This window comes from Emys orbicularis, chromosome 16, assembly GCF_028017835.1.
Source record: "Emys orbicularis isolate rEmyOrb1 chromosome 16, rEmyOrb1.hap1, whole genome shotgun sequence".
In the NCBI taxonomy this organism is placed as follows: Eukaryota; Metazoa; Chordata; order Testudines; family Emydidae; genus Emys; species Emys orbicularis.
Window position 1 is genome coordinate 31521655 of NC_088698.1, and position 139150 is coordinate 31660804.

At 52.5% G+C, this 139150-nt stretch overlaps 7 protein-coding genes across 12 annotated transcripts; 3 read left to right on the forward strand and 4 right to left on the reverse strand.

Moving 5' to 3' along the window:
- Positions 1-9265: 9265 nt before the first annotated feature.
- ASPHD2 (aspartate beta-hydroxylase domain containing 2) lies at positions 9266-16824 on the forward strand. The gene is made up of 3 exons (XM_065417931.1): positions 9266-10151; positions 14316-14429; positions 16715-16824. The coding sequence occupies exons 1-3, from the start codon at positions 9266-9268 to the stop codon at positions 16822-16824; spliced, it is 1110 nt and encodes a 369-aa protein (XP_065274003.1).
- Positions 16825-23111: 6287 nt separating this feature from the next.
- HPS4 (HPS4 biogenesis of lysosomal organelles complex 3 subunit 2) lies at positions 23112-44269 on the reverse strand. Its single transcript, XM_065417656.1, has 14 exons — positions 44252-44269; positions 42143-42866; positions 40835-40925; positions 39769-39912; positions 38626-38733; positions 37380-37496; positions 37162-37256; positions 34271-34343; positions 33120-33156; positions 32273-32369; positions 30724-31645; positions 26998-27130; positions 25650-25758; positions 23112-24586 (listed from the first exon to the last, which is right to left on the reverse strand). The coding sequence occupies exons 2-14, from the start codon at positions 42181-42183 to the stop codon at positions 24415-24417; spliced, it is 2139 nt and encodes a 712-aa protein (XP_065273728.1). The 5' UTR covers positions 42184-42866; positions 44252-44269; the 3' UTR covers positions 23112-24414.
- Positions 44270-45417: 1148 nt separating this feature from the next.
- SRRD (SRR1 domain containing) lies at positions 45418-49982 on the forward strand. The gene is made up of 6 exons (XM_065417512.1): positions 45418-45545; positions 46555-46817; positions 46892-46990; positions 47431-47582; positions 49004-49049; positions 49489-49982. Exons 1-6 carry the CDS (start codon positions 45434-45436, stop codon positions 49669-49671), a joined length of 855 nt encoding a protein of 284 aa, XP_065273584.1. The 5' UTR covers positions 45418-45433; the 3' UTR covers positions 49672-49982.
- An 851-nt stretch (positions 49983-50833) lies between these two features.
- On the reverse strand, positions 50834-61778 carry TFIP11 (tuftelin interacting protein 11). The gene is made up of 13 exons (XM_065417511.1): positions 61676-61778; positions 60169-60371; positions 59294-59447; positions 58447-58603; positions 57772-57899; positions 56932-57084; positions 55505-56014; positions 54708-54814; positions 54281-54449; positions 53824-54067; positions 53318-53460; positions 52795-52960; positions 50834-51300 (listed from the first exon to the last, which is right to left on the reverse strand). The coding sequence occupies exons 2-13, from the start codon at positions 60363-60365 to the stop codon at positions 50945-50947; spliced, it is 2484 nt and encodes an 827-aa protein (XP_065273583.1). The 5' UTR covers positions 60366-60371; positions 61676-61778; the 3' UTR covers positions 50834-50944.
- A 541-nt stretch (positions 61779-62319) lies between these two features.
- TPST2 (tyrosylprotein sulfotransferase 2) lies at positions 62320-104325 on the reverse strand. Of its 6 annotated transcripts, none has more exons than XM_065417615.1 (7): positions 104260-104325; positions 75309-75376; positions 71200-72116; positions 67905-68103; positions 65667-65717; positions 64071-64117; positions 62320-62771 (listed from the first exon to the last, which is right to left on the reverse strand). In XM_065417615.1, exons 3-6 carry the CDS (start codon positions 72045-72047, stop codon positions 64088-64090), a joined length of 1128 nt encoding a protein of 375 aa, XP_065273687.1. In that variant the 5' UTR covers positions 72048-72116; positions 75309-75376; positions 104260-104325; the 3' UTR covers positions 62320-62771; positions 64071-64087. The 6 variants fall into 6 exon arrangements, with proteins under 6 accessions (XP_065273687.1, XP_065273689.1, XP_065273685.1 ...); XM_065417617.1 differs by lacking the exon at positions 62320-62771 and adding an exon at positions 63688-63838; XM_065417613.1 differs by lacking the exons at positions 62320-62771; positions 64071-64117 and adding an exon at positions 73192-73311 and having other exon boundaries at positions 65490-65717.
- Positions 104326-111761: 7436 nt separating this feature from the next.
- Positions 111762-119884, reverse strand: CRYBB1 (crystallin beta B1). Its single transcript, XM_065417668.1, has 5 exons — positions 119699-119884; positions 117854-117972; positions 113956-114088; positions 113040-113182; positions 111762-111942 (listed from the first exon to the last, which is right to left on the reverse strand). Exons 1-5 carry the CDS (start codon positions 119882-119884, stop codon positions 111762-111764), a joined length of 762 nt encoding a protein of 253 aa, XP_065273740.1.
- Positions 119885-128593: 8709 nt separating this feature from the next.
- On the forward strand, positions 128594-132361 carry CRYBA4 (crystallin beta A4). The gene is made up of 5 exons (XM_065417669.1): positions 128594-128632; positions 130074-130192; positions 130764-130905; positions 131755-131897; positions 132214-132361. Exons 1-5 carry the CDS (start codon positions 128594-128596, stop codon positions 132359-132361), a joined length of 591 nt encoding a protein of 196 aa, XP_065273741.1.
- Positions 132362-139150: the final 6789 nt, after the last annotated feature.

Sequence of the window (139150 nt, forward strand, 5' to 3'; positions counted from 1 at the left end):
TTCCCCCATACTTCCTGGGCAGCTTAATGAATAACAGCCACCGGCAAACAGGGACTAAAACAGCGGCAGGTGGGGGTGAGGTGCACTAGGGCAGTGACTGCACAAGAGATGGGGCTGAGAAGGTTTAACTACTGGCTACGTCATGGTAAACTCCTTTGAAAGAAACAGGGGTGTGTGCGGTAACAAATCCATGCAAACAACAGTCTCCTAAGTACTAATACATCACACCCAGGGAGCTGAGATGAGAACCTAGCTCTAAAAACCACATGCTGCTACCCCTCCAGCTACAGTAAAGCTCCTTTATAGGTGCTAGTAGCAAGTTCCTTATCCTCTCTGGCTGGTCCACTGGAGGGCACCATCACCCAGCCTCAGAGTCCACGCATTAGCATGCTGCAAGATGAAATAAGATCTTCCCCAAACCCTGTCTCCTTTGACAGCCCCAGCATGTGTGAGTCATTCTGCCACGGAGCAAGGCTGTATATTGCATTGCTAGTGGAAATGTCACAAGTGTTCTTCAGGGTGCTATGTAACTTTCATCCAAGTGACTCACTGAGAGAGGGTGCCCCAGAATTCGATCTGCTCTGTGATTTATGAATATTGTCTGCTGTGCTGGCTATTGGGATGTTTATTGTATATGCACAATGGTTTAGTTTAATGGGGGCTGTAATGAAAAACAAACAGGAAGGACAAAGAAAGGCCACTTCTCCACAAACTCTTGAGGGTTGTTAAGCAACAATGCCCAGACAATTAGCTGTGTGATGATTTTACTTCCTCCCTACCCAACCTGCAAAACTAATTTTTCCAGAAGGGCCAAAGCCTGGGAACAGTCAAGATGAAAAGGACTAGGGCAGTTTAAGAAGGAACATGAGAGGAAGAGAGGATAGCTGTTCCAGGGGAGTTGTTTGGGAGAACCAGAGTAGGACACAGGCACCTGCTGGCACATCTGAAGAAGCTAGGTTATGTCGGGGGAAGGTAGACCATTACGTACGATAGACCTGCGTATAGGCTGTTTGTTGTTTTAAAATCCTTTTTTCTCTAGTGCTTTGGTCCTACTGCTAAACTATATAGTGCTTTTGGTGTAAGACAACTGTCTAGTGACCATAAACACCACTGGTCCCAGCCACCCAAGAACCGCAGGTGCCAGAACGCTGTGGGAGGGCTGGGTAAGCATGGTGGATACACAGGGTGCTGTACTCCAGGGCCTGGTCTAAGGGTGGGAGAAGGCTGGAATTCCAGCCCAGGAGAGGTGAAGGCCCCAGGCTTGACACCTGAGGGAGTATACTCAGAGACCAGAGAGGGGCAGAGGTGCAGCTAGCCCTGTAACTGGGACAGATGGGACAGAGTGGGGTTGGCACGTCTGGGGAAAACTCAACTAGAAAAGTACCAGGATTGTCCATTCATGCTTCAGGCAACACCTTGTCTTTCACCTTTTTCCTACCTCATGTTACCCAATTGCCAGAGCGGGGTCAGCTCCTGTATGGACTGGCTTGGTTGGTCCCATGTTGAAGCACCAGATTCTGATAGGTACTTGGGATTGGAATCATACCCTTTAGGAGCCTATTGGGAGCTAGAATTTCCTATAAGTGAAGGACTCCGAAGTCAGAATATTTCTATATTGTCAGTGAATGCATAACATCCCCCACCCACCATGCATCGTCCATAGAGTTTGAACTCAGGCCTTTCAGCACAGACCTCTGTCACCTGAGAAGTGAGATAAAGGAGGAAGCACATTAGCTACCAGGAACATAAAAATTGCCAGAATGGATCAGACCTATCGTCCATCTACTCCTGTATCTTGTCTCCAACAGTGACTGGCATGAAGTGCTTTAGAGGAAGGAGCAAGGAACCCCGCAGTAGATACATGTGGGATTATTTACTCACTAGGGAAGTCCTCTTCTAGCCCCTAATAATTAGAGATAGGCTTACTCCCTAAAGCAGGATTTATAATTTAGAATTAACTGTTACAATACGGAATATTCTTGATAGCCTCCAGTCCCTCTTTGAATCTAGCAAAGTTCTTGACCTTGACTATGTCCTGTAGCAGAGAGTTCCACAGTGGAATCACACACTGAGTGAAGTATCAGGGGGTAGCCGTGTTAGTCTGTATCTACAAAAACAACAAGGAGTCTGGTGGCACCTTAAAGACTAACAGATTTATTTGGGCATAAGCTTTCGTGGGTAAAAACCTTTGCTGCCTTTTCATTCAATTGAACATCCCCTGCCAGCTCTTACATGCTAGGTGGGGCAGGCACTAGAAAGACCTCCCCAGTGCATTACATATGCAGGGCAAGTGGAGTCCCAGGCTGGGCCCTACTACTCTCAGGAACATCAAATGCTGCCCATGATGTGGTGAGACCAAGGGCCCAGTAACTGCTGTGGCCATCTGGCTCCCAGTGCCCATCGCTCAGGTCCCCTTATGCAGTCAGCTGCGGAAGAATTCATTCCGACAAGCCGCTGCTGCGACCTGTTCCTGTCCATTTACAACCTGGGGCTCAGGCCATGGTTGATACAGGACATGGCTGCTGTTCACTTTTCTGCCCAGACCTGCCAAGCCACATGCCCAGGTCCTGCTGGATCTTCACACCCACAGCTTTGTGTTGGGGATTCCCACAGCGACTCCTCCCTGGATGCTGTGGTGCTCCCCTCCCATGGCTCCCTGCAGCCCCAGAGGGGACAGCGCCTTGCAGCCAGGGGATGGGCTGGAGCCAGGAGGCTGGGGTTGTATCCCTGAGGGAAGGGGACCCACTCGCTGTAAAAGCTATTGTGGGGGCCCCCCTACATGGGGCCGGGCTCCTGCTCTCCTGGGGGACTCGCTGTCATGGGCAAGGTGAGTCATGGGGGGAGCCCAGCAGCTTGGCCTGCCCTACAGGGGCTGTCCCATGGGCGGGTCGGAGAATAGGAAAATGTGGCTGATCTCTACCCCGAAGGTGACTGCGGGGGATGCAAACCGAGCTCTGCCCCCAGGGAGGGGATGGGGGGGCCAAGCTCTGCCCCCAGGGAGTGGGATGGAGGGAATGGGGATGCTGAGCTCTGCTGGGGGGGCAATGGGGTGGCCGAGCTCTGTCCCTGGGAGCGCTGGGGGCAATGGGGAGGCCTGGGGGGCTAAGCTCTGCCCCTGGGGGGGGACAGGGGCAATTGGGGGGCCAAGCTCTGTAGGGAGGGCTAGGGACAATGGGGGGAAGCTCTGTCCCGGGGGGATAGGGACAATGGGGGGAAGCTCTGTCCTGGGGGGGGATAGGGACAATGGGGGGGACAAGCTCTGTCGGGGGGGGATAGGGACAATGGGGGGAAGCTCTGTCCTGGGGGGGGATAGGGACAATAGGGGGGCTGGGGGCAATGGGGGGCCGAGCTCCGCCCGGGGCCGGGTCACAGCGGCTCAGGGAGCTGCCCCGAGGGCGCTGCCCGGAGCCGGAGCCGGAGCTGAGGCGGGCCCGGGGCGGGGCTGGGGCTGAGGCTGAGGCGGCGGCGCTGCCGGCCCCGCCCGCTCGGGCTGCCGGGAGTTGTGGTCCGCGCTGCCGGCGGAGCGGGCTGGAGCCGGGGGCCGGAGCGAGCCGAGCCGCAGCCCCCGCCCGGGAGAGGCCGCGGGCGGCAGGTTGGTGGCGGGCGGCGCGGGGAGCCCGGGGGGCTGCCGGGGAGCCAGGCCCGGCCCCGCTGCGGAGCGGAGCCCGCCGAGCCGCGCCTCCCTCCCGGGCCGGTCGGGCAGGCGGCGGCGCCCTCGCGGGGCGCCCAGATATGGGGCTCGGGCAGCGCCCCCCGGTCACCCCCGCCCGGAGCCTGGCCGGCTGGGGGGCGCTGCCCCCAACACTGTCTAGGGTAGGGGGCGTGGGCTGGAGGGGACCCTGCCCCCAACACTGTCTAGGGCAGGGGGCGCTGGCTGGAGGGGGACCTTGCCCCCAACACTGTCTAGGGCAGGGGGCGCTGGCTGGAGGGGGGGGCAGCCCCCAACAGTGTCTAGGGCAGGGGGCAGCCCCCAACAGTGTCTAGGGCAGGGGGCACTGGCTGGAGGAGGGGGGCTGCCCCCGGCACAGTGTCTAGGGCAGGGGGCGCTGGCTGGAGGGGGGGGGGCTGCGCCCCAGGTCCCCCCGGCACAGTGTCTAGGGCAGGGGGCACTGGCTGGAGGAAGATGTCCATGCCCCCTGGGGTCCCCGGCCTAGGGCAGGGGCACTGGCTGGGGGGGGGGGGTGTTTGTGCCCCCAGGGTCTCCGGCATGGCGCCTAGGGCAGGGAGCCCCGGCAGTCAGGCGGCTCTGAAGCAGGGGGTCAGGACTGCCAAGGGATACCCGGCAATGCCAAGGGGTGGGTCGTCCTGTCCGGGTGTTAACCTAGGGGTGCCAGTGCCCTGCCTGAGGCAGGGGGAGAAGTGGGGAGCTGGGGCTGCCGCTACCATAGGTGCTGCCCTGGTTCTTTTTACCTCCTTACCCCTTGTGCCTCAAGTGAGAGACGCAGGCAAATGGGGCAGCAGGTTGGCCGACAAATGCCACAGAGCAAAGGAGAAGGCTGTGCCTCACACCCAGGCTGTGGTTTCAGATTCCCATGGTGAATGAAGGCTGCAATGTCTGCTAACAGGGTGCCAGGGGCAGGGTCGTGACCCGCCTTATGGCAAGCAGCCACACGAACGCAGGTGGCTGCTGTAACCCTGCATTGTACCGGAGCATCTTCACGCCTGGGGCTGGGGTTGACGCTAGTGAATCCGTGTCATGCATTCCTCCCTCAGAGCTGTGGGTGCCTGAGACTAGCAGCTCACAAGACAGGTGTCAATCTGCTTTTCTGCAGTAGATGCAGGATGTTAATGGGGCCTTAATATAGGCCCTGCAGGTGTAAATCAGAGGAAAACCCAGAAGAGAGTTCCTTTGAGCTGCTGTTCTTGAGGCTGGAGAGTTGTGAATGTGGCTGCCGTCAGCATATGTCTTGCTGAGGCCTATCATCCCATGCTTGGCTGGGCACTTCATGACACCAGCACAATAGAGACGTTTTGAAAAACAACCCTGGTGTTTCCAGCACTGTGGTAACAGACAGCCTTCCCTGCCTCACCCCAACACTTGTTTATGGTGAGGAGGTTCCCTCCTCTCAGTGAGAACAGAAGATTCCTCGAATGCGGGGCCTGGGACAGCATAGCAAATGACAACAAAATGCTCTTTGCTCCATGGCGATCAGATCCAGAACCCACCAAGGTTGAGACCATGCTTGGTGCAAAGGCCTGTCTGTTTGAAAACTGCTTATCACTCCAGCAAGAATCCTTTAGTTTAACTTTCTGCAGCCTCTAATCCTGTCTTGATTCGTTATGTAACATCTTTGCTGTCATAGACAGCAAAACTACATTTTACGTGTGCAGCTTCCATGTAATTTTAAATTGATTGTCTCTATTTTGAACTGATTCTGCAGTTTATTATTAACTGATGCTGAAGCTTCTGGATCCCAGGCCACCAGGTGCCTTTAATTAATAGACTGAGACTCAGTATTAAGGTAAAGAACTTGCAGTTTCATTGGATGCATCCAGCCAAGCTGACTAAACCCTTGCAAATAGACCTGCCCCTTAGGCAGTGGTTCCTGTGTGGTCACCCCGCTTCAGTGGTCCCAAATCCTGTTCTGAAGTGGAAAGGGGGTTCTCCTGGCCTGCCAGTCGCACACATGCTTCTGAAGGCATTTCCTGCTGAGCAGGAAGCTCTGTTGGGGGTGTGGCTGAAGAGTTATCCTTGAGGGGCAGGGCTAGAGGTGACTTTTCTCTGTGGTGAGAGCGATGCCCATGGGTTCCGGTTTGGGTGGTGTCTGCACAGGGGTAGTGCATTGTGATAGCTGGAGCAGGCACTTGTACCAGTCCAGGGAGAGGCGTGTTTTTAACTCTATTGACCTTCCCCAGTTGATCAGACTGTGACAGTTAGTGGGCATGGGTGGGGATATGCTGCCAGTGGCACAAGTGTGCCAGGTGATCACCCTGTAGCAGTCAGATGGACACCTGCTCCCTTTGCCTCCTTTGGGATATTAACTTTATCAACCCATTTGTTAAAGGAAAGCTTTGCAGTCACCTTTAACCAGCAACTTCTGCAGATGTCACCTTGAAACATAACAAAAATGCTTTCAGTACAAATCCCTCCTCTGCCAAGTGCACCTGCTCACCACACACCCCAGGCAGCCCCTGAACACAATTACTGATTTAAAGCCAAGACCTGTGTTCAAGGAGTCAGTATTTCAAAGGGATACAACAGGTGCCTGCTCCAGCCCATCACAAAGCACAGTTCCTTTGCAGACACTACAGAGGTGCCATATGCACTTTGAGGAATTCCCATTAAAGCCCCTGGCTGCACACAGTGTGAAAACTGGGAAACAGAATGGGAGGAAGTTAGTTTTGCAAATGTACTTGTTCTAAAAGTGCCTTTTTCTAGTTTGGTATAGAGCTGCCTCAGCCTTGTGCCCCAACCTGCCAGGACCTCAGCAACAGCATCACTGGGCAGCCAAAGCACTTAGCCAGCTAGGCCATTTCACCAAGGGATAAGCAGTTTGTGCCTTACATATAACTTGCTTTGGAACATAACAGCACAAACACCCTCCTGGTCCTCTGTACTGTCTCACCAGTGCTGGCGCAAGAACCTTCTCCCCTGCAACTTTTGCCAGACTCTCTCTCTCTCCATCTACTTTAAAATATTTTCAGACAGCCCATCTCTCTCTATTTCTCATTATGGACCTCTGCTGGTAGCTATTACATTTGGTTGAAGCTTTTGGAGGATATAGTTTGTACAGAAAATACTATTACAAGATAAATCATCTCTGTATAGTTGAGTAAAGTTATCAGCCACTTTATCCTCCAACTGCTTTATGGCATCTAAATGGCTGATTGCAGTGGATACACATGTCCATTCTCTGCTCTGGTAGTGCACTTCCTTTCCCACTAATAGGAGTTACATTTTTGAAAACATCCACATATTTGAAAACCCCAGTTGTGCTTTTGCCTTCATTCCCCCCTCCCCTTCCTGCTCCAAGATTCCCAGGGAGAGAATTCAGAGCAAACCAATGCGATAGTCAGAGAAGCTCTCTCCTTTTAAAGGGAACACTTACACTCAGATCCACTTTGTAAAGTCCCCATTCCATTTTTCTATCAGGTGCTTTCAAAAGACCCTTGACAAAAGTGCAGGAACAGAGCAGCCATGTGGACTGGAACTTTGTAGGTATTGACCTTTAAAAACATTGGTTCTTTGTTGGTTTGCCAAAATAATTCTCAGCTGCCCCTCTCCCTCGGTCTGATAGTATGAAGGGGCATAGCCTTCCATGAATGCACCTAGGCACCTTTTCAGCTTCCATTTACCGAACAGGGGCTGCAGCCCCACAGGATGTTCAAAGGGCAGGGAACTGTGATTTGCTTTATAGGTGATCGGCCCCCGAAGCCAGTAACTGTGTGTTATGTTGGAGAGAGTTACTGAGTGGAAAAGCACCCTTTGCTTGGCGGAATGGTTGGACTTTGGGGGCAGTCTGGCACAGTGGGCCCTAGATTTGCCCTAACCCCAAAGTGCAGAGAACCCCAGTCCAGGATTATGTATATTGTGGCAACTCCCAGAGGCCCCAATCAAGATCACCACCCCACAGTGTGGGGTGCTATGTAAAATATTGTGTATAAGAAGACAGGTCCTGCCACAAAGAGCCTACAGTCTAATTAAAGACAATGCAACAAGTGAGTAACAGATGGAGGAAATGGGGAAGGAAGAATGGGGGTAAGAATAGATGGCAGCAGAGACGTGCTATGGGTGCACACAGCAGGATGGCTTCAGAGAAATTAAATGAAATTGAGATTTTTAAAATAAGATATAAACAAAATAGGTCTCAAGTCTGATTACCAAGCAGGTGGGAATGAGGTTCCTATGACCCAGTTCTGATAGAACAAGAGCTGGTGTGAACCCTTGCCCAGGGTGCACAGCAAACCCGACACCTCGTTGGGACTTAGATAAATTTGGTTAATTAGATGAAAAGAAAAAAAAAACCTCCACCCCTCACACACACACACACACACTCACCAATTTATTCCTCTGCCCTTTGTGGTGTCCCCTGGTCACAGCAGTGCCCAGCTCTGTCAGAGAGTGACTGTTCCTATGGCATTTCTAGCCCACTCAAAGCAGGCAGTATTGGGATCCTGTGAAAGAGCCTCGTGACTTCTGCAGATTACAGCTTTGGATACTTCCTGAAGAGCATAGACGTCAGGAGCCTTGTCTGAACAGACCCTCTGATCCTTGAGGAGCTCACCTGTCTGGTAACTTCAATCCCACTGCTTTGCTATGCAGAGCCAAGGAGCGCGGTATGCTCCAGGGCGTCCCTCTCCCTGACGCCCTACAGGGGGCACTCATTTCCACTTTGTGTGTCTAAAACCAGAAAAGCTGGCATTCCACCAACATGGATTCTGGTGTTAGTAACCACCTGAGCGGTATCATCTGTTCTCAGTGGAAAGCGCTCTATTCCCTGAAAGGAGAGTCATTTCAGAGCATTTAGATCAAGGTTTAATCTGTGATGTGGTACAAGATACATCTGCTAAAAGAACATTCCTAGCTTCTCCCCTGGCTATGCATCAACCAGATTTTAGAAGTGATGCTGTAGCAGGCAGGAGGAAAGGATCAGGGGGAGCAGCACTGATTACTGCACAGTGCTCGAGGAGAGAATGGAAGAATGGGCACCAGTAGCAAGGGACAGAGGCTTGGCTGGGTAGTCACTTGATGCTCCCCCAACCGGGTTCACATGCTGTTTGATATTCATGAAATAAAATGTGGGTGGGAGGGATGGAGGAAACCCAGCACAAGACAATGTCCATCATCTGGTTAAGATACTTGGCAGGATTGGGTAGGGGCCTCATTTCCTGTTCTATCTTTATTGGTCCAAATATTTTCACTTAAATGACCCCCCCCCCTTTGCTTAGTTCCTGCAGTTTGCGGAATGAGATCCAGATCTCAGAACAGCAAGCAGATGCTGAATCCGACACACAGTGAGTAATTCCAGACTGAAAAAACCCTAATGCCCATCTGGGTTCTTGTTTTTTTCAGACCCTGCCTGTCTGCGCTGCGTTTGAGAACGAATAACCTCAGAACGTTGGCAGGGATGCCACAGTTGATGCTTCACTAACGATAACAGCACCGTAGGGCTTCCTGATACTGAGGCACAGGCCTCGTCAAACATGTAGATGTGAACACTAACAACCTGCCACTCACTAATGCAGTGCTTACAGGTGTCCAGGGAACAGGTACAACTATGCTTCTCCATGGCAAGCCCTTCCCTCCGTGCCCCTACTAACCTGCATGGTGTGGGTGCCTTTAAGAACCACGAGAACTGATCACCTGGCCCTTTTATACACCTCTAAGAACAGCTTCACAAAAATGTCTTTGGAGTGGCTGATGGACTGGAGCTGGTCACTGGATGGACTCCGGGACTTTATAGCTACAGGGATCCAGTCCTTCCGGGACTGTGACACCACTGCACTGACTGCTGTCGCTTGCCTCTTGGTCCTGTTTGTTTGGTACTGTTACCACGTTGGCAGGGAGCAGCCCCGCACGTATGTCACTGTGAATTCCCTCATGCAGAGCTCCGATGCCAATGGCTTACAGAACGGGTACGCTTACTGCCACTCCCCCGAGTGTGTGCGCTGCGCACGTAACGATGGGCTTAACCAGAAACTCTATCACAATCTGCAGGAATATGCCAAGCGCTACTCCTGGTCTGGCATGGGCAGGATCCACAAGGGCATCCGAGAGCAAGGGCGTTACCTAAACAGCCGACCATCCATCCAGAAGCCAGAAGTCTTCTTCTTACCAGACTTACCAACAATGCCCTATTTCTCACGGGACGCTCAAAAACACGACGTGGAGTTACTGGAACGCAACTTCCAGACCATCCTGTGTGAATTCGAGACCCTCTACAAAGCTTTCTCAAACTGCAGCCTCCCGCAAGGATGGAAAATGAACAGCACGCCCAGCGGGGAGTGGTTCACCTTTTACCTGGTGAACCAGGGCACGTGCGTTCCCAAGAACTGCAGGAAATGCCCACGGACGTATCGCTTACTTGGGAGCCTCCGCACCTGCATTGGCAACAATGTCTTTGGGAACGCGTGCATCTCTGTGCTGACCCCTGGCACGGTCATTGGGGAGCACTATGGCCCAACCAACATCCGCATACGATGCCATTTAGGTATGTATCCAGCAGAAGCAGAGAAGAGCTACAGGTATTTTTCTTCCTTCTTTGTTGCTAAAACTGATGTTAGTTCTTCTAAGGCTGTGGAACTTAGTGAAGAGTCTGCTGTATTTTCAAGGTACTGAGTTCAAATCCTGACAGGTTTAGTCTGTTCTCATCAAAGTTTAAGGAGGATTTAGAGACCATCCTATGAAGGGTAAAAAAATTATACAAGGATTAGATTTGTATAATAATAAGGATTACCCTAAACTAGGATAGTCACAGAGGGGTCATGATTGCAGTGTAAAGGGAAAGGAGGGAATAATTCAGTCTTGGAAGATGCTGCTCAAGGCACAGTGGCCCAGAGCTAAGGAAGGAAACATAAGCTCAGATTTTAGGAAACTGGAGTCAGAGAAACTGGGCAATAAAGAAGTGACTCTCTGGGTGATGGAGCGTCACTGCAAACACTCCCAAACCAGTGAGATTAACTGCTAGGATGGATGGAAGGGTCCTGCACGAGGCGCAGCTTTTCTCTCTTTACTAGCTCTGAGCCTGCTCTCAGATTGCACATGACACCCAAAGCCACCGAGGAGCCAGACGTTGGTATGTGTGTCTCCAGGAGCTGATCCTGGTGTTTTGCTAGGGTTTTTTTTTTAGCACAATAGGAACATTATGTAGGCCAGAGCTCCCACTGGGTGCCGCACCTTCCCTTCGAACTGCAGGAAGGGCTCCAGCCGCCCCACTCTGCCAAGAACTCTCCATGGCCTCTAGCTCAGCAGCCAGGCGGATTTCTCCTCCTCTCCCCCACCACATTTCTTTTCAGCCCTTTTAAAATGGTCTGGCTAGACAACGCTTAGCTTGACTGCAGGCAGGGAGTGGGGGATGACATGCTCACTGCCTGGGAGGCTCTGAAGTGATGGGGCCTTTCTGGGCTGCCCCAGACACTCCAGCTACTTCCACCTGAACCACGAGGGAACGCTGAACTGGCAGGGAAACTGGCAAACCATCACTTCGATACCATCCCTCCTGGGCCACGTGCATGAGAACAGGATCTTAGTTGCTTCAGAGCCTGTGCCCCTCCTCCTGCAGCTTCGTCATCTGGAGTGGGGCTGCTGTTAGTGACTCAGGTTTTGCTGCTGTGAGATGACGGTCGCGCAGAAGGGTCTGCCTCCAAGCCGCAGCCTCAGCAGGGGCAGCTCTCACTGAAGCTGCAGGAGCCTGTTTTTGTGCCCATCAGCCATCCCTTTGAAAAGCAAGGGGAGGAGAGGCCCAGACAGCATCTGGCCTCTGCAGATTTGTCTCCGAGCAGAGCCCAGGACTTACAGCTCAAGGAGCTGAAAGCCTGGATTGCTGACAGTCCTTGGGAGCCCTCTAGCCCTTGGGAGAGCCTGGCTGGGAAAGTGTCTCTGCTGCGCACAGCCAGGATTCTGGAACCTAGAAAGCAATAATGTTTGTGGTGGGGGAAGAATCTGCTTGTGGCCCTGCTGGCACACCCCACACGACTGGTCAGCCACCTCTGCCAGGCACACACACACTGGCACTTGCTTGTTGTTTTTAAGCTAGAGGCAAGCTTCAAAGCAGCTCTCTAGCCCCAGAGCTTTACCAGGTCAGCTAAAGCCATGCTCCCCTTCCCTAGGCTAGCTGGGGAGCTGGCTGAGTCTGGCCGGGAGAGGAGGAACAAGTAGCGCTCTCCATCAACTTCCCCATCTCCTCTCCTCTGGAAGGGACAGGCCAAGGCACCTAGGAGCGGGATGGAAGGAGCAATGCAACTATTAGACACCACCTGCCAAGGCTCCCACCTGCTCAGCCTTGCTGGCTGTTTATCCCCTCCCATAAAGTCAGGGTCACAGCGAGGGGCCCGGCTATTGGCAATACAGAACCTACCTTTGTCAGGCCTCGCCCCTGGACTCCAGGCCTCGTTGTGCCCCCAGGGCGGGAGCCACGTGCCCAGCACTGCCTCGGGCTGGCCTCCAGGCTTCTGAACTTTAGCTCATCTGACTTGTGCACAAGCCAAGGACCATTTGCAGTGTAAGCCGGTCTGCCCAGAGCCACTCAGGGAAGGGGAATAGCCCAGCAGGGAACGGGCTAGCTCTGACACTGGGAAACAATGAGCAGAGCAGCACAGCCTGGGTTGTGGGCTCGCTAGCGCCTCCCCTCCAGGTGGAGCTGAACAGTGGGGAAGATTGCGCCGGTAGGGCTGGGCCGTTCTACCCCTTCCCTTTGGCATTTCCCAGACTCCCACTCCACGTGCTCGGAGGTCTGGTGACAGGGCACCCCGATGTGCTCTTTCCCTGCCTTAGTGCTAAGGTCCCAGCTCCCCCAGTGGAGAGCAGAGACGTGTGTGTGTTTAAAGCCCCCTAGGAGACCCTACCTTGCTCTTGTTCATTGGTCAGCTTGCTGCAGCGCCCCGGTGTGCCCTGCCATGGAGTAGCTAAACCTCTGTTTAGAGTGAGCTTGTGGCACCATCTCTAGGCTCAGGTTCCCCGGCTCCCATCCCTGGATGCCCAATGCCACGAGCGGTGCTTTCTCCAGGCTTCAAGCCCTGCTTCAGCCCGGAGGGGGTCAGCTAGACATTGCTAAGCCAGTGCCCAACGCTCTTCCTCATGCCCATCTTCTAGGACGGAGCTTCTGCAGCTCAGGACAGCATGTGTGGAGGGAACCAGGTTTTGTTTTTCAGTCTCTGAAACGTACATCAAAGAAACATAAACAAGCCTGGCTCTCCTGGGAGCTCCTGCTGGGCCCACGTGTTTTTGGCACCAAAGTCAGTCTCCTGCTGTGGGTGTTCTGAATGCCTGGGGCTCCGAGCAGCAGCGGAACACATGCCATATGTTACCATTCGAGACTCAGGAGTGCACGGATCCCTGTGTCTCCCCCCAGTTATATACAGTCTCTTGGCCCCATTGTAGCAGCTTGATCCCCAGGCTGTAATGAGGGACGTTACTTTCACAAACCAGAAGGTATCCTCAAGGAGTCAGCTGCTTGCTGGGGGTCCTTGGTGTATTAATATCTCAATAAAAGTACAGTGTTCTTGGTGGCATTGGTCAGTCCATAATAGCCGGGTTAGCTGGGGCTGCCTGGATTTCTACCCATCTAGGTATATGTAAGGCCACTGTCACCATAGTATCTGAGCACCTGGCAATCATGACTGGATGTTGTCCTCATGGCACCCCTGGGAGGTGGGGCACTGCTAGCCCCATGGTACAGAAGGGATCCAAGCCACCAGGCAGATTAAATGACTCGGCCAAGGGCACACAGGGAGTCTGTGGTTGAGCCAGGAACTGAATCCAGGTCTCTCGAGAGCCCCAGTCCAGCGCCCTCCCCATCAGACCAGGGCAGAACATCTCTGCTTCCCTCAGACTTCAGATCCAAAGCCAGAGAAATGCCTCAGGATTCCTGTGCCTTTGCTTTGGGCACCTTGCGCCTCCAGGCTCCCCCCAAAGAAAGGAGTCTGTGGTATTACGCTCGTTCATGGCAGGCACTGAATACAACCAGCCTTCAGTTACCACACAGGGTTGTATGGCGGTCAGGCACTGGCTTGAGGGGGGAGGGGTGCCCTTGCTGAGCTGGGTGTGGGTGCAGGCCAGGACTGAAGTGCATTGGCTGAGCTGGAAGCCCACACGGGCACTGAGCACCTGCCCGAGTTCCAAGCACTGCAGATGGAGTGCAGCATTTCTGTCAATCCGAATTCTGGCTCAGCGCCAGCCCCGCTAAGAGCCATACACGTTTGGGACACAGACGGAAGCGGCTCCTTACTCTCCATCCCTCACTGCAGTACAAGCCACATCACCATTCACCACCCACATGCAGCTCACTGCTTGCATTTCATTCCTGGGGGGGAGAGTCAGTTCCCCCATTAAAAACAGCACAAGCTCTCCTGAAACGTGGTTCGCTAACAGGGCCATTAACCGCCAGGGCAGGCTGCACTGGGCAGCTGCTTGTGGCTACGTACTGCACCTCGCAGCTCTGGCTTCAGGCTGGTGAAGCTCAGCATGATGGGAAAGTGATGCAATGGGGCTTGGAGATGCAAACTCCAGGGCGTGGCCCTGTATTGACATCTCTCAGCCCACGGCTCAGACAAAGGGTTCACCTGGTCCCTAAAGAAAAGGGAGGGTTTAGCCACCTAGAGACAGCTCCCCTGACCCACACCTGTCCTCTTTTCTCTCCTGTGTTTCGTACCTGAAGGTCTGAAGACTCCCAGCAACTGCGAGTTGGTGGTGGGTGGCGAGCCCCAGTGCTGGGCCGAAGGCCGATGCCTCCTGTTTGACGATTCCTTTCTGCACACTGCATTTCACGAAGGCAAGTACAGCATGCCCAGCTCCTGCCAGGCTCATTGCTTCTAGATGCCCCTGCCGCCTCACCTCACTCAGCTATCGGCAGCCTTTAAAACAGGTTTACATTCAGGCTCCTCCAACCCAGTAAGGGAGGGATAAGCTGGGGCAGGTACAGCAGACCCTCCTCCAAGGCCTGGAAAGGGTTGGATCAATGGTTTGGCTTTCCCTTGGTCTCCCTGCACTCAAAACCCTGAGAAAAGGCAGGAGGTCAGTCCCAGCCAATAACCAGAAGGGGCTAGGAATCTCAACGAGGCCTCTTCCTTCCAGATTCTGCACCCAGCCCCCTCCTGCAGAGAGGTGTTAGGTATTTATCCAACCCAAGCCTTTTGGGGCTTGCACATCACTAACCCCCAGCTGCTCCTGGAGAGGGGCGGCACACACAGCTTCTGAAGAGCCCGGGGCCCACTCCACCTTGGCAGTCAGCTGCTTGGCCTGACTTGTGTTTGCGACTTTATTTCAGCCTTGCAAAATTGTCACAAGCATTTGCCAGCCCAGGCCTGAGGCCTCCTTGTCTGCCTTTCCCATGGTGACAGGGAGCATGAAAACCAGCATGTTGCTCCGCAGGTGGGCAGACATTTTGCAAAGCTGCTATAATAGAAATGCAAAGGGCAGCTGTGTCCTGGTTCCCCACTTCCCCAGAGCAAGGTTCCTTGCCTGGGAGCCACCCAGGGCCACACAAGCCGCTTTTATGGCAAGTAATAGTAACAGACAGCATCACTGACAAGTCAGGATGTGGCAAATGGTGCGAAGCGTTTGATAGGCTTTGTGCCAGGTAGTCTCTTTGCCTCAATACAGGGAGGGAAGCTCAGACTCAACCCACTACCTCCCACCTAGCCTCAGTGAACGCTCTTCCCCACCCAGTTATCCAGATCGTCTGCCATTTCCCAAGTACTCACGCTTGGTAGCAGGAAGCACAATTTCCTTGTGGGTCTGGTCTGACTCCTGCTTCAGGCACAGGTGCTTCTGCTGAATCCATCTCTTCCTCCTTGGGTCAGGTGTCCTCTGACTCTTCCCCTCTGACTTTGGGCGGGTGCAGCAGGAAATACGGCTGGGTCCGCTGCTGCAGCTCTCTTTCCCTTGCTCGGGCCTGGTGTGTGCTCTCGTGCTGCTCACTGCCCCAGGGGAAGGGAGGGGAGCCCTGTACCTGTTTTATGTCCCTTTCCCTTCACTTGGGTAGAGCTGCTTCTCATTCCTGGTTCACTTATGGGAGCTCTGCTGAATGAACCTGTATGAGTGGGTGATGGCATAGGAGCAGCTGTCATGCTGGTTTACACAGGGAGTGCTTTGGGGAGAGTGGGTGCTGCTCCCCACATAAACTCTCCTGCAGCAATGGGAAAACAGCCCATTCCCAGAGACCTGGGGGATTGCCAAGGGCAGATTAGCATGCTGGGGTTCCCAGGGCATTGCTCAGTTTATGGGACAAACGCAAGAGTCTTGGCATTTGCATGCTAAGCAGCACCAGGTGCACTCAGTGTTTGGCTGGGAAACCTCCAAGGACATTTGCTGTGATGCTGGTGACTCAGTAGGGGGCACCTCTCCCATCCAGTCAGTACTGAACCAGTTCCACCACCTGGGGCGGGAGGGGGGCACTGTGCTGCTGGCAGGGCTCTGTTTCAGAGGAGAGCCTGGTCAATGGTCAGTAAATAACTCCTGTCCCTTTGGGTTGGACAGATAGCCAGTGGGGCACAGACCTGGAGCCTCAGGGGAATAGACACCCTCCTCCCCCCACTGTTCTGGCCATCACCTAGAGGGTCATTACATGCTGCCTCATTCAAATGCCTTATGCAGTTCCATGGACAGGCTGAGTTTCACATCCTGTTCCCAATGGTTCTGTGGCACCGCTGGGCATTGTACACGTGGCTGAGCGTACCCAGTGGTGGAAGGGGGGCCATTGTACAACCATCAGCTTGAAGCTCTTGGGCTCCCTCTGGCTGAAAGACCCTCTCAAAGGTCTGGGGTGGCAGATGGGGCTAGGGGCCCCTGTGGTACAGACGCGGGGGGCGGGGCAGAGCCCTCCCTGTTGCACCATGAGTGCTATTGCACTGCTTGCCAGGCGGGCTCCAGGCTAGTTTCTGTCCCAGGGCAGGGCAGCGTGCGGACACCCTTAGTCAGAAGAACAGAGCCCCGCTGCCTGCCCGAGAAGGGAGATGTGTGCATGGGGGTTCCTGAAGCCAGCACAGTGCAGCACTGTGGCGTGAGCGCCAGGACCCCTGCTCGTGCCTCATGGCTGGGCTCTTGTGTTCTGTATAGGTCCCCCCGAAGAGGGCCCTCGTGTGATCTTTATGGTGGATTTGTGGCACCCGAATGTTGCAGCTGCCGAGCGCCAAGCCCTTGATTTTATCTTTGCTCCAGGACGATGATCGTGCTTCTTTGCCATAGTGGGTTCGAGGGCAGGTGGCTGGCCTGCCGGGGCTTTGCCTCATGCAGCCCCGCTGCGGTTCCATCTCCACCCGTGGGAGCCTGCCTCACGGGAAACCTTTCTCATCGCACATACAGTGTTGGGTTTTCCCCTCTCCGGGGTTACTGTCAATGGAAGCTTCCAACTTGCATTACCTTACGGTCTCTTTCTTTCCATCATTGCTTCAGGGATTTCTTTCCGCCATGAGAGTGCATTATTTTCACTCTGGGATTTCGCTGCGGTACCACTGTAGTCTGTGTTATGTTGCGACTGTGTTTGCAGTGTTCAGAATTAGAGTAACAAAATCGAGGGTGTTTGTTTGAATGTAATAATGTAACATTTCTTGTGGTCACCAAACAAAGTCAGCTAAGTGCTGTGCTCAGCCTGTCTTTGTCACTGTTCAGTCACCGGGTGGACAACTCGGACAGCCCGATGGAAATGGCCGAGGAGCACGGTGGGCTCCCTGCTCCTTTGTGCAGAATAACTTCTCTGGGGCAGAGCGCGTTCAGACCCATTGCAAACCCGAAGCTGAAGAGGGGGATGGTGCTTTGCAAACACAAGCTCTGTGCTAGCACATGGCATTGGGGCTGTGGGGCCAGAGGCTTTTAAAAACATTTTCCTCCAGTGTGCGAATAGCACGGCAGGTGGCTGCCTAGGGCTGGGATGACGGCACCAGTGCATTCGAGAAGAAGGTGTCTGGCCCTGAGCCTGCTGCCACAAGCCCTTGCCTGGTCAGATTGGCTGGGAACACACAAAACAGCCTTTCTGGTGCTTTCAGCTGAGCTGAAAGCGACCAAGGGGCTCAACCCCAGGCAGCTGAGAAACTTAGACGCGGCCCGGGAGAGTCACATAGAAAACCTGAACCTTAAGTCTGACCAGAGGTTTTTGTTAATTGGCCTAGACCCCTCCCAGAGCTGTTACCTTACGCTTTTAGAGCCCCAGGCTGGGACAGACACACCAGCTGGTGGGGCAAAGGGATGAGTTGTATGAAAGTAGCGAGGAACCGCATGAGTTGCCCAAGCCCCCGAGGAAGTTGGTCTGTGTCTGGTTCTCAGTCTCCTCTCCCCGTGCACAGAACGTAGAGCATCCAACTGCCCTCCGCAGGGGGTATTTAGTAACTTCTAGTTCTAGAGCAGAAGGGACATCACCTTCTGCCTACCTGTAAGAGTTGTGTCCACCAGCTCAACTATCTAATTGTCTGTGTGTCTCAGTACAGAGCTAATGTCAGGTGTATAATGTGTAACACAGCATGTCCTGTATACAGCCAAATGTACTTACTGTTCTGACTGGAAAGCAAATGTGATAACGGGGAACTGCTGGAGGAGGAAAATGAGTCTGCGAGGGTCCCTGGATTACTCACTACTGAATGATGTACAAGGGAAAGTATACACCTGAGTTCAAATGAGTTTTCTACACAGATTTTTCAGTGATTAAATTGCAAGATAAGGTAGAAGTTTCAAATACATGAAGTATTTTTACACAAATATCTTCTTAAAAGAATACGTGACGTGCATGATTTCTACGCACATTGAATACTTTGTGATAGAATTACAAAGGAAGCAGGCTGACTCGGTAACTGTGTTACAGTTTGGTACCAGTACATAAGGAAGACTATCAATAAACAATTGTGCTGAAAAATCAAACGGGCTGTGTGTGTGTGGGGGGGAGGGGAGTTCCTCCACTTGCCACTGAGATGGCTGGTTTACAGTGAAAACCTGGTGCTGGCAGGTGGGAGGTATTGTACTAAGGAGAGGAGCAAGACCAGATTTGGAGCAGAAGCTCTAGGAGGAAAGACTACAGGGAAGCAGGTGTGGCTAGGACAGAGAAAAGGCTGCCACGCAGGGCTACACCTATACCGAGATGCTGTAAAGGGGACAGAGCAGCTGTCAGGCAGCGGCCAGAAGAAACAGACAGATTTAGTCCAATACCGAACACTGCTAAGTGGAGCATGGGCTGTAAGGCCAACGCCGCAGCTCCACCGGCGACGGGCCAGGTGAGAGCAGACTCCATTCAGCCTGTTGAGGCTAGGACTAGATGCCACTGACTGCCACAGAACTGTTCAGACTAGCACCAATTGTTTTGGAGGAGCGGAAAACCTCCAACCCGGTCAGTGCTGAATAGGGCTGATGTTTGACTGCAACCCTTCCACATGCAGGATGGCAGCGAGGGCAAGAACACTGCCCTAGGGCAGTCACAAGGCAGGGGTTGCTGTTCCGGGCAGGGCCAGGGCCAGGGCCAGCACCGCTCCCCTCCTCCACGGGCTGTGGTGCTGCTGCTGCTGAGCAGCTGGCGCAGGAACAGCACATCTGGCGTCAGGTCCCGCGGCCAGCACTGCGGCCGTGAATCCCAGTGCGCTTGTAGGCAAGTGCCAGGACAGGCACGTGAGGGCAAGTGAAGCAGGACAGCACCAGCTCAGCCTGCCCCTGGAATTACCTCGGGGGGCTGTGGGAAAGGGCAGCAGGGCCCAGGGCAGGAAGTAATTCAATCTATTGCAGTAAATAAATCTTGTTTCACTGCTTCTGCCCCAGCTCATCTGAGCTCATCTGCACCTGGTTACCCTCCAACAGGATGCCCCACGTGCACCAGCCCAGACACACACACAGCGTGTCGCCCTCTGGACTGGGGCTGGGGCTGCCTCAGCCTTCCCCAAACCAGCACTGCGAGCCACAGTGACTCTCGGGGGCAAATGCTGGGAACCCCCAGAATCTTCTTCCGGGGAGCACCTGCTCCCTGAGGGGCAGTGCTGCAGGGAGGCTGCCCTGCTCCCCTCCCCATCACTCCCCACTGCACTTATTCCCCAAATGCAAGCCATTACCCCACCCACAGCCAGCTGCCCCAAGGCCCTCAGATTGCTGGGGAAGCGTGTAATCCGCAGCACAGCTGGAACCCTGCCATTCGTGCCTAGCTGGGCACCTCAGACAAGAGCTGGCCGTGAGCGCCCCGTATTCGCTTTCACATGTCTCATGTTTGCACTGGCTGGGCAGCCTGTGCCAGGACCTGGGACTCAGGACACAGCTGCCAGTGTGGAGTGCCCACCTGTACCTGGCTGCCACCGCTAAGAGGTCCCACCACCCTGCCCAAAAGCAGCAGTGCCCACAGATTTCGGGCTGGGTGAGCTCCCTGGGCAGCCATGGTACAGTCCAGCACCCCCTGCTCGGAGAGCTATTACCATGCCCAGCAGGAACGAGACCCTTCCCTGGAGCTGCTGCCCCCGGCAGCCTCTGCAGAGGCACATGGCGTTACAGTCAGGGCGGGAAATGGCCAGGTGCGGCACAGCTCCAAGGGAAGCTTCAACAGCTGAGTGGATGGAGAATTCTAAACCTTTCCACTTGCCGTACAGGGAGGGTGCACAGCAGCTCTGCTTCAACAGTCACCCAACGCCTGTGTCCCCAAAAGTCCGAACAGCCACAAGAATCACTGTGATCCAAAATGCAGCCAGCTCTAGGGTAGAACACGGCCGCAGCACTACTGCACGTCGGATGAGACTATGCTGCTCTTCAGGATTCCCTGCACAGCATCCACTCTACCGAGCTAGTCACCACCACTACAAGTACCAGTATCACCAGACACTGCAGGAAGAGCGGAGGGAGGCAGAAGGCAGTTACCCAACTGGAATCCAGCAGGGCTGATGCACACGCTTCTTAGAGACATCACTGGCAAGTCTGCCTGTGCCGGTTAATGACACTCAGATGTGCAGCAGCCCTGCTTGTCCTCTGTCAACTGCACAGACCAGAGCAGACCCCATGTCCGTCACAAACCAGCCTGAGTCAATGCAAACTGCAGCTCAGGGACTGTGCTGTCAACTGGCAGAGCAAGAAGGTGGCTCAGAGGGGCACTGAGATCTAGTGGTTAGAGTTTGGGATTGACTTCCACCCACCTGTTGTGTGACCTTGGAAAGTCATCCCCTCCCTGCATCACTGACCACTTGGCCCAGGACTTGCATTTTAGTTCACTAGGCAAGGGATGGGCCTAGCTCCCTAGATAGGTTCCACTGTCCTTGTGTCTGGGGCCAGGAGGAAGGCTACAGACCGAGCCCTCTCCCCTGAGAGCAGCCCACTCCCCAAGGGGCAAGGACCCAAACCAAGCCCATCTCATTCTACCAAGAGCACGCACACCCACGTATCAGTGCCTGGCCACTGGGGCACTGCACATTACCATACAGAGAGCTAAGAGCCCACGGCTCGCCTCACCCTGCAATGTGGCCCCCAGAGCGACATAGCCACCGAGGTGTGTAGCTAGTCTGCTCCCATTTGGGTAGGGCCCGAATGCACTCCAAGAGGCAGAAAACTGCGGCTGGACCCACCTGCCACAGCCTGTGACTTACAGCAACACCATGGCATGTGCCTGAAGTGGCTCAGAGCATCTCAGCGATAGCCACACAGAACACAGTCGGCAGCAGATGCAGAGCTAGAGGGCGGGGGGAACTTGCCAGCTGCCCCGATTTGTGTTCTCTATGCTCAGAGGAAGGGCCACCAGCTTGCAGGGAAGGGTTTCCCGAAGCATGTCCAGCCCCCTGCTCCACTGCTTAAAGTTCATCAGTGGCCTTGGGTAGGGGAGGTCTTAGGAAGCAGCTCGCTGCATTGCTGGTCAAGCATCTGCTACTGAACAGTAAGTGATCAAAAGCACATGGGCAACTAGGCGAAGTGTCCCACACATCACTCGGCTCCAGAGGCACCAGGTCCGTTAGCAGGCCGGGAGGCACTCGGACCACTCTCTGCCCTCGCAGCAGCCGCTTTTTAGTGGTCATTTTTGACACCACTATTTTTTCATTTTCTCGAAGCACAGCAAACTCCAACTCGACACCCAGCGTTGTGCGGCTGCTGAGACAAGTGCCCACTCCATAATCACAGGCCTGGGATGGGCCTCACTGTCCAGGCGTAAGGAGTAACGGAAAACAAGGGCATCGCCGCTGTGAGCGTGCCTGACAGATGGCACAGCAGCTTGTAGCAGACGATTTCTGAAGACAGCAAATTCATGTGTTTACTTTCTGCTTCGTTACTGTGCAAGAGCTCCCGTCTGTCCCTAGTCGGGCCGTTTACACAGCCCCTCACCGGGGCGTCGTTCCCTTGCTCTTCACGGATCTCAGGCACCCACTTACCAAAACGCCCAGGGTGGGAGGCTGCATAATCTCCCTCTAACATGTTGGGGCACGAGGGAGTATTCTGGCAATCCCTAGCAGCTCAGCTTGCTGTCACACAGACTCAGAGACTTCCATGCCTCAGAGAAAACCTGGCTAATTTGCTGGGGAGCAGCAAGGCTGTGGAAAGACACAGAGTGACCAATGTCTGCGCGGCATCAGGACAGCAGCATGTCAGAGGAATGCTGCCCATTGTGCTAGGGCTGAGACAGGGACAGGATTCTTTGCTCACCTGCAGGGTGGCCTGTGCTCTTTCTGGCTCCAGGACACGAACAGCAAGCAAGCTGGTTGCAGTGCAGGGAGCAGTGCCTTGGCACTGTGCCGACCTCACATCAGTCATCGCTGCACGCGGAAGATCAGCTTTTCAGCCCATGCCAGGAACCACAGCAGATTAGCTGCTGCTAACATTTCTACACAGGGCACTTTCCACTCCAACTCTCTCAGCTACTGGACCAGCATTAGTGGGGAGCTTGGCAGCGTTTGGCGCAGAGAAGCCTGGCCGCGGTTAGCTGGCTGCCCTCTTGTCTGCTGACAAAGTCGGAGCCAGACTCCACCAGACCCAGTAAGCCAGGAGCTGAATCTCCCCAGAGCTCACTGAGCCACCCAGCTAAGGGCTGCACAAAGATGCCCTGTAAACAGGCAACAATGAAAATGGGGTGGGGACCCCACTGGAAACCAGGATTGTTCTAGCAGAGCCAGAGCCTGGGATGAGATTCACTAGGGCAGCATTTCCCTACCTAGCTCAGAGGGGAAGACAGCAAACAGGACTGGCCAGAGCAAGGTTCCCAGCACAGCTCTGGTCCGGCACCTCAGCCCTGGCCTGCAGGCCAGTAACTCCTCTGTCCTCACCCACTGCCATGCAGTGCTGGGCTCCCCACACACCTCTGCCACGCCTTCCAGAGGAAAGGCCACCAAAGGGTGATTTCGGGTGGTGTCCAAGCAGCAGAGACACCCCACTGAGCGGCACCAAAGTAACTTGCACAGAACGAGAGTGCAGCGCTGGATACACGTGGTACTGTGGGAGCCCACTGGTCAGCCAGCCCCCAGTGTTAGAAGTCACAGGTGAGAGGATCGTGCAATAAACAGGAGTCTACCATTTCTGACTAGTAGTGAATGGATGAGTCCTGTGGACTCCTCTTTATTTTACTTTTTTATTTCAACTGCCACATAGATGTTCATGCACAGAGCAGCTGCAATCTTTGAAATACACAAAATGGTCTCAGAGAAATGACAGGTGTCAGTCACGTAGCTCAGGTCTACACTGCCGTAATTGCTAATCTGATGCAATCCAAAAAGTTCCCAAAAATGGAGTTCAGTTTGTTTCAGCAAAGATGGCAGCTGCAGAGGAGCTGTAAAGCTTTTTGGTGTGATCAGCTAATGGGCTCTCGCCTTTTCGGCAAATACAGTAGAGCTGAATTCAGGGAGGTAGCAAGAAAGCAAGGAGGTAAGGTCAGCTTTGGCAGTAAAAGTGTCTTCATAGGAGGAGTGGCAGACAGACAGAAGTCCTGGGTGCAGGTACAGCACAGCCTGGGCCCTGCACCACAGGCAGTGAGTGCAGTGTGTTCAGGCCTGCGAACTGATATCGTAATGGCACTCATGGAAGGCAGGGATGCTGCAGGGAGACTACAGGTTACAGTGGTTTTCTGCTCTTGGTGGGCAGTTTGGAAGGACAGTGTTAAGCAGCTCACCAAAGTAAGGAATGCTGAAGACAGATGGAGGGACTAGGAGACCTCCCAGACATTGCTATTATAAAACCCTAAGTGCTTCATGTTACTGCAAGAGAGTTGTTTGTTCTCCTTCTATTCAATATGCAGAGCACTGTTAACTCAAGGTGAGGCACTACCTGGTGACAGGATCATTTCCGTAGCTCCAGAGGTGTAAATAATTCCAAGTCTGACTGACTAGGAGCGTAGGCACAGGAATCCCACAGCGAGAATCGGTCCCTGACAGACATCTCACAAAGCAAATATTGCACAGCAACCCATCACCACGTGCAGCTGAGAGCACGCAAATCGTTGGCTTTCAGTCAAGGCACTCCAGGTGCGTCACGCTAAAGGAGGCAGCGGTGAGTCATGAGCAGCACTGTGCCACTGCAATAATTTGCCTCCTTAATTCTTTGGTAACAGTCAACATTTCCCACCATCCCTCGACAATGCAAAGTGGCCCCATAGCAAGCGCACCGCATGCTGGGTTACCTGGCAATACAGACCACCACCCAAGGGCTAAGCACTCAGCGGCTCCGGGTTACTCACTGTTTAACCAACCACGGATACAACACGCAAATAACGCTTTGTGCCCCCAGGTTCTTTGAAGAGCAGCTGGCATGGAATAAAAGTCCTGGCGTTTTAGCTTATTAGAGACAGAGCTTCTTCTGGCTTGGATTTGGGCAGGCCATTCCAGGAGGTCAAACCACGCTCAGAGTAGATTCACCCCGTGCTTCAGCAGCTTTTGTTTGGCCTTGCCTGGTAAGCTGAATGCACTGTCATGAGGGTTGGGAACCCCTGAGTTGCGCAGTGGGGTGGCCAGCTGCTGGAAGTACGTTTCCTGGACCGGGTTCTGGCAGGCATAGACGGCAGTGGAGGCATTCCTATCGGGGCAGGAAGAAAAGCAAAGGTCAAGGCTCTGGGAGACAGAAGCAAGCACCCTGATGTTCTTTGCAAGTTCCATTAGAACACATGGGAGCGTGACTCTAAACAGCCAGCTCCAAGGACGAATAAAGGGTGCTCTCAGAGGCATGGGCAGCCCTGACTGGCTCTCCTCCTGCTGGACCACTTCATAAGAGCAGGGTGCATCTATGTCTGACAGCCACATGTGCTGCTGCTGTCACTGTGTGCATCCCCTCTGGGCACGGGCAGCCGGGGAGAGCTGCTCGGAGTTTCCCAGGACGCCCGAGGCAGCAGAGTAGCCCTGGGAGTGGTGGCATGGCTGTGAAGGCCAAGCAGCTGGTGTGGATGCAAACGGAACCAGTTCCTTGGGATCAGGCTGGAGGCAGTGACCGTGACACTGTGAAAGGCTCCGACTGTGATAAGACCATCTTGCTTGCAGCATCAGAATTTAGTTTGCCACACACATTACAGCTTGTTTCCAACCCAACAAGCCGTGCAAGAAAACAAATCTAGACTGCCAATTTCAGGCGCCTTTGGCTCTAAGCCAAGACCCAAGTTGACTAGGAACAGCTATATTTAAAGCTGTAGCTTAGAACCTTTCGGTGCCAGGAGTTGGCAACATTCTATCACTACGTCTTCATCCAAACCTTTGGCACTACTCACTCTGCTGGGTAGATCAGGCCTAGACACACAGCACCTGGCCCAACTTGTGGGCGGCAAATCAAAGGGCCTGTGTTTAGTTACTGAACCTCAGGAAATGAGCTGAGCTGACTGGTCTTTGGTGGGAGGCAGCTCTAGGATTATGGAGCATGCAGAAGAACACAACGAGCCTTAGAACAGAGTTTGTAAGGCCGCCTTGCCTGGCTCTCCTGGGTCCTACAAACAGCTCACAGGTCGGGATTTCCAACCGGCACTATTGTGCCTCTTGCAGACAAGTAGCTTCAAGCCCCTCATCTAAAACGCAAGCATATTCTGAAGTGCTCCCCGCTCTCCTCCAAGCGGCTCCTGTGGCTGAGGAGAGGAGGGGTGCCAGGCAGCCCTTACCTGATTGTCATTTCAGAAGCAGTCGGGAGCTGGTAGAAGTCAGCGTGGATCAGACTAGCAGCTCTCAGGAAGTGCTGATCCTGAGCGCCCAGGACCTGGGGCAGGTTTGCTGCAGAGAAGGAGTAGGGATAGGTTAGGAAGCTGCCTGTGCAGGGTAATTTGCCCCAGCTGGGTCAGCAGGCGAGGATGCTGGATTTCTGCACCCTGCTGGGGCAGTCGGAGAATAGAGCCAAAGGGACACCCCATGTGACTCAACACTGGCATGATGGTGAAGGCACGTTACTGGCTCAGTGTGCTCAAGCACTGCATAAATATAAAGCCAAAGTAATTCCCCGAAGAGACTATGATCCAAGAGGCATGGACAGAGCGGAGAGGTGACCAGGAAATCCTCAGGCAGAGATTGCCTAGAATCATTTGGGTCTCTTTCTTTCCTAGTCCCTCTCTTCTGGGCTGGAGAAGGTGTGTGGCTAGCACAGGTTAGCGTCTGTGGGGCTGGCAGGAGAAGGGAGATGTAAGGATGGACTGGAACGAGGAGAGGTGGTCTAGGATCTATACATTGGCCTAAGGGGACATCTACACAGCCCAGGGCTACAGTCTCCAAGCCTGGCTTGCCAACTAACACTGTGTAGACAGTGCAGCTCGGGCTCTGAAGCCTAGAGAGTGGGGCCATATGCCTGTCCGAGCTGTAACCTCTACACAGCTGTTTATAGCACGGTAGCCCAAGCCCTGCAAGCCAGAGTCTGTCAACCCGGGCTCTGAGCCTTGCTGCCATGGGCTGCTGCTCGCTATGTAAGAGGTCAGTCCCATCTCACTGCTCCATCCCCTGCTTCCTACGTCCAGCGTCATCCCTTCTCTCAGCCAGAGACTTGCTGACAAGTGCTGCTATCCTCAGGAGCTGGGAGGGAAGTTACACCACTGCGGGAAGGGATGCGTTCAAGACGTTTTGGTGATCGAGCCCTCAGGAGACGGTCAGGCAGAATCTTTACTGCCCTGGAAAGGACACTGCCCACTCTCCCATTGGCACTTAGCTTGAGCCTGGCGCAGGCTGATCACCGGCAATCCGAACTTCTGACTGTGATCACGGTGTACAAGTCACAGGAAGAACACACCCCACACAAGCAGGGCAGAGCCCTGTGCCAGCAGGATCTTAAACCCAGCAGGAGCCCAGGCTGTTTTTGAAGGAAGGATGAACATGGCTGTGCTAACTGCAAACAGTGTTTCAGGCAAACGTCTGGAGCATGAGATGTTAACACATGAAAGTTAAAGCAAAGCCCGCTCTCACGACTAACTCCTCTTCTGGGTGTACTGCAAAGCAGCAAGCCCTAGAATCACGAAGACAAGCCCTCACCTGTGAGTACGTTCTGAATGCAGTCGTAGTGAGTAAAGCTGTAGGTGGCTTTGGCTGCAGAGGAATGGTCTTTCGGCAAAGTCTCCTTCAGGTGAACCTCCAGGCCATTGAGAGAAGCCAGACTGCTGTGATACTGCAAACAGTGCAACACAAACGTGCATCAGAGCAGATTTCCCTGTTTAACGAGGGCTGTAACCCGCTCAGACAACAAACATGGATGACATGCAAACGACCCTACGGACTGCGAGGAGGACTGAAATGCTGGGTCTGATCCAGCCCAGGTTGCCAACACGTGGAAGCATTATCACCTCAAGGCTGTTTGGTGGCCTGTGTGGTATTAACTGGTGGATCTCCGTCCATTCATTGGCCCACAAGTCAGTAATAGAAGGTGTTTGGCAAAGGACACTACCGTGGGAAAAGGGCCTTTCAAGCACCAATTGCAATTCACCAATGGGAGGATGCAAGACTCAGTGAATTTACTACCTTCCAGTGCTTCTCTATGGGGCTCCCATTTTCACAAGGCACTGTCTGTTACTTTTTGTAGCAGTAACCGAATAGCCTATTGATTACTGGGATGGCAGAAGCCACTTGCTACTGTAATTGAAAATTAGCGTGAGGTGGGTTACAACGTAATAAAATGGTGTTTAATTGCAGAAGCCAGGTGGTAGATGCGCCCTGTCCCTGGGTGTCCCACTGCCCCCACTCTCCCTGCAGACAACGGAGCTTTTCACAGCTTCAAAGGGGGGGTTAACCCTCCCCCCACTGAGCTGGATGGGCTTCTGGAAACAGCCCTTCTGCCCCTGATCCCATTCAAACCACAGCACCCCAGACCAAGATCCTCCACAAATAACTCACGGGCTACGACTGATCCCAAGAACACCCTGCCTCAGACTGGGCATTGGCCAATGGGACTGCTGCCCAACAAGGCAATGAAGGACCCGTCTGTCTCTTACTAAGTGGGGTGCACAGACAGGCTGAACTGCCTGGATGAGGCAGGGTGGATGAGATCTCCCACTGCAGTCGGCTGCCTGCTGGCTGTCAAGTGCTAGGAAGATTGGTTTTCTAATCCCCAAGGCGGTCTCTGTTCTTTCCTCAGCCGCAGGGAGGATTAAGCCTCCATTCAACATGCTGGTGATACCAACCCTACTCCTGACCCTGCTGGTCTCAGAACAGGTTCTCTTTTCTGTACAACAGAATGAAGGGATAAACCCAAAGTCGCTTCCAATTGTCTGCACAGAGACAGACCTTGCATGACAATTTCTGCTCTGCCCTGAGGGTCTGTGCGGCAGAAACACCCTCCCACCTGAAATGGAATGGTCCGCACTTCCTGTGCCTATCAAGCTACGTGATTAGAATGCTCCGGCCTTCTCTGGTGTCTGCATTGAAAGGCCTCGCCGAGCTATACACGCATTCATTCATTCAGGCTCCATGCCCCTGGGAGCTGGGTGTCAGTCTATTTTACAGATGGATAAACAGTACCGAGAGACTGAGTGGTTTGCCGTAAGTCAGAGAGGGTGATGGAGCCAACACTAGAACCCAGGAGTGCTGACGGACAGTCCCCCAACCCCACCTAAAACAGCAGCTGGGAGGGTGCATTTCTGCCAGCAGGGACCAACAAGTACCCTGCACCCAGAGGAGGGGTCCAGCCAAAGGGACCCCATCACGTCAGATCGGGCCCAACGTTTAGGCTGGGTAAAAACAAGCTCTTGCAGCTGCAAAGCGTAAGCTCAAACCCAGCGTTTAAATGATTCAACTCCAACAGGAGGAGCTTTGGGAAACGGCTCTCTACAGCGTCCGCCGCCCGTCCAAAATAGCAGGGCAGTACTGCAGGAGAGCCAGAGAGGGAAACGGACTCGTCCATAGTCACTGCCCAACACAAATGCAACCCACCCAGCTTAAACAGCGCATATGGGGATACTGATTATTCCATGCCTCCCACTCAACCACGGGCTTTAATGCTGTGGGTACGGCACTTTGGACCCCACACGGGCCCCATCTCTTGCCTTAGGAATTTTTGCATGGACTCCAAGGGGAGAAGTGGGCCAGGCATCTCTTCAGCTAGCAAGTGGCAATTTAAAAACAAAGGCACAAAGGGGCAGGGTTAGCTGGGCCTGATTTCCCTTTCAGCTGTTCTCTCTCTCACTTAGGGTGACCAGATGGCAAGTGTGAAAAATTGGGACAGGGGGTGGGGTAATAGGAGCCTATGTAAGAAAAAGCCCCAAATATCGGGACTGTCCCTATAAAATCGGGACATCTGGTCACCCTCCTCTCACTGAAGAGTGAGACAAACAGGCCAGGAGGCAGGGTGGAACAGACAGAGGTCTCCAGCCAGCCGGGTTGTGGCCAAGCAGGAGATGATCAGGCATTGCAGAGCTGTGGAGCTGGTGAACATGACTCCCTCAGAGCCATCTGCAGAACTGCAGTACCAGCTTGCAGAGCCACAGCAGCCCCGGCAAATGGGAATCAGAAGCGAGGCCCAGATGCCATGGGTGGGGTGGGATCGGCCTGAAAGCTAGCACTGCCCTTGCCAACCACTTGGCTGGTTTTGCAGCATGTCCCTTTCTTGGTGAGTCACCCCTCATTTACTGCACTGAGGTGGTGCCCCTGTTTACAAGGTGACAGCCAGAAGGTCACAAGTCCTGCATCTTACTGAGCACAGCTCAGTGTCCTGCCCAGTTCAGAATGAAAACAGCAACTGACAGTGGGAGCTGGCTTAACAGTCTGGGTTTGAGTCTGACAGCTAAAGAAATGAGGTTGTTACTAATGCGCAAGGTCTCTGTGGAAGGGAGCGGCACAGCTTGGGTGTTAGCTCTGCAGACTCTAATGCCTTAGGGAGATGGCATCAGCTGGTGTCCCCTTCCCCAGCAGCCCAGAGCATTTCACTGCATATCACCATTGGACAGTACAGCCTGCAAGAGAGGTATATGGCTTTGGCACTGGGTCCTAGTACCCCACCTTGCTGACACTGAGTGCCCTCATGATGCCCTCTGTTCATGTGTCACAGCTCCCCTGCAGAATGACACCGACCTGCCAGGTCCCGTGGGTAAGGAAGCCAGCTGCATGGGGCTTTGAGCTGCCACCATTTCAAACACTGTTTCTTTTTAGATGGACTCACCACCAGACACACAACTCACTGGTATCTCACACAATCTCAGGGTTGGAAGGGACCTCAGGAGGTCATCTAGTCCAACCCTCTGCTCAAAGCAGGACCAATCCCCAACTAAATCATCCCAGCCAGGGCTTCGTCAAGCCTGACCTGATCTAGAGTCACAAGCTGTAACGCGGAAGGTGGGAATTAACTTCAGAAGCAGGACTAGCTCTCTGCTGCTGCTCTGCCTGCGTGAACACCGGGCATGTGGTTAAACCCTCCCAGCGGAACACAGACCAGGAATCCTGCACGAGCCACCTTGTGATCTCTGCTTGGGACCACTGGAGTCGGGCTGGCTATTTAGTCAGAGGTTACAACTACTCAGTCACAGCCACAGTCATACTTTGCTCATCTATTAACACTAATTAGGGAAGGTCTGGACCCTTGTGAGGTAGGCTAGAGGAAGCTGAAGCACATGGCGGTCTCCAAGGTCACAGAGTAACCAATGGGAGAGCTGGGAACAGGATTCAGGAGTCAAACTCCCATTCTTCAGCTCTGGCCACCATCCCACACTGCCACAAGACAGGAAGTATATGAAACATTTTCTAATTTAAAAAGGCAACCTTTTTCTTACTTACCACGTCTTCAATGGACCCCTGGTCACCCTTAAACTGCTCCTCCGCCAGCAGCAAGAGCACTAACCCTTTAATTCTGTGAACATATAAAATCATCTTAACCAGCTTGGCCTGCTTGCCGGACACTGTGCAATCTACTGCTGCTAGACAGTCCATCCCGGTAGTTACTTGTGTAGGCAAACCGTTCTCTCTGCTCTTGGGAGAGCCTCGGCCTTCTGCAGTGCCACTGAGTAGGCTCTCCTGGACTTCAGCAACAGGAAACTGGTTCCTACCACAATCTTCAGCAGGGAACTTCTGCCCCACCCATACAGCACTAGGCAGAGGCTCCCGCTCAGAAGCGTCATCCCTGGCTGCTCCATCTCCTCTTCTGAAGGTTCTGTTTTGGCTGCTGGTGTCTTGACTGTCTACACTTGACAGATTGTCACGTTCGCTTGAGCTGCTTCTCCTCGTCTCTTTGGAAGGATAGCAGGTGGAGAGGCTGCCACTGGCTGTGTGACGCCTCTGGAGACTGCGGCATTCAGACGTCATCCGCTCACTAGTGTTAGAGCTGGTTACAGGTTCCATAGTGCTTCGACCCTCCTGCCCGAGGGCACAAGGCTTTGGAAAGTCAGAGGACCCCGAGGCCGTGCCTGTGTCTCGAGGGCACTCTGCAGCAGGCAGTTTGGAATTGCTGGGCAGGGCTCCCAGCTCTCTCTGCAATGGAGGGGATGGTTTCAGGGGGGTAGAACTCAACACCGGGCTCAGCGCTCCAGCTGGGGGATTCAGAGCATCTTTTGCTTTGGCAGTGCCCGAGGCCTCTGGGGGGGGCTCTCTCACCACGAGGGCATGCTGGCCTCGGACTTCATCAGCCCGGGCCGAATCCGAGAATGCCCGTGAGCGGAGGGTGTTCTTAGATCCTTTAGGGTTTGCTGGAGATGTGGGCAACCTAACAGGAGACAAGAGTAGACACTCGGTTAACCAGTGAGTAGCAGTCACTTGGGGAATCAGGGGCCAGGAACGATCAGAAAAACAACCAACCAACCATCTCCTGTTCAAAACCTGATCCACCCTCCATCGGAGATTAAATCCTGCCCCAGCAACGGAGGGACTGGCTGATCTCGTAGGCTGTGCCCACCTCCAACCTCTAGGATCCTCACTGTAAGGTTAGGTGGAGAGTGAGGGATGTGCAGAATAGCACAGTCCCATCACCTGCCCTGGGAATGTGGCTCCCTTACACGCAAGCACGAAGCACAGAGGCTTTACTCAGAGCACAGTGGGCCGAGAGATGACAGCACAGTCAGTCTGAGGCGGGGAGGAGGTTTTGCTTTACATAGAGCACAGCAGCAGAGAGCAGCGCAAGCCCTTTCCTCGGAGGGTGGAATACGGACAGTTAGAGCTCTCCAGCCCGACAAGCAGATGATGGTAGTTTTAACAACTTGACAGTACCCCCTTATTTGGGGCTCATGTTATTCTTAGGGAAGATGGCAGCAGAAGCTGGTGAGCCCTGCCTCTGCAGTGGGATGAGCTCAGCTGCTGAGAAGACCCTTTGCTGCATCCAAAATTCACGTCCTACCTAGTCATCCACTCTACTGGAAAGTCCCGGAGTGCTGTGGCTTCACCTTCCGTCAGGAAAACTGGAACAATGCAGACATCCCGAGGCAATGGGGGATCTGCAAGAGCAAAACCGCACCCAGACCCAGCGAGAAGAAATTACAATGTTTGTACAGACACCAAAGACCTCCTGTGGGAGGGGAGGAGAGGAAGGAGGCCTCTGGCAAAGGGCTGCAGCCTGGGTGCGTGGGCTATGGCACAGGACTAACCAGGCAGCCTTTTCCTGATCACCTTAGCAAACAGTGCCAGGCACAGTCGAATACCCCGTTACTTTTCTGACTGTCCCAGAGACACCGCCGGGAATGCGAGGAGAGGGCAGAGGAAGAGCTGCCTGACACAAGCTGAACATTCTCAGCTCTAACTCAGCAAAGGGACTAAGGACAGAGTCAAGAAGTTACGAGTCGCTGTTCAGAACTCGAACTCCTGCCTTACACCCCAAGCTCTGCTTTCATGGCTTCGTCACTGACCAAGTCGACACACACCACCGTGTGGTACTGAAGTTACACACATCTGCTGTTAAGGAGTCCACAGAATTTGTGGGAGAACCTGCCCTTAGATGAGGAAATAGTGCCTAGATCCCCCTCATGGTACCCATGTCACACGCTCCGGGTGGGAACCGTCCTACCCAAGTGGATACACATGGAACTTTAGCTGCGGCTGCAACGGAAGCAGCATGAAGATCTGCCCCGTGATGTTTTAATGGCAGTAGAGGGTAAAATCGGGCTCTCTGAGGGAAAGCAGGCCCGAAAAGGGCCATATGCTCCTGGGATGCAGCTCCCCATTTACACTGTGCGACTAGTGTGGCTTACCATGTTCCTGCAGCACCTCCCCGCCTCCAGGAACGCTCTGAAAGTAAAGCACACAGTTATCACTGGCCTACAGTAAGACTGTGTTAAACATTAGCCACCAGGCCCTCACCCAGGCCCAATCCCAGGGCCCCAAAATCATTGGGGATCTTCCCACTGACTGCAGGGGACTCTGGATCAGGCCCTGAGGGCAATACTGTGCTAAGGCTACTCATGGTCTGCAGTGACTTACTCCTCAGGGAGCCACGCTGAGCTCAGCGGCGCTACCCAGGAAGCAAACATCGGACACAAGATGAGGGAGAATATCACAGCCTAGCCCTGACTGTCTCTGCATAAATATGGCAGGGCACAGTCCTTGTTCATTCCCAGAACCAATGTCAAAGCAGATGCAACAGATGCTTTCCCAATCCGGTGGCATAATGCAACTACATACAGATCTGCAAGCATGACGCCTCTTGAAAACTGTATGAATTTAGTAACAAACAGAACAAGTAAACAAAGGGATTACACATGAATAGGAAACGCTAAAGACAACTAACCAGTCGGTGTAACATATCAATAATATGCAGGGTAAGGTTAAGAGTTATTTTGATGCAAGAGCTGGGATACTCACCTAAGAAGTTACTATACAGAACAAGTAATAGGTCTATTTATTTAATATATTCTTATAGATCAAATTGTGTTAGGCCACATGTTTACAATTCCGCAAGGGACGTTTTCCACGCTCCCATTATTATTTTAAGAACAATGAGTACTGAATTAGCTATGAGCATTTCCCCCTTGTTTCTTGGGAAGAAGAACTGAAATCACATAATAAGCATTTAATTTTTCAGCAAATGTAAGTGGTGATCTCTATGTTCATTCATTCTGCATGCTGCTAAACAGCAATCTTTGGCCAGGTTCATCGCAGGGTGATTGATTATTTTTGGCATCTTGAAGAGAATTCAATAGCCAAAATATTGACAGGAAAAAAGGTCCTAAGAGCAGCAGCCCTGACTTGACTCCTGAGCGTCAACAAGAATTTTGAATTTCGTTCCACTGCAGAACCATTTAACATCAGCATCAAGCAGCTCCGTAAGTGCTGGCTGGATCTCTGGTGCAAGTAACACGCAGACTGGGTCCTGATGCCGCTGGGCTTGGGTTTACCACCATACCTTGTCTGCAGCTTCTGTTCCTTGAAGGAGAACCTTGGCAGTGAGAGGAGGTGGAAGCTGCGTGCTCACAATCCTAGCAGGGTAGAACACAAACACAACCAGCCATGAGCAGAGTCGGGCCCCCTTCCCCGTTAGTTTCATGGAGCAGGCAGGTGCAGGGTACCCCTCAAAGTGGGCAGCCACAGATGTTCAGAGCAGGGTTTCAGGTGCTGCTCAGATCTGTTTCATGCCCATGCAGTCCCAGAAGGCTCCAAAGCCTACACTGTACCATCTCTCTGGGGCTGTGGTTCTTGTTCTCACAGCCCCAGTACACTCACTGGGGGGAGCTGTGCCCTGGTCTTGCCCCACCCTGACAGCAGGTTCCGAACCCCCTTCTGCTCGCACACGGACACCCCAGCTGAACCCAAGGGGTTTCATGGAACTGAGTCACACACTGACAAGTATGTTCTGAGGTCAAACTAGCACCTCCAGGCAGCAGTAACGGCCCATGGATCTGCGAGGCCCTAAGACACTCCTGCCAGTCCCAGGGCCCCTCCTGGAGACGAGTAAGGGGAAGCCACACTCCCCTAGCAAAGCACACAGGAACTCATTGCACGCCCACAAACACCTGTACCTTACAGTCTGCACGCAGGGCCCACATCCCAGTGCTGCTAGGATGTGCCTGTGAGCTGACAGGGCGTTCTAGGTAACAACACACAGAGTCCTACCCAGCACCCCTGTGCTGCAAACCTGTGTCTTTCTGTCCCCTGCACTGGGGGCCTCCTCACCTCGCATGACACACAAATGTTCCAGACAACTCCCTGTGGATTGACAGGCCATGGCAAAGAGGTTCCAGGACAAAACCAGACAAGACAATAGAGCAGGGGCTGCCTGCTCTTGGGGAACACGTTGTCTGGTGGGCAGGTGAGAGGATGGGGTGTTTAATGTAAAGTACTATAGACAGATGGGCAGGGCAGCCCTTTAAGGGTAGTTTGCTGTTATTGAACACTGGGTCAGTTCCACGCTGGATCAGCAAAAGCAAACTTGCCTGCTGGGTATTTACCATTCGTTGGGGGGCCTGGTTTTGGTGAGTGAAGAGTAACAGTGATCCTAGGCAAAGAAAACCCTGTGCAGGCAAAGCCCTCCCCACTCCCACTGCAGAGCTGGGGATTGGTAGAGGAAAGGAGCAGGAAAACCAGCACTAATGCTGTCGTGACACTGGCCTCTCCTGCAGGCACAACAGCAAGTCCAGAGAAAGGATCAGTCTGGTCTCTTCACGTACCCCCAGCAGAGATGCAGGTTCTGCAAGAGACTCAAACACAAGGCTCTCTCTCTGTGGCACTGGGGTGAGGCTTGCAGGTTCCTAGGGGTCTGTTTGGGGATTCCTAGAAGATGTTGCAAGGAACTTGGTGGCCAAGTGGCCCAGAGTCTTTCTGGTTAAAGGAGTTTTGCACAAGAAAAGAGTTTCTACCCACGAGAAAAATCAATATGCTGGAGAAGACGGAGGCACATGTCAGTGATGGGACCACATGGGGAGTTCAAGGGCACAACTCACACATGCCTGCAGGACACAGCACATGAACGTAAGGCCCAGTTTCAAGCCAGACCTCCACTCCCATAAGGGTTTTGCACTTGCAACAAGTTGCCTGGATGCTAAGAACTACAGGGAAAACATCACCCGTGTGATTTGCTGTGCGTGTGAAGCCACCCCTGTAAAAAGGATGACCTGGCTCTGAGATCAATCACTCAGACTTGGTCAGATGCACTCACTGCAAAGCAAGTCTCCACCTCTTGCCAGATGTCTCACTGACACACACGACACAGAGGACTTACTGACTTCTGCCACAAGGAAATGCCTGAACTCCCTAATCCCCTAGCTCTGTAGGATGTTCTCTGTCCCCAGAGGCTCTCTTTGCCCTGGCACAATGCACAGCTGTAGAGTCTTCACCTGTCCACAGATAATCTTTGGCTGAATTAAGCCAGCATTTCTCCTGGAGGATGCAGGCTCCCTTTTCCTGCATCCATTCCAGTCAGTGTGGATAGTGTCACCTGGCCAGCAAGCCAGTCATTTTAAGAAAACAAAATCATTATTGGCAAGGCAGGGGAAGAGCAGGCTAAGAAAGGGGAAACGATAATGTTGGTACATTTTAATCAGATGCAAGAGGCTTTTAAACGAGCGTCTTGCAGACCATGGCATTTGGAAAGCATTGATCTCAGGGACATGTCACCCACTGAGCAGGGAAGCAGCAGCAACAGTTCACACCAAAGGCTTTCAGTTGGGCCTGGCCCCCAGCCACCCTGAATAGCATGTAAAAGGTGTCTGTGTCACACGATGTTTGTAATAAAACAGGCATCTAGATCCAGTGGACAGAGCATGCCAGGGAGTCCGGACACCTGGATTTATTTCCCAGCTATGCCACTGATGGCTTATTATTTAAAATGTACATTGTGGTAACACCTAACGTTAGCTGGGTCAGAACCTTATTGTACCAGATGCCGTCCAAACATACAGGGACAGTCCCTGCCTCAAAGAGCTCACTTGCTCTGAAGCACTGAATAGCTGTCCAAATGAGCCTAAGGGAGTTGGGCACTCAGATCTCATTGAAATTCACTGGGAGCTCGGTGCCTATTGAAACCCCAGCCTTAACCCCTCAGGGCCTCCACCTCCCCAAGTACATTTGGGGATAACGATCTACCCAGATGGAGAGTGCTACATAGTAAGTAATGTCCCCGTTAGTACCCAGAGGGCAGATCTGGAGGTACAGCCGCTGCCCTTCCTCTGCTTCCTCCCCCCTGAGGGAGCTTGGGAAAGTAGCCCTGGACTGTACAGCCCGAGGAGGGGATTGCCTGCAGTCGACTCGGGTTGAGAACTGACAATTAAGGTGACTGCTTGGAAGTCCTTGGCTACTCACCGGCCTTTGTAGAGGATGCAACCTGCCAACACTTGGGGTGAACGCTGGCAGGTCTGCAAAATGAGAGCTGCTTTCAGTAACAGCAGGGGATCCACCTGTGCAGGGAGAGGAAGACAATGAAACCATCAAACCTCAGAGAATTATCCAAGTAGTGAACAGAACTAGAGGGGGCACGTCTCAGGAGAACAAGCTAACCCTGCAGAGATCAGGAGAGCTACCTTGGTTTTGTCCAAGTTCCAAAGGGAATTGAAGATCTTGTGCAGGTCACTGGTGTTTTTCTGAATATGTTCGATGTACCTGTCCCACTGCGTGCTCAGCTCCTCCCGAGAAAACACCTGAAGAAGAAAGAATCCCCATGGTTAGACAATGCATGGCTGGAGTCAACACAGGATCCAGAGTGCCCAAGGTGGTTAGGTATGATTAATTCAGGGAAGCGTGTCTCTAAGCAGCAACTCTTCAATGAAACTTCTACCAAAACACTAAACCAAGATCAGGAACTGAATCCAGTCCGCCCAACAGCAAAAGCCCCGCCGAGAGAGGATTTACTGTTGCTGGACGAGAGAGGGCAGACAGGTATCATAGAAACCCTGCAGCTTAGCCCTCAATCTCAGTTGTCTGCACTGTGCTTTACATTATTGAAAATAGAGACCAGGTGGAGAAAGACCCTCCAACCTGGGATGGGTGGCTGAGAGCCTCACTAGACAGACAGAGGGAAGAGAGAGCTCAGACATCATCCAGCTCACCCTCGCAGTCCAGTGACAAGGGGACAGCCCATAAGACCCCAGTGTGCAACATGGACGGCAGCAAGATGAGCGCATGTGACTTTCGGTTGCACCTTGGCATGCAGCAGCAGTTTGTCCTGGGGCAGGAAGTTGCCAGACTCTCTCTACATGCCTCTGGAATACTGCATTCAGGTCTGGGAACACCATTCCCAAATCTGAAGGCATCTAAGAGACAGAAAGATACGCAGAAGTGAAGTGAGGCTATAAAAACAAAGAGTCAGATCTGCGTAGCTAGGCTAAGGGGAATGGAAACCACCTGCACATTATTTGAGAGGCCTAAATTCTAAGGAGCAAGAGGAATGATGTACACTGGGGTAGGGACAGTGAGGGGACAGGATGGGGGAACAAGAGAAGGAGACTTCAGACTGAACACGAGGAATCTTCTCATGAGGTCATATGTGGGGTCGTCTCCCAAGGGAAGTGGGGGGAGCCTCATCACTTGGGATGCCGATGACAACAACATAGAAAAAAGATTCTAGGCACTGATCTTGCCTTGTGGAAATGGGACCTAAGGACTTTCCCAGCTCGCGTTCCTGCGATCTCAGAGCTGCACTGGTGGCAGGAGGGCCAGAGGGAATATGCGAACCTCCACATAACTGGGCAGGCTTCAGCTGTTCCCTGAGAGGTCCATGCCCTCGTCCTAATCAGGGAGAAACACTCAACACTGTTAATTAGCAATTACCATGTAAGCATGACACACAGATCCATTGTAAAATCTGAAGAGTCCAATCAGTAGATCCAGAAATTGTCCACAGCTGACATCAGGGAGTTCGATGGTACAGCCCAGCACCTTCAACACACAAGGTTACAGAAAAAACTTTGTTTCTCCTGTCACCTGGCTACTTCAGGAAACAGCTGCTGCACTCCCCAAAACTCAGTTTGGGAAGCCCCCTAGGTAGCCATATGTCTGGGGAAAAGCAAGGGGCGATGCACGAGAGTCAGGGCGGGTCCCTGGCAGCAGAGGTAGAAAGCCCGAGCTCAAGACACATACTCTCCATTCCCTCACAATCTCAGGGGCCTGACCACTAGTTTAATGTTTAAATGGCCGAGAACATCGTCCCCAAATGGAATACTTCGAGGCTCAGTTCACTAGTTAATGAACTGGAGAAGAGGGTTTCCACTTCTTCCACCACGGAGCAATGCGGTGCATCAAACTTCTGAGAATCCATGGAAGTAACTAGACTGCTGGGAGGTCTGCCTGTTCAGGAGAGCTTCCTGCAGCATGGCTTTACCCCACCTGAGTGGGACTGCCCACTGAATGAGCCAGTTCTCAGAGCATGTGACCACATCACATCAGAGAAACCAGATCTGCCCCTAAAATGAGAAGTCCACCATCACTGCCAATGAGCTTTGCGCAGGGAATGAGCATCCCAGCTCTTTGTTGTAAGCTACATTCCATGGAGCTCTGTTTTCAGCTAGTTCATACCTTTCCACTGGCCCACAAACCCCATCTAGCTGTCGAATCCTACAGCTGCAGGTCTCGGCTGAATGCTGCCAGGCCATTGCCACTAGCACCCTAAGAACGTAAGAATGGCCAAACTGGGCCAGACCAAAGGTCCATCTAGCCCAGTATCCTGTCTTTCGACAGTGGCCAATGCCAGGTGCCCCAGAGGGAATGAACAGAACAGGGAATCATCAAGTGATCCATCCCCTGTCACTCATTCCCAGCTTCTGGCAAAGAGACTAGAGACACCATCCCTGCCCATCCTGGCTAATAGCCATTGCTGGACATATCAAACAATACAAGTACTTAGTTTGATACAATAGTAGATACTTTCTATTACCATTCGAGCTCCTTACGTGCTTGAGTTACGTTGTAACTCACCCAGAGATACTCTCCATCCACCCTTACTGCAAACTTGAGCTTTCTCAGCCGAATGAGACTCGGGGGAGCACTGGAGATCTCCGTTACACAGCGCACCACTCCTGCAATCTGTCCGCACAGCAGTTCCTGCTGGTCAAGGAGAGTCTGTGAGAGGAAGAGGAGGGAAAAGTGAATTTTGCAGCATTCCTGGCAAGCTGGAAAGGCATCACATTTACACAGCAGCATGATGGAACTGGTGATGATAAAGTAACTGAGGGTGTTTTCTATACTATATGGAACAAAGGCTTGATAACACCATGCACTGACTTTTCATCCCAGTCACTGAGGCTGAATTCTTATTTAAGCACAAGTAACCCTACCAAGAGAACAAGAAGAATTAGTGAGTCTTATCCCTAGGGGATATTTGTCCATATCACCACCACAGAATGGGGCATTATGGAGAGGCCCATAACCAAAATAGCAGAGTGCTAAAGAACAGCGTAAGGTGCGCTGCACAGAGCCATATAGGGTACGTCTACACCGTGATAAAATCCAGTGGCTCGGAGTCTTAGATCCTGAGAGAGCTGGCTCAGACTGCGGGGCTAAAAACAGCCATGTAGACACTCAGGCTGGAGCCTGGGCTCGGAGACCCACCCCCCGTCCCTGGGTTTCCGAGCCCAGGCTCCAGCCTGAGCCCCAACCTCTACCCTGCTATTTTTACTCCCACAGCCTGAGCCCCATGAGCCTGAGTCAGGTGACCTAGGCCAGCTGCGGCCGTGCCATGGTCTTTTACTGCACTGAAGGTGAACCCATAGGGGCCTAAGGCTGGAAAACAAGAAGTACTGTGGATCAAGACTGAGGTATGTTGGCAGAGCTGCACTATACATGGCCTTAAAAATACAAATAAAATAAAAATAAAGAAACTTTATAAACACCAAAGTTACAAATTTACCCAAACCCAGATATTTGCAAGCCCCACCATTCCAAGAACAGAAGGTTGGCTTTGCACATACTTTATATATAAAATTGTTTGCAACTCTACAGACAGACAGACACATTTGGGAAAAAATAAAAAAGCAGGCATTACCTGAGAGGGATAAAAGTAGCAAATGCCAGCTCTTGTGGGATCCCCTTCTTCCTTTACCTTTGAGCCATCATAAAGGAAAAAGTAGTTCCACCTGCAAAACCAAAGTATTGACATGATGGAAGATGTTTGCTGTTCCCAACCAAGTCAAATTGATATTTCTTCCCACCCCCCAGTTCTCTCAAGCAGAGCTCTGCTATTTGCTATCTGCTATTGATGCGATACACAAGTGTTTAAAAAAACAGGAATGGCAGATGTGCAACATTCCTGCATGCAGCCTCATCCACGGATTTTGGAGATGGAATCGGGGTGGAGAAGGAAGACTCCAAGGATCTGGGCTATTAACTCTCCCAACTTTCTGGGTTTAAAATAGAGGACAGCAAACCTGTGGCTAAGCCTAGAGGAGAAGGATCACAAATCCATGCCTATTTTCCAAGTCTGATAGCACAGAGCATTTATCACTACATATTTGGGAAAAATTCTCAACTACATGCAGCTTGGAATGGTTTCCAATAGCTTCATTGGCTCTTACTTCATGTTGAACTGACTCCACATGTGCAAAAAAAGCACTAAAATGGGAGGTTCCTCATGACCAGTGATGGTCTTAACAGTTTTGGGTACTTACTGATTTACTCAAAGTCTTTTAGCTACTGTTTTCATTGTAGGCTGCACGTTTCAGTCATAAACTTTGTGCACAACAGTCCCCAAGCAAGAGTGCTACAAAGAGTGCTAACTAAACCACATGAAGTCTGGAACGAGACGACTGGGCAATTCAAAAGGTGAAGCTAAAGAACACAAGTTATTCTCCACCAAAAAGCAGAGACTAAACTTGGGCTCTCAGAGCATTCCTGGAATGCCCCACTAGTGAGATAGGAAGGTTGGGAAGGCATTGCTTTACAAATCAGATCTCAATTCTATCCTTGGCTCTATCACAGATTCCCTATGACACCTGAGGCCAGTCATTTAATCTCTCTGCCTCGGTTTCCCACCTGTATAATGATGACAATAATGCCCCTGTGAGGATAAAATTCATCAATGTTTATGTGGCATTCACATATTACTGGGACGAGCACCTTAGAGCCCACAATTGATAGCTTGTGACCCTGCAGCAACTAGCCAAAGACTAGGGGATTCTTCCTCAGGGAGTCTCTCTCCAGTTCTGATGGCATGGGGGCACTATACATGACTCAAACATGCTAAGATGATGTGCACGCACATCTGTTGGCATGTTGTTGACAGGCCCATTGTGGCCTCCACATCAGTCATGCAACATTCCTTTGCAACTCTAGAGGAATGATGAGTAGTACTCACCAAGAAGCTGAGTTAGGTTCTGATAAAATGGGGCTGGCCATTTACATCAGATTATTTTAATCATGTCTCGTCGCCCTCAAGAGCACTTTCTCCTCCAAAGCAACTGATGCAAACAACTCATTTTTTTCAGCAGTAAATGTATTGTTCCACAAAGGCTCCAGTGGAAACTTCAGTGGGTTTTGGCTTTAGGTGATGAATATGTTGGAGATTTTGTTAAAATACTGATGTCAACAGTGTTCCTCGTGGCTTATTTACATGAAGAGTAAATCCACTAAAGTGCCTTCATTTTGGAGGTTTATCCCACAAGAGCTACATGGAAACCTTGCAGAGCCTAGGCAACATTAAAGTCTCTTCAGAACTTGTGTTCATCAATTCTGAGACTGAACCAACAAAGCTACTTTATGAGAATGTTCCAAACAGGAGGAAAACCATCTTAGTGCCTGCAATGAATGAGAAAGCTCAGAAAGCATGAATATGGTCATCAGAAACAAAGAGCTACAAGAGGCAGATCTCAAGACACTACACTGGTTCTTTCAAGTTTATTATTTTGTATTTAAGTGGCTATCTGTGCAAAAAGTCATCACTACACAGAGATTACTGTCAGAGGAGCTCCCATTTAGGGACCTTCTGCTGAAGATACAGTTCCTTGAATAAGTCCTTGCTTGTGTGATACAAAGCTGAATGGTTTCCTGTGGTCTCCAGTGTTGACGTTGCTCTTCTAATCCTAGAGTAAAGAATGAATGGATTAATACTTGGATGCCTTTGTTCAACTGACACATGACCCTACAGAGAGCAGCTGACAAGCATTCAACAGAACTATCTTGTGCATGAGTGACGCATGGGACAGAAACAAGCCTTCCTTTTAAATAGCAAAATTATATTTAATATGTTTGGAATATTACCTGGTTACATCTGGGCTTAATCATGCATGTTGCTGACAGTCAGATAGAAAAGCTCCTAACAGGAATACAAGGACCTAGGAAAATGATGGAACAGCTAACACAAGGGCTGCACTGCTCACTTAATTGAACCAAATTTGATTTTTTATCTTATTAGCAGGAACATAGGGATTGCTATGGCAGATCAGATCAATAATGACCCATCTAGTTTGCTATCCTGTGTACAACAGTAGCTAGTATCAGATTCTTCAGAACAGGCACAAAACCCCTGTAATAGAAAAGCCTACTCACAGGAGAAGTTCTTTCCTAACTCCCATTAGTTAGTGGTTGCCCTTCATTGTTGCCTCTCATCCAAGGGCCTCAAAGGGCTCTATCAAAAGTTATGCCTCGCCTCACGATTGAGGCAAGTAAGAGAGGTACTGTGTATACCAAACCCTTCATCCCTCAACCTCTGAAAGTCAGCAACCTCCATGATAAAAGCATTACACCCCGACTAGGACAGGAAGTGAACAATCAGTCACCCACCCAACAAACCGCAGAGGGAATTTAGGGAGCCGAATGGAGTTAACCAAATCGGAATGGTCAGAACAAGAGGGCTAATGCCCCAACTCTTGTGCAAAGCAGCTAAGGATCTTTAGTTACAGGTGCTGGTTACCTCTGTTTTTACTACTCAGCTGAGACGGGGCCTCTCCACGAGCAGAGTTCCCCCATCACCCCTGACTTGGGCATTGCTCAGAACTGACCCAGAGGAGAGACGCGCCCACGACTGAATCACTAACCCGGAGCTCCCACCCAAGCACGGCTCGGGCCCAAACCCAGCCACGCCGGCAGAATCGGAGTTGTGGTTGAAAAAAAGTCTCGAGACCTGCTGGTTACCAAGCAAAGGTCCCAAAGCCAGCGGGAAAGGGGAAGTTCACCCCGGCCTCTGCTCCCGCCCCAGCTGCGACTCATCTAGAGCCTCAATCTCCGCACCCCGGCGGCGGCAGCAGCGCCGGGGACAGGAGCCGAACCAAGTTCACCCGCGTCCCGCGCGCCCCTGGGCTTCTGCCCGCGCTGCTTCCCGGCCTAGCCCCCGGGGTGCGCCGCCGCGCCGAGTCCCACAGCCCCGCTCGACGGGCGGGGGCTCGGCCCCCTCCTCCCCCCAGCTCCGTTCCTCTCGCTCCCCCCGCAGGACCTGCCCGGGGCGCCCAGCCCGGCCCCCAGCACCTACCTGAGCGAAACCACTTCCGGGGCTGGGCCCGCCGATCACATGATACCGACACGTGACCGCCCCCCCCTACGGGTCCTGGGCGGGGACAGCGCGGCGCGCGCCCGGCCCCTCGAGCCGGCAGGGATGGAGCAGGCCGGGCCCTGGCGCTGCGCGGGCCGCTTGGGGCGAGGCCGGGCCCGCGGGCAGCGGGCGAGGCCGGGGGGCGAGGCCGGGCACAGCGCGGCGGTGCAGCGGCGGCTCCAGGAGGCCCGGTGAGTGCGGGGCCGTGGCCAGCGCCCGCTCCGAACCCGGGTCATCGGCGGCCCCGGAGCCCTTCGCCCCGCCCCCGGCTCCCCCCCGACGCCTCCCCCCTGCTCGGGGCCATGCAGCACTTCTTCCGCCCCCGTGCCGTGCCCCGCCCCCGGCTTCCCCCTGCCCCAGGCTATGCACCCCGTCCCCCTCCTCCCCCCGACACCTTCCCCCTGCTCGGGGCCATGCAGCCTCCGCCCCGGGCCAGGCTCCCCCCCGGACACCTCCCCCCTGCTCCTGGCCACGCAGCCTTTCCTCCGCCCCCCCCCCCCCCGTGTCATGCCGTGCTCCGCCCCCGGTTCCCCCCCCACACACATTTCCCCCCTGCTCGGGGCCATGCAGCCTCCGCCCCGGGCCAGGCTCCCCACCGGACACCTCCCCCCTGCTCCTGGCCACGCAGCCCTTCCTCCGCGCCCCCCCCCCCCCGTGTCATGCCGTGCCCCGCCCCCGGCCCCCACATCTCCCCCCTGCTCGGGGCCATGCAGCCTCCGCCCCGGGCCAGGCTCCCCCCCGCTCCTGACCATGCAGCCCTTTCTCCGCCCGCCCGCCATGCCGTGGCCCGGGCCATGCAGCCTCCCGGGCCAGGCTCCCCCCCGGACACCTCCCCCCTGCTCCTGGCCACGCAGCCTTTCCTCCGCCCCCCCCCCCGTGTCATGCCGTGCTCCGCCCCCGGTTCCCCCCCCCCCACATTTCCCCCCTGTTCCGGGCCATGCAGCCCTTCCTCCGCCCCGCCCCCTTGCCACAGGTCCCCAGGACACCCCCGTGCCCCGGCCGGGCTCCCTCTCCTCCGCACACTCCCCGCAGAGCGGCCCCCCAGGCACACAGAGGGTCCCCGCCAGCTCAACCTGACTCTCCATCCACCCCGCCCGTCGCCCCAGACCCATTCCCGTCTGCATGGCCACCCTGCCGCCTCCAGCACCTTTCCCCTGCCGCCGGGTGACCGCTGCACTTTCCCTCTCCCCCAGAGAAGAGTTGCTGAGCTCCCCGTTCTGGGCCTGCAGTCAGAGTAAGTAGAACCCGCTGGAGTCGGTCACTGCTGCCTGGCCCGGTTCTCACGATGCCTGGTGCTGGGTTTGCTGGCCGGGGAGAACCCCCTGCAGCGGGAACTGCTGGCTGAAGTAGGAATGGTGTCCCTAGCCTCAGTTTGTCAGAGGGTGGAGATGGATGGCAGGAGAGAGATCACTTTAAACCAGGCCCAGGCTTCCTCCAGCCCAAAACTCCCGGCAGAGTGGCCCCGTGGAGAATGAGAGATGGCTAGTGTGTGATTGTCCTGTTGGTGACACGGGTCTGAAGCAGGACCAGTTGAAATGACTGCACTTGAGGGCTAGATGTAAGAATGAGTGAGCCCGTGCCTTTCCCCTGCAGTTCTTGTTTGACTCTGTCATCTGTGGGGTCACTTCTGAATTTAGACCACAAGCTCTTCGGGCCAGGTTCTGTAACTTGCCTCATTTCTGTGAAGCACCTACCATGTTGTTGGCTGCCCCATAATAATAAAACATGGACACAACTGAGAAGCCAAAGAGATATCACCTTTATCACAAGCATAAGGTTCACCTTTGCTCATCTCCACCTCTTTAAAATCATGTCTAAGGGAATAAAAGCATGATAAATGCCCCCCAATGGGGTTATACACCATTTGCAAAATATTCTGTTCTAAAGTTCTTGCATGTGGCTCTATTCTGCAACCGCTCTTACAGGGATGTTCAGAGCTGTGCTAACTTACCCCCTGACTCAAACTGTTTTGGGTTGGGAAATTATAGAGGTTTTCCCCACTTGCTGCCTATCCATCTATTTTGTGCCCTACTCCCTGAGACAGCGAATCACATCAATATCCTTTCTACCAGGGAGAACTGGGCTGGTCCCAGCAGTGCAGTGAGTGGGGCTTCCTTCTGGAACCGAGTGTGCTGCCTCAGCAGCAAATGTGAGGTTTAAAGATATACATTAGAACAGGAAGTATATAAGCACATCTCATACTTCGGCATTGCTGACGCCTGCCTGACATTCACTTTCTCCAGGAGCCATCCAAGAATCCCTCAGCAAATGCTTAGAGCAAGGGGAAAAAACACCAGGGTCTATGTCAGAAGTCCTGTCTTCATTTGAAAACCTGCAACTTGAACCATCCCATCAGTCAGTTCTGAAACCCAGTTCACATTCAGGAGAGTCAGCTTGCAAAAGCGGTCACTTGCGGTGTGTATGTTATGGCATTGGAAGCTTTTCCTCTTGCGTCATTTCTCGCTACCAACTAGCATTCTTGCTTCTGTTACTGGAGAAGTTACAGGTAAGAACTATACCCTGTGTTTAAAGAGCTGGATACTTGGCCCTGTAACTTCTAACACTTTCTCTTTCTTGCAGATTCCCAAAAGTCAGTGCTACATTTTTGATCCTTTATTTTCCGAATTGGAAATTAGTGTTCTGAATGACCTGGGTGTAACAGTTGTCCTGGAGAATGAGGTAAGGTGGATTAAGGCTGGGATCTCTAAAATGTAAGTAACATGTTTATTCGATGAACAGAAAAAAGGAGCACTCCAGAGAAATCAAAGCAGTCCTTCCTACATGTGCGTTTGATGTGGACATATTGCAGGGTTTTGGCCTTTCACTTAATTCTAGTCTGGTCAATTGAAAGTTTCTCCTGTAGCCCTTTTATGGTTCTGACAGAGGGTCTAAGTGTCACATTTTAGTTATGTAGCACTTCTGTGAAAGTGGCATGTTTCCCATGGCATCAACTTTTCCCTGGGCGATGGGTTGGAATGTTCAGCCAGCCAAGAAATCTGCTGGGCTTAAACAATGTTGGGCACTTTTAAATGGCCTTTGAGTGCCACTGAGTGGGCCCTAGTGCTTACAGAACCAGGGAAGCTGATTGAGTAATCTTAAGGAATGCTGTTTATCTGCAGGAGGGAAAACACCACATTCATGAATTCACCATCTTTTATATGATCCACTGTGGAAAAGCTTTGTATAACAATCTGCTCTGGAGTAACTGGTCTGTAGATGCGCTGTCCAAAATGATCATTATTGGGAACAGTTTTAAAGGGATTGAGGAAAGGTAGGTACCCAAAAACGATTAATGTCCTCACATCTAAGGCAGAATTTCATTCACTAACTCTCACTACAGCAGTAATCCTTTTATGCTTACCTGCTTCTGTGATATCTTCACAAACACTGGAGGAGCTGTCTTTTCATGCAGAACTTAATCATCAGCGCAAATGTCTTCTGCACTTTAAGGTTTTAAGGTTCAATTTATCAACAAAGCTTTGACTTGCTGCCAAGTCTGTGGCCTTTCAAATGAGATGTAGTCAATTAAACTTCCATGCACCCTGCTTTGGGGATTACAACACTGCTGAGGCGAGAGGCTCTTTTCTCTAGAACAGTGACAATTTGGAAGGCCTCTAGCTTCCTGTTCTTGAGACTGGGCAAGGTTCAGTCACCCGAGCAGTGCAGCTCTCAATGTTTATACATTTCACTTTGCTGCTTGTGGGCAGGCACAGCAGGGAAAGATTAATATATGTATCTGTGATTGAAAACAGAACCAGAAGTGTTGCGTTATAAACCCATTTTAGCCACAGAGCTAAACCTTGCTCCTCTGGCTCATGGGATGTTGCCACTGATTCAATTGGAATCAAACTAGGCTTCAGTGGGCCCACGCGCATGAGCGTGTCTACACTGTACCTCCAAACTGACTATTTTGCAAGATAATATAATATAAATAATAATTTATGGAGATATACCTATCTCCTAGAACTGGAAGGGACATCGAGTCCAGCCCCCTGCCTTCACTAGCAGAACCAAGTACTGATTTTGCCCCAGATCCCTAAGTGGCCCCCTCAAGGATTGAACTCACAACCCTGGGTTTAGCAGGCCAATGCTCAAACCACTGAGCTATCCCTCCCCCAAGATACAAGCAGCATGTCAAGGGCAGATAAAGAAATTGTTTATCCTTGCTATTACATTAGCTCAACCTTCCCAACTGGAGTTGCTAGATGTCTAGACCACTCCTCACATTGGAAAGGTTATGGGCGAAGATCACCTGTTGGAGAGCAAGACCATGCTCTGGCAAACTTGTGACATGTCACTTTCTAAACATGCAGCCTCTGCCTTTCTCTGTGACTTTGTCCTTTTTCTCCATACTCCTGTAATGTCTGAGCAGACCTCAGAATAACTTGAGTTCATTACAAACCAATATTTAAGTGTGTTCAAAATTGCCCCTTGTACAGGCCCAGTTGCTTTTTCTAGTTTTCACATGCGCATAGAAATAAGTAGGGAGGTAGACTCCATCTATCTAAACTAAGCCTGATGCTAAGGGCTTCATCTGTGCTTTCCTTGGAATAGACATTTTATACGTTCTGTACAACTTCAGCCTTGTGGGTTAACTAACTTCATTTGTGTTTTAGAAGCATGTTGTATTAAGAGACAAAATCAACAGTAAAGTCAATTGGTTCCAGTACTAATGTTGGTCTTTGTTTCTAGGTTGTTGGCAAGAATATTAGAGCGAGATTATTTGTACATAGCAAAGGTACAGTTTACTATTTAAGAAACATGAATATATTGTATTGGATAGTCACCTCAGTCTCTAGATATTGATGATAAATTAATGAGAACAGTTACATAATTTTTGTAGTAATCCCCTTTGTTGGTTCTTGCATGCCGAAGCAGTGGTTTTCAACCTGTGGTGGTCCACAGACTGTCTAAGGTTTCCAAAGGGGTTCACACCTCAAATAAAAAATGTTTAGGGGTCCGTAAATGAAAAAGATAGAAAACCACTGTGCTAGAGCTAAAGGGGTCTGGCAGGAGCCCAGCTCAGCTGTTTAAGGGCTGGATGACACATTGCATGCAAGGTTTTAGCTTGGCTTCCTACAGTTTCTAGTTTACACATATTTTACCAAGATTGATTTTGATTATGGAAACCATGTTCTATTGTATCTTGCATAATTATGCTGTTCAACCATGTCTAGGTTTTAAAAGGGACAGAGGAAGCTGCATTTCCAATTCATCCTCAGTATATGGATATATTTAATGACACCTCCATCCACTGGTTTCCTTTACAAAAACTCAAGGAGCTCCCACCAGAAGCCTGGCAGTTTCAGGAAGAGCCAATGTACCCGGAATGTGATGACCTGGAGATTATCAGGAAATAGGACAAATGGAGTTGTTTCATGCTAGGACCAGACTGAAATGGAACCTTTAATTACTCCCTGGAGTTTGTGCCTGTTTTTACAGGGCTACATTCACTTATAGTAAGGGGATGTTAAGCTCACTTACCACAACTATCAATATAAAGTGGGGGCTGGCTAACATATTTAGCCAGAAATCTTGAAGGCAGCAGCAGTGTCTGCAAACAGAGCTTAATGCGACAGGTTTTTCTCAGAGGTAGTGATTTTTTTTTTAATCTGTACCTTAGCTTACACTATTTATTATTCACTAAATAAAGTCATACTAGTTCTTTTTTCATTTTGCTGAACACCTGTGTCTTGTGCTTTAAAATGTGACTGTGTTGAACTGACCAGTTCCTAGAAGACTGGGCCTGCTTTCTGTAACCTCCCCAGATCAAGGCTGGCCGTCAGTGAGGTAGAAGTTTAGATCTGTATTTTGTATCAGCAAGTTATTCTCAGTTGTGTCTGACCTGCTACAGAACAGAGAGAATGAGATGCTCTCTCTCAAGGATTTGAGAGGTTAAGGGGTTCTCAACCACAGCTAAAAATACTGCATCAAGAAGCCATGGACTACAGGGGGGCTTTCCCTGTGCACTGCTATGGAAAGTCAGCTATTGACTGCATTCTTGCATGATGATCCAGATCTTGAGTACCTCTAGACAGGAAGAGTCAGGCCTTAAACAACTCATCACTAATACGTACAGAGATACTGAACAAGTTCTTCCAGGCAGATGTCCTCTAACTTTGTTGAAGCATCACCACCCACCCACTCTGAGGCCTGTGTTTGACATTACCTATCATAAGGCTTTGCCTGTAGGATTCCAGTGCAAGGGTGAAGCTAAAACCAGAAAGAAATGCCAAATTACCCACACATTGAATTGGCATTCAGGAAGCATGATTTCATCAGCCAAGCAAGTTGCAGAAACATTTTTCGTGAGGGTTTTAGCAGTGCAGGTGTTGCCTCATGGGAAATTGTTAGGTGAGAAATTAATACATTTTTGCATAGCTGATATGATTGCTAATCTAGTTTAAAGGGTGACAACTGCTTGTCTCTCTCACTCAGCACCTTTTAAACGCTAACTTTACCAACGTGTGCTGTCTGAACAGCACTCTTAAAAATCCTACAGAGCTGAAAATCCATCATATCTACGAAGTCAAGTCACCTCTTTATTGTAAGAGGGTCACACTAAACAGCTGTTAGCATGGGGATCTTGACAATACTTACTATGTACAATGCTCCTGGCACAGAGCAGGATCCTTATTTAGCCATATCAATGAGACTCTGAAGAGAGGTTGGCACCCACGTCTTTTCTCCTTGTACAAACACAACGCCCCTGTCAATGTAAATCACAATTCGTCCAAATGTGTACAATTGTTTTCCTTCATGCCGCTTCCCGATCACAGGCATGAAGACGATATTGTGTTCTTCTGCTTTTGTTTGAATGAGGTCCTTAAAATTCATTGGCACAGAGCTGGCAGCCATGCCTATGCCCCGCTGGGCCATGTTCTCAGCCTCTCGCCGCTCCTGCATAGCTTCATACTGGAAGTCTTTCCTCCGCTCTGTGTGAGTGAGATAGGCAATGTTTTCCCGAGCACCTGGTTGCATGTAGCCACCTGTTTGGGAAAGAGTGAAATAGGTGAAGACAAGGTTCCAATCCATTTTTGAACAGGATTCAGTGATGAACGTAAATGCTGAATGTCAGGGGGGCAGCATACACCTAGCCCAGTGGGACAGAGTCGGGGGGGGGGTGGTCTTAAATGCTATTGTACATCTTTTACAGTATTTGATGCTAAAGAGATAGCAGGATATTCAGGCGAAACATTCTCTGAATCAATTCTATTGAACTATGACAAATGGCAGGATTTAAAACAATCCTTTGTCACTGAATCTCACCAGAGTGTCTAGAACAGGTTGGACAGGGACGCTTGGAGGAAGTTGCTCCACTGCAATGCCATTAGAAACGGAGGAAAATCTGGGCAAACATGCCATGCTCCATCCAAACCCAAGCCCCTGCAATCAGACCAGCTGTCTACTAGCAGGTTAGACAGAGTGACTGCTGAGAAGCCAGGCAGTTCAGTAGCTGTAAAGAGCTCAACATCAATCAGCAACTCCACACACAAAGAGAGAGGCTTTATGTCTCTTGGTGGCTGTTCTGAGTACCATGCTAGGAGTGTCTCAGAGGAGGTGAATTCCCAGTATGGTACAATGTACGCCTATAGCTGTGTATCTGGTTCATCATTTTACTATAGGAATATAAAGCAGCCTTCAAGACTGACTCTGGACTACCTTCTGTACTGTGCCATGGGCCCACAGTCCTTCCACAGGACTATACAATAAAACTTTAAAAGAAGCAGGGTAAGATGTTGATTCACTGCTGGGGCAGGACACACAAAACAGGGAAGTGGGTTTCAGAGAGAGTTTATTCTTCTCTAAGTTTTGCACCTTTTATGTGTTTAGTTCTCCCCACACAATCCTGTCAGCTGCTAACTAGCTGTACTAATTCCCAACAGTGCTTCCTCCTGGACACTTCCATAGTGCTGGGAAGAAGCACCAATTTTCACCACAAAGCGAAGATCACAGACTGTAGCTTTAGAAACCAAGTATTTGAACAATGGCCCCTCAGGGATGGTGTCCCTGGCCCCCGTTTGCCAGAAGCTGGGAATGGGATGGATCACTTGATGATTCCCTGTTCTGTTCATTCCCTCTGAAGCACCTGGCATTGGCCACTGTCAGAAGACAGGATACTGGGCTAGATGGGCCTTTAGTCTGACCCAGCATGTCCGTTCTTATGTTAATCACTGACATATAAACACACAGATACAAGACACTTAACATCTCTACACCTCTGCCCTTTAAATATGGAAACAGCAACTGTACAAAAAAAATTTTTATATTTCAGTCAACTGCAGATATCAGAACAGCAGTCTAGTGCCACACATTTGTGAAACAGAAGCAAAGTATTTTTTCATGAGTGGTGGCAGGATCTATGGAAATTGTAGTTAGCAGGGGTTCTGACTGAATAGAAACTCATACACAAGAATCAAGTACTGCTGTATTGGGAAGCACTAGGTAGGATAGAAACGGTGAAGCCTTCACAAGTTACTTACCGACATTGGAAGAGACAGCCCGGTTCATGATATCAAGAGCTTCATTAAATTTGTCCTTGATCGATGGGTGTGCTAACACCTGGTCTGAGAACATAGACTTCCAACCAAGGTACCACTTGGTGATCTCTTCATAATTGGGGCTATTACTTAGCCAGGAGCACAGAACCTGCAAAGAAATCGAAAAACACACATCAACGGGGTGGCACAAACATGGATCAATTAGTTTGATTCTGAATTTGCTTATACTAACAAGAAGGGACTGTAGATCTGCATCTGCTAAAATAGCAGAGTCTCCATCTGATATACACGGAGCCATCACTAAGAAATGTCTGCATTTAACGTTCAAGCCATTTCTGCCATGCAATATACACTGGGCAGGAGTTGGAATTCTGAGTTTAACCAATAAAATATTTCACTGGGCAACAGCCAGAGAGCCAAGTCCCTCACAGCCGTTCACCACCACCTTATCATTGGCTTGTTCTTTAAAGCAAACAGTTCATTGGTTAGTCTCTTAACTACACACCTGCAGCCATTTGGGGAAGAAGTGTTTCTCCAGAAGTCCAACAAGGCTGGACACAGAGACCATCCCCTCCCAGTCAATCACCCAGTAAAATGCATCCATATGCTGCTGGTGAGGGTTAATGACGAGCTCATTGAGACACATCCCTGGGGAGAGAAGAGAGAAGTCAGAATAGGAACTGCTCTGCTGGTACATTGGCTGCTTTAAACTGCAGGAAGTACTTCAACCTATTCAGCTAGCAGTTTAAGTGGTCGAAGAGGACTTAAGTCAAAGATGCTGCCTAACAGGGTTCAAACTCTTTCAACTGTTTGGATAATCTGAAGAGCTACAGAAGCCATCCTTGGCTCCAAAAAGGCAAGTATGCTACATCTCTACTGGGTGCTACTCTCTGCTAGAAGCATACATCTTAAAACAGTACACTGAGTTTTACTTTAGGCTAGAGAGACTTTAAACCAGTTTGGATGGCATCAGGGGAGTTGTGTAAGACTCTGTTCTTTGGCTTGCCTCACCGAGTTTAGGCACAATGTTTTTGACCATGAAAGCCTCCCAAGATCCTGGTGTAAACACTTCTTTCCAGGGCTGAAGGATCAGTTTGGCTGAGGAGTCACTGGGATGCCATTTCTGCAGTGCATTTGCCAACTTGTTTCGGATTGGAGAATATAATGGCTCTAATCGAGACTGCATCAGTGGAAGCCAGGGGTGAATCCAAGAGTGGATTGGGACAGTGTCTGTCAGAGGGTTCCAGTTTTCAACCTTGAAACAAACAAAAAGTTACTACAATAGAAATAAATCTATCCAGTGACTCCTAAGCAGCTGAGCCCCTCTCTGCCAAATGCACACAAAATTATAATGAAAGCATCCCACTGTTAATAATGCTGCCCTGAGGCTCCAAAATGAAAAGGTTATCAAATATTCGTAACTCACGGTGGTTTGAACGTTGGTTCAGAGCGTGGCTTCTCATCTTACCTCCTTCTGTAGTTTGGGGAAGATAAGCTGATCCAGAATATTATCCAATATCCAAACAGGAATAACATGCACCCAGCTGTCCAAGAAATCTACCATTGGTCCACAGTTTCTCGGCTGCCACTGTGTTATTATGTTTCTTACATACGGCATCCACATTTCCCACATAAGCCTGGAAAAATCAAAGTCAAGATTAAGCTACAGCCTGGGTGTGGTAGAAGTGAATGTTAAACATTTGGTTTATCTTTTATAGAGGACTTCAGGGAATTAAAAAGGCTACTTTGTTTACATTTGACAGCTGGATTTTAACAGACACTTCAGCTCATTAAAGGGCATCATCTGGAAAGTGCATTTCCACCCACTCTTCTCCATCCCCAATTGACCATCATTCGAGGGTGTTGCATACAAGTACCATTGGTTTATTGGTTACCTGTGAAAAGCATCCGTTGCTAGGTCCTGCCCACTGTGCGATAACAACTGATCATTTTCTAAAAGCCTTTTCCACTTGGCTATAATTTCTGTGCCATACATACAGTCCTGAAAAGAAAAAATGAGCCAGGGCAGCGTTTACTTCTTTCATGGTTGCCCATTAGCATGTAAAGCAGTGGGGTGGTGGTAATGTGCTGAGGGAGAGAGACCTGCCTCCCCTCTGCCGACAAACAGCAAGCTGACAGGATGTGGCAGACAGTCTCCCACTAGGGTATAACCCTGGAGAGGATTTAATATAAACCAAAGATACCAGGGCAAGGAGAAATAAGATTTTTAAAAGCTAAAGCTACATACTACAGATACGATACTATGTTTTATCTATCAGGTGCTAAATGGCATGACTTGCTGGACAGCACACCCTTTAGTTGCCAAGTAAGGCAGATTTCCCATGCAGTACAAGGAAAGGGACTTGTCTTGCCATTTACTGTTTCTTCTGAGCACTACCGGCCTCTGAAAATCAGGCCCTTGATAACGGGTCTCCAAACATTGAGACTCCCACAATCTCCAGTCACTTTAGAAAATCTTGGCCTTCAGCTTTAGTGAGTAATGTCAGCAGCCCTCCTTTTATTAGCAGGTTAAGAGTGCTCCCACATTTTGCATGCATACATTTACCACAGTAGACCATGAACAAACTGAATGATTTCCTATGGTCGTTTAGTCAACTTTTCAATCAAAGCAAACTACCAAAATCTTTTCAGTCCTAACTGATAAAATACTGAAGCCAAACCCAGTACTCACCTTGAGGGGATCCCAGTTCTTGAAGTAATCTTTCATGAGAGGAAAGACGATAGCTACTGCCAGGTCCACTCTATCGGACATCCTGTATTCCTCATAATACTTATCTTGGAGGGTCTCAAAAATCTTTGCACATTCATCCAAGGTAAGTGGATTGTCACAGTTAGGCTGCATTCGCCTCTCGCATTCCTCCACCAATTCCAGGACCTTGCTGAGGTTGCTAATTGCTGTCTCCTCATGCGAGAGGACTTCAGACATCTTCTGTATCTCATGGGTCAGGTTGACAACCATGTCTCTCTCGTACTGCAGCTGCCGGTCATTCTGGATGATCTCCTGCTCTGTGATGTCGATGAGAAGTTGCAAGTTGTGCTTCAGTTCTGGCAAGGCAAATGCTTGGGGCTTGGAGTCTTTGCCCAGTGGCTGCTGAGGATTGTCATCTGGGATATTGTGCTTATGGCTGATTTGACTGTAACTGTAATAAACCCTTTGTTCCCGGCCAGTCATGTCTATAACCTTCCAATAAACAAAAACAAGTATGTCTAAACAGCCCGAGTTCATACTAATATTCGAAGGAAATCCATTACCCAGGATCGAGACTGAAGCTATCCTGGTAATTCAGCAGCTTCCGGTTGTTATTAACATAACCAAGTTATTTGAGCGAGAAGACAAACTGAGGATGCAGCAGTTTGGGTCTCTCTCAAAAGCAACTGCACTCCATGCAGTTATAGCCTCGCTAAGGATTTGGAGTCACAGGAAATTAGGAGCTGGGGGCAGAAATAAGAGCAGAGAGAAGGTCTTTTCTATCTGCCTGTATCTGGAGAGAAAGGACTATGTTTTCCCCTCTACCATTTCACAAGACTGTAAATACAAGTCACCTTATAACATAACGAACTGCATGCTGCATCTCGAGGAAAGTCTTAAGCAATTCTATTACTTCAAGAACTGGGATTTCAGACCAGGGCTGCCCAGATGGGGGGGCAAGTGGGGCAATTTGCCCTGGGCCCCGCAGGGGCCCCCACGAGAATATAGCATTCTATAGTATTGCAACTTTTTTTTTATGGAAGGGGCCCCCGATATTACTTTGCCCCAGACCCCCTGAATCCTCTGGGCGGCCCTGTTTCAGACAAGCAGAAGTTCACTGGCTGCACCAAGGACAAGTCCAGTCACTGTCCCTCAGGGGGTTGAGAATTTGGTTCTCATTAGCCTGTCAATAACCAAAGCTTATTACTCACCTCTGTTATGTCTGTCAATGATTCTTAAGTACTCGCAGAACCAGCACTTTTGCTCAGAGGGGCAACAAGATCCTGCCACATGTTCTGCAGATTTTCTGCTAAGTATCTTGTAAGGATGATAATGAGGATGATGCACCTTAGGCAGATGCTAATCTCCCAGAGATTTAAACATATCATTGCTGTGGATATTGGTCTTACCTTAACTTGGGATAGTTCCTTTTGAGGAGTTGAGAGCTGCTTGCCAATCCTGCCTTTGGCCTTCAATTCTTCTACTGTCTTGTAGGCATACTTGGGTTTTTTCTTGCCTCCATTAGGATCCTTCCTCCACTGACTGAGCTCTTTCTGAAATTCCTAAATAAAAAGCCAAAGTCAGACCAGAGATGCAGGTTGCTGGCCAGCCATGCAAGTCTGTCATAGGATTCTTTACACAAGAATATTTCAGCTCAGGTCCCTTAAAGAATGCAGTATAGAAAAACAATGGGCAAAGATTAAAGCTGAATGGCAGGTTACTGGCTGAAATTCTGTGGCTGAGTCAAACATATTACAGATGGTCCTAACCAGTACATTTCTGGAGCTTATTCCCAGGACAGAGGGAAAAAATACCTTCAGATGTTCCCATTAGCACAGCCAAATAAACAGGCTTTCCAGTCCCGGAGCATTAGCAAGTGAGATTCCAGCAGCAAGGGCAAAGCCATTAGCATAAGTTTCTCTTTCAAGGGATAGGGGGAGAGGAAAAACAACACACACACACACACACACACACACACACACACACACACACACACACACACACACACACACACACACACACACACACACACACACACACACACACACACACACACACACACACACACACACACACACACACACACACCTCTCTAACTTCAGCTTCCTCCATGCCACTGAGCTGAATGGCTTCCCCGACATGGGAGAATGCCCTAGTACTACAGCCTGATTTCACATAACATTGCGATGGGAGTCTTCAACACAGAGTGAGCCCTTAACCCAGTGAAACAGACAGACCAAGAGTCATACCTCTTCAGCTTCTTCCTCGGAGTCAACGACAGGGAAGTCCTGCAAGGACTGACTGGTTCGTTCAGAGCCATATGCTCCCAAGGCTCCTTTGCCTTTCCTTTGCTTGGCCTCAATCGGATTGATGATACCTGGGGAGTTTCAGAACAGTCAGTGAACGTCAGCTAGGAAGGGGAGTCTAACCATTTGAACAGGAAAAGCTGTAAATAGGTCACCATAGGAAAAAGAGTGTTATCAAACTGGCACAGATCATCCAGTCTGGCATTCTGTCTTCAGCAGTGTCAGTATTTTGCAGTTACACATTGTTATTGGTGGCCCTAAAATTTTCAGGCACTTTTAAAAACCTGCTGTAGCATGTTCCTCTGACCACCGATGCTAATGAATTCCATACACTGCACAAAATAGCATTCCCTTTGATTGTTCCAAGTTGAATGCCTTTTAATTTAATCTCCCTCCTATTGTCTCCTCCTCATGCTACATAATCAGAGATTGTGCAGTCTCCCACCACATGTCAATTTCATCTAATTACTGCTGTAATTATTTAAAACTAATACAACTGGATTTGATCTTGAAGATCCAACTAGTCTGAAGGAGAGGTGGGCAAACAAGAACCAAGTTTGCAGTTTCCTTACAGAATCCCCATCTCAGGCCCATACTCTTGGGGAAAACACACAGTACCTTGAGCATTCTTTCCAAGCCCTCTACCAGGGACATAACCCATTTTCTGAAGAAGCTTCTGCCCTATTCCCTTGGTGTGTCTCTCCCAGCTGCCGAAGTCCATGAAAGATTTGGTCCCTCCTATAAATCCTTTCTGGCTGGGTTTGAAATTGCCACCCTGTTAAAAGAAAAAGAAAAGAAACCAATACCAGATAAGTGATATAATCACCAAGCTCCTCGCCATCGATCTCAAGATGAGACCTCCCCTGAGGAGCCTCACCAGCCTGCACTCTGTGCTGCTCTTCGAACTATCCGTCAGAGAGCCCCCTAGGCCCACTGCTGGAGTTGGGGGTTTGTAGCCCCATTCCCATTATGGGCTGATCTATAAGGCTCTATTGTGGGCGGAAATAAATTGGTTCCTGATATTTTGCATCTGAACAGTCGAAAAATGGATTTTGATTTTTAATCCATTTAATTGGTAATTTGCTTATGCTAGTCACATTTAGTACTGTGAAAAGAAATAATTTGAAAAAATATTTATCATTGATGGGTGGAAGTAAAACCTGGACATTCATTTACTTCAACCTCATTCAACTCAAAATGAGTATCAATGAAGGGAAGGGGCTTAAGAGGCCTGGGGAGGAGTGAAGCTCCCAAGAACATACGCAATCCATCAAAATACACAAAGAAAAGCCAAGGGAAACTCCTCCCTCCACTGCAAACCAGTATCACAAGCGGCTCTGTGATCTTACTCAGCCACTGTTCTCCCTTCTCAGCTGCTGTATCACTGAGCCAGTACCTGGACTGTACCATGGCTGGCGCGCCGTAAATAACTTAAATAGGTCTAATACTTTTATGAATAACTCACTGTTTTTAACTTCTTTGGTACAAACTCTTTAGGGAATTCTTCCTGCTTAATGGGCTTCTCATCCTCATCTGAGTCTTCTTCTATCACTTCCTCAGCTGCAGCTTTCCTTAGTCCCGCACTGATGAAATTAACGGGGGCTGAGTAGTCCCGAGAGCTGCACAAAAAAGGGATTTCACAGTCATGCTGTTGTAACACAGTTCCACTGAATCAGAACTGGAAATGCACACACTCAGAAACACCTTGATGCAGTTTTTCCTGATTTCAAAATAAACTCAGTGTTAAGAAATAGCAGTAAAAGCTGTTAAATTCAAACTTCTGATATTTCATTATGGAAAACGTTGGTTTTGAGTGTGCGCGCAAGGCTCTCTCTAATGAGTTGTAACCTAGCACACTGGTGATCCCCCTCACAACCCCCTTACTAACTGGGCAATAAGGAAACAAATCTTGGAACCAAACTATATATGAAGAATTCAGTCCATTTGATAACACACTGAACTAAATATTAACCCCTCCCCTCTCCACACAGATACCCTCCAAAGCCATTACAATCTCAAACTAGCCACAGTAGCACAGTTTCCTGGAGAGCTTCGCCTTCTGAATCAGGCTCTATACATCAAGTGACTGAGTTACATTCATAGGAAAACTTACAAAATCAAATATCATATAGAACTTATAAAGGAGTCCCCCAAATAGTTCTTTGCAGACTGACAGAGAAAAGAACCAAATTAAAAGTGAGAAATCTATTGGTACTGCACAAAGGAATCCGTATCTCATTTGGACTGTTACTTTAGCTTATCAGCTACGCTAACAACAAAGAGAAGATTGTCTGTTCACAGTCCTGCCAGAGTTTGCAGGGCACTGGTAACTGCCCGTACCGTTTGCCTCCAAAGCTGGGCCTCTCGTCGTCCGAGTCGTGCTCAGCCCACACGCCATACGTGGCCTCCTCCTTGGTCTGCCAGTGGCGCTGGCGGTTGGGGTTGAACTCGTTCTGCAGGTCCCAGTCCGTGATTTCAAATTTCTCCATCTCCACATCATCATCGTCATCTTTGCCGTAGAGATGGGACATCGACATGATGGCCTGGGAGAGAGCAACACCCCGGGAGAGTCAGCACGAGCAGCTGGTAACAGGGTGGGGGCCAGAGAGAGGTGGTAACATGGGGGTGGGCGGACATGGCACAGCCCAGGTGAGGTGGTGACACGGGGGGAGGGGGTCAGGGCACAGCCCGGGTGAGGCGGTGACACGGGGGGAGGGGGGTCAGGGCACAGTCCGGGTGAGGCGGTGACACGGGGGAGGGGCAGGGGGGGAAGGACACAGCCCGGGTCAGGCGGTGACACGGGGGAGGGGGGGTCAGGGCACAGCCCGGGTCAGGCGGTGACACGGGCGGGGGGGGTTAGGGCACAGCCCGGGTCAGGCGGTGACACGGGCGGGGGGGGGGGGGGGTCAGGGCACAGCCCGGGTGAGGCGGTGATGGGGGGGGGGGGGTGGCAGGGCACAGCCCCGGCGAGGCGGTGACACGGGGGGGGGGGGGGGCAGGGGGGAAGGACCCAGCCGGCGCGAGGCGGTGACACGGGGTGGCGGGGGGGAAGGACCCAGCCGGCGCGAGGCGGTGACACGGGGGGGGCAGGGGGGAAGGACCCAGCCGGCGCGAGGCGGTAACACGGGGGGGGGGGCAGGGGGGAAGGACTCAGCCGGCGCGAGGCGGTAACACGGGGGGGGGGCAGGGGGGAAGGACCCAGCCGGCGCGAGGCGGTGACACGGGGGGGGGCAGGGGGGAAGGACCCAGCCGGCGCGAGGCGGTAACACGGGGGGGGGGGGCAGGGGGGAAGGACCCAGCCGGCGCGAGGCGGTGACACGGGGGGGGGCAGGGGGGAAGGACCCAGCCGGCGCGAGGCGGTAACACGGGGGGGGGGGGGCAGGGGGGAAGGACCCAGCCGGCGCGAGGCGGTGACACGGGGGGGGGCAGGGGGGAAGGACCCAGCCGGCGCGAGGCGGTAACACGGGGGGGGGGGGCAGGGGGGAAGGACCCAGCCGGCGCGAGGCGGTGACACGGGGGGGGCAGGGGGGAAGGACCCAGCCGGCGCGAGGCGGTAACACGGGGGGGGGGGCAGGGGGGAAGGACCCAGCCGGCGCGAGGCGGTGACACGGGGGGGGCAGGGGGGAAGGACCCAGCCGGCGCGAGGCGGTGACACGGGGGGGGGGCAGGGGGGAAGGACCCAGCCGGCGCGAGGCGGTGACACGGGGGGGGGGGGGCAGGGCGCTAGTGACGCCCCGTTACGAGCAGTGGCTGCGGGGGACAAGGGGCCCTTGCCGGGGGCAGCGCGAGGACAGAACACTAGCGGGGGGCAAGGGGACCGCGTCTACCCCGAGTGCCGGCCGCTCACCGCACGGGGAGGGCGGGCTCCGCCCGCGGTCACACGGGCCTCGGAAGACTCCGGTTCGGGGCCGCCGGCACTCGGCTCCGCTGCTCGAAAGCTGCCTGCGCTGCTGACCCGGAAACAGGAAGCGGTGGCCTTTACTTCCGGGGCCGCGCCGCGACTGCTCAAGCCACGCCCCTAACCATAGAGACATGAAGGCAGAGCGGCCCGCCCAGCTGCCCGTCCTGGCCTCGCCTCTCTATGGTGCTGGCTGACTGCTAGTGGGGCGGGGCCAGCCCCTGCCCTGCCCCCAGGGATCCAGGCTCCCCCCCCACCACCAGGGGGGTTGCTTGGCCCCATGGGCAGCCAGGGGGCACCCGGCCACTGCACGTGGTGTCGCACCCACAGGCCTGGGGGCACCCGGCTGCTCCCCAGGGTCCCGCTGGCACTGCACCCCCGTGGGCCCCTGCCCTTGGCCCCACAGGCCTGGCTCCCCTTGCAGGCGTCCGACAGCCCCCCGCCAGGCCCATCCCCTCGGCGCACCCCCAGCCAGGCTCACAGGCCGGGGGCACCTCAGGAGAGCGAGCAGCAGCAGGGGGCTTGGCCCAGCACCCCTAGGACACATTGGACAACAGTCGCACCACAGGAAATAAACCAGACTGAGCCACGCCTGAAACAGAACGGCCTCATATATTAACTCTTCAATAGATTCTGTACGTTACGAGTGAAGGAATGATAGAAGGCAGGTCTCCGATTGTCACTTGTACAACAAAGGCTCTATGCGGTTATTACACCTATTTCTGGTTTCAAATTAGAGAACAAAATTACAAGACAATTTTAATGCAACTTTAAAAAGTTCTCAAGTAACTGAATATAAAATCTCTTTCCAATGCACTTCGAAGGGTCAGTCAGAAAATTCATTTCCACAGATTTTTCTCTTCACCTTTTCTGAACACTCTGTGGTAAAATGTTTGACCTTTGCAAATAAATGCAAATACATTCCTGGTACAGCAGTCACATTTTGGCAATATTAGTAGCAAGCAATATGCTTGGATAACAGATTTCCACTTCTGCATTTGCAAATTCCTTCTCTGCTGGGCAATGAAAGGCCACTTGCAACATCCTGCAGGGGGGGGGAAGGTATTTTAGTCAGAGGAATGAGCTATATACCTAATACAGCAAATCTATGATCATTTGTACCCAGGGCTCTCACAAATGACTTTGTGAGAGACCTACAAACTCCCAACCAGGAACCAAGACTGGTGCTACATCTCCACGGCAGAGCCTATTCCCCCAGTGTAGATGCACCGTATACAGACAGGAGGAGCGCCGCCATTATAGGAACTCCTCAAATGCTTCTGTTGTCAGCATAGCTCCGCTTCTGAGGGGGGAGGGATTCAAACCCCTAACTGACAGCACTATGCCAGTGTATGCTGTAAGTGTAGACCAGGCCTAATAGACCCTCTGTTCCTGTTCAATGCTTTTGTTTCCTTTATCATAATCATTATGATGTTCATTTGTGTCTCAAACTCAGAACAAGACATTTCCAATTCAATGGACATTCTAAATGTCAGGCCATGTCTACACTAGCACTTATGTCAACACTTTTGTCGCTCAGGGGGGTGAAAAAATACCCCATTGAGTAACATAAATTTTGATGGCATAAGTGCTCATGTGCACAGTGCTATGTAGGCGGGAGATGCTCTTCCCCCAGCATAAAACCAACTCAACAAGCGGCGGTAGCTATTATGCCAACGGGAGAGCTCTCTCCCATCAGCATAACACGGCTACACGAGCGCTCATACAGCGGCAAAGCTGTCTTGGTACAGCTGTGCCGCTGTCAACTTGTAAGTGTAGACGTGGCCTTAGATTTTACAAGTGCTCACAATTGTTTTTACAACACAGTGTAGGGATTATTGTGTAAAAACACAGACCTTAAGCTTTGTTTCAGAAGAAGAGGGGAAAGCAAGAACTACAGAGGTGTTGTTTGTTTTGTTAATTAAAAAATAGTCTGACTTTTTTTTATTATTAATCCATGGAGGTCAATGGCACATCCTAGAGGGTTATCAGAGCTTCTCCTGCTGCAACACAGAACTACTGCTCAGTTCATCTGGACATTTCCATGTTCTCAGCAATCCTACAGACTGGTGATGTTACCGAGTAGTTCATTTACATTTTGGGCAAGTAAACCTGTTTTCACAGGAAACACAAGAAATCACGTTTTGAAATCCATCTGGCAAAGTAACAGCATTATTCTGGCAAATTGGAGCAATTAACTGAACAGGGAGTTGATATGTCTCAGGAGCACACCTAGAGCCACTGAACTCTAAGCAACAGGCACTAGAAATTATGCAGGCAAAACCCCACCCCAGAGCAATGCAGACAGATCTGCAGGATTTCCAAGTAAAGCACAAGTACCGACCTGGAAATCACTAACTTTCAGTGAGAAGCAGACGTATTCTGAGTCACCTAAAACAATCCAAGAAAAGCGATGATTAGTATTAAGTCACATACAAAACACAAACTCTCCCACCGCACTTCTCAGAGTGAGTTGAGAGTGCACTTTTGCCAGGAGATCGCCACCTCTCCTGTGATATGTAGGCTTCCCCAGTGACCCAAATCTTCATCACTGCAATGCATTCTACATGGGACTCCACCTGACAGCCATTCAGGATCTGCAGCTGGTGCTTCTTGCAGGGAGCACAATTACACCCGTGCACGGCAGGCTGCACTAGTTTCTGAGTCTGGCAATTCAAAGCAATGGTTTTCCACTTGTGAATCTCTAAATGCTTTTAATGCTGGCTACCTGAGAGGTGCCTCTCTCCCCACATGCTACTGGGACAGCCGAAATCACTGCTTACTTTAACAGTTCCCATATTAAATAGGCAGTCTTGGTTTCCCAAGCCCCTTGCTTGGACACAGCCCTAGTGTGTTGACCATTAGGCTATTGTGTGTCATAAGAACAGGAGAATGCCTGTGCTGGGTCAGACCAATGGTCTGTCTAGGCCAGCATCCTGTCTTCTGACAGTGGCCAATGCCGGGTGCTTCAGAGGGAATGAACAGAACAGGGTAATTTATCTCGTGATCCATTCCATCATCCAGGCCCAGCTTCTGGCAGTAATAGGTTTAGGGACACACAGAGCATGGGGTTGTGTCCATGACCATCTCTGCTAACAGCCATCCACCTATCCGCCAGGAACTTATCTAATTTTTTTTTAAAACCCAGTTTTACTTTTGGTCTTCACAACATCCCCTGGCAACAAGTTCCACAGGTTGTGCATTGTGTGAAAAAGTCCTTCCTTATATTTGTTGTGTCCTATCTATTTAGGCAGTATTTTCTAAGGGGATAAGGGTTTAAAGTTCTTTGATCTTCATCTCTAGTGCCATTGTGATTGCGCCAAATTGTAAAGTACTTCCTGATTGTACACCCGTGCAAAGGGAGCGGTTTTAGTGACACATGAAACAGTTATACACTGAGAGAACTATCAGAACCAGAAGCCATGTTCTGGGACATTTACACTCTCTAGATTAGACAGACACCCTCCCTCTTCCCACTCCACATGTAGCAAGACCCAGAACAGCAGTTCAAGAGTCAGGGGCCCCAGGGAGAAGAGCATGTCCAGAGGGATTAGAGGCAGCGGAAGTGTGTTTGTCAGATGAATGCACAGACACCCCAGTGCAAGCAAGAAGCCAGAAGTGAGAGAAAATAACGTTAGCAGGAAGGAGGGGAGGTGGGGCGGGCATGAGTGTACACAGGGCTTGGATAGCGATGACCAGCAGCTAAAATTTCATGCAGCCAGACAGGACACCAGTGAAAGGATCTGGGGTTGGCGTGACATGATCAGCATGACGAGAGAGGAACAACTGTGCAGTGGAGATTTGGATGGACTGAAGCAGGAGATGCAAGTGAGTCAGGTATCCCAAGGACAGAGCTGCTCCCCTCATGTGAGGGACCAGACATGCCACAGATCCATCCAAAATGAAGGTCTAGCCCGGAGGAGTCACTGGGCTCTCTCACCTGAAGACGCCCTTTCAGATTGGCTGGTGTTTTAAAATCCCCCTTCATAACCTATGGAAGGAATGAAACCACAGTGACTCCACTTTGTACAGACTAGCTGATGCTTAAACAGCCTTTCTGCCTCATTAGCTGCCTGGCATGTCACAGCGTGTCTGAACCAGAAGCAAACCTCAAAGGCCTGAGCAATAGCCTGGCGTGTGCATGGTGCGTGGAGTGATTTCGTTCTGCCCTGCTGGGCTGATCGCTAGCGTTGTGGGCCGACGTACGATTTCCGCACAGACCTGGCGTTTGGCATCAGACGGTGGCTGCGGCGCTGTCCTCAGGACTTCTGCTAAAAGTGGTTTCTCTGGGCTGCGCCGCGCCACACTCCCTCCTTTCTCACCCAAGGGGGAACTTTTTTTAAACTGCACTAAGAAGGGATCTTTTGAACAATGACCATTTTCCATGTTCACGTTGACAACAACTGAAGGGCTCCACTTTACTGAACTCAGGAATCCGCAGGGTCTGGATCCTGGGAGAGCCTCTCATCCCACTTTCCACTGCCACAATCAGAGCAGCCAAGCAAGCCAGGTCCAGCAGCAGGGGCTGGGATTTCAATGTATCATGCACAGAGATGGCACCAAACCTCCGAGAACATGAAAACAGTCTGCCCGTGGTTCTGTGTGTGCCATAACTGTGGCCTCTGGGCATCACTGCAATAAACCACCAGCACCACCTCATCGCAGTCCCTGGGCTAGTTCTCCTAGTACAGGAGTTGCCTGGTCTTCCTGGAGTCCTCCCTTTGAGGGAGGAGAGTTTGACCTGGGCCCAAGCAGAAACAAGGACATGAGAAGATTCCCTTCCTTTAGTACGGGGTGGACAAACTACGGCCCGCGGGACCGTCCTGCCCGGCCCCTCCCCTGCTGTTCCCCCTCGCCCACAGCCTCAGCTCACTCGCTCTGCTGCGGGCGCAATGCTCTGGGCAGTGGGGCTGTGAGCTCCTGGGGCAGCGCAGCTGCAGAGCCCGGCCTGACCCGGTCTCTGTGCTGTGCGGTGGCAGCGGCGGCAGTGTGGCCCGGCTCCAGCACCACCAGCGCTCCAGGCAGCGCGGTAAGGGGGCATGGAGCAGCAGGGGTTAGATAGAGGGCAGGGGAGTTCCGGGTGGTGGTCATGGGGCGGGGGTATGGATGGTGATTGGGGGGAAGAGGGGGTTGAATAGGGACAGGGGGGTTGGATGGGGTGGCGGGAGGCAGTCAGGGGCAGGGGCAGCAGGGGGCAGTCAGGGGACAGGGAGAAGGGGTGGTTGGATGGGGCAGGGGTCCCGGGGGGGCCGTCAGGAATGAGAGGAGGGGTTGGATGGGGCGGCGGGGGTCCGGGGACGGTCAGGGGACAGGGAGCGGGGGAGTGTGATGGGGCAGGAGTCCCAGGGGGGGCGGTCAGGGAACGGGGGGGGGGTTGGATGGGGCAGGAGTCCCGGGGGGGGGGGGGGGGGAGCTGGGCCACGGCCCCCTCCCCTAACTGGCCCTCCATACAATTTCCGAAACCCGATGCAGCCCTCGGGCCAAAAAGTTTGCCCACCCCTGCTTCAGTAACTGGCTCGTGGCTCTGCAGCACCCCCTAGCGGGGGCTGTAATTTCCAGAGCAGCACAAGTAAATCTTCCGGGGAATGTCTCAGGCCTTAGCACAGCCTGAGTAGGAGCACTGTCCCAGGACATGACCTCGCATTTCTTCTGCACCCAGCCTCCCCTTGACTTGAGTGAGTCTGGGGTGAGCTAAGGAATGAAGCATCAGTTTCTAGGTCTTCCATTGGGGAGAGACTGGAGTTTTCTAGCTTTGCATTTACGCGACTTTTAACTTGGTCTTGATTAAAAAAAACCCCAATACACTCCTGAGGCTTCCAGAATTAGCTGGCCAGGACAGAGTAGTGCAATATCTGCCCTGAGGAGGCACAAGGCCAAAAGGAATTTCATCTCTCACACGTCACGGAATCTGTCATCTGAACCAATGTTTTGAAAATAAGGAAAATGTAACTGGCACGTCCCCTTCTGTAGTTTTATCATCTTTTAAACAGGGGCAGTGGTTTTTAAAGGGTTCTCTTTGGTATGATTTAGTGACCTCTCCAACCCTGGAGAGATATGTAAGTCAGTATTGCATATAGTAAATCCACATTTTTGTCGCTATTTTGTATTTGTAACGTGCGTCATTCCCATCATCCTCCAGTGACACTCCGCATTCTAAGCAGACAGTAGCAATACTCACCCTCTGGGTGTTGTTGATTACCAAGGGGTCTGGGTTGCCATAGTTGGGTGGATTTGCATATGGGTCATAGCCAAGCCTAGCGAGCATTGGTGCTATCTGGGCCATGTCTTGCAATACGTCCCCTGGAATGTGCCCGATCCATTTGGACAAAGCTTCCAAGTTTACAGGCTTAATAACCTGGTCTGTTGATCTTTCTATCCTGAAAAGAGAGTAGAAATCAGTCACTTGGGTTTTGGATGCATGTTGCGTTCATACATAAGAGCCTGCAGCTGGGTTATTGCCATTTGAATTCTCATTCTCAATGCCTGAGAGACACACGTAGCTCAGATATTTTCAGCGTCTTCAGGATACAAAGCTCATAAAACAGAGGCTTTACATCTATCTATCGGTAAAGCACCAGTGCCTTCATTAGGATGGCAGAGCTGCAGGGCCAAAGACCCAACACTAACACTCCTAAGGGGTCAGCTCCACGTGTTTCAATACCCAAGTGCAAAGCATCCTTCCCCACTCTGCCTGGCCTAAGGACGCTCCCGTCCGTCCTGCCCACCTTGCCGGGCCTCCTGTGTTAGATCAACTGCAGTTTGTTTTCACTAGAGAGGGAAAGTGTGTCCCACTGCAATCCAAGCTTCGCTGCCGGTCTGCAGCGACAGTCTGCACCCTGCAGTCAAGGGGGGAGGGATAGCTCAGTGGTTTGAGCATTGGCCTGCTAAACCCAGGGTTGAGAGTTCAATCCTTGAGGGGACCATTTAGGGATCTGGGACAAAATCAGTGCTTGGTCCTGCTAGTGAAGGCAGGGGGCTGGACTCGATGACCTTTCGGGGTCCCTTCCCGTTCTAGGAGATAAATAATAATATATGGAGATATCCTATTTATAAGGCAGAGCAGCAGTCGATCACTGCACAAACTGTCCCTTTAGATTTTGAGACAGCAAAGTTAACGTCCTGTAATTAGGCAGATTTACATAATTAGCATGAAAATTAGAGCCCTCCCTAGAGACAGTTCTGTTTATTCAGGACCCGTAAATCTCTGGCACACGCACGAGGAGCAGAGGCTGCAGCAGGAGTGCGGCAGGCGCCGCCAGACCATGAAGGATCCAGGGCGCCTGAGACTCTAGAGAGAAAACCTCCCATCCCCGACCTGTCTCCCGTCAGGCCTTGGCGAGTAGACACTGATTTCTACCCTCTTCTGAAGGGACGGGCATTCCTACGGCAAAACCTCTCACCCCAGTTACTGCAGGAGAAAAATCAAAGGAATTTGTGGCTACCGGCCACATGGACATCATGGGAAATGAGACCTCGGGAACTGGGCAGCATTAGTAAGTTAATGGGCTATTTGCTCTCAGTAGATTTTTAAAGATACAAAGCCCAATAGAGGCCATCAGTTCACCTAAGAAATATGCCTGCATCTACCACAGTAGCTGCTCTCCCCTTCCCTCGCTACCCCAAACCACAATTTCCTTGGCTGGGGAGGGTTTAGAGCGAACGAAAGACAAGGCCATGAAGGAGAAAAGCTCTAGCCCAAGTCATGAGTGAACTGCGTGCTCCCCATCCTCTGCATTCCCTCTGCTCGGCTGCGCCCAGTTCCTGCGCAGCGCGTCTGCAACGGTCACGCCTTACACCTCACGGAAAGCCAGATTCCAAGAGCCTCTCCAGAGTCACAACAGCTACTGGTCAAACACCCCCCATTCACGAGCATCAGCAATGGAGTCACTTGCCTTGGAATTGACCACCAGGGCTAGAGCCCCTAATTCTGGAAAAGAAAGTGCTCTTTTGTTTGTACAGCACCCAGGACAATGAGGCCCTAATGCCCCTCTGAGGTCCTTAAATAATATGGGACTCTAATCACTCTTCCCACCTCTCCCTCTCGCCCTCCCCCCACTAAGTAGCCAGGGCCTCAGTTACACAGCGTGGCATACTGGGGCATCGGTTCAACTGTGACTCAAAGAGAACCACACCCAGTAAAATGCTGACTAGCGTGAGACAGCATTTTGCAAGGGTACTGAATCACCAATCATGTGCAGTCAGCTTCCACTGCTCCTCTCTCTTTGGGAAGAACTTTTTTGGGTAAGTCTACACTGCAACGAGGCACCTGCGACTGGCCAGTGCCAGCCGACAGGCTCATGGGGCTCGGGCTGCGGGCTGTTTAACTGCAGTGTAGACCTCTGGGGCTCGGGCTGGAGGCCAGGCTCTAGGATCCTGCGAGGTGGGAGGGTCCCAAAGCTCAGGACATCCCGAACGTCTACACCACAATTAAACAGCCCCGCAGCCAGAGCCCCATGAGCCCGAGTCAGCTGGCACAGGCCAGCCACGGGTGTCTCATTGCAGTGTAGACATACCCAGGGCCAGCGCAACCCATTAGGCGACCTAGGCGATTGCCTAGGGCGCTACAATTTGGGGGGCGACGACCGCGGCGGTATTTCGGCGGCGGGACCCTCCGTTGCCTCTGTGGGGGGCGGCATTTCGGGGCGGGACCTTCCGCCGCCTAGGGCGGCAGAAAAGCTGGCGGCGCTCCTGGACATACCCTTAGTGTTGATGAAAGTATGGCCTGACAATGTCCTCCCTTTCCCTTGCTCAGAGAAAAACCATACAGTGGGTTCTTTCTCCTCCACCTCCCCGTTCTGGATGTACAGAACTAACAGAAAAAGACTGTTAGAAGACAGACTTGTCTGGCTAGTTCCCATATATCCATGTTTACAGTCAGAGGTTGGGTTAGGTTAGGTTAATCTAAAATTACCAAGTAGCCAAACAACGGCAGCAAGAAGCTCAAAATATGAACTAGCTCTCGAAGACGCACTCTGTGCGTACACACTTTATGCCAGGATCGTGTCAGAACTATGTGTGGCGAGAGGCAGTGGGAAGTCAGAGAACCTCAGCTGCCTGCTACCGAAAATCATTCAGTGCTAGCTGGAACGTAATCCGATGTTTAAAGAAATATTTGGGAATGGGTAGAAAAAGAGAAAGGGGACATAGATTACCCCAAAACTGGAGCTCCTTAATAGGACTCTGCCAAAGCAGAGCCCGAAATCATCCCCTTATTTACAAGTGGGATGACGGAGACGTCACCATTCTTAAAAATCCTCACCTAAGCAGCTAACCGCCATTGTGACATTCACGCAGTTCTTTACTTAGACACACACAAATACGCTACAGCAGAGTTGGGTGCATCGATCCCTCTGCTCCTGAAAACCAGGCATGAAAACAAGCAACAAGGCATGCCCCAAGGAGGTTTGGCAAGAACCCGCTCCGTCTAGTCAGGAGTCTCTTTGGAAAGCAGCGGCAGCCATACAGACACTCACTTGGAAAGAGAGACTCCGCCTGGTTTCCCTATCAATTCTTCATGGTGCAGCACCGCGTCGCTCCAGGAAATGTCTAGGAACTGCATGATGACGCGCATGGACTGCTCGGGGTGCAGCACTAGCTGCTCATAGTAGACTGGCAGGCACCTGGACTGCCCAATTTCTACACACTGCGAATACATCACCTCGATCGCTTTGTTCCACTTGGTAAGGCAGTCTCGGTAGCTGTTCAAGTCAAAGCCTGCAATCGTCACCTTCCTTGTGATCATGGAATGGACAGAAGCCCGGCCGTCTCGAACCATCAGCAGAAATTTGGAATTGGGAAAGAGCCTGGAAAGGTAGACAGAGGATTTTAACGTGAAGGGGTCCTTGTTACATAGATATCTGGCTGGCTCCCCATGCTTGGCAATGACTTCCAGGATAAACGCCTGCATGGCAGCGTCCAGGACTTGGTCCGTCACTCCCGCTTCATCCAAGCGCATCTTTTCGCGCCCAGATTTGGACCAGGCCTGGCGCATGGCCAGCACCCGGGGAATAATGCGAGTCTCTTCTCCGCAGCGGACCTCTGGATGCGCATCCAGCATGGCTCTCATGAGAGTCGTGCCGCTCCGCGGGACCCCACCGATAAATATCAGAGGCATCTCCTTGCTGTACCGGTACTCGATGCGACTGGAGTCCACCATAACCAGTTCTTCGTTTTCTGGTCTCATCAGCCCATGCGTCCGCTTGCCATAGCCCTTGCCCAGCAGCTCCTGGCACTCCAACATCTGCTGGCCAAGGTGCACAGTCACCATCAGGGCAACAGCAAAGCCAAGCCCCAGCAACACCCGCCTCATGGTGACCCGCATTCTGTTCCTCTGCACATAGGCTGGGAGACCTTCAGCTTTCAGTTAGTAAGCAGCCAAGCCGGTGCGCATCTGCAAAGAAAACAGCACATGTTCAAAGAAGTCAGTGGCATACATCCGGTTACCCAGCCCGTCTCCTACTGAGCCACCTGACACCAGGACAGCCTCAGCCTCCAATAAATCACACAAAGACCTATTGATCACCTCAACTGGCCCTGGAGAGAACACGCCAAGCCATTTGTCTTGTCTGCTTGGAACTAACTCCAGCTTCCACCACAACTCCCCAGAGACCATTCCAGGGTCTAATCAACCTCGTGATTTATCACCATCTTACATCCCCAAAAGAAGTGCAAAGTGATTTTCAGACTGTACGTAAAGAGATTGTTTCTTGCTGCTGGGGATGAAGGTACCTGTTTACCAGCAATGCTGCGCAGCAGTTTAGGAGAGAAAATTAAGAATCACGTATCCAGGAAATCCTTAGGGAAGTACTTCCAAAACATCCAGACCAAATTTTCCTTGGCTTATCTTCATCCTATTACTTCCTTCTATTAAATATGTGTTGCTTTGAAGCAAGGACTGCCATCAAAACAGAGAAGAACTGAAGTAAAAACAGAATAGAAGCCTCCAAGCTCTGGGTATTCCATGCGAGCAATTCTAGAAGAGTCGGAGTGCAGCAAAAGCACCGGCCTTGCTTTACTAGCTCAATGGCAGAGCTTTTGTATGTATGGCCAGGGCATTTTGGCTTAGCCAGACTTTTCCCTCCTCATGAAGGCCAAGAAAACATCAATCTCCAAGGTGACAGACTGATTTACTGCCCTCCATCCCAGATGTGTCCCCAATCCTTTCTGGCAGTTTTCCTTTGTTGTATTACACGTATTCACTGAACTACACAACACAACCCTTCTATCAGTTCCATAAACAAGACGTTTCCTGTATGCATTTGTTTACTTTGATTAGAAATTAGCTAGGACATGAGAAAACTCTACCCATTTGATTTCCAGGAGGTTGGTGGGTTTGCTTCAGCAGAAGCGATGGCCAATGAGCATCAAATTGGGTTAATTATTAAACAAACTATGTATGTGAAGGTTTAGTGTCAATACTAGCAACAAGCATCGCCAATCTGAATACTCCCCTGCCAGAAACTGACCTTAAATAAAGTTTCCCCTTGAAACACTGAAGCTTTCATTTGGCTCTGCCGTGAAGACGCGACTTCTCCGTAGGAGATTCCAGCAAGAGGATTGTTGCTCCTGCAAGTCTGTCTCCTGCTCTGCTGATTCCACAAAGCTCCTATTAAAACTGGCCAACCATCCCTCCCCCTTTCCCGGCCGAACCCACTAGTGCAGGGTTTGCAACCCCGCCCCGAGGTCACAGAGGGCGGTGGGGTAAATTCCTTGCAATGCCTGGATTTGGGCAGAAGTTGAACGTGGGAGAGGGGAAGGGGACCGCTGTGCATTTTATTTCACTGCCAATCCAAAACGCTGCCTAAGAAAAATATTTTCTTCTCAAAAATTTCTTAATGAAAGCAAGCATTTACCAGTGGCCCATGTAACCATGCAGAGCAGTCCATTCTCACACCCGGCAGGGCACTGGCCGTGTCCCGGGAGCTGAGTCAGGCATGCTGCTTTACTTGACATCATTATTTGTTCAGCACTGACTGTGCGTGGTACTGTACAAAGAGCAGCAGTTCTGGGCCCCAGGACTTTACAATCTAGTTACATGTCTCTGAAGTGATGAATTGGTCATTTGACTTTTTAATATATATTCATCTCCAAAAGCAATTTAAAATGCCCACTAGCCTCTGGGCTCCACAGCATTTATAGCTGGAATGGACAGAAATTCAGACTATCCGGACTGTAATGGGATGTAGTTCAAAAGTCTAAGCAGAGGTAAAAAAAAATATTTTAAAGGGAGGATAGTACTAAATGGGGTAGGAGAATAGAGTTTATGGTTAACATTTCCTCCCAGGATTCCCTGGCAGCCCCACTTGCTTGTCAAGGTCACTTAGAGGTGAGGACATGGCTCATCTGGGCATCTGAAATGAGTGCTGTGAATCTGACCATACAAACACGGGATTCCAGGACAACGGACCAGACGGAACGTGCCACACCTCAGAATCCTGAAGTGAAACCTGCTGCATACGTTCTGGGCCCTCCACTGCCCAGGCAGACAAAGTCGCTTTAAGGGACTGTGATCTCAAATGTTATTCAGCTCTGCTCCTGCCCATCCATGTGCTTGTTCAACTACTGCCAAGGCAGATGGCAACTATGCAGCATTCACAGAGACTGTTTGGCCTCTAATTTTGCCTGCTAGCCATTTAAAAAGAAAAAAGAGCTCTTAAAATAGTGGGTCTATCAGCTTCAGGGTGACAGACATGCGGACAGCCTGCTGTCTGGGCACATGACTAGGGAACAAGAACCCTGATCTGATGCTGACTCCATCTGTGTCTGGAACATGTCACTTCTCTCTCTCCCTGCTTCCCCAACAGTAACAAGGGGAATACTTGCTGGGGGGCAGCCAGGGGGTGGATGCCAAGAGCAGACTGCTACCCAAAGTACTACCTATTATTAGATGGGGTCACTAAAACCTCCCGAAACTCGGAGTTCCTAAACAAGCACGAGTGAGCCTACTCACTAAAGCGAGGTCAAAGGTGCAATTAAGCTCAAACTGCTTTTTGCAGTCTTCTGCTGCCGAAAGTCCTCAGTTACTGTCTTCTCCCCGGCGTCTTCCCTCCCACACAGGATCCAGGGACTTAAAATCATTGTATCCTTCAGGACGTAAGTTCATCAACAGAAACCAAAAAGCTAAAGGCTTCACCAGAGCACAACCAGCGCAGCAGCTCAATAAACCCCCACACACGTTTGGCTGGTGCTCTGACCCCTGGGACACACTGACGAAGATGGAGTGCGATCCAGAGAGCCAGAAACTCCATCTTCAACCAGACGGAGAATTTAGTGCTGGCTTTAAAGAAAGCAAAATGCAACATGCAGAGTAACAGCTGAGCTGGGGCCGATGTGGTAATAAGGATCAATACAAACCCAAAATAAAAAAAAATCCCTGCAATTAAAAATCTTCCCCATTTTGCATTCTGCTTAGGTATTAATATCAGCAAGATTTGTAATTGTTTCTAGTAGCTTTTGAGAGTGGTAAAATATTAATAAAACAGAAGCGGCTGTGCAGACACAAACATGAAATATTCATTAACTCACTCCCAATATGTCATGCCGGGTCCCACTGCTCTGACAGATCCTCTTTTGATACACTTACCTTTCCCTGGTAAATTCATTTTGCCGTTGGCCGATCTTTGCTCAGAAATACAGATGGCCGATGAATACCTAATGGGGAAAAAAAACCACAATGCTGATTTGTTTAGAGATAACTGATATTCATCGGAATGGTTAGAAATAAAATGCTCATTCTCAGGATTCAATTTTCAATATTGCAGTTTTAATAGTCTATCGACACACAGATCATTAATCTTTTAATGTTTACCTGAAAGCCAAACGACATGCAGACACGAGATACAACTGTTATGTTCATCATGCATTGTCTCCACCAAACCTAGCAACTGGCTGGCAGAAATCAGCCTGACTATCTTAACACACTGGCAGTGTCACTTGGCTATCACAGCTACAGACAAGGCATTAAAAATAAGACTATACACCTGGCATCACAACCCTGAGCCCATGAAGCAACATTCCTCTCATCCCAGGGAAAGGAAACCTTGCAAGTCCATGGGGTAAATTACAACAAAACTCAGGGAGAGTTTGGGGGCACCGGCTGAGAGAGAAGAAGAAAGCAATTGAACACATCTCTCAAATGAGGTAGGAGGCTGACTTCCCAAGACCTGAGACGGAGAGAGCAAGAGCCAGGCAGAAGCAGGCAGGATGTGAGAGGCCAGAGGGGATGGCAGACTGAATATATTACAGAGTCCCAACTGGGCTTTTCTATTTCCCACACGTAAACAGAACCACGCAGCCTGCTCCAGAGGACACTGCACACCACCTGCTTTCCCGTTTCATTACAAGCTCTGAAATCAGGCAAGAGCAAAAGCGCTGCAGAGGGTCACCAGCTTTTCCGACAAACCTGAGCCCAGTGTACGGCTTTGACCGAGGTCATCTGCAATTCTGAGCAAGCTCTGCTTTGAAAATTAGGCTCCTTTGAGCATACCACTCAAAGCAAAGTCAAGGGGATGCGAACCCCAGAGCAAGAGAAAACGTCAGCATGAGCCCCTGCAAAGCAAGCTGCAAGATTTCCCTGGCTAGGACAAACTCTTCCACGTTTTGCTCAAGGTGGATTCCTTCACCCTGCTGTCTGTGAAACTGATTTTTAGCACATGGAACTCCCTGGGGCCCAGTGGTGTTTGCAATCTACCTGCAGCATGCAGATCCACAAGAAGTGATCTTAACATTGAAACAAAACGGGCTCCCACGGGTGGTACACATGCGCCCCTCCCACTAAGCATCGCCCCCTGCTCCCCACCTGTCTCTGGATTTCCAAGGAGCCCTGTCTTCTGCATCTGCGACTATAAGTTCCCTCTTTGCATATCATACAACAGCCTAGTAGACGGAGCTGCCTTCTGCGAACACAGAATCTTTTTCATGCTGTTTCCAGGAGATGCCTCTGAACCAGGGATAAAAACGTTACCAGTGTAACTGCTGCAAGAAGTTAGGTGCCCCTGCAGGGCAGCAGCAAGGCAGGCTCCAGTCGCCTTTCGGGTGAAGGGGCCGAGACAGAAGGGAGAGGAGGGGGCAAAAAGGCACAAAGCAGCACATGCCATTTGGCTGCACACAGCCACCAGGCCTATTAGGCTGGAAGGGGATTTCCACCTGGCTCCAGGATTAGAGGCCATGGGATTCTCTCCCCAATATTTCTGGAGCACCCCCTGCTGCAGATCTAAACACTCCACGTACACTACAAGCCTCGGTGTCTGCTGCTGGGGGCGATAACGCACTCATCCATAGTCTGGTGAGCACACTTGGTAACACTACACCCCCACCCATCACATACACAGCTCCCCGCAGCTCTCGTGGTCGGGGCACAGCACCTCGCCTCCCTAGTTGGACATTGACAGGTTCCCTCGAGACCTGGGGCTTGACTGTCAGAGGTGATGAGCACCCACAGCTCCATTAACTTCAACTGGAGTTCTGGGCGCTCAGCACCACTGAAAGGCAGGCCCTTGTTTGCCTCAGTTTCCCCTGTACACCAGGGATTTCATCCCCTGCTTCACAGAACCGACTGACAGTGTCTGTAGCATTGGGTCAGTACAGAAGCGCTGGAGAACTGCTAATGATTAGTACTGATGTGTGAGTGGAACAAGGCAATCAGCTCTGCCTCTATTCTAGAGCTAATGAAGAGCCTGGGGGGGGGGGGGAACTCCACCCAGATCAAGTTTCCAGAGAATCCCAGTTTGCCCCGAGGGGCGGGGATGATTAGAACACATTCCTTTCCAACCAAAACTGCCCTGCATTGAGCCAGGTCCATCAACGGGGGGATTTCAAGTCTGGACTAGGCTGCAGGCTTCCCGGGGCAGGGACCACATTTCCTCAGAGATTTCTGAAATACCATCAGTGCTCAAATAGCAGCTGTTCGCAGCCCACCGCCCACGCTCTGCCCTCAGGAAAATAGCCCAAATCGTGCACTTATGTGGCATGTGCACGCGCGCGCACACACTTCCTTCCTGACACTGCTCATGCAAACCACCACCAGGGAGCTGCTTTGCCAAGAACCCTTCGCATACAGAACCACTAACTTCTCAGAGAGGCAGTGACTTAGCCGAGGGCCTCTCTCTGCAAGAGCCTGACAGTTTTGCCATGTGAGGCGGACAATGAGCCATGAAGAGTGGAGCGGCTATCCACATATGACCATCGACTTTTTACCCAGCCCTCCAGAAGAGACAAGCTGGTGCACTGATCCGCTGAGAACAAAATTAAAATAAAAGGAGTAAGCTCTATTGTGGGTCCTGTACAGCTTGCCAAAACACAAGAAGCGGCTAGCCCCAGCTATTAAAGATTACACATTTTTTATTTACATCAACGTGACTAGATGTAGTTTTAGATTATTTATGCTCCAGAGGAGATGTTTATTCTTCTGGCTACATGAATTTGCAAGTACTTAGAAACTGGACTTGTTATACTGCCTAGTTAACTTCAGGTACCATTGTCCCTAATCACTTCTCTTTCGGATACACCGCAGCCACAGAAAGCAGCTATTCTAGCAACTGAGCGCTATGATTCCAAATTCTAAGTACTGTGCACCATCGCTGGAGTCAGACGTTCCAAGGCCAGATAGGACCATTGTGATCCCGACCTCCTGCATAACACAAGCCAGAGAAGTTCAGCAAATAATCCCTAGGTCTGGGGGAAGCTGATTGTCATAGGCCTTGGCTACACTCGGGACTTCACAGCGCTGCCGCGGCAGTGCTGTGAAGCGCGAGTGTAGTTGCGCCGCCAGCGCTGTGAGAAAGCTCTCGCGGCGCTGTATGTACTCCACCTCTCCGAGGGGAATAGCTTGCAGCTGTGAGAGCTCTTTACAGCGCTGTACTCGCTGCGCTCAGGGGGGTGTTTTTTCACACCCCTGAGCACAGCAAGTTGCAGCGCTGTACAGCGCCAGTGTAGCCAAGGCCATAGTCACTTACCAGCTAGTTTGGTGACATCTGCGTGGCCTGTGACTAAATGCACACAATAGCTCAGAAGTGACAGAGACGGGACATAGTGCAGGAACATGCCCGCACCCTGCCCACGAGGCGCTGTGTTACACAACACAAATGGAACTAGTAATACAGCACTGAGGCACACAAACAATTAGCTCATGGCAAACTAGGGCATGAATCTTCACCACCAGAGCCTGCCACGGACCAGAGGTCCACATCAGTGGCTCTCAACCTTTCCAGACTGCTGCACCCTTTCAGGAGTCTGATTTGTTGTGTGTACCCCAAGTTTCACCTCTCTTAAAAACTACTTGCTTACAAAAATCAGACATAAGAATACAAAAATATCAGAGTACACTATTACTGAAAAATTGCTTACGCTCTCTATTTTACCATGTATTTATAAAAGAAATCGATTGGAATATAAATATTGTACTTCAGGGTATAGTCTATAGAGCGGTATAAACAAGTCATTGTCTGTATAAAATTTTAGTTTGTATTAACTTCACTAGCGCTTTTTATGTGGCCTGTTGTAAAATCAGGCAAATAGCAAGATGAGTTGATGTACCCCCTGGAAGACCTCTGTGTGCCCCCAGGGGGACATGTACCCCTGGTTGAGAACCACTGGTCCACATGGACCCGGCTGACATGCACTAACAGTTCATTAATGCGCTTTGATCTAATCTGTTTCAAAGAGGACTAGATCAAAGTGCATTAACGCACTGTTACTGTGCATCAGCAGGGTCCACAACAGTTAGTGCACAGCAGGCTAGTGGGGGGCAGATTCACACCCCAACTTGCCATGAACTAATTGTTTGTGTAGTAGACAAGCCCCAGGACTGCAGCCAAGGTGGGTATATAGACAGTGCTGTTCACACATCTACTGTTCTTGGAAACCTTGTTATTACAGATTCTATGCAAATCAAGAGAAAATCCCTCCAGAGAGGATATTCAAGCTAGAGAAATCGCACATAAGGGGCTAACATTTGGGTTTCCATAAACTGACCTAAGACCTGCTCTGATTAAAACTGTCTGAATGTAGGGTGCATGCTGGCTGACAAAAAAACAGAATAAGAGGGCCTGGGGCTGAGCAGGGCTGAGATGCGGAGAGAATGATCTGCATGTCCAGTCCCAAGTCACATGACAAGGGTTCAGGCCCCTGTCACCTGAGAAGGGTCAGTGTTCAGACTCCAGTGGCCCAGATTCACAGAGGGAGCCCAGCACTAGAATAGCAGCAGGGGCTCCAGGACCGGGCTGGGGCTCTTCAGCAGAGTGGTGGGCAGAGGCCTGCCCCACACCTGCCCAGGCTAAACCAGTCATTCAGTTGCATGAGCACCGAAAATTAGCGGCAGAGATCTGGGACTCAGGAGTGGAACCTACAGTTTTCATGGGCTGTAATTCAACTCTCACCTCCACTGTTAGTGAAATGGCAGATCTGGGGCGGGAGCTGCAGCCTGTCTCTGAAAGGCCCACGGAGCTGCAAGGAGAAGGTGAACAGGTGCACTGCAGACTGCAGGTGCAACTGAAAACAGGGTCTTAGAATGGAAAGCGTCAGATAACCTTAAGTATAAGCACTGCTACCTGCACTACCTATAAGAATATAAGAACTGCCATCCTGGGTCAGATCAATGGTCCAACTAACCCAGTATCCAGTCTCTGACAGTGGTCCATACCAGAGCTTCAGGCACAGCATACAGAACAGGGCAACTGGAGATAGCCACCCGGCTTCTCCTCCCAGCTTCTGGCAGTTAGAGGCTTAGGGTGACACTGACCTTGAGGTTGCATCCCTGACCATCTTGGCTAACAGCCATTGATGGACCTATCCTTCATGAACTCATCTAGTTCTTTCTGAACCCAGTTATACTTAGGCCATTACAACATCCCACGGCAATGAGTTCCACAGGTTAACTGTGTGGTGTTTGAAAAATTACTTCCCCTTGTTTGTATTCAACCTGGTGCCTATTAATTTCATCTGGTTTTTGTATGGTTGGAAAAGAATGTATCATTTTAGTGTTTGTAAACCACTTTGAAAATGACAAACACTAGATAAGTTATTAGAGAGAAAAGGTGGGGGAGGCGATATCTTTTATTGGACCAACTTCTGTTGGCGAGAGAGACAAGCTTGCGAGTTCACAGTTTCTCAGACCTGAAGAAGAGCTCGAAAGCTGCTCTGGGAACTGATATGGCTACACCACCACTGTGTACATAGAGAAGTTATTGTTAAACAGAAGGTTTGTTTCTGAAGGGCAGTACTACCACTAAAACATATTTAACTCAAATCTTTGAAATAAGCATAGTTTAGCACTGTTCGAGGGTGTCTCAGATGCTGGGAAATTCATTAAGGGCTATCTGCATGCAGCATAGAGGAAACTAGTCTATGCCCCATGGAGCTCTCAATCTATTGTTTCAATCCCAGGGAGCCCACACACAATACACAAGTGAAAGGTCTAATCTTGTACTGCTGCAGATAGCTTTGTTCCCCCCGCCCCCTCGTGTTTTGGTGGATTAACCGTATAAAGCTGGTTTCAAGAGACCTGAATGAAGAAAGAGAAGTGGTTTTTGTAACAAGGAAGAGCAGAGGAGAGCAAAGGTGAGCGAGAAAAGGGACAAAAGGATGTTCGGAGGAAGGGAGCAGCGTGGATTAAAGGTGGGGAGGTGGAGTGGGAGACACAGGAGGCAGTGAGTAGAAACGCATGTTTAGTTCTCAAATCTCTGTGCTGATTTCAATGGGTCATCTGAGTCCCAGCCACACACTTCAACAGGGGATTTGAAAAGCAGCAAGACTTCACAAAGGGCACCTGCATATGCTGCATACAAAATGCAGTGAGCCCGGCACAGGCGTGCAGAACTAGCAATGCCCTCACCTCACCACTCTGGGCACAGGAGCGCTTGCTGTGCTGATGCCCTGACTCTTACCCTGTCTATTCTTGAAAGCAGGGGTTGAGAAAATGCTGACACAGCCCTATGTCTGCAACTGACTGTGGGGCATCCACGGACAGCAGTGAAATTGTTCGTAGACGCGCACCCTTGTCTAGTCAATGGCAGGCCTGGGACCTTGGTTTTGAGATTGGATAGTCCCTTCTCCATACCCATGGAGAGAGGTTAGCTCTGAATTCTCCACTGCCCAACAGCTAATGACCATGAGCACGTTTGCTGCCTACCCCCGACAAATACTGCAACTAGCTACGTTTTCACTTTCTTACAGACTTCCAGAGAGATGCACAAAGATTTTCATTCTGATTTAACTGAGCCCAGAGACTGTAAGGATGCCGCTCACTGACACAAGGCTGCTTTCATACACACAGAATCAAGCTGCAAAGAGGAAAGCCCACAAAGTTCAAATATTCCAGAAAGAAAATTACTTTCAGGCCATCACCTTGAACAAAAAGTCACAGTCACCGGAATGTTTGGTGCCACTCGTCCTACATGTAACACCTGAGTCCCCTCAGGGAGTTAGATGCACAAACATGGAATTTGGCCACCTATCTGTATTATTCGCCTTCAAAAGCCCCCTCTTAAGTTGACAAAGCATTTCTATTTTCCCAGATTGTCTTCTTTGCACCTTCAACAGTATTTGTGGCTAGTCAGTCTCACTGGTTTGTGCATGGACAGTTCCTCTCTGTGTACATCTTTCACACCTCAGATTGGAGAGAAAAATAGGATTGTAAAGCCATAAAAATCATCAGAGGGCTGAAGTGCCTGTTTAGCCCTTGCAACATCCTAACGTTAAAATTAACCAGATTTCAGCTGACAATATCTATTTACAGCTCTAATTTCGTCTATCTTTTTTCCTTTAAAGCATCACAAAGATGTCCTAGCCAAATTCCAATTCAAGTAATTACATTCCAGCTACCTAAACCGCCTCCTTTAACTTCCATTAAATGAGGTATTCCTCTTCAGTTCTTGTCCTAAACTGCATAGCAACACTATACAGCAGTCAAACCAATGCAGAGTGACAATCCAGAGGTGGCTGCAATTCAGGGATGTTGGAGCCACACATTCCTATCCTGCAAATGCTCTGCACAAAGGCAGATGGCTCCCTGTTCATAGCCAGTTGCAGGACTGGGTCCACAATCCGTGAAGTGCTCTGGATCACTTCAGGACAGAAGGCGCTACACAATGCAATAACCTCAGTATATTTCTTGTGTTCTATTTCCCTTTGGTCGTATTTATACTTCAGCTGCTTTTCAATATTAACTTTACACTTGAAACAGTCTTGCACCTTGCTGCTTATGCAGGGCATTGGTTCATAACTGCAGAGGCACAAGAGATTTTAGAATTGTTTCTCTGTGGAACACTGATCTGAAACCTCAAGCACAATCTTTGACATTGGGACATATGGAGGGGCTTACCTCCATTTTTAAATACTTTGCAAGAACAGGTTTGATGGCTTTGATCTCTGGATTACAGAAGAGTGAGCACAGGCTTCAAATACTTGAGTCTGTTGCTAAGAAATAGTGAGAGGTAAAACCCAGAGCCAAGAAGAATGTTCACAGATGAGTACTCTTAGAGCATTATCCAAGCTCCCAAGAGTCTGGTCAGGGACGCATGAACAAAGCCAGGCTGCTGTAACAGGCTTTAAATTAAATCAACAAAGATTTGACAGACATTTTATAGCACAAACGTACTGTTTGTTTATTGCCTCAGGGCTGCTGTGATTAGAAAACATTTTATTATCCTGCTCAATGCTAAAATGTTTTTGAAATAATAAAACCCCCACCAATTTGCAGCATCTTCCATTCTATTTTCTCCTGTTCCAAGTGAAGATAGTGGCACTAGTTTATCATGTATCACGCGTGTTCAGAGTATGGCTCCAGCATGTTGATTTCCACTTGGCCTCCACAATGCCGACTGTAACATGCTCTTCTTTCAAACCAGGTTATTAATTTTAAAGTAGCTAAAGTTAAAAAAGCCCATGGGAGGCCCGCTGTTGGAGCAGCAGACCCAAACTGCTGGAATCAGCTGCCATACCCTACTCTGCTGAAATAAACCAAACACTGCATTTGTGTAAGATGTCCTTTAACTCTCCCCCGCCCTTTTCTTCTTTTAAAGGTGCTTCATCAGTGTGGCCCAACTTGCAGTTATCACTGCCCCGGCATCTCTCAGGCAACATCACCTGACTAGCACTGCTAGATGTGGCACCTAACCAGCAGTTTGATTTAATTGGTTTCTTGCAGAAACACTGGTCACAGCCACTGGGGTCTCTTCCTTTTTGAAATGCTCCCAGAAGAGCCAGCTCGGCCTCACATTGGGCGCTGGATGCTTTCTCCATAGTGAGAAGCAGGACATACAGCTAAGTTTGGTTTTTTTTTTATTTTAAGCTGTCTCTGTACATCTCAGGATGGTCCCAGCAGACAGACACATCCACCAGTGCATTTGGGAACTGGATATTCAATAATGCAGGACACTCAGCAGACAGCAGCACTGAGCAGTCACCATCGTGCCCAGTTACCCACCTAGCTACACCCACTTTGTAACCCCACTCAGAATGCATCTGCTGCAGCACTGGAGATGCTGACACTGTAGCACCTTCACATCTGCCAGTACCCTGCGATTCACCAGAGGGGACACGGCTGTTCACACCGCCTGCGGGAAATGCCAGGGAGTAGCACGGACACCACACATGCTCAGCTACCAGGGGAGGCATGCTACGGGAATGGTTATGAATACCCAGCCTCAGAGCAGAACGTTGCCTTCCCCACTGAGGCAAAGGTGCATCGGTCCCTCAAACATTTCCTTTCCCAGCTTCTGGTGGATGGGGAGCATACACGGACTCTTAAAAACGTCAATCCAACTGCTTCAGGGATTCCAGCATTTAGTCTATGGACAGGATCCAAGGAGCAAACCTCCTGGAGCAGGAAATTCGGGGAGACTCTCTCAACTTGATGCATGCCAACATGAGTGACCTCCCAGCACAGTTACAGAAATCGTGTGCCCAAGACAAAGGGAAATTTCCCCACCCATCCTGAGCCCCGCCAGCTCCCCTGGAATACTTCCAGGGCCTTGCACTCAAAGTGAGTGAGGCAGCAGCAATATGGGTTAGGTTCTTTTTTTCGAGACATTCCCCATCCCTTGCAGCACTGAGTAAGATTTCAACATGCCAAACTCAAGTTCGTCATATTCCCTTTCAACGCAAATTCACTCATTGACCCAGTAATCCCCTAGAAAGGTCTAGCAACCAACCTGAGAAATGGACAGCTGTCGGGAGGGAGAGAGAGGTGACAATCTTACGCTCAGAACTCTAGAAATATCATCTCTTATGCAAAGAAAGGTTGCAGAAGGCATGGACACCTTATGAGAAGGAGTCCAAAGTCAGAAGAGAAAGAAAATATGAAAGGAACTCTTCCCTACAGAAGGAACCTATTGGGAAAAAGCCAGTAGCCGACACGGACAGAATCAGAATAACCTGCAAGGAAACTCTCTTTATAAAACCACCGGCATGTCAAAACAGCCCAGCCACCTGGAGTTAAAGGCTTTGCGGGTTAGTTACCCGGAGCGTTGGACCACTCACCGCCCTGTCCATCCCCAACGCACACACAGCTCCAATGGTGGTGAAAACTTAGGCTTGGCGAACACTTAAAAGTTAGGTCGACATAGAAAAACGCCTCTGACTGATTGATGTAGCTCGCGGACCTAGTTCCCAGCGCACATGCAGCTGGGTCTACGTAGCTAATTTTCTTCGGGGAGGTGGTATTCCCTCCCGTCAGCACAGTCTGCGTCTAGGAGCCTGTGCCAGCATGCTTAGGTTGGCATAGTACCGTACATACCAGCAGAAGTAGTATTTCTGTCTGGGCAGGATACCAGCTCCCCAGTGGATGGTAGCTATGCTGACAGAAGGACTCTCTTGTCAACATAGCTGAGCCTACACTGGGGCTTTAGAAGGCACAATGGTGTTTTTCTCACAACCCTGACCAGCGTCAGCAGGACAATATAAGTGTTAAGTGCAAACCAGGCCCCATACAATGTTTCAAGTGCTCCTGTGATTCCCACGGTGAGTCTGTGCACGGGATCTGAGGAAGCCCTGGCTGGGATGATTTAGTTGGGGTTGGTCCTGCTTTGAGCAGAGGGTTGGACTAGATGACCTCCGGAGGTCTCTTCCAACCCTAATCTAGGAATGAGTCTCCTGGAGCCGGAATTAAAAGCTGCAAGAAGAGTGACTGATCTGTGCAGCAGCCAGTGGACACACGACCCTGAATCATGCCTCTCCAGATGTGCTCCTGGTCTCCTGCCTACCAGCTGTAGGCTTCCAGCTCAGTTAACTGCCAAGCAAAATTCTCTGAGGATAAAATCTTATCTGCCAAATGCAACAATATCCAATTTTGCACTTGCTAGAAAAGCTCCCATTGTGGCATGTGGATTGCTAGTGTACTCTAGCTGTTCTGTAAAGTGCTATGCTGGGCTAACAAGGATTACCGATCAGAACCGGGGCCTCTTACAAACAGAAATGCCTGAGTTACAGGAGCTACGTACTGAGGTTGCACCATTTAATCCTCTGAGAGAATGGCTGCTGCTCTGAATCCCTTGTGGAATTTGCAGCTTTTCAGGTTCACTGTATTTTAGTGAAGCTGCAGCTCATGTGTTTTACCATGCGATGAATACAGCGAGACTACAGCACAGAGTGCAGTCTGCAGGACTCAGCGGTTGGGCCACATCACCCATACACTATCACACCACTGAGCCGCAAATCTGTTAGCTGAGGACTACCTACTCTGCTGCATTTGGGTTACATAGTCAAGCCCAGTTCTCCAAGTGGGCTGGGGGGACTATCTCCAAAAATCAGAATTTTGCAAAAAATGGAACTCTGATTTTAAAGAGAAATTCAGGACTTTCAGTCAACCCAGGTTTCAAATAACCAGGACTTACCAGTGCTCCCTTTTCTTCTATTTTAAATCATTTAGACTTTTTAAAATAACAATTACAATATAGAACATTAATACATGAGACTAAACCTGACGTCACTTACACCACCTCCTGGAACACACCCATCGAAGGGCAGGGGGAACATGCCCATTTTATCCTGCAGCAGCTGCATGCCACACATCCAAATACCACGTTCTCTCTCCACACTCCTGTATTCAGCTCACCACTGTCTTGGTGTGTTGCCATGTCATAGCACAGCACGCTGTCACAGCACCCCTGCGGGTTAGAGAGCAGAGCCTGCAGCCACTAACACAAACAGGCACAAATCTACTGCAGGTGGCCCTTGCTTCATTCTGCCCCTCAGCCAAGGACAATGCTGTGTACCCCCTTCCTTCGGATCTGTGAGCCCTGCACCTTCCTGTGTGGTATCTGGTGTGACGGGACAAGATGGGGCTGGGACTGGACAACAGGGGATGGATCACTCAAATTGCCCTGTTCTGTTCATTCCCTCTGAAGCATCAGGCCATGGCTACTATCGGAAGACAGGCTACTGGGCTGGATGGACCACTGATCTGACCCAATGTGGTCATTCTTATGTAACATGGTAATTCCTACATTGTCCTCAGCCCTGTTACTCCCATTTTTCCCCATCAGGTTTTAAATTCTATCTGCTCAGGAAACCTGAGCTCAAGGGAACTTTGGGGAAATGCAGGAGTTGTTCACGTGTGCATGTTAGACTCCGACAGCTGCAATGACCGCGTTTGAAAAAAGCAAGGCCCGTTTACACTACTGGCGCTACAGAGGCAATAAGAAATATAGAGAGATATACCTATCTCCTAGAACTGGAAGGGACCCTGAAAGGTTATTGAGTCCAGCCCCCTGCCTTCACTAGCAGGACCAAGTACTGATTTTGCCCCCGATCCCTAAGTGGCCCCCTCAAGGATTGAACTCACCACCCTGGGTTTAGCAGGCCAATGCTCAAACCACTGAGCTATCCCTCCCCCCATAGCACAGCCATGGAGCTTAGCCAGGCCACTGAAACCCCATAGCACAGAGACCGTGATGCTGGCAGACCAGGTGCCAGCTCAGGCCTCACTGAACACTGACTCCAGTCTGGCTCGCCTGTGCGTTAGCATCGTTAAACATAGATATTAGACGTTACGTTGATAGGGGTGTGTTTAGACTTTATAAAATGCTTGTAGGATGCTGCATGTATTGATCTCATTTATAACCTCTGCAGCCCATGGGTATCAAGTTATATTGAGTGTTTGCATTGTAAACCTCTGTAATTGTGTAACTCACCAAACATGATAAGAAACATTAATTAAGATAAAGTGCTCAAGAGGGCACACTGATGGGCAGATAAGGCATTGTGTAGCATCAAAGGAAAGAGGCCCTGTTGATTGCATTCCTAACTCCCTCCAGGAAGGGGAGATCTACCATGAGCTCATCCCATCAGTTTTGGAATCGGGCGGGCAGAGGGGATAAAAATTCCTGACAATAAGACTGGGTCTCTTTCATGCTGTCTGGACTCTGAGGGGCAAAGATTCCTAAACATAAGCAAAGAGACCCCCATGCAGCTTGTAATTGACATTACCATATCCGAGGTAGAAGCCAAACTCGAACAGCTTAACGGGACTAAATCGGGCGGACCGGATGATCTTCATCCGAGAATATTAAAGGAACTGGCGTGAGAAATTGCAAGCCCGTTAGCAATAATTTTTAATGAATCTGTAAACTCGGGGGTGGTACCGTTGGACTGGAGAATAGCTAATGTGGTTCCTATTTTCAAGAAGGGGGAAAAAAGTGACCCGGGTAACTACAGGCCTGTTAGTTTAACATCTGTAATATGCAAGGTCTTGGAAAAAATTTTGAAGGAGAAAGTAGTTAAGGACCTTGAGGTCAATGGCAATTGGGACAAATTACAACACGGTTTTACGAAAGGTAGATCGTGCCAAACCAACCTGATCTCCTTCTTTGAGAAAGTAACAGATTTTTTAGATAAAGGAAATGCGGTGGATCTAATATACCTCGATTTCAGTAAAGCGTTTGATACGGTACCGCATGAGGAGTTATTGGTTAAATTGGAAAAGATGGGGATCGATATGAAAATCCAGAGGTGGATAAAGAACTGGTTAAAGGGGAGACTGCAGCGGGTCGTACTGAAAGGTGACCTGTCAGGTTGGAGGGAGGTTACCAGTGGAGTTCCTCAAGGTTCGGTTTTGGGTCCAATTTTATTTAATCTATTTATTACTGACCTCGGAACCGAATGTAGGAGTGGGCTGATAAAGTTTGCGGATGATACAAAGTTGGGAGGTATTGCCAATTCGGAGAAGGATCGGGATATCCTGCAGGGAGATTTGGATGACCTTGTAAACTGGAGTAATAGTAATAGGATGAAATTTAATAGTGAGAAGTGTAAGGTGATGCATTTAGGGATGACTAAGAAGAATTTTAGTTATAAGCTGGGGACGCATCGGTTGGAAGTAACGGAAGAGGAGAAGGACCTCGGAGTCCTGGTTGATCGCAGGATGACTATGAGTCGGCAATGTGACGTGGCCGTGAAAAAAGCTAATGCGGTCCTGGGATGCATTAGGCGAGGTATTTCTAGTAGGGATAAGGAGGTGCTGGTTCCGTTATACAAGGCACTGGTGAGACCTCATTTGGAGTAGTGTGTGCAGTTCTGGTCTCCCATGTTTAAAAGGGATGAATACAAACTGGAACGGGTACAGAGAAGGGCCACTAGGATGATCCGAGGAATGGAAAACCTGTCGTATGAAAGGAGACTCGAGGAGCTTGGTTTGTTTACCTTAACCAAAAGAAGGCTGAGGGGGGATATGATTGCTCTCTTTAAATATATCAGAGGGATAAATACCAGGGAGGGAGAGGAATAATTTCAACTCAGTACTAATGTGGACACGAGAACAAATGGATATAAACTGGCCATCGGGAAGTTTAGGCTTGAAATTAGATGACAGTTTCTAACCGTCAGAGGGGTGAAGTTCTGGAACAGCCTTCCGAGGGAAATAGTGGGGGCAAAAGACCTCTCTGGCTTTAAGATTAAGCTTGATAAGTTTATGGAGGGGATGGTTTGATGGGATAACGTGATTTTAGTCAATAGGTCAATAACGTGCCATCACTGGTAATTAGTAACAATGATCAATGATGGGATATTAAAAGTTACTACAGAGAACTTTTTTCCAGAGGGTCTGGCTGGAGAATCTTGCTCGCATGCTCGGGGTTCAGCTGATTGCCATATTTGGGGTCGGGAAGGAATTTTCCTCCAGGGTAGATTGGCAGAGGCCCTGGAGGTTTTTCGCCTTCCTCCGCAGCATGGGGCAGGGGTCGCTTGCTGGAGGATTCTCTGCGACTTGAAGTCTTTAAATTATGATTTGGGGAATTCAACAGCTGAGTCAAGGGAGAAAATTATTCCAAGAGTGGGTGGGTCAGCTTTTGTGGCCTGCATCATGCAGGAGGTCAGACTAGATGATCATAATGGTCCCTTCTGACCTTAAAGTCTAAGAGTCTATGAGTTGTAATGGGTTAGCCCTGAAAAGACATTCAGTGCTGACAGATTAGTGCATTTCTGCCACCTTTCGGAAGTCATTTGTACATAGATGTTGCCCGCTTTAACCTGTAAATAACACGGATTCCTTTTTCCTAGTTAATAAATCTTTCATTGGTTTATTACAGGACTGGCTACCAGCATTGTCTTTGGTGTGAGAGCTGAGGTACACATTGATCTGGGTAAGTGACTGCTCTCTTGGGACTGGGAACAACCTGAATATTTTGCCATTTTTGGTGTAAGTGACCGTTTATCGCTAAGTCCAGGTTGTCTGGGTGGCAAGAGAGATGCAGTGCCCAAGGGGACTGTCTGTGACTCCATGGTGACATAGGTGCCGACTTCTTCTGGCGCCGGAGGGTGCTCGACCTCCCTCTGCCCCCAGCCCCGACTCCACCTCTGCCCCGCCTCCTCCCCTGAGCGCACCACGTTCCCACTCCTCCCCCCTCCCTCCTGGAGCTTGCTACAGCTGTTTGGCGGCGGCAAGCGCTGGGAGGTAGGCGGAGGAGCGGGGACGCGGCACGCTCAGGGGAGGAGGCGGAGGTGGAGGCGGAGGTGAGGTGGGGAGCTTGGCTGCCGGTGGGTGCAGAGCACCCACTAATTTTTCCCCGTGGGTGCTCCAGTCCCAGAGCACCCATGGAGTCAGCACCTATGCATGATTACAGTAATCCAGGAATTCACATTTGTAGTTTGGTTAAATTTAATTGTAGAAAAAAAAAAACCAGTTTGGGATGTTTTCCCTGAAGTAGGCACTGCCCCGGCCATGAACCACTCCAGGCAGCGTGACACAGACTACATCGAGGGACGGGGTTTGGCTTTGCTATAGAAACTCCACTTCCTGGCAAATTCTTCCTTAGGTCAGCATAGTTACAGTGCTTGGGGTGTGGATTTTTCACCCCCTTGAGCACCAGAGCTATCTTCATCTTAATTTGAAGTGTAGACCAGGTCTAAGGTTTGGGGAAACTGTTTCCTTCTATTTTGATCTGAGCCATTTCCTTCCTCCCCTTCTGCAGTTTGTGTAACGTGCTAACGAGCCTCTGCTCTGTGAGGGTGAAGCTGCTCAAACTCCCCCCCAAGTTGAGTTTTCAGGCTACACAGGGTTTAACAGATGTTTCCATATACCATTGCTTTTCCATTCCCTGCCTTTACCTCCCCTTGGATTACTCAGTCTGCTCCAATTAATCTCCCCAGAAAGACAGAATTTGCACTTCATCCAGCTCTCCTGCAGAGCTCACTCTGTCTTCAGCCTGGTCTACATTTAAAAATTAGACTGACCTAGCGGCATTGCTCACGGCTGTGAAAAATTTCATGTCCTAAGCACTGTAGTTTGGTTACCTAATGCCCAGTATAGACCAGGCTAGATGGACAGAAGGATTCTTCCACTGACCTAGCCAAAGGTGGATTAACTACAATGACCCCCCCAAAAACTCTTCAGTCACTACAGGAAGTGTCTACACATAGCCGCAACACCACAGATGTGCTGCTGTCGCATACACATGCCTTTTGTCTGCACCCATTATCTGCTTTCCTAGCAGTTGAACACCAGCCTGATCAGAAGTGGCACAAGAACAATTATTTCTGGGATGGGAATTACTTCTCGACTATTAAGTCCTGCTGAACCTTTAACTATGTTGAGACTTTACGCACGCTGCCAAAACAATGCATTCAAGTGCAGTCAGCTGTATGAGAAATACAAACCAATATGGAAGCTTCAGATTAACAGTTCTAAGAGTTATGCTTCTAGGATTAGCAAGTGCTGAACACATAGCTACCGAGAAAGGTGAAGCGAGACAGCATGCTAGGAACACGTTCACCTCATAACACTCAGCTAGAGCATTCACTCCTTGCAGTTCTGTTCCTGCCCTGGAAGAGGAGATGGAGGCCGGAGTCATTTGAGAAAAGAACTAAGAACCCAATTTCATTCTATTTTAATTCTGTATAATTCCTGGAGCTTTCACAGCTATATGATTAAGAATAGTCAATAATGAAGGAGAATACTGACTACAGCACAGAGAAATACAAGACACAAAAAGTCAACTTCAAGGTCTCAGATCGTATCTTCATGGTGCTCAATGGTCTGGCCCCAGGATACCTAAACGAGCTGGAAACTCTAGGATAAGGACCGTGGTTGACAACTCTTGTTCCTCTGGCCCCAGAGTAAAGCTTCTTGGGGCAGGACACGGCACTTTCTCAGGGGCCGCCAAGACTGGAATGAACTCCTCCAGAAATTAAGGACCATCACAAACCTAACAACTTCTGCTCCTAGTGCAAGATCCATTGCTTCCACCGGGCTTCGCTAACACACACACTGCAGCATAGGCATTAAAAATAACTCCCCCAAATCCTACCAGAACAGAACACTCCACTGCACACACAATCCCCTCCATCAGACCCAGCAAACCACACATGACAGATGTTCACCACAACACTTAATATCTGACTGGAAGGTGCTGAGATACTACATTGACGAAGGCATGATAAGAACCAACAGACCAGAACAAGAGCATCTCCGAGACGGACAAGTAACTCTGGCAGGAAACCTTTTGACTTGTTTAAATTACACTCCCTAATGAGAACACACCAAGCCAGGACAGGCTGAAATTGACAGAGTGTGTATGAAGTTGGGGCAGACGCTAGGGCACCAAAGAAACATGGAATTAATTAATAGTAAAATGACCTTGGTCGGACCATTTTGAGAACAGCTTGACTATATTTAACGGTCTGGATTTGGGCTCTCTGTTTAGGGAACTGACAAACAGGTATACACAGTAATACAGATTAAAACTTTTTCCTACTTGATAGTTTCCTCCCCCTCCAATAAATACATCAGCTTTTCTAGCTTCTTGATTCTCTGAATGGAAACTGCCCAACAAATAATGAAGAAAGATGCTGACCGAAATAAAGTCTCAGACTCTTCTGTTTCTATGGTTCCCATATTAAGCACTTAATCACAAGTCCAGTGCATGGAAAATAATTTATACCCAGTAACGATGGTGTGAGGGGAAAAAGATATAAATACTCAAGAGTAAAGCAGGGTAAACCAATCTCCCCCACTAAAATTCTTCTTTCCCACGCCCCCCCCCCAAAAAAAAAACTCAGCAGAGAGAAATGAAGGAGTAGTGACCCAAGTACGAGTAAGTACTAGACACATGCTGCAGTCCATTAGTGCACCACGCTGTCTGGAAATGTCCGTCAGGTTGAACAGCAAGTGTTGTGCATTTGTAGAGCCGAATACATTAAAAATCCTCTGTGGTGCAAACGGAACGTAGGATGAAGGCTGAGCCTGAGCCAATAACGTATGTGTCACTAAAAAACAAATGACTGGAAGTACGGGAAACACCCGTCACACACAGCTCTGGCTGCTGGAACAAGCCTCACTTGAGTCATCTTTACATGCAGCATTAAGGGTCTTCACATTTACTAGCAATTTTTTTTTTTTTTGTATAAATCCTACCTTACCCCCAAAAACCTCAACACATTCCCCACACGGATGGAAGGCTAAAGTTTGTCTTGTGCACCTGCGTGGGGCAAAGGGGCTGCTAGATAAAACCATTTAATTTCTGCCAAAAGCTTTTTCAAATCCACATGCCAAGTGTTAAGAACCAGCTCTCTCTTATTTGTACGCGCAGGAGTTGGCAGTTGCAAATTAAGGGCTATTTTTGTACCAGAAAATCCAAAGACACAAATTTAAATGAAAAACAACAAAATCTTTTATTTCCCAAGGCAGCAAACTGCAACCGCTCAAAGACCCCTTTGTCAGCTACTGGTACGGCCTGGGACTGCAGTTCTGCTAATGCACCTAACCCTATTAACATCCAGTGTCGGGGCGCTCTGTTACCGAGGGTGTCGGATACTGAACGAGAGGGAAAAACAAGGCAATGACAGTTGTGGTCATTAAAACAATCCTGACATTTTTTGTAAGTATTGGGGTGTAAACCCCTCAAATCCATGGACTCAGAGCCTTGTGCAAAGGTAAGCATCTATCTCCATTTTAAAGGCTGCACAGAGATGTCACACAGCAAGCCAGTGGCAGAGCCAGGAATAAATGGTCCTGGCAAATTGCAGTTTGGGAATTCTGCCTCCGTAAGACTTCCTCCTCCTTGTGTGTGCAAACATTTATTCTTCAGCGTCTGCCCCAAATTGCTGCAGTGCTGCTGGGTGCTATTAATCAGCACCTTAGAGGCGGCTGCATTGATGTGTACGAGAGTGGAAAGAACTGGCCTCTGCAGACAGATTGTGAAGTTGGCTGAGCCCTTATGCTAGCGCTCGATTAAGCTTTGGTTACCTAGTAAAAGCTAATCGCCATCATGTTTTAGTGCTTTCGGAATGTCATGAACATCAGCGAGAACAGGCTGAAGCGTCATTGTGGGGAGAGCCATCTGGCTCTTTTGCTGTGTCCTTTACCCCTGGAATCTAACAGGCGGGCATGGACCACCACCAGAAATGCACAGACATGTGTCCGCACACCTGGCCTGATTTGCCAAGTTCCTGAACAGCTGAAAGAAGCTTCACTAGCAGGAGCTGTGGACGCTCAGCACCTCTGGGGGTAAAAAAATAAAAATATCAGAGACATTGTGTGTCCAATGAAATTTCAAGGCCGTTGTGGAAAAGGATCTTGTCCTCCTCTAAGCATTGTGCAGCACCAAGCACACTGCAAGTGCCCAGTGAGCAATAAGCGTTCAAAGAACAATTTATCAAAATACTATTCAGCCAGCAGCTCTGCATTTGGATTTGTGAATGGAACAGATTAGCAAAGATGTGCTTACTTCCAGGCCTTACATTATTGTTGCATTCTGTTCAATTTTACTGAACTCTGAACTGAGTGACATTTAACATAACACCCATTGCCCTTCATTGAATGGAGTTTGTCGTTACAAACACAGTTTTAATGAGCTGTCAGTTACTCAGGCAAATGAAACAATGGTGGTTTGACACACCCACTGTTGGTTTTCTCAAAAGGCTATGAAATAACTATACTAAATTTTCATTAAACTGTCCTGATCTCTGCTTTGGCCATCTATGATCTCAGATCAAAACATCCCTAAATTCATTGAAAGGAACCCAAAACAGGACGTCGCCCTATGGAGAAACATGAATAATTGCAGGGTGTTTAAACGTCCTACCTACGGGCTCAGCTTTAGGAAATCTGCTGAAGAAGAGTCATGATCGAGTTGGAATATCCAGAAGAAAAAAGCGATATTCCAGAACTGGGGGCTGCAACATTGTGCACAGACGACAGTCCCAGATGTACACATCCCCTTCTAATCCAGTCGGGGGTTCTAAACACTCAGGCACAAACTCCTCCGAGACGAGGCAATGTCAGCTTTCTGCTCCTCCAAGTGAAGAAAAAAAAATTCAAACCAGACAGCAGGGTCGGCGTTGGACTCGCTGGGGCCCAGGGAGGAAAGCCGAAGCCCGAGCCCTGCCGCACAAGGCTGAAGCCCCAGCCTGAGCAACACATCTTCCTGGGGCCCCGGGCAGTTGCCCTGCTTGCTAACCCCCTAACACCGGCCCTGGCTTTTAAGTTACTGGATATGCAGGAAAACAGTTGTTGCGGCACAGGCGGGCCGAGGAAGTTTTATAGCGTGTTGGGGGCCCCAGGAAGAAAAAGGTTGAGAACCCAGGTTTAGGTTTCACCCAGGAGCCATCAGCCGGATGTGCAGAACTGCTTCTTCTCCAGGCAGAGAGAAGGGGAGGAATTAAGTTATGGATTCCACAGGGGCCCATCTTTATAATCCTACCCCTGCCATTTTTGCATTTACCAGAAAAACCAATAAGACAGGACACGTCCTAAACCAGTCAAACCCTTTCATCCCATGCTCCTGGCACAGCTACATTCTCGCCAGCAGATCCATCTCCAAAGCCACGGAGGAACAGGAGCCCCAGAAAAATCCCAGCTCCTTCTGTCTCTGTGATTACAGTGTTGTTGTTATTGGTCTGTAACTCTCCTGGACCCAAATCTGAACCAAATTGCTGGCAATTATCTCCCCACTGAGAAATGTCTCAGTGCTACAACAACTTGTGGGTTCTCAGGTTTTGCTTTGAACTCACTTGGCCATGAGCACAACCTGGAAACCAGCTGCTTGTTCTTAGCACCCCAGGGCTAGGCACAAATGCTTAATGCAGCAGAAGGTTCTTTTGTTATCAGTCATTCATGCTGTAAGAGCCTGGGACAAGGGACAAGCTGATCAAAGGATACACACAGAGAAGGGATACACTTCTACACAATCCAGGGCTAGGGAGACGTAGCCTCACCTCTGCGCTATTATCCCACGTTATCATACAACAAAACTCTAGTTGCTATAAACCACTCCACATTATGCAAGCACAAGTTAGGGCTGGCACAGAAGTGCTAGAATTGGCAATCAAGATGAACTACGCTTCTTTTGGCTTCGGAGGAGGAGTCTCTCCAAACTGGTAGACAATTAAACAAAGGCAGGTGTTTAAAAGAAGTGTAGAGTACAATTTTGCAAGCTTTCCTGGAGCCAAAACATGCAGAGCAGTGAATAGCAGGCTCCCTAGAAAGGTCCTGCATTGTAGGTAATTACCTACATTTCCAGGCTTATCAAACCTAAAGTAAAAAATAAATAGGGACCGTGCACAAATAGACATTCTGTTAAGCCCTGAATGCTGACAATAAGCTTCCTAAAGGAATGGGCCCATTTGAAGATTCATCTGTGCAGTGCCAAATAAAACTGCCTGCTGAGTACTTATTTTCTTTCTCTAAAAAAAATTCTGGATATTTTTTGGATTTTCTAATGTTTCACGTAATCCTGCATCTACCTCCTAGAGACTCAGCATGTCCGTAACAAGAAGCTATTCTAGTCTCACCTATTCCTTAGGATACAACACCCAGTTCAATGCTTTAAACCGACAGTCAGGTGCACCATGGGCAGCAGCAAGTCAAGCTACGCAACACCTTCCTCACCACCGTATCTCAAGCCCTGTGCTGCGGGGACCACTGCCAGGAGTTCAATCTGGGCATCTCCCCCGAAATTGCCAGCAAAGGTGGCGACGGGGACAGCCGCTAGCATGACGCGAACACCTGCCCACTCAGTAAGGCAGCTGCTGGGTCTGCAGTCTCATACCAAATTTACTCCGCAAATGGTTTATAGCATAAAACAATAATGGCAGAGGAAGAGACTCAGATGCAAGCAAGAGATATGTTCCGGGACCTGAAAGGAAACAGTGCGGCAGGAAGACAGTCCCCATCAGATAGTAATCAGTGTCTTTTGATGAACCTGGAGGTGGCGAAGCTTCACATCCTGTCCCCCAACCCATCCCTGCCCCCTTCATTACAGTTATTGTCACTAAAGCTGCCTCGTGTGTTCAGTCTCGGCAAGCTGTTTTGGGGGGTTGTTTTCACGCCAGAACAGCTACCTACGGGTTCTTCAAGATGTTACAATCCCACTTTGCTGGAGGGAGGGAGAGGCAAAAAACGTACTGAAGCTGAGAGACACAAAACAAACATAGGCAATGCTTAAAAGGAGGCGCAACCTCAAGCAAGGAGGAGCTCCAGTGCCCTGAGGTTCAAACTTCAGATTAGGAGCGCTCAGTGAAAACCAGCCCTAGTACCGCGTCTACAGAACAAGGGCATGTGCTCTATTTTTACCCTTTCACAACTTCTCACGTGGACCCTGCTGAACTTTAGTCTCCGGCCTGGGCCTGGCTCCTGCCAATGGGATTTTTAAGAACTAAAAAGCAATCAAGAGTTTCTGGATACGGAAAGACCCGCAGCCTGAGTCTTGGGAAGGATGGTGCTGATGTAGCTCTGTGGACTCAGTCACAGCTGCAGAATCAGACAGCTACACTGCCTTTCCGTGCCCTCAAACCAAGCTGGCGAGCGGGCTCTTAAAGAGAATCCACTAGCTTAGACACTGAGGGGCCTGAGGGGATGGGTCCCAAGTAAGCTGGGTCCTTGAGGAATCCAAACAGAAGGGGAGCAGAACTCAGCTCCCACACGCTCTCCTCAACTCCACTTCCCTGGGGAAACGCAGCAGTCACACCTGGGGGGCTGGAGAACACGGAAGGGAACAAAGGAGCTGTCAGAAGCTTGGGAGTTACCCCAGGCACTTCCAGAGAGTCCAGGACGTAAGTTGTTTGTTGAGCAAAGAGCACGTGCCCAGCTCTGTACAAAAAGCTGAAAAACACTGTCCCCACAGCACAAGTTCATCTTCAGCAAGGCTGCGTCCACAGCAGTGCCTGGCCTGACATGAGGCCACCACCTCGTAAAGAACGGATGAGGCAGGAATAGCTTCCTCCATTCGTTAGAGAGAAGCAGGTGACCTTCCAAATGGGAGGAGGGCAATAACAACCACGGCTTTACAGAGCTGATCACTTCTCTCTGCTCTTGGATTAATCCTTGTTCCTTGGCAAAGACGGAGAGATGCACCAATGGGGCAACAGGCAGGAACTACGTTCCCCCGACTGCTTGCCTCACCCATGCTCCAAAGGCTATCTGAGCTTTGCAATGCAGCAAAAGAGATTATTGAAGAAGCTGTCAGCCCAGAAATGGATAGTAGCTCTTTCCACCCTTTACTATGTGGGAGAAATAACTAACAGTTACCAATTATGCAGGAGGGCTACTTGCTCTCCATGCTTTGGCCTTGAACAGAGGTTTAAAAAAAAAAAAAAAAGTTTTGCAGACAATATAATGAAAGCTGCAGCCCATTTCTAATGCCCCCAGATCACCCCCTTGCAGTACTAGTCCACAGGACTATGTCACTAGTGCTAAAACCACCCAAAAAGATTCAGGTGCCAAAGAGCAGTTACTGGCCGTTCATTTTATCAGATTCTTGCTCGCAATGGCATATAAAATCCCCATAGTACGGGGGTAATGGCAGCAGCTTACCAGGCATCAGGAGTGTCAGGGAGTAAAAATTCTAGCCCATAATATTTAAATATTTTCTCTAAACAGTTCAGTCATTGTCAGTATCGAGGCTGAGCGGATCATTCAGAACACCACATTTATTAACTGAACTTCGCCTCCATTTACAAAATGTTCATGAGCAGAGTGTGAAATTCTCGTAAGTATTAGTTATCTGGGAAGTCGCTCCCAAATCTGTCTGGCACTTGTCTTCCTATATGAATGGGTCACAAGCAGTTTGCTGCAAATATTCAATACCTGAACTTCAGAACTTGGGCCACGCTGGTCACCTTCACAGGCGATATGGTACTATTTCTGTTCCCTCGTGGGATGACAGATGTAGCTAGTCACGGGAGTGCAAATTATATTCAAAAGATGCTAGTCAAAGCTGGCTTTTCATGGAACATTTGGTCTGGGCAAGATTTCATCTCAGTTAAGCTAGACTGCTGCATTAGTCACAAAGAAGTGACCACAAATTTGTTTTTGAATTTGGATGTTATCAGAAATCTTCCTCAACTTTCCACTTGATTCTAGTCACCACTCTCGTGCGAAACCCCTTCTGACAAGTTTCAACACTCTGCTGTGTGACGGGGAGGGGTACATCTAGGAAATGGCAGTGAGTACCTGTGACCAGCTTAGAGTGGGGAAAAGAAGAGGGAACTCGAATTGTGAAGCAGCTTTTAGAGAATAGACAGGAAAATGAACACAGCAGCAGGGACTGTTGTGACAAAGTGCAGGCCCAAATGTCTGAATATCCCCAGTGACCAGCAGGCAGTCAGCTGGGAATGTGCCACAGGAGGCACAGAAGGGCTGTAATTCTGGCCACACGCACCAGGAATTTGAAGTTGTGGAGGGAATATATTGAATTTGTCTCTCACCTCCTTCCTACACTGTATTGCAAGATGCTGCCCACACAGAGAGCGAGCAGCAGATGCAGGCACAGTTTTAGTGAGAGGTTTAGGGAGGAAGTGGCTGGGGGTGGTGAAAGAGCTCCAAATAGGGGGGGAAGCAGCATGCTCAGTGTTAAAAAGCCTCTCAGATGTTCACTGTTGAGTCATGCGAAGGCACAGCTCACAAGCTGCCCTGTGTCAACAATCTGCGTGTGAAAGAGGGAAAGAGAGACTACAGACTATTCCTCCACTGCAGGAGGAAAAATGAAGCCCAAATATTTGAGAAGAGGCGTTCCACAGGAGCACCTCAGTATGGTGCATAGCACTGAGTGAGCCCAAACCCAGAGAAAGCTTCTCAGCACCAAGCTTCTTAAATCCGCACTAGGCGAGAGAGAGTTAGGGGATGTCCCACAGATCTGCCAGATCTAGTTGTTTAAGCCCTGGCCATCTTTGGGCTGCTCTGCTCAGTGCGCAGAGTACCATTTTTCCAGGTGTGGGTCTGCGGTCTGTACCTGCAGATTTAGGAGGAAAAAGATGGGCCAGGCACTTCTGCCAAGGTCAAATTTCTGTTGTCAAACTTCATTTCCCTGTCTCTCTTGAGCAGAGAGTTAGAACAGTTTTCACTGATACGCTGAAAAAAGCAGCAGGTGAAATAACCTGCCTCCAGCAAGGGAAAGGGAGTTACTCCTTCACCTTTCGGTAACTCAGGCTAGGTCTACACTACCCGCCTGAATCGGCGGGTAGAAATCGATCTCTTGGGGATCGACTTATCGCGTCTCGTCAGGACGCGACAATCGATCCCCGAATCGACGCGCTTACTCCACCAGCGGAGGTGGGAGTAAGCGCCGTCGACTGGGAGCCGCGGCAGTCGATTTTGCCGCCATCCTCACAACAGGGTAAGTCGGATCTGATACGTCGAATTCAGCTACGCTATTCGCGTAGCTGAATTTGCGTATCTTAAATCGACCCCCCCCTGTAGTGTAGATGTAGCCTTAGAAACTAGCATCCTACCTTCACTGAACAGAAGTTGGAGGGTTACCGGCAGGTCATCAATTGCAAAACTAAACATCTTTCTACATAAAATCCTGAGTTATGCAAGGCAGGTTTGGTTGGGCTACCACATCACACACGTTCTGGGAACCCTCCTACCCCACTACAGTTACGTGTGTTCACTGCCAAGTTCCAGAGAGCATGATACCTGAATGGATCATCTGCTAGAGCCAGCCAATCACCCCTTCCCATTTGCAGCAGCATCAGGCTATATTCATTAATTGGCTATGCTTGTTAGTTAACTAAACTATGTAACAAAGGGATGGTGCCCTTCAGACTCCGATTTGCCAGTCCGCAGCTATTAACATGCCTGCTTGTACAAAGCCACCAAGAAAGGAGGGAAGTGCCCACACAGACACATGTGTGAGGGTGTAGGGGGAGGGAATGGGAGAAGCAAACTGCAAGGCAGTGTTAATTAGAAAGCCAATATCCATCACAGGAGGGCAAATCACAAGGTGAATGCTTTACATCATTCTAACACAAGAACAAAGAGACTTCCCCCAGCCAGAAGTGGAATAGGGCAATGCTGGTAGGCAGCAGTGAAAGGAGAGTGCTTTGGAGGAATAACACCTCATGTTCTTAGCTCTCTTGCTCTACCAGCATCTGCACACTAGAGTCCTAAGGTAAGAATTTCCAGCCTCTCTACCGAGATTCTAATAGCCCCCACTTAGATCACAGATTATAAAGTGTTCCAGAAATATACCGTCACTGGATTTCCAGCTAGGCCCTGGCAATCAGGTTCAAAGACTCACAAGGGGGTATCTGTCAATATGCCAGCCAAGGACATTAGGGAAGCAAAGACACCTGGTGTAAAACTGTGATTTAAATGAGAGCCCAAGTAAAGCACTGGCTGAATCTACCTACTGTCTCCTGAGATGCTGGTCAGTTTCAGACAACTCCAGTCTCGCTTGCCCTGTCTTGTTCTAAGCAGAGGCGACCTGCTGCTCTTCAGAACAGGAAGCTTCAGTACAGAAGGAACACTGAAGGAAACCAAGCCAAAACACAGACTTGGGGGGAAAAGGAAAAGCTGAGGCTTTTTGGCACAGGTCTTACAGCTTCTCAGTTCCTGCCATATTAGAAGCATATCCCAAGAGGTGTGGGAGTTCCCCCTGTCTATGGAAGGGAGGCAGAGCTTTCTTTGCACTAGGGGCAGTCCTTCCTGAGATAAGTAAAGTTAAGAATGTTTGCAGGATTGGAGAGTACGGGCCTGGCTCTATATTACAATTTACACCAGTCTAATTTTTAAAAAAAAATTTTAATTACACCAGAGCAAATCCTGTGTGGACACAGTGAAGTTAATTTAAACTTGGCTTATAACAATTTAGCTTAAAGTCAGTAAGGAATCTCAGTCTCTTTTGAGAAAGCAGAAGGCGGGGGAGGGAATGGCAGACTGTTGATTTCTGGTCAGAGACTGGGTGAACCAATATAGATCATCCTGTTTTAAAAAAATAAGTTAGTCATTTTCTGCTCATTTGCACATGCATCAGTCTGCAGCCTGACCCACAAAGGCGGCATGAAGCTGGGGCTGCAAACTTAATGTGAGAAAGAGGCAACCACAACACCACCCTGCACTTTAAATACATTTACACCAAAAGATTGAGTGGTCTCCAGCCTCCTGTTCAAATCAGCATTTTGCACTGGAACACTGTTAGGGCTTCAAAGAGAAGCACATACACCCACTGTCTTTATTGTAATGAAACTGAAGGGAGTATTACATAAGAGTCAGGTCAGACAACGAATAAGACACAGATGCTTGTCTAAACTACTGTATTCACTGTTGCTACCACCAGTTCTGGGTTATGGCTACCATGTTTGCTACTATACACACAGCCTATATGCTACTAGGAAGGCAGTGGAGAAACACCAGGCAATAGCCCAAAACTGAATTATGGGAAGTGTGTTGTCACATTTTGAGATTACATTACTCTTTTTTGCCGCTCCTTCCTCTGCTCACTTTAGGCATCAGCTGTTAATAAAAGCAGCAAAGACAACACCACTGCACACCACAATTTGTCAGTCAGAAAAAATACCAACATTATAATATGGATTTAAACCCTCAAAGCCAAAACCAAGTGAATTCACAATCAGGCTCTCCCCTTCATCCTCCCTCCCGTGCCAAGATATTAAAACGCATGCATTATGTATGCTCTCCTGCTGTCTGAGAGCATATAGACACTTCAGCCTGACCCGCCAGTGCCCTTGATTGTGTGCCCCTCAGACAAACCTGAACATAGCTGGCTTTGGGGAGGAGGGAGAGGGAAGGTGCCTCTGTTGCACTGGAGATTTAGGGGAACTGGGCAGCATTCTCCATTCCCAGCCCTTATTCTGGGTGTTGCTGATCTGCATGAACTGGGCGTGTTAACGCTGGGCCATAACAGTGCCAGGGCTGCCCAAGAGTGACTGGCAGCCAGGGGGGGGGGGGGGAGCAGTTATCCCCACCCCCACATCTGCACACACGCCAGCCCCGGAGCTGAGCAGGGGGGGCGCAGGCTGTACCCCGAGCCCAGCAGCCTGCCGGAGTCAGAGGGGCAGCGCCAGCCAGTGACAGCATCTCCCCTGCAGCCAGGGCAGCCAGGCGGGCAGAAGGGGTAGGCAGAGGGGCAGCCCTCCGGCAAGACCGGGAGCAGGACTGAAACTGACCTAGGAAGCACAGAGGGGGGGCGCATAGGGGCTCCGCGCAGGGGGGGGGGGTCGCAGGAGAAGGAGCAGAGGGCACATGGGGGCTCCAGGCAGCAGAGGGGGCGCGGGCAGGGGGCACACGGGGGCTCCGTGCAGGATTCCGGGGGGGGGGGGGGGCGCAGAGCAGGGCAGGGGGCGCACGGGGGCTCCGCATAGGGGGGGCGCAGGGACGCGCAGGGCTCCGGGGGGGGGCCCGCAGGGCAGGGAGCGAACGGGGGCTCCGCGCAGCAGAGGGGGCGCAGAGGGGCACAGGGCTGCGCGCGGGGGGCGCACGGGGGCTCCGCGCGGGGGGGGCGCGCAGGGACGCGCAGAGCTCCGCGCAGGGCGGGGGGCGCACGGGAGCTCCGCGCAGCAGAGGGGGCGCACGGGGGCGCAGGGCGGGGGGCGCACGGGGGCTCCGCGCAGCAGAGGGGGCGCAGGGACGCGCAGGGCTCCGCGTAGGAGGGGTGCACGGGGGCTCCGTGCAGAGGGGGCGCAGGGACGCGCAGGGCTCCGCGTAGGAGGGGTGCACGGGGGCTCCGTGCAGAGGGGGCTCCGTGCAGAGGGGGCGCAGGGACGCGCAGGCCGGGGGGCGCACGGGGGCTCCGCGCAGGAGAGGGGGCGCAGGGGGGCGCAGGGCTCCACGCAGGGGGGGGGCTCCCCCCGCTCTCTCTCTCACTCACCAGCCCGGCAGCTCCCGCCGCCCGGAGCCTCCAGCCGCCGGCCCGGAGCAGCGCGAGACGCGGCGACGTCACACGCACGAGGGGCCGGGATCCCCGGGACAGCCGCCTCCGCCCGGCCGGGCCCGCAGGGGCGGGGGCTGCGCCCGGGGCCGTCGCCGTGTCTGGGTGCGCGCGCGCATCCGGAGGTGCCCGCGCGGGGGGGCCGGTGTGTGCCCGTGTGCAGGCAGCCGAGAGTCTTGGGTGTGCGCGCACGTGTAGCTGTGTGTGCGCAGTGCATGTGGTGCACGTGCACCTATGTGTGTGCACCTGTAGATGTGTGTGCACGTGTGCACGCATGTGTGTGTTTGTATGCAGTGCATGATGTGAGGTGTGTGTATGTGTGTGCACGTGCAATACGTGTGTGTGCACACGCATGTAGCTGTGTGCATGCACGTTTGGTGCATGTGTGTGCACACGCATGTAGCTGTGTGCATGCACGTTTGGTGGGTGTGTATGTGTGTGAATGCATGTGTGGTGCGTGTATGCATGCTAATGGACGGCACACGCATGCACTGCTCTCAGCAAGTGTCTTGGCATGTGCATGTGTCTGACGAAGTGGGTATTCACCCACGAAAGCTTATGCTCCAATACTTCTGTTAGTCTATAAGGTGCCACAGGACTCTGTCACACGTTGGTTCTGTTCTCCCCCCTGTGCTGCGTTAGAGGATGGGGAAAGCACCTGCGGTGAGCACCCTGCAGCTAACCACACAGCCCGTCCGGCTCTCCTATCTGCCACAATCAAGTAGACCAGCAGGACCTGACTCTTATTATTGTCCAATGTTGTGGCCTTGCCTCCCCGGCCTGCTGCTGGCTGGCACTGCTGCTGCGTTCCCTCTGCCAGGCAGTGGACACGGTGCCGGGCCATACTCACCTTCGCTTGCACTGGTCTCCCCTTCCCCAGGCTGGCCACGCTGCCTCCTCTGGGCCCCACAAACTCAACTGCAGAGGCCCCAAGTGTCTTTCCGCACCAGGAGCCGCACACATCAGAATGGCCATGGCCATAGGAGCTAATGGTTGTCTTCACTTCCTGCCCAAAGCAGAGCAGAGAAGCCCTGGCCGGAAGCTGCCCTGACGCCCTCTCTGGGGCTACCGTCCGCTGCTCAGTGCGGTGTAAAGAGCCATTTACGGGGTACACGTTACTGGTTCCACAACAGCCAGGAACCAGGCGCCTATTCCTGAGAGCCATGTACTGGCCCCTTTATCGATTAGCTAATTGTTACCTATGGCCAGATACAGAGCAGGCCGTAACAATGGGTGTGGCCAGGGCTGGATTAACCTTTTGTGGGCCTGGTGCGAAACATATTTGTGGGCCCCCATGGGGGCAATGGAGCATGGTGTGGGGGGGGGGGGTCGGTCCCTGGAGCAAGGGGCCAGCCAGGGGCAATGGGGCAGGGCATGGCAGGGGCGGCCCCGCTCCACCCAGCCCAGTGCGAAGGCACTAGTTACAAACCGGCAGTTGCCAGACGCACAATGGCCCGTCCGGTCCTGTGCTGCCAGCGTGCCCCTTCCCCTCAGGGGTGGGCCCATGCCGTGCCACACAGCCCCCCTGATGGAGGGGTGAACTCCAGCTGGAGAATACACAGCCCCGCGGCTGGCACTGACCCAGCTCAGACGCTTAGCGATAGAGTGCTGCTGTGGTGGGTGAGCAGCAGGAAGGGGTAGCTACCCCAAGAACGTGCCTAGCATCTCAGACGGGATCCTACTCAGGGCAGCTAGCCCCTCCGACCGCCCCCTCCCTGGCAGCTACGCCCATTATCCTTAACACACTGACTGTAGCTAGCATAGGGCTGTCTCCTCGAGCTGCTCGAAGTGCAGGCATTCCACAGACAGCGAGATCTCGGCATCCATGACGCTGCGTTGCTTAGTGCCCCAGATGCCTGACCAGGGCATTGAAACAACCAAAGAAGAGACTCTGGCTAGATCTACACTACCACTGATGTTGCTATAACTTACATCGCTCTGGGGGGTGAATAAGCGACATAAGTTACACTGACCTATGTCCACACCACCTAGCTACCGCTGCTGAGAGGGGGTGGATTACTTAAATCAACGGGAGAGCTCTCTCCCATTGGCTTAGAGCGGCTACACTAGAGAACTTACAGCGATGCAGCTGCAGCACTGTAAGCTGTCTAGTCTAGCCATAGCCTATGTCAGACAATCGTGGGTTGTATTCTATACAACGTTTCTCCTGGGGACGGACCTTGCGGAGCTGAATGGCTTATAGCCACGTGTCATTCAGTGGAGTTTTAGGCCTGGTCTACACTAGACAATTAGGTCAGTTTAACATAAAAACTACCTCAGTTATTGCCTTTGGTTGGTATCAAACCAGCTAGACAGCAACGGTTTAAATCTCACCTTTGGAACATACAATCAGAAGGGAGGAGGAATGACATCTGATAACTAAATCCCCTTGTCCAAGTGGCGGTTGCCAAAGGTACTGAGCGTACTGTACCACCAGTACTGTCCCTGTGGATTGTGTCTCTCCAGTGCATTTCATACACTGTAAGTGCAGCAATTTAACAAGTTTTCCTTTCCCCATCTGCAAGCCTGTCCCTTTTGTGTCACGGTGACAAATTCAATCTTTGCCAACTGCTTCCAAGTGTCTACCTTCTAAGAGCTCTGCTGGCAATAGCGGGGACAGCAATGACCTTCCAGAAAAGCAAACTTTGCTGCTGGCATGCAGCGTGCGTGCTGATGAGGAGGACTTGGACACAGGAGGGGAAAGCGCTGTATGGCTCAGATGAGATCAAAACCCCTTAAGAACTGAAAAAAAGTTAAAATGGTGACAGTCCCAGCTTTGCCACTGACTCACTATGTAACTGCAAGGCCTTTGTTTCAGTTGTCCTCTATAAAATGGGGGTAATACTACTCACCTACCTCCTCTGGGATTAGTTAGCTAACTCACTGTGAGGATTCGGCTGTTACCGTGTGCACAGTGCTTTGAAGTATTATAAACAGCCATTAAAAAGCTCTCCGGAGAGAAGAGGAAGATGTCACTACACAAAGCACACCAAAAGGGGAGAGGAGGCGATGCTGGAAAAGCAGACTCAGTAGCAGGGCCGGCTCTCGCTTTTTTGCCGCCCCAGGCAAAAAAGCCTCCCGGCGCCCCCCCTCCCCCCACCGCAGGGGAGGGCGGCGAGCCCCGCCGGGGAGAGCAGAGCCCCGGGGGCCAGAGCGCCGGGGGGGAGGGCGGCGAGCCCCGCCGGGGCTCCGCTCTCCCCGGCGGCCAGAGGCTGTTCCGGGAGGAGGGTGGAGAGCCCGGCCGGGGCTCCGCTCTACGCGGCGGTCAGAGGCAGCGCCGGGGGGAGGGCAGCGAGCCCGGCCAGGGCTCCGCTCTCCGCGGCGGCCAGAGGCAGCGCCGGGGGGAGGGCGGCGAGCCCGTCGGGGCTCCGCTCTCCCCGGCGGTCAGAGGCTGCGCCGGGGGGAGGGCGGAGAGCCCCGCCGGGGCTCCGCTCTCCCCGGCGATCAGAGGCTGTGCCGGGAGGAGGGTGGAGAGCCCGGCCGGGGCTCCGCTCTACGCGGCGGTCAGAGGCAGCGCCGGGGGGAGGGCGGCGAGCCCGTCGGGGCTCCGCTCTCCCCGGCGATCAGAGGCTGTGCCGGGAGGAGGGTGGAGAGCCCGGCCGGGGCTCCGCTCTACGCGGCGGTCAGAGGCAGCGCCGGGGGGAGGGCGGCGAGCCCGGCCAGGGCTCCGCTCTCCGCGGCGGCCAGAGGCAGCGCCGGGGGGAGGGCGGCGAGCCCGTCGGGGCTCCGCTCTCCGCGGCGGCCAGAGGCAGCGCCGGGGGGAGGGCGGCGAGCCCGTCGGGGCTCCGCTCTCCGCAGCGGTCAGAGGCTGCGCCGGGGGGGAGGGCGGCGAGCCCCGCCGGGGCTCCGCTCTACGCGGCGGCCAGAGGCAGCGCCGGGGGGAGGGCGGCGAGCCCGGCCAGGGCTCCGTTCTCCGCGGCGGCCAGAGGCAGCGCCGGGGGGAGGGCGGCGAGCCCGTCGGGGCTCCGCTCTCCCCGGCGGTCAGAGGCAGCGCCGGGGGGAGGGCGGCGAGCCCGGCCGGGGCTCCGCTCTCCCCGGCGGCCAGAGGCAGCGCCGGGGGGAGGGCGGCGAGCCCGGCCGGGGCTCCGCTCTCCGCGGCGGCCAGAGGCAGTGCCGGGGGGAGGGCGGCGAGCCCGTCGGGGCTCCGCTCTCCCCGGCGGTCAGAGGCTGTGCCGGGGGGAGGGCGGCGAGCCCGCCGCGGCTCCGCTCTCCCCGGCGGCGAGCCCGGTCGCGGCCCCGCTCTGGGGCCGGAGCACCGCGCCGCCCCCCTCCAGGTGCCGCCCCAAGCACCAGCTTGGTGGGCTGGTGCCTGGAGCCGGCCCTGCTCAGAAGCCACAAACCCATGGTGCTGTTCAGCAAGGGAGAGGAAGGGCTCCATCCTGCTCCAGCAGCCTGCACAGCCACCACTGGGCGGAGCTAGGGCAGAAATTAGCCCCAGAAATGAGAAGCAGAAACACAAGGGACACAAGCTGGAAGAAAAGCCAAAGAAATGTGAGGGGGTGGTGGGGTGGAGAGAGCTTAGAATCAAAGAAACAATCGATTGGCTTAGCAGAAGAAACCCAAGTGAGAGACACAGGCACAGGATGGGGAATGGGTAGGAGAATGGGGCGCATCTAAACATGAGTTAAGGAGGAAGGTGAAGAGAATAAACATCAGAAAAGAGGAACCGGAACTGTCTGCTGCTCCCTAGAAAAGGGGAAATGGGGCACAAGAAAGCAGGAGGGGAACATTTGGAGAAGAAATAAAAAGTACTGGGGAAGAAAACTCCTTGGAGACCAGAATGCTTTCTGACTGATTCTAATGATTAGTGGTACCTTTCACTATTTATAGTTTCAGTCTGAATCAGCCCAGCCAGTTCCTGCAGCACTGCAAATGATGGGCCAGAAGCTCAGCTGGTGTCAAGTGGCACAGCTCCACTGCGGTCACTACAGCTATGCATTGTTAGCTGGGGATCTAGCTATGAACACCAATTGTGCTTTTGCTGCTGCAGTGGAAGGGAACAGCTATGGGTGATGCCCAGAGGGAGAAACTCACTAACGCATCAGGTTGGGGTATCCAGAAAAGTTCACCCGCTTGTACATTCCAGGCAGCATTTGGCCATGACCAGATAGCTGCAGAGTGATAACAGCTTGTTGCCATCAGCAGCTAAGTACAGCACAGTGAGTTTGACATGACTTGGTGAGCATTGTCAGAGGATGCATATCACCTGCCAGCTCTCTTTAACGCTTGCCAGGCTGGGAGTGTTTTGGACCAATCATTCTTTCATGTTTGTTTTAGTAAGCACAGGAAATCCTGTTGCTATTAAAAATAACAATCGCTAGAGCCCAGGCAGCACTGTCATTATCACTTATGATAACATCTACAACGCTCGGGTTTCTATGGGGGATTTTGCTCATTTCCCAGAATCATAGAATCGTAGGACTGGAAGGGACCTTGAGAGGTCATCTAGTCCAGTCCCCTGCATTCAAGGCAGGACTCAGTATTAGACCATCCCTGACACGTGTTTGTCTAACCTGCTCCTAAACATCTCCAACAATGGAGATTCCACAACCCCCCTAGTTGTTTCCTAATGTCCAACCTAAACCGCCCTGGCTGCAATTTAAACCCATTGCTTCTTGTCCTCGCCTCAGAGGTTAAGGAGAACAATTTTTCTCCCTCCTCCTTGTAACGACCTTTTATGTACCTGAAAACTGTTATCATGTCCCCTCTCAGTCTTCTCTTTTCCAGACTAAACAAACCCAATTTTTTTCAATTTTCCCTCACAGCTCATGTTTTCTAGACCTTCCATAATTTTTGCTGCTTTTCTCTGGACTTTTTCCAATTTGTCCACATCTTTCCTGAAATGTGATGCCCAGGACTGGACACAATACTCCAGCTGAGGCCTTATCAGCGCAGAGTAGAGCGGAAGAATTACTTCTCGTGTCTTGCTTACAACAGTCCTGCTAATACATCTCAGAATGATGTTTGCTCTTTTTGCAAAAGTATTACTCTGTTGACTTATATTTAGCTTGTGATCCACTATGACCCCCAGATCCCTTTCCGCAGTACTCCCTCCTAGGCAGTCATTTCCTATTTTGTATCTGTGCAACTGATTGTTCCTTCCTAGTTTACAAGCAGAGGTGGACATTTTCAAAAGCCAAGCTAGACATTAAAAGTGTTTGCAGCCCTGAGCAGTGAGCACTTCTCAAGACATCTGGAAATATGGCAGCAGAGTCTTTGCTTTCAGAAAGCTGCACCAAAGCACTCCTGCTGCCACACTCAGAGGGTTCTGTAGTGTTGTATATGGAGCACCTGAAGAAGCAGTTTGATGTTGGATCAAGAATCAAATGTTTTACTTTATTATTATTAATTATTATTATTATTATTAATACTTTGACCAATAATTACCGGACAAGAAGGGAGAGCTCTGTCTTTGTCATCTGATGGTGCAGATGCATGAGAGCCTGGCTCTCCTCTCGCTTACCTGTTTCATACTGGTGTAACACCATGGATTGGGATGCGACATTCCTGATCCACTCCAGTGTAGCAGAGCAGGGGCCTACATTCTTCAAAAGAACCGAAGGATGGTGATCAATATATATATTTTATGGGAGCTTCTGAGGAGCTTTTTATGGGAGCTTCTTGTTGCCAACATGCTGGGTGAGATTTCATCACACAGCGATGAGATATTGATCTGCATCTGAATGGTCAGTTTTGCACTGATTCCACTGACCTGATATCCCATTGAATTCCATTCCTGTGACACATGCAGCCAGTACAGCCCACTTCACCCCATTAACCCCTTCCATGCCAGGACTCCTGCATCACCAGGGCTTTTCTCAGTGAAACATCACCGTGTGGCCCGAGGCACTTTAGGAACCTGTCCTGTTTCCTAGCTCTGGTGAAATAGTTGGATTGAGGAGCAAGCGCAGCTAGAATAATCTGTCTGCATGTGTAGATAGACTTACAGAGCAGGGCCTCCAATGGGTTGGGTGTTCTCTGCATGGAGATAACAGGGACCATTCACACCAGGGGATGAATATGGCCCATAAAGTCAAATATTTGGTCCTGTTCTAAGCTTTGGGCCATACTTAGAAACCCTGGGCATCCCCACAGCACAGAGCAAACCCCACCCTCAAACCCCAACCGTTTGCAGAACCATCGCCCCCCCTCCCTCAAACCCCAACTGTCTGCAGAACCACCTTCCCCTCCCCAAATGTCCAACACTGAAGCTCAGAGCATTGAGCAGTTTAAACAGGGTAAGAAAGTTAGAGGGGCTAGGAATTTCTGTATTGATTGATTTTGCATCACAATGTACAGGACATCCAATAAATGTGCAATATACAAGGAAAGTGCCGAGAAAGGGGATACGAGAGAGAGGCGAGATGGGGGCTGTTCACAGAAAGTAGCAGGGGTGTCGAGGTGCTACGTGGCCCAGGATTGCTAGCTAGCAGGGAGCACGCTCACTTCGAAGGAGCATCAGGACCGGTGAAGCAGCCTTTCTGATCCCACTGCATGTCCCTGATGCGACGGATAGACTGGACCTGGGGCTGGAAGGCCGACCATTCATTCCAGTGTCTGAAGTCTCCTCTCTCAAAGAGATACTGGTAGCCTCGGTAGCCAGGATACTGGTATCCAACCCAGCTTTAGGGAAAGCCAAAAGAAAGCATCTCAGAGATGTAGGATATTACAGGCCACACGGCGCTGGGGCTCAGCTGGATCAGTGGGCCAGTATTGAAATAAGAAGACATCAGGTGTACATCTATTGCCAGGGCCGGCTCCAGGCACCAGCGCAGCAAGCAGGTGCTCGGGGCGGCCAATGGAAAGGGGCGGCACGTCCGGCTCTGCGGCGGCGGGTCCCTCAGTCCCTCTCGGGGGGAAGGACCAGCCGCCGAATTGCTGCCAAAGAACGAAGCGGCGGCGGTAGAGCTGCCGCCGAAGTGCAGCCGATCGCGGCTTTCCCCCCCCCCCCCGCCACTTGGGGCAGCAAAAACGCTGGAGCCGGCCCTGTCTATTGCCACAAAACATCAGGGCCGTAGCCCCCTGGCCCTTGCATGGTGGGCAGCATAGAGCGCCAGGCTGTGGAGCCAGTGTGAGCAAAGGCCACAGGTGGTACATGTTTCACATGAAGCATTCGAACATATGAATTTTCACCCACCCAGTGGGCTTTGCTCGCACTTGTGTGAGTCTAGTGCCCTGTGCTGCCCATGTGAGGGCACTGCCCTCTGCTACAGGACCCCCTCACACGCCTCACTCCTGTTGCTAGGCAGGAGAACCGTGGCTGTCAGGCTCTCGGTAATGCAGGGCAGGGGTGCCCGGTGCAACCTGCCCTGAGCAGGCTCCTCTGCTCTCGGGCTCAGCTGTGACCAGACAGGGCTCTGCTGTCAGAAAGCCCCTCGTCCAGCATGGACTGGCACTGAGGGACCCCCGCATGCTGTGCAGGATTGCGAATGCTTATTGACTCTGGAACCAGTCTCCCACCTGGCCTTCCCCGTGGCTGTGGCGGGGTATAGGCCTGCTCTTGGCACCACATCCAGACAGCACAGGGATTTCCCCGGAGCTAAGAGGAGTCACTGGCTCTTCTTGGCAGCAGGGAAACCCGTCAAAGGATTTCGCTGTTGGTTCTAACATGCGATGAGCAAACAGAGGCTGGGAGATTGGGTGTGGATCCCCCATGCCGCGCTCCTGGGGCCTGCGGGGGGCAATAGGGTGTGGGGCAGAGGGGGAGTGTGTCTGCTTACGTTCCACTGGACACTTTCACACTTCCCACCCGGTCACAGAAGCCGTGAGCCCAGAGGCTGGGCACGTCATCTTCCTGGATTTCCATCTTGTTGCCCTTGAAGTCAGCAGATTCAAAGAGGGAGATTTTATAGCCATCAGCCGCCTGGGGAAGACAGCAGGGTAGAACCAGCTCAGCAGGCTGATCCACACTCACGTGCCAAAACACCAGTGGCCTCATGCCACGTAACCACAGGGGCTCAGAGCCCAGCATGGGGCAGCTGGACTGGCAGCCAGGCAGCAGCAGTAGAAATGACTTACATGGTCCAAAGCCCAACACACAGGGTTAGTCACAGGAAGGGGAGCCTCCTTGCTCCAAAGCAGAGGGGGACGGGTGGGCTTTGGGGAGGGGAGCTGTGGGGGGCGCTGATACCCAAGCTGGGGAGAGGGGGAAGCTCCCTTCACTTGTAGTAGAGAAGATGGACCTGTGCTCCCCACACTCCTTTGCTTTAGCCCCTGCCTGCGTTGAACGGTTTATGAAGCGAGCAGCTTCGTGACCACACCAAACAACAGTGCATCTGAAAGTGCCAGAGGCCAGTTTGGCTGCAGGTCCCAGCTGATCACCCGCAGGGGCCCAGGAGTCCTCCCCCTCCCCCGCCCTGCAGCATGGGTCACTGGCCCAGGTGCGTTTCAAGGCTGTGCACCTCCAGGAGGTGGGCTGCTGGGTTGCACAGGCTATGCTTTCCTCCCAGTGGCAGAGCCGTTATCCCCGACAGCTGTGGGGCACAGCTCTGATAGGGGGTCCTGTTCACCAGCGTGAGGACCCAGCCACCCCCACATGGCATCTCCAGAGCCCACGCTTGTTTTCTACTCCTTTATGGCTTGTACTTTGCCCTCCTGAAAGCAGCCCAGTTGGACCCCAGTTCCAGTCTCTCTTACCATCTTGATGGGACGCATGGACCTGAAGCAGTCGCTCCTGTAGCTGCTGGACCAGGTATCCCAGCGAGGATACTCGCCCTGCTCCAAGATGAACATCTCTCCGCGCAGGTTGGACTGCTCAAAGGCCACCCAGCTGAGGAGAGGGGTGGGGGCAGAACATGAGGAAGGCAGCAGAGGGCAGGCCGCAGAGCTACACGCACGAGACAGGTTAGAAATAGCTATGGCACTGTCTCATCTCCTGCAGTGGGGCCTGGGCTCAGACTCGCTCGCCAGCCAGCAGCTGAGCTCGCCTGGGAATTCCTAATCATTCCCACTTCCCTGCCTCCATCTCTTCTCTCGCTCTGCGTGCCTAAGGGAAATGCTCACACAGGTGTCAAAACAATCGAGAACTAGCCATGCCCCCAGCGGGATGTCCAGGGCGCCAGAGACACGCAGTACGCGGCGATAGAACTGGGAGGGACTCCCGCAGGGCCCGCTGCCAGGGGTTGTGTTCACTGTTGCACGTCTCTAGCCTTTGTTACAGACACGGACTTTACAGTCTCTCTTCCATGATGTCAGCTGCCCGTTGCTTCTGCTGGCCCAGGAACGTGGAACTCAGCCCATGTCAGTCAGCAGGAAGTATCAGCATATTGCGGGCTGGTAAGTGACCCAAGTGTCTCTACCCACCCTCCCTCCCGCACTGTCCCACATGGGAGACCACGTGTCTTTGGGCTGTGTAATCCTGGCTGCCTTGCGTGATTTACTGCCCCAGTGGCCGTCAGATCAGGCACGTGTCTGGATGCCAGGACACAGCAGCTCCTGGCCTGTTCCGCTGAAATAGCACATTTTGAATAACATGAACAAGTGCCCTGGGCTGGTCTACATTTCATGATCCCAGGGCTCAAGGCTCACAATGCTCGTACGCGGGCACCGATCTATGGATTTGGGGGCTGAATTGCAAACAGCAAGGTATAAACCTTTGGTCCTGAATAGTGCTCCATTTACACCTTTCTTACGGCTCCCCCGCACTTCCCATCTCACCCTTCCCAGCTCTGCTTTATTTAGAGCTCTTCCTCCCAGGCTGATCCCCCCTCCCAGGCTGGGAAGGACCATTTACGCTGTCACTGTGCAGTCTGCTTCCTGAGCCCGCACCCGTGGCCAGCTCCATCCCCCTGGTGGATGGTGCGTGGTCAGGCCGGCCGCTTGGCTTTCACCATTGCGTTTCACTTTCCAAGGAATGCACGTTTCAATTGAAAGTGCTCTTGGTACCTCCTCAGCTGACTCTCCTGGTCTAACTGGAGTCTGCAAAGCACTTTGTCTCTGTCGGTCAGTGATACGCAGGGCCCGGCTGTGCGTTTTCCAGCTGAGGGCTCTGCTCGAACCAATTCCCCTCATTATAGAGTTTTCCCACGTGATGCTTGTGTCATAAAGTCTCTTCATTTTACCCGAGGAGCTATCCACAGCTTCCCTGGCACGGCACATAGCTCCCCCCACCCCCGTTCCTCCTGCTCCCCCCAAGCACCCTACAGAAGATCTGCTGAGCTGCTCAGCTCCTGCCCAGACATAACAGCTGCTGCAACACTTCCGTCTGCTCATTAACTCTCCTCAGAACAGCATCAAAAGACATGGGAGATGCTGGCCGCAGTCCATAGGATGATGTAGCCATCTACATCCCGAGGCCATGTCAACTCAGCATTTCTCATCAAGGTTCCCCCAGCTGCACTAGCAGCAGAGGCAGCAATGGTGTACGCACTCGCGTAGGTCAGGTCCTAGGGTCTGGTGAAATCATTGGGTTGTGGTTGTGCTGGGGCGGTGGGAGTTTTGTAGCCCCAAGGAGCTGATAAAGAGCAGGTTTAATACAGCATCAGGCGCCATTACAGACTGTTGCTTTCATCCTGTCTGAATCTCGAGTCACTCATGACACCGGGCCAGCTCCACTGGCACAGTGACCTGCTTTGCATTGCTCTATGGCTGCAGACTCTCGTCTCGATAGGTCAGGTCTGTCGCTCCTAAGACCATGTCGGAAGCAAATGCCAAGCACATCGGCAGTGATGCATTCCTTTGCTATTCTCATGAAATACTGGTGTTCAGGGGTTCTCCTGGCTTTACAAAACAAGCACCACATACTCTGCACCCGCATTTCCACCTCTGGTCTGCATCCCACCTAGTCATAATCCTCCTTTAGCTTAGAGTTTTGTAACCCCCAAAATGTCCATGGTTTTCAGGTTACAGCTTAATCTTAATGCTTCTTCCCGTTTGTCCAGTACAACAAGAACGACACTGAGCATTGACACAGCACTTTACACCTTCAAAGGAGGGATAAATTCATCGGGTGTGTTACATCTGTCATTCAAAGTACGCGAATCAAAGGTCATGCCAGTGTCAGTCAAAAACCAACTCCTAATGCCTCTTGTCTCCTATTGGGGTCTCCTTTTCTTTTGTACAATATTGTACATTCCAGACTGCCTCACTGAGACCAAAACACCCTTCCAGTGGCATTGCTTGGGGTCATCACAGACTGTGTCGGCTGAAGTCCCTATGCTCTTTTAATAGCAAGATCAACCATCTGTACAGTTAGCAACTGGCATTCACCTGGAGGTTACTGCAATTCCCATGACTTCCACCTATTCATACTTCCTTCACTGCTGCTTTTAACAAAACATGTGGGGCTGCCCTGAGGCCTTCCCCTCTCATATTACAGGCTGGGTGAGCGGCTATTCCAAGAACTTGGGTAGTTTTGCCTTGGCTTGCCCTAAATTTACAGCATTCTTTCATTTTATGGCCAATCTTCCCACGGTACCAGCGCCTGATGGCAATGTTCCCCTTGCTTTCTCTTTGTTGGCAGTGCTCTTTGTTTTACAAATGGAACCTAATAGCTTCTCAGACTTCTGGTTGGACTCCCTTTTCTTAGTCATTAGGAATCATAGACAAAGGCCACTCCACATTCAAAACTCTCTTTAAGACGCATGCGCTCCTGGACAGCTCTAATGTCTGCCAACGTGGCAGCTAAATTCACCATCTCTGCACAGCCTGGCACCACCACTCTCTACTGGCTCAGTGCTTCTCGCCCAGAAATGTTACCCCACACTTCTGGCACCCTCTGAGCTTGCAGGAGGATCTGGTCCCCATGGCCAGGAGGCCAGTTTCCCGTTGGGAGAGAGGATGAGAGGGCCAGCACATGCCTTGCAGAGCTCCAGGACACAGCAATGGAGCAGTTCCATGCCTGGATCTCCCCAGCATTGCACCTGGTGTCATCAGTTCCCCCTGCCCGGCGGGTGTAACCTGCTACCAAATGAGAAAGGTGCTGGGTGACTGCGAGCTAGACTCGCATCCAGGGAACTCAACCGTTCCTGTTCAGGCTGTCCGTCACTTGCAGGAATCGATCCAAACCACTCCCCGAGCGGCTTGCCTTGACCCAGCTTCATACTACTATTGGAGTTCACAGGGATACTAAAGGGTAATGCAGTATTAACAAAAAGGACGACACAGTAATGTCCCATCCTAACTCCTCACATTTCAGGTGACAAGGAGTGCTGCTGTAAAACTGCCATCAGGGGAGGCTGCGTGGTGCTGAATGCCTGAATCCCCCAAGTGAAGCACCACCTAACGCAGCTGGGCAGAGGCAGTCTGCAGTCTTGGTTAACCATTGCCAGAAGGACGTGACTGTCCCTCTAAAATACAATGGATGGTAATAAAGCCATGGGTCTGTACTGCATGCCTGCCCCTTTCTCTGGAATAGCTTCTTTCAACCTCTGGTGAGTTGCACAGTTCTCTGTGTAGAAGGGTTCATTTCCCTTTTCTGCAGGGTACATTGTGCCTCCTAGTACAGTGGCTGCCTTTTGAACCCTGCCATTAACTCGGCCTGCCAGACCCCTCTGAGAGCCTCTCGTGTGCCTCCTGCCCCGGCTGCGTCACTTACGGGCCAGTGCTGACAATGACGCTGCGCACCCGGTCGAACCCACGGTCGCCTAGGTTCAGGCACTCGTTTGTGAACTCCATCTTCCTGCCCTGGAAATTCTCCTGCTCAAAGATGACGATCTGCAGGGAGCCAGAGGAAAAGGGTTCAGAACCGGCAAGAGCAATAGCCACCCACTGGGTGGTTAGCGGCAGTTAGCGTTCAGCCTGGCTCTCCCACAGCTGCTGCGCTGCCATCAGTGTTAGCTTCCCCTGGAGTCAGCAGAATGCTAGGACATATGGAAACAGCTGCAGCACAGCCCGCATGCTCTACCTGGATGGAGCTGGTGCACTGAGCACCTGGAGCAGGTGCATGCCACCACTACCTAACTACGCTCCCTCTGGACGGCCCTGAGAAGTTCAGCAGCACAGTAGGTGCCCTCTGCGTGGAAGTGTCTGCAACATTTGGCAGCTGTTAGAGGCTTAAGGATTTTCTATTGTGTCAGTCCTGTTTTGAATTGCTCTCTTGCCGCAGGGTGGGCTACGGCTTCTGCTTTCTTCCCTGACTACTTACAACCGTTCAGCTTAATCCTGTGACATTTCAGGGACCTGAAGAGATGTGGTGGGAGGGACTGCCAGTGAGTCTCAGTTAGGAAGCCCCATCCCACCCCGGCTCACTCTGACCCGCTGCCCCAGGACCAGTCTCCAGTCGTTCTAGGACAGTGCTGACTTGAATACGCCCCTCTAGTGAGCCCAGTGGGAGCAAGCTCCCGGTTACTTCTCCCCTTCCTGCTTTTTGTCCCCGGCTGACAGCCAGTTTGCAAATGGCCTCAAACCAGACTCTAGCTTTGCACCTGAAAAACGGCGTGTGCCTGTGTGGGGTGCGTGGCACAGCCACAGAGTGGGGACTGGGGCTGAGCTATGCAGTGACACGCCCAATCCAGGGAAACGGGCAATTCTGCAGGGTCCCTCACTTTCACAGCATGGATTTTGCAGCTGCAAAATCAGAAGCTGCATTTAAAGCTGTGGCCTTTGCAGTCTGGAGGTGGCGTGCGCGTGTACCGGCAAGGGTGGCTTTCCTCCCCATTCCTCCCATGGAGTCAGCAGGGCTCAGGTTCTTTCAGAGCACACCACTGCCATCAGCCCTTCCAGGAAAGGATCCTAGTGTCAGAGCCATGTGGTTTAGACACCAGCCCAGCCTCTCCTGGAGCTGGGGGAGAGCAGCTGCAGCTCACAGCCTCAGCACCAGCTTGAGAACTGCCCTGCTCCTAAACCCCTGTCTTGTATTTTTCTAGCAGCAGGAGCAGGAGAGAGTGGTGTGAAGCATCAGACCCCAAGCCCACGACTACGGCAGAGCACCTGGAACCATTCCCTGTGCAGGCCAGTATTCAGCCTCTAGGGAGAGGTGGCTAAAGCACTAGAAGACATGCTGCATGGGCTGATTCTGCCTCTGCCTCATGGCTTTTCTCCTTCTCTAACTTCTGTGATTCCCACACAGCCGCTGTTCCGGACGCCTATTCACTGGGATTTGGTGCTTCACAGAAGGCCTGGTGGGAATCCACGTAATCGTTTATGGGCTGCTCTGAGGAGGAGTTGGCTGCAAGTGCAAGGCAAGGGCCAGTGCAGGGAGCCCGCTTGCCAGGGCCTGCTCAGGGGAACTGCACTGCCCCTGCGAGGAGAAGGCCTGTCCTAGTGGGGTCCAGAGGCCTGGGCAGCTGGGGCCCCTGCATGATGCTCCAGAGCTAAGACCTTGCTCTTTAGCCTGACACATTCCCCAGCCATCCATGGCACCTTGCTGCTGAGACGCTTCCCTGCTGCCTGTACCCGCCCCACCGCACCAAGCACGGGCTGGTCATCCCAGGGGGCTTACCCTGAAAGCTTGCTTGGAAGGTTGCTCAGCCTTAGTGTTCGAAACAGGAGTGTGGTCTGGATATGGGGCTGGGGCCAGAGCTCCCTTCTCCTTGTCATCAGCAGCCTGGCTGGCAGCAGCAGTTTTCATGGTCTCCGCCATGGCTGTGGTCAGCTCAGGTGGAAGAGGGGCACCGAAAGGAGACATCGTTTGCAGGTTAGTGCGTATGTCACAAAACACCCCCTCCCCCGACCTAGGCCCCAGCAGAGGGTTGTTCTCTCCTCCCTTGGGCTGCTCTGCCCACCGCACAGTCCGCTTGCAGCTAGCCCAGTGAGCCAGCAATGGCCCTCCATACCCAATGGATTCCTGCCATCCCCTTTGACTGCCTCAGCCCCCCTGCCCTCGGGGGGCTCGCGCTGGCGACCCCAGGCCCACGCTGCCTCCTTGCCCCTCTTTAGCTGGTTGCTTCTTTTGCAGTTGAGTGGCAAGAAATAACTGGGGCTGGGTGGGTGCTGGGATAATGGATTCCCGTGCCCTGCCCGGGCCCCTTTGGGGTCACTCCCTGCACATGGCCCAGAGAGGGGGTCTGTCCCTGCTGCCTGGGCCAGGCCCTCTGCCCTGCCGGCCCTTCGCCAGGGTCTGTCCCTGCTCCCTGGGCCAGACCCTCTGCCCTGCCGGCCCTTCGCCAGGGTCTGTCCCTCTGCCCTGCCGGCCCTTCACCAGGGTCTGTCCCTGCTCCCCGGGCCGGGCCCTCTGCCCTGCCGGCCATTTGCCCAGGGTACTTTGTCTTCTTACCTGGGCAGCTGCTGCTTCTCGGTGGAATGAACGGGAATGTGTTTTGGGGTCCAGTGAAGCCCCCACTTTATAGCCTGGCAAGGACAGACCCCCGGGCCGGTGCACAATGGAAGTGCTAGCTCATCAGTGTCTGCCCTGATGCTCGCAGTCATCACATATTGCAATGGGGTCAGTGAGCTGGAAACCTCTGTCAGGCCCCATGCACAGCCGCTGAACCCAGCACTTTCCATTGTGAGCCCGGGGCACAACAGAAGGCCTGACGGGGCTGCTTTCCGGCCCCGCATTGGAGTCCTGCTGCTGGGAGTGCAGACACCCAGCCAGGGCACATGCAGAGCAGTGCCCAGCCCCAGCCCCCACACCTCCACCTCCGCAGACTCACAGCCCCCCCAAAAGCCTGGCCTGCTGCTCTGGGCTCCTCTGAGAGGCATGGGTCCCCAGGGCCCTGCTGCCCTCCCCCCCAGGCCCAGGCTTCTCCGGGGCCCAAACGGCCACAGCTTCATTGCAGGGCAGATGCGCAGGTGGGCCTGGAGCAGGAGGAGCCTGGCGGGGCCAATCTAGGGCTGATGGCCCTGCAGGAATCCTCCGGCCCCCTCGCTCAGAGGGTTAACCTCACTCAGGGATGGTCAGAGAGGGGGTGGGGTGGGGCGGTGTGGGGCCTGGCAGAGCCCCTAAGGTAGGGTTACCATACGTCCAGATTTTCCCGGACATGTCCGGCTTTTTGGGCCTCAAATCCCCGTCCGGGGGGAAATCCCAAAAAGCAGAACATGTCCGGGAAAATCCGGCGCCGCTGGGTGCTGGGCCGGGGGCCAGGCCGGGGCCGGCGGTGCTGGGCCGGGGGTTGGCCCGGTGGTGCGAGGCCGGAGGCTGGGCCGGGCCGGCGGTGCGGGGCCGGGCCGGGGGTGCGGGGCCGGGCCGGGTGCCGGGCCGGGGGCCAGGGGTGCTGGGCCGGGGCCCGGGCCGGGAGCCGGCGGTGCTGGCCTGGGGGTGCTTGGCCGGGGGCTGGCCCGGGGGTGCGGGTGCAGGGCCAGGCCGGGGGTGCCGGGCCGGGGGCCGGGGGTGCTGGGCCAGGGCCCGGGCCGGGGGCCGGCGGTGCTGGCCTGGAGGTGCTTGGCCGGGGGCTGGCCCAGGGGTGCTCGGCCGGGGGCTGGCCCGGGGCCGGCACCCCAGGGCCCGAGCCGGGCACCCCAGGGCCCGAGCCGAGCCAGGCTGGAGACGCCGGGGCCGGGGCCGGCCTCCGGAGGGAGCCGCTCGGTTGGGGGGGCCGCGCCTCCTCCTCCCCCCCCCAAGCTTACCTGCTGCCTGCTTCAGGCTTCCCGCGAATCAAATGTTCGCGGGAAGCAGGGGAGGGGGCGGAGTTGGGGCGGGGACTTTGGGGAAGGGGTGGAGTTGGGGCGGGGGCATGGGCGGGGCTGGGGGCGGGGGCGGGGCCCCGTGGAGTGTCCTCTATTTGGACACTCAAAATATGGTAACCCTACCTAAGGAACCTCCCAGGGCTCTCCCAGCCCCTGCTTGGTGTGCTTGGGGCTGCACCCCCCCACTGCCCATCACCCCTCCAGTAACCAGCCCTCCCAGAAACCCCTCCCTGCCGCCTTCACATTGCAATAGCCAGGCCGGACTTGGCACACGCTGGGCCACGGGCCTCGGTGTGGGAGCAAGGGGCCTCCCCTGGGGAGGGCCAATGGGATATGGGGCACTGACAGGTTGGGGAGAGGCCCTGAAACCCCCTCCCAGGGGGCACACTGAACCCTCAGGCTCAGCCTGGGCCTCTCTCTCTCACTGAACAGGTGGGCCGGGCCGGGGCTCCACTCCCACCATCACGCTAGCCCCAGCCCAGCCTTCCTTTGCTTTCCTCTCTATCCATAGCCTCACAGGCTGCGGCCAAGGTCTGTCTGGGATAGCTGGGTACTTACGCCCTCCCGTCACCGTAGTACTCGAGCCCCTCGCAGCATCGAGCAACATTACCCGCCCCACGCCCTGGGCTGGGCTGTTAGCTCCATGGTACCGATGGGAACGGAGGCCCAGGGAGACTGCCTGACCTGTCCAAGGTGACACAGGAAGCCTGTCTCTGAGACAGAAATCGAACGTCGGGGTCCTGAGTGCAGAGATGTATCCACTAGGCCGTCCTTCCTATTGGACCAGTCCATACCTGGGTGTCAGTGACAAGGGTCTGTCCATCACCACCTGCTGAGCGATCGACCCCTTTGTCATGCTGGGAACTTCCTTTCTCCTGCTAGTATTGAAAGCAAATTCTCGGCCTGATTCCTGGTCACGAGTGCTTAGGCCAGGCCTGTGGGCCTTTTCCACGTTAAAGGCCATTTCAGAAAGCCAGACGGGCTCTTCATAATCATCTAGTTTGTGCGCCTGTATAATACAGGCCATAGAACTTGCCTGAATTAATTCCTGCTTCACATCCACTAGCTGTGGTTGAACTAGAGCAGATCTATTAGAAAAACATCCGATCCCTTGATTTAAAAATGGCCAGTGATGGAGAATCGTCTGGGGAGCTGTTCCCAGGGTTAATTATCCTCGCGGTTCAAAATTTATCTAGCTTCAGCTTCTGGACACTGACTCATGTGAGACCTTTATCTGCTAGATCAGTGGTTTCCAAGCCTTTTACTAAGGCAACCCATCAACAGCATTTTGTCTCTTTTGAGGAACCCACCATTAACCCTGCTCCCCCTTCCTCTTCTCAGCCCTCCAGACCACTGCTCCCACCTCCCTGCTTCCTCTTCCCCAGTCCATGTGAGCACCCAAGCTCCCTGCTCAGCTTATGATCTTGTCAAAAAAAGATATGCTGTTAGTTTGACAAGAGCTCTTTTCCACAGACTCATGATGACTTGTCAGATACCTGATGAAACTCCCCAGCTGGACACTCAGCAGGCTGCAGTGTTTGGGACCCATCACAATGGACTTGTGTGCTCTCAGCTTCCAGGGCCCAGGCCCTGCCTCTGCCTGTGGGTCTCCAGGCACACTCTCGGGTGCAGATCTTCCTTCCAGCACCCCCTTCTGAGTACTGAGACCCTGCAGTCCAACTGCGTAGCCTCTGAGATTAGCACCATCTCCCAGCTACGTGCACATCTCCTTTTCCAGAGCTCCAGCCCTGTGGCACTCTGGGTCACAGTTCACCGCCTCAGGGACATGTGGTAGCTGAAGCGAACAGACAAAGGCTTTACAAATATTTCCAACGCAATCACCCTTTTCTTTCCTTTGCAGAAGAGATATACAGATCCAGAGCATGACACACCTACACACCCTTCCTTGTCTCAATTTCCTCACCATTCCTGAGTGGTTTGGGGGATTTGGTCAGAGTCGTCTAGTGAGTCAAGGGTCCCCCTCACAGCTCATGGCTTCTTTTCCAGTCGTAGAGTTTCTCTCTGACCCCTGCAGTCAGCAACCTTCCACTCTCCCAAATAGCCAGGGCTGGCTCCAGGCACCAACAAAGGAAGCAGGTGCTTGGGGTGGCCAATGGAAAGGGGCGGCACGTCCGGGTCTTCGGCGGCAATTCGGCGGCGGGTCCCTCTCTCCCTCTCGGAGGGAAGGACCCGCCGCCGAATTGCCACCGAAGAATGAAGCGGCACGGTAGAGCTGCCGCCGAAGTGCCGCCGATCGCGGCCTGCAAATAGCCCTCCCTTTTGTAACATCCAGATCCCAATCAAAGGTGATCAAAGTCCCACACCAGGTGACCTGTTGCCTGGTTACTAGCTCACTTGGCAGAACCAGTTTTCTTGGTTTGGTCACAGCCATTGTACTGCTCAGTTAGAGCTTTTCAAATGTCTATGAGTCTTGATAGTCCACACTCATTAGTCCATTGATCACCTATTCCCCTCTTCCAGTGAGTGACTTTGGGAAGAAGTTAACCCCTTGCACTAACAGGCAGCACAAGATTAAACAGGTAAATGGAGTCACACATACTATTTCATTAAAATAATGCAGAAATCTCCCATATTCTCCACAATTATACCTCTCTCCTTTAATTCTTTATTACTCAACTCCTTTATCAGATGTTACATTATTTTGTTCAGGATCTATGTCAGGCTGGCAGCCTATGACTACCTGCGTCATTTCATTTACCCTTTTAAAATATTGCCACAACATTAGCTTTCTTCTAGTCTTCTGGAACTTCCCTCGTGCTCCGAGACTTATGAAAAAGTAACATTAATGGTCCAGAGAGCTCCTCAGCCAACTCTTGAAAAAACTCTTGGATGCAAGTTATCTGAATCTGCTGATTTTAAAATGTCTAATGTTAGTAGCTTCTGCTTAACATGCTTCTTGCTTACTATTGGAATGGAAAGTATTTAATCATCATATGGTATGATTACATCATCTGACTTTTTCCCAAATACAGAGCAAAAATATGTATTGAACACTTCAGCCTTTTCTGCATTATTATTGACAATTCTACCATTTCCAACTAGTAATGGACCAATACCACTGTTAGGATTCTTTTTGTTCCTAATATACTTAAAACCTTCTTACTGTCCTTAACCCTGCTGGCCATGGATTTTTACTTGTGTCCTTTAGCTTCCCTTAAAGATTTTCTACAATTTCTAGCTTCTAATTTATATTCTTTCCTATCAACGGTCCCTTTTTCAATTTGTTATATGTTGTTTCTATATTTTCTACAGCAGCTTTCACTTCTCCTCTAAGCTAGGCTGATTTTTAATCAGTGTGACCTTCTTTCTTAACTGTGGGATTGTGGCTTTTTGGGCATCTCGTAAAATGTCCTTAAAAAGTTCCCAAGCATCAGTCATATTTTTCTGTTTAAATTCTCTCTCCCAAGTGATTTGACCCATAATAGTTTTCAGCTTTGTGAAAGTGGCTCCTTTAAAGCTCCCAAATATATACATTACTGGTGTGGACTTTATTCTGTTTGCACATCATAAACGTAATTAAGTCGTGATTATTTGCACCTACGCAACCACTAACTTTTAGTTCTGTGATCAGTTCCTCTTTATCTGTCAAGACACAGACTAATTTAGAATTCCTCAGTGTTGGATGGAACCCATTTTGAGTTAAGGTTTAGCAGTTCCAAGGATGTTTTCTTCCAGCACAGCCACCAACTTGCACTTCATACACAGGCTTCAGGCAGGAAAGAGAACATGGCACATCTGATGCAGCTCACCTCCACTGATCCATCGCTGGCCATCTTGATACCACATGTAGAGTTGGACCTAGAAGAAAGACCTTTTCCTCTCCAACCTCCCTTTGAAACGCTCCTGTTAGCTGCTTCTGTTCCTAGCTCTCGAGTTCTCCTAGCAAGTGACTTTGTGTCTCAAATCTCTCTGCTTATCTCAGCTCAGCTTTACCCTCACCAGGAGGGAGCACTGGCACACTGAAAAGAAAGGCCCACCGTTACAATGCTACATACAGCACAGCTTAACCTGAGGCTTGCATTAAATATCGGCACTGGTTTGAACCCCACACAATCCAAACCTGAAGAAGGCCTTGCCCCAGGCCCTGCGGTCCAGACCCACCTGCCATCCTGATGGAGCACAAAGGGGAGCAGGGCCCCTGCTGAGCAAGCCGGCTGCTCTCACCCAAGCTGGCCCAGAATATGCATCCACCTGATTTATTTGTTCCTGTAACCATGCTTTGCCTTCCCATCCTCTCCCATGGCCCCGGCTGCACCACAGCCAGGCTGTGTGAATGCAGCCCTCATGGATATGAGCATCACCTCCCAGCTGGGGGGCAGCTAGCCTCACTCCGGGGGGTACCAAAGCACAGGCCAGTGGGGGGTGGGGGTGGGGAGGGCTCACCAGCGTGAGGTTGAAGCGTAGCCAGGAATCAGGCAGGTCACGCCCATTCCATGGCACCATGCTCCCTGCATGTGCCCCCCTCCCCCCGAGCATTGTGGGAGCAGCTGCTGTAAAGCCGGGTGCCAAAAGTGCACACACAGAACAGGCAGCAGCCTCAGGCTCTGGCCCCGAGGGAGACCTGTACAAGCTTAGGTTTCAGAGTAGCAGCCGTGTTAGTCTGTATCCGCAAAAAGAACAGGAGGACTTGTGGCTCCTTAGAGACTAACACATTTATTTGAGCATAAGCTTTCCTGGGCTACAGCCCACTTCATCGGATGCATAGACTGGAACATACAAGCTTAGGGAGCCAGGCACCTCCTCCGCCAGCGCGTACAGGCACGCTCAGCCAGTCCTGTCACACACAAGACGTTTCAGAGCAGGGTGCTAGAGAGACACGGTCAGGGTCTCACTCACAGCTGCCCGCCCCCACTCGCCCACCCCCTGACTCATCCGGGGGGAGGGCTGCTGGCACTGGCTGGGAGATGGGTGCAGCCCCATAGGAAAGAGTGAGACGCTCTCCCGCACTGGATGGGGCAGCAAAGCAGGCACTGAGGGGTGAGCGAGGCCAGAGGCCCCCGGTTCTCCAGGAAGGCCGCTCAAGGCAGAGCCGCTGTTTGCCATCTGGAAGGAGGGTGACCCCCTCGGGGATGAGCCCAGGGCAGTCTCTGCTGCATTCGGGGTCTGGCTGAGCAGGGAGCCTGGCACTGCTGGCTGGGCCGTGCGTTAGCTGCTCTACAGAACAGTCTTTGTTCTGTCCCAGATCCCTGCCCGCCATGTGCTGATCTAGGGGTTTCTGTAATGCTCTGCCTGTCTCTGTCTCTATCTGGAGGTTATAAAAACCCAGACAGAGCCACTGCTGGCCAGGTCACCTCCCCGGGAGTCCAGCTGCTCCTCACCAGGTAAGTGCAGGGAGCAGCCTCCGTTGGCCAGCGCTCGCTTCAAGATGCTCTTTGACTTGGAGCTGGAAGGGCACGTGGGCACCCAAAGGGATGGGGATTCTCCAGGGAGGCTGAGCAGGACTGTCCGACTGGGCAGGAGCAGCAGTTTGCTGACGGGGCCCAAGGACTCTGTCCTGAAGCAGAGCGTCTGCCCGTAGGAACCTGCTGGCCCTGAGGGTCAGGTTGAGGTTGGACACGGGGCGGCAGCATCTAGCGATGCTGATGAAAGCCCTGCCCTTTGGGAGCTCACACAGCTCCGCCCCGGCACCCTGCAGGACACGCCAGACGCAGGAGCCAGCGGTGACAGAAGAGGTGGCAGAGAAGGCTCAGAGTTCCCAGCTGCGGCAGCATTGTGGGGTTAGTGCTCTCTGCTAGTGTCTGAGCTCAGACTGCCCTGGGCGTGGTGGAAATGCAGGGACAGCAGCTCGCCAGCGTGGCTGGGCTCCGGGGATGATCGACTCCTAGGAGCCGCACTGCTTTCTCTCCTACTCGATTTCAGTGGCTCCCGCCAGGGGGTTTGTCCTGAGGGCAGGGGGTTGTCACCGTAAAACCTCTCTCTGGGGCTGCCACTGCAGGAAGCATCCTTGGCAAGGTCCCGAATCCTCACAGAGAGGGGCTAAGTCTGGGCTTGACAGGCTGGCTGCAAAGAGCCAGCCGCCCCAGGGCACTTACGGTCCCAGCCACACCCCTGCTCTGCTAGCAGCTGCCAGGACGGCGAGTGAGCTGGAGGGAGCCGACAGACACAATTATTTTGTAGGCAGCAGCAAACACTAACTAGGATCAGACCTAGCAACAGGTGCTGGGGCCTGAGCACGCGAGTGGCGAGAGCAGAGCAAATGCAGGCCTGAGCATTAACTCCCTGGGGGCTGGGCTGCATCTGAGATGCAGGCACTGGGTCATGTGATCGGGATGAGGCATCTGTGCTTCGTGTCTGTGTCCCACCCCAGCAGGGAGATCCCAGCCCCCCATCCCACCCACGTGCCTTCCAGCTGAGCCCCTCCCTCACCCATGAAAGCACCAGTGTCTGCAGACAATGGGAGTGGTGGGGTATCCCTAGGGTGCCTGGCCCTAGCTGTGGCACCATGCCTTAGGCTGGGGCCTCCTGCTGCTCTCCATGTCCCCACGGGGGTGTGATCCAGGGCACAAACTGGCCATGGGGCCGTGGCACTGGCTCAGACCCAGATGGCCGTGGCTGCAGGAGGGAAGGGCTAGAGGAGGGGTTAGCAATGGCAGAGGAAGGCACCAGCTCAGTGGGGTGACCTCGCCCCTCCATCCCAGTCCCCTGGGGAGGGTTTCTCAGCCTGCAGCCAGTTGCCAACAACAGAGATTTGTGTGGAGCAGATTTTAACGATCTGGTCTTCTCGTTTCCTCCCCAGGACAGAGCCACAATGAGCCAACACTGCACTAAGTTCTCTGGCCTCTGGAAGGTATGGTCGGGTGAGCTGGGGTCTTGGGGGGAGCATCGCCGGGAGCTGGTTTGGTATTAGGACCCGTGCTGAGACCTGGGCAACAGGACCCGCTCGCTGGGATCATGGTAAAGCTGAAAGTCCCCCATGGCCAGTCCTATGGCGAGCCTGCGCACGGGGAATGTCTCAGACACAGCTGGGCGGGGGTTGAAGGGACACCCCCCTTCGTCCCCCTGCTGCTGATACGCCTGGGAGGGTGTGTGTGGGGGTGTCTCTCTAAGCCCCAGGCTGCTGAATGCCCAGAAATCACCCCTTGCCAGGCACAGCTTGTCTGCCCCGTGGCTGCTGTCTCAGAGCCCTTTCCTGGGCCCTGGGCACCAGGCCCGTCCCAGCTCGGTACAACAGGGGACAACGGGCAGTAGGGATTGGGGGGCAAAGGGCTGGTGGGCACACGGTGACACGTCCCCCCCAGCACAGCCAGGTGGCTCTGGTGGAGCAGCCCAGCTCCGTGCGGCGGCGTCTCCTCCAGCGGGCTCTGGAGGGGCAGTGGGGTTCAGTCCGAGGGCGTGTTACATGCGTGTTTGCTGCAGCCAAGCACTGTGCATGCAGAGCCGGTCTCCCTGCACCCCGCTCTGGCTGAGGTGGGGCGATGTCTGGCCCGGGCGCGGGCACTGCTGCTCTCTGCTGGACGCAGCAGGCTTGGGCTCCACGGCAGAGCATCGGGCTGGGCTAGTTGCCCCGGCCCGAGAGGCTGGGGCAGGGCCTGCGAGCCAGGCTCAGCCGTGCCACGGGAAGGCAGTGAGCCGAGTGCAGTGCCCTTCCCGCTGCTGACAGGGCAGAGACCGGGAGTCACGTTCCCTGGGAGCTGCAGGCGCTCAGTGCCTCTGTCGGCCAGGCCCCTGTAGCGGGGCTCGCTGCAGGCAGGCGCCAGAGATGGGGCAGGAGTGGAGGCCCAGCCCAGCCCTCCCCTCCCCTCCCCTCTCCTCTCCCTGGAGCACCGGACTCCCCCTAGCCCCAGCTCTCACAGAGTCTGGCCCAAGGTGTGAACCCCTTGCCTGGCCCAGACCCAGCCAAGCCCTTCATGCACCAGCGGAGTTAACCCCTTCCCTGCTCCCATGCAGCCCGCCGCCCCTCCCCCCCCAGGGGCTGAGGCCAAACCCAGGGGCAGGGAGGCGGCTGGACGTGGAAACCACTCCCCTGCCTGCAGGGTCCTGGCTAAGGGCAGGTCCCAGCACAGTCCATTGCTCGTTCCCCCGCTGCACTTTGCCTGGCCCGGGGCTGAGCTGCAGCAGGATGACCCTGGCGTGGTGCCTAAGGGGATGTCAGCCACATGCCTGCAGCACAAGCTGCTCCAATGTGTGAGCTGCCCCAGGGCTGTGGGATGCCCCCGGCGCCCTCCAGGAGCCAGGGAGAGTCGCTCCATGATGCCAGAGCAGCCCCCTGACCCCGTCTGTCCCCCCAGATCCTGGTGTGGGATGAGGAGTTCTTCCAGGGCCGGAGGCAGGAGTTCACCGCCGAGTGCTACGACGTGAGGGCGTGCGGCTTCCAGACGCTCCGCTCCTTCAAGATTGAGAGTGGCGCGTGAGTCCCGGGACGGCCCTGCCCTGCTCCCAAACTGCCACCCCATTGCTCCCTGGAGAATGCTGCACCCTGGGGGGGCAGTACGTGCCCCAGGGCATCCTGGGAAACTGGGGGTTTCAATTACATTTTGTCCCTGGAAATGCTTGGTGTTTGGCCCCGAGAAATCGTTCTGCTTCCCGGAGTGGTGTCAACACGTCCCAAGGGGCTGGCAGCCCCAGCCACGCAGCCCAGCCCAGCCCAGCCCCTCGGAGCTCTCCCGGGGCAGGCACATGCATCCACCTCCAGCTCAGCTGTGGGCACCCGGCTGCCAGTGCCGAGCCCCATCTCCCCCACAGGCGAGCGGGTGCCATGGGCTGGGGAGTGATCAGCGGGGCCCTGGGACCCAGAGCAGAGACAGGGAGCCCACATGCCGGCGGTGGGCACGGATGCAGAGCTGGCCAGTCAGTCATCCCAGCTGAGGTCGCTGGCAGATACGCCACAGCCTGTTGCCCTGGCCCTGGGCTAATGCGGTCGCCTGAGCACTCATGGCCCCTGATCTCCCTGGATACCCGGGCTCTGGCTTTCCCCACAGGTGGGCAGGCTTTGAGCACGTGGGCTTCCAGGGGCAGCAGTTCGTTCTGGAGCAAGGCGAGTACCCTCGCTGGGAGGCCTGGAGTGGCAGCCACGCCTACCACGTGGAGAGGATGAGCTCCTTCCGCCCCATCGCCTGTGCTGTGAGTAGGGCTGGGGAGCTGCCTGCAGGGCGGGCCGACTGCCCCCCCCGGGCCTCCCCATCCGACCGCGCTCCCCCATTCCTCCCGCCCGGCCTCGCTGGCCCCGCAGAGCAGTGGGTTGACCAGACAAGCCCTGCCCAGCTCCAAGGGGAGGCAGCATGGCCGGTGCTCCCCCTGGGGATGCAAGTCACCGCTCTCATGGCCTGGGCCTTGGCACACAGGTCCCCGCTGCACCCGGCCCCTGGGGGCGAGGCTGGCACAGCCCCAGGCTTGGGCTGTAGGGACGTGCGCGTTAGCACAGATGGGGCTGGTTCCATCTCCCATGTCTGTGAGGGGCGCTGCCCAGGACTGACCCAGTGCCCCTAGACTCACCCGGGAAGGGACACGAAGGTTGGGCTCAGGCCCGGCCCTTCTTTGGGATGCCCGGCGGGAGTTGGGCAGCGTGTGCTGACGCCCATCTCACTCCAGGGACCAGGTCCCGGCCTGGAGAGAGGAGGTGTTGTGAGAGTCACCCCCCCTCAGTGCCGGGTGAGAATCACCCCGGGTGCGCCCTGGGCCCGAGACCCCTGCAGCGAAGCCACGGAGAGCCACCCCCAAGCTCCCCGAGGCCTCTCGTTGTCAGAAAGGGCCCCAGGCCCCAGTTAACCGGGGCGCTTTGTGGGTGCCCTTTGAGTTGCTCTGAGCCCCGGCTCCCAGCGGCAGGGGCCCGCTTCTGCTGTCTCATCCGCTGTGTGAAGCAGGAGCAGCCCTGGGGCGGAGCGGCCCTGTGGAGCAGGCAGGCCCTGCGGGGGCATCAGGAGGTGTCCCCAGCCCCAGCCCACCTGCAATCTCTCTGTCCCCTTGCGGCAGAATCACCGGGACAGCAAGATGACGATCTTCGAGTGGGAGAACTTCCTGGGGCGGAAAGGGGAGCTGAGCGACGACTACCCTTCGCTGCCAGCCATGGGTTGGGGGAGCAGCGCGGTGAGCTCCTTCCGCGCTCACTCTGGCGCGTGAGTACCTCCGGGGGGAGGGAGGGGCAATATGGCTGAGCCCCAAACCCACTGAAGGTGCCAGCCCCCGACCCGGCTCAGCACTGCAGCAGCTCCCCTGGCATGCAGCTGCCAGGCCCCTGGCAGGGTCCCGGGGTGATGCTGTGGCTGCGGAGAACTGGTAGGACCCCGAGGGCCCAGGGCCCCAGGAGTTCAGACCCCGCCACGTACTGTAGTCTGTGGGGCCCCCGACCGCTCTGTCCGCACGACCCCTGCCCTGCTGCCCTGGGGTTGGAGCTGGCTGCAAGGTGATGGCTTCTCCTGTCTTCTTCCGCAGCTGGGTCTGCTCCCAGTTCCCTGGGTACCGGGGCTTCCAGTACATCCTGGAGTGCGACCGTCACGCGGGCGAATACAAGCACTTCCGGGAGTGGGGCTCCCACGCGCAGACCTCCCAGGTTCAGTCCATCCGGAGGATCCAGCAGTGAGCACTGCCAACCGCCAGGCCGCAGCCGCCCCCTTCTGCCCCTCAGCGTCTTACCCTACCCGCCTTCCACTGGGGCCCCCAGCTCCGGGCCCACTCAGCTGTGCTCAAAGCCAAGCTCAATAAAGGTGCACTTGTCTAACCAGCCAGGGCCGGTAAGTCCAGCTTATTGCAGCCGGCTGCAGCCAGGGCATGGGCCCCGGGAGACCCTCCCAGCGTCAGGTCATGCAGTGGGGCAGCCCGACTGGCTCTTTGTCCCTTGCTCCAGCTACTGGACATGTCGGCCAGGGAGCAGCGTGTCCCCCGGGGACTCGTTAACACAGGCAGCCCAGAGCCGCAGGCACACAGGCCTGGAGGGCTGGCAGCTGGTGGGCAAGGATGCAGAGCCGGCCAGCTAGTCACCACAGCCTATTGCCCTGGCCCAAGGCGCCCCAAGGCAGAACGCAGTCCCCCCGAGAGCAGGGGCAGGCCTAGCTCCGGATCTTCCCCAGTCCTAGGCAGCCCCGCAGCACTGCCAGCTTACCGCTCAGGGGCACTGAAGGGCAGCCTGCCCCTCTCTGGCCTGGGCCAGGGATGGGGACTAAGGGGTATTCCAGAAATACAGCAAACTGCAGCCCCCCACGGCGAGCCAAATGGGAGCCTGCCGTCTGGACACCTGGATCCCGAAGCAATTCTCCTGGTAAACACAACAGAGGCTGAGGACATAGGCAGCATCCAGCCCTATAAGAAACCACCAAGACATCTGTCTGAGGTGCACAACAGACCATGACAAGGCAGCGTCAGCCCCACCCCGCCCTGGTGGTCCTGCAGGGAGAGAACCTGGATGTGGGAAGCCAGCCGGAACGTTAACTGAAACCACACGAGTGAAGCCAAGTGCCCATTGCTAGTGTGGGCTCTGGGACTGAGCCCCCTTCCAGGAGAGAGGGTCCCCGGGACAGGGGAAGAGGCCGCAGCAGAAGCAGAGAAGACTTTGCAATAGCTAGGGTGTGTCTTTACTGCTAGTCACCCTGCGAGGATGCTGGGCCCAGGAGGAGTTCCCTGCCCGGAGCAGTGCGTCTGGCAGGCCCCTTCGGAAGGGCAGCCCCTGTACGGTGTCTCCAGTCGGGATCCCAGAGCTGGAGGCACCGAGCCCCACAGGCCTTTGGGAACAGGCTAGTCTAGATTTCCAACCAGGCGGAACAGCCAGCCCATGCCATGGCTTCGCTCACCCTCCTCTGCCGGGCAGCGCCTCGCGAGGGAACACGCTGGCTGCCCACCGGGGGGTCAGGCTGAGAGACTCCCTTTCTGAGACTGGCAGAATGTGTCTGGGCAGCGCTTCACTGGGCGCTCCCCCATAGCGGGTGCAGGGCCGAACGTGGAGTCTGTCCAGCATTGCCGGCTTGGCCTCCTGGAGGGGAAATGCAGGGGCAGTCTGGAATTAGAGATGGGCCCATGCCATGAAGCTGGGACCCACACGTTCCCCACAGGGCGTGCTTAGACTCAGCCCCACTAGAAAGAGAGACCCCAGCTGCCAAATTCAGCTCTGGATCCAAATCCTCGTGCAGATGCTCCTGGAGCTCAGGGGTGCAGCCCACAGTTCTGATCCAGTCTCTCTCTGCCGGGAATCCTGACCAGGGCGAGTTTTCGGGGCATCCGGCTGAGAGCAGCTGGGCGTGGGACCCCCGGAAACCAGCATCTGCGCTGGACCAGTCTCATTCCTCAGCAGCTTCTCGACCAGCGGCTCCTGTGACAATGCCAGGGTGACACCACGTGGCCACTAAGGAAACTAACCCCAGCTCCAGCGGCACACCAGCACTCTCAGTGGGCTCTGCAATACCAGCCAGCCCCGAGACACTACGGCACAGCGTCCAAGCGAGTCATGAAAGCCTCACTGCATCCGGGGCCCTGGTAGAGTGAAGCCAAGGCAGGTGTGTTGCTAATGAACATGGGGGACTTGCCCTGTGCTTTGCCCCACACTAACAATAATATAATAACAAGCTATACTCCGAATCTCTAGCGTCTCTCACCAGTGGGTCCCAGCACTGTGCAAATGCATGCTGTGTGCATCGTTTGTCACCAAAGCCTCTCCGCACAGTACAGGCAGTCAGGGAGCTTACAGATGGTTCCTTAAGGCACAAGGGAATCTCTGGCTGTCTCACAACTATGCAGAGCTAAAGACCCGAGGGTGATCTAGGAGGGGACGCACTGAGAGCTGGCGGGAAGTTTTGGAAGATGGGTTCGGCCAAACCAAAGCTGTTTGTGGGAAAAGGCTGGGTTCCACAAATTGCTTGTCACAAAAATAGTTTGGGGGGTAAGTTTGGAGATTGTCAGAATGTCGCATTTGGAAACTGTCAGAATAACACAATCTGTGCATTTGCCTCACAACAACTTTTCCTTTAGAAATGTAAATTAATTATAGTACCAAGAATTAAAAATCAAAAAGGTCAATATTGAAATGAAACGTTTCCATTGACCCCAAGCTCTTTGTTCCCAGACAGTCACTTCACACAACTTTTGAGATTTTGACTTTTCATCCCAATTCGGGAGGGGGAAATCTTTCAAATTCTCAAAAGTTTTCCCAGGGTAGGAAATCGCTTCCTGGCCAGCCCTCGCTGCTGTTTGGGGTTGCGAATCAGCCCCCCTATCCCCAGCTCTGGCCCTAACTCTCTGCATCCCCTCTGTGCCCTGATGGAGGCACCTTCCCAGGAGCTGTGGGTAAATGAATGCTTGCAGAGTCCCCTGCGGATGACAGCGTGTGCCATGGTGCTGGGTGAGCCCCGTAGAGACCCCTCTCCAGCATGGACCTGCTGGTAGGTTAGGGAGCGGGGCCTCCCCTCCTTAGGACACGAAGGAGCATGGGTGGCCAGTGAACCAGCTGTTGGGGGACGCTAGCCCCTGGCCCCTCCTCTTCTGCCTGAGGCCCCACCTCTTACCCTCCCCTTCTGCTCTCTTGGGCCGGGGATAAACCTGGCTTGATGCTGATGAAGCTGGGCCCCCCGCTTTAGACTCTGCACAGCATGAAACCATGATGTGTCTCAGCCGGAGCCCGGTGACTGGGGCCAGGGTCCCCCAACCAGGGCAGCCTGCTCACTCTGCAGGTCTCTGACGGTGGTGCCAGGCCCCTGAATGGACTGAAATGATACAACAGGGGAATCACTGCAAGCCCCTCCCAGGTGGCTCCTTCTCCTCTCTTCCCTGACCTCCCTCCTGCTTTCCTGTCTCCCATCCAATTCCATCCCTGGCCACAGGATGGCGCTCTCTCCCACCTGCACCTACCCTGCACAGAACCGCACCCACAGGCTGTCATGGACAACTCCACTTTTCATCCTGTACCTCCGCCCTCCCACGTTCGGACCCACACGCATGCACCCCCTCGAGGTGCACTCCCTCTCTCACACACACAGGCTGTTTCCACTGCAGTGTCAGCCCAGGGTCAGCAGAACTCGAGTTAACAGCCGCTGGGTCTGTTCCCCCAGGCCTGGAGCATCTCCGCTCATTTGTAACCCCAGGCTAGGAATTGTTGAATCCGGAGGCTCTAGTGTCTACACTGCATTGTGTGAGCCCGAGTCCAACTACCCATATCCCAGACTTCCTAGCCCCCCCCCCCCCCCCCCGCCCCAGGTGTGACCCTTTGTTCATGGGGCACTGTGGGAAAACTTGACCATCCACCAAAAGTGACTGTCCAGATGACAAAGCAAGTCAGTCCGTGGGATTGTGGGACACTTTTGGCGGGCTCCCAGAGCACGAGTCCTGTGGAGCTGTGTCTACACTGCAAAGCAATCGGGCTTGAACCCTGGGTCCTGGCTTGACTCAGACCCTCCATCCCTGTGGGGTCCTGGGCCCTTGGGGTGAGTGATTGGTGTGTAGACGGAAGAGGGGTTAGGTTTGAGCCTGAGTTTGAACCCTGGCCTTACCCTGCAGTGTAGACATAGCCACAGGGGCCCATCTCGGGGAGGATGCAGTAGCTATTGAGCAGGGCACAGCAACGCTCCACAGCCCTGAGGGGAATGTGTCTGATCAGAGCTGCAGCGGGCGGCGGGGGGAGGGGGGGGAGGAGGGGGGAGGGAAGTTGGGCCATTCCCAGGCGGGGACAGGCCAGTTCTATGCAGGGGTGGGGGGGAGGGCAGCAGGCTGCCATTCTATACACGGTTGGGGGAGAGCCCTGGGCTGGAGGGAGCCAGGCGGCCGTTCTGTACAGGGCGGACAGGGGACCCCTGCTTCCTGGCGCACCGTGTGCCAGGATCAGGGAAGATGGGCACAGGGGCTGCCATCAGCACCACACTGCTATTAGCAGGAGCTTGCCAGGGCTTTTCACTTCTCTCCCCTTCTTCCCCAGCTCCAGCAGCTCAGCCCGGCCTGAGCCTCCCACTTTGCATATTATCTCCAACTCCAGCTGGATTTCCCTGCAGGGATCCTGCTAGCTCCAATGCCCATGGGGCTCTCTGGAGCAGAGGGGGGCAGAGGCGGATTAAGATTTATTGGGGCCCTGGGCAGGGCGGGAGTCATTTGTAAATAATTCCCTGGCAGAGGCAGGTGTGTTGCTGGTGGAAGGTGACAGGCTGGCAGCCTGGCAGCCTGGGGGAGGGGTAGCCGTCCCCAGCAGGGATCCCTTCAGGTGCCCCGCTTCTCTGCCCGCCGTTCGAGGCACTCCCAGCCCGGGCCTCAGCATTCCCGAAGAAAGGCTTTTCCTCTGGGCTGAGGGCGGGTTTGGACTTTGAGAGATGGAGCTGGACTGAGACCCACCAAACTCATGTCATGGCAGCCCCTGCATAGAGGGAGAGAACTGCCCGTCAGCACTCCCCGGGGCGTGGCTGGTTAGCTGGGGCGCAGGGTCCTGTCAAGCCCATGAACCACCCCCAGTTCTGAGGCCAGCTCAGAGCAGCGACTCAGGCTCCACTTCCTAGAGCAGAGCGGGCTGCAGCCTGGCGAGCTGCCTGCTGCGGGGAGAGAAAGCTCTGTCCTCTGCTGCAGAGTGGAGCTGATCCCAAACCCAGGCCCTCCTCTCCCTCCTGCCTTTGGCTGCTTGCAGGGCCTGCAGGGCCCTAGCGAGGCAGAGGCAGCCTGCCGCAGGGAGCAGGTGCACCGCTTGCTTGCGCACACCGTTAGCGGGAGCAGCAGGGAGAGGAGGGTGGCCCAGAAGGCTCCCTGTGCAGGACCATCTCGCTGAGGCACTGGATCCAAGCTGACACTTAGCCGCTACCCAATTCAGATCGACTCCTGCCCCGGGATGATCTCTGCCTGGCTGGAGCGTGGCTAATGCGATCCCATCCTGCACGGAGTCACACACCACTTGCCTGGCTCCCACGATGGGGTCTGTGTGTCTGGCGCTGGTGCTCTCCGCACGTGTGCTGAGTGCTGGGAAGGGTGGTGACGTGCTGGGCACCAGCCCCCAACACCCCAAGGGGCCCTGCAGCCACGGCAGGCTGCCATTCACTGGCACGCTGCAGCAGCAGTCTGCAAGCGCTGACGGTTGCATTGGCACTTGCCAGGAGACCAAGAGCTACACCTAATTTGCACCGGAGGGAGACTATGTGGAGCCCTCAGCATGCAGTGCTCAATCTCAGGCACAAGACCGTGGGTGCCACCGTTCTGCCAAGGGGCTCTCAGGGTGAGACAGCTCAGAGCATGAGCGCCAGGGCCCGGTCTGCACCCACCCTCCCAGCGCCCGGGCTGGGAGCACGGCTCAAAGCTCGAGGGTGAGGCTGCTCCAGGGAGGGGTCAGCGTGCAGAGAGGCCTGAGTGACGGTGGGGAGGAAGCACAGAGCGTGCGGGAGGGACCCGGAGGAGCACAGCGGCCAGAGCAGGAGGACAGCAGGGTGACGTGCATAGAGAGCGGAGCCCAGCCAGGCTCACAGCATTAGCAGCGCAGTGTAAGAGCTTTGATGGAGCTGGCCAGGGCCTTGTCTGGTCCCAGTCGCCCCCGTCCTAATGCCACACGGCCCTTGGTGTGGGCATCTGCGTCCCTCCAGTGCCCAGTGCTGGGTGAGCAGCACCCATCGGCAAATCCCGCTAGAGCAGCAGGGGCTCACTGTGCTGCACGGGCAGGTGAGGGGTGGTCCTCCCGGCCCTGCACAGTGCCCAAATCAGGCATCACCCACCTGCGTGTGGTTCTCCCCGACGGCAGAGGGCAGGCTGGATGGAAAGCACAGCCCCCAACCCCCCCAGACACAAGAGAGCAGGAAGGTCTAGGGAAGCGCCAGGCCCCTCGAGTGTGGCCCCACCCCCTCCTAGGCTGGGGGACTGTATTTGGCAAACAAATGGCCCAGCTCCGGCCAGCCGCTCCCAGAACAGGACAGCGGGAGACCAGGTCATTAGGCAGCCAGCGAAGGCAAGACAGCACTGAGCCGCCAGAGAGCGTTTAAACCCAGCGTGCAGGGGCTCGTCAACGCTGCAGCTGCTCTGCCGGAGCGCTTCCGTGGAGACCAGTGGGTCGCAAGCTCGTCACCGTTGTTATGCCGCGGCCACACTTGATAGATACGGCCTGTATGGCCCAGAGGATGTCAGCTGTGTGCTGGTTGGGCCGCAAGCGGCTGTGGGCTAACAGGAGGGGTTCTCCTGTCGCTGTGGTTCATCCACCTCCCCAAGCGGCCGTGCTAGGCTGACAGAAGAATTTGTCCACCGACCTAGCGCTGTCTGCATGGGCGTCAGGTCGGCTCAGCTCCGTTGTTCCCCTGAGCCACATAGCTAAGTTGACCTAACTTTCGAGGGCAGACCTGGCCTGAGACACAGTATCCTGTTCCGAGCTAAGGACGTTCCCGGGCAGGCGATGGCGCCGCAGCCGCTGGGCTTCTCCGCCCTTCACTGAGAGCGCAGG

What these genes read in the sequence shown, in the direction of transcription:
- ASPHD2 (XM_065417931.1), top strand. Translation starts at nt 9,266, where the DNA reads ATGGTGTGGGTGCCTTTAAGAACCACGAGAACTGATCACCTGGCCCTT. An exon ending in CCGCATACGATGCCATTTAG is followed by an intron (nt 10,152 to 14,315) that starts GTATGTATCCAG and finishes TCGTACCTGAAG; the next exon opens with GTCTGAAGACTCCCAGCAAC. An exon ending in GCACACTGCATTTCACGAAG is followed by an intron (nt 14,430 to 16,714) that starts GCAAGTACAGCA and finishes TGTTCTGTATAG; the next exon opens with GTCCCCCCGAAGAGGGCCCT.
- HPS4 (XM_065417656.1), bottom strand. Translation starts at nt 42,183, where the DNA reads ATGGCCAGCCCCATTTTATCAGAACCTAACTCAGCTTCTTG. An exon ending in GAACCTAACTCAGCTTCTTG is followed by an intron (nt 40,926 to 42,142) that starts GTGAGTACTACT and finishes TTGGTTTTGCAG; the next exon opens with GTGGAACTACTTTTTCCTTT. An exon ending in GGAGGTGCTGCAGGAACATG is followed by an intron (nt 32,370 to 33,119) that starts GTAAGCCACACT and finishes TTGCTCTTGCAG; the next exon opens with ATCCCCCATTGCCTCGGGAT.
- SRRD (XM_065417512.1), top strand. Translation starts at nt 45,434, where the DNA reads ATGGCCACCCTGCCGCCTCCAGCACCTTTCCCCTGCCGCCGGGTGACC. An exon ending in TGTTACTGGAGAAGTTACAG is followed by an intron (nt 46,818 to 46,891) that starts GTAAGAACTATA and finishes TCTTTCTTGCAG; the next exon opens with ATTCCCAAAAGTCAGTGCTA. An exon ending in CAGTTGTCCTGGAGAATGAG is followed by an intron (nt 46,991 to 47,430) that starts GTAAGGTGGATT and finishes GTTTATCTGCAG; the next exon opens with GAGGGAAAACACCACATTCA.
- TFIP11 (XM_065417511.1), bottom strand. Translation starts at nt 60,365, where the DNA reads ATGTCGATGTCCCATCTCTACGGCAAAGATGACGATGATGATGTGGAG. An exon ending in CCGAGGAAGAAGCTGAAGAG is followed by an intron (nt 57,085 to 57,771) that starts GTATGACTCTTG and finishes CTTTTTATTTAG; the next exon opens with GAATTTCAGAAAGAGCTCAG. An exon ending in GCAACGGATGCTTTTCACAG is followed by an intron (nt 54,450 to 54,707) that starts GTAACCAATAAA and finishes TGATTTTTCCAG; the next exon opens with GCTTATGTGGGAAATGTGGA.
- TPST2 (XM_065417611.1), bottom strand. Translation starts at nt 72,047, where the DNA reads ATGCGGGTCACCATGAGGCGGGTGTTGCTGGGGCTTGGCTTTGCTGTT. An exon ending in GGCGGAGTCTCTCTTTCCAA is followed by an intron (nt 68,104 to 71,199) that starts GTGAGTGTCTGT and finishes CTCTCTTTTCAG; the next exon opens with GATAGAAAGATCAACAGACC. An exon ending in TAATCAACAACACCCAGAGG is followed by an intron (nt 65,718 to 67,904) that starts GTGAGTATTGCT and finishes TTCCTTCCATAG; the next exon opens with GTTATGAAGGGGGATTTTAA.
- CRYBB1 (XM_065417668.1), bottom strand. Translation starts at nt 119,884, where the DNA reads ATGTCTCCTTTCGGTGCCCCTCTTCCACCTGAGCTGACCACAGCCATG. An exon ending in CTTCCAAGCAAGCTTTCAGG is followed by an intron (nt 117,973 to 119,698) that starts GTAAGCCCCCTG and finishes GGCTCCCTGCAG; the next exon opens with ATCGTCATCTTTGAGCAGGA. An exon ending in GTCATTGTCAGCACTGGCCC is followed by an intron (nt 114,089 to 117,853) that starts GTAAGTGACGCA and finishes CCCTCTCCTCAG; the next exon opens with CTGGGTGGCCTTTGAGCAGT.
- CRYBA4 (XM_065417669.1), top strand. Translation starts at nt 128,594, where the DNA reads ATGAGCCAACACTGCACTAAGTTCTCTGGCCTCTGGAAG. An exon ending in AGTTCTCTGGCCTCTGGAAG is followed by an intron (nt 128,633 to 130,073) that starts GTATGGTCGGGT and finishes CTGTCCCCCCAG; the next exon opens with ATCCTGGTGTGGGATGAGGA. An exon ending in TTCCGCGCTCACTCTGGCGC is followed by an intron (nt 131,898 to 132,213) that starts GTGAGTACCTCC and finishes CTTCTTCCGCAG; the next exon opens with CTGGGTCTGCTCCCAGTTCC.